We start from the raw sequence: 121,896 nt of genomic DNA, 5'->3' as shown, positions 1-121,896 counted from the left end.
GGTTTGGTCGCTCTTTTGTTAATTGCTTATTAACAAATTGTCAGTGTATAATTACGTATCAGCTTACGTCATACAAGTACATAAATAGAATGGTAACAATACAAGGTCAATGAACGACGTCTAGCTTCGTGTTCTAAAATAATAATTAAGAATGTTGGCAGAGCCATATGAGAAAAATATACAGAACAAATTGTATTAAAACGCACGTATGCTTCTATCTTCTAATTACATTATCTTGTAGATCTATTACATTTCTAGAACATAAAGAAAGCAAGAAGCTGTTAAAATACTTTTTATCAGCATGATAATGGCTAACTGAGAAGTGACTCTTCCCCCCGAATAAAGACCACCTGTGAACAAAGACCACTTTTGCTTGTTCCGAAGAGTGGTCTTTGTTCACAGGTTTGACTGTATGTGATGTATACGTTGGTTTTCATAAACACACCAAAACGAATATCTTACATGCAGAAATGGGCAAAGGAAAACGAAATTTTCAACGAATACATCACATTTTTATCACTTTGGGAAAAAAAGATATATTTAACCCTTAGCTTGCTGGCGGCAAGTGATTCTGCCTTTGCGACCAGTGCAGACCAAGATCAGTCTGCACATCCGTGCAGTCTGATCATGGTCTGCACTGTTCGCTATTCAGTCAGTAAATTTTTAGTAAACACCCCTTCAAATGATAAATGGTACTGCCCAAATTGGAAGATGGACCAGTTCATTATAGAAATTTAGCATGGTAAGGGTTAAAACAATAAAATTTTATTGACACATCTCAGTTATGCCACCTAGATTCTGCTAATGATAGATTCACACGACCGACCAAATCGACCCGATCGTTCCCAAACGATTGTTCGGAAACGGGACTATCCCGCTCGGGAATGTGGTCGAAATAGTCTTATTATTTAATTTGTATAAATGTTTGATCAATTACCGATTGATCGGTTCGGAAAGTTATTGACTGCGTTCGTGCGGCCGTCGGTTGGCGGTCGAGTTAACATTGACAAGAAATTGGGCAATGGTCGGTTATCGGCAAGAGGTCTACTTTGATCGGCAATGCTCGGACGTTTTATCTGATATTTCTAATATTTAAGAAATAAGAAGCGGTCGGTTGACAAGGTTTCGTGAGATCATGTAGCAATCGACTCTTGATCGTTTAGAAATTACCTTGATAGGAAAAGGATCGAAAAACAAAACTCGAATGCTGTACGAAATCGCCACCCGATCAACGCGATCTGATGTTCTGTAAGTTCGAACTACCACTACCACCACTACCACCACCACCACCACCACTACTACTACAACAACCACTACAACTACCACCACCACTACTACCACCAGAACCACTATCACCACCACTTTTACAACTACCACCACCACCACTACAACCACCATTACCACCACTACCACTACCAACACCACTACTACCACTACCACTACTACCATCACTACCATCACCCTTACTACCACCACCACAACCACTACCACCAACACCACTACTACCACCACCACCACTACTACTACTACACCACCACTACTACCACTACCACTACCACCACTACTACTACCTCTACCATCACTACTACTACCACTACCGCCACCACTACTACAACTGCCACTACCACCACCACCACCACAACTACTACCACTACTTTTATCACTACCAATACTTTTATCACTACTTCCACTACCACAACCACCGCCACTACTACCACCACCACAACCATTTCTATCCTTTAAATTTTTTTTTTCATTTTTTCATGCTGCTGATCATTGCGCCGTTCCAGTGCCGTCATAATAATAAAATACGCTACTAATTTATTTTTTGGACTGCCTGAGACAGCATGCGTTCATTCGGCGCAGATAGACATGAAACTCAATCATAATTAATCCCCTGTATATAAAATATCACTATACATTTTATCTATATAACACTTGGGTAACGGTGTTTGGGGGGTGTCCGTTAGCATATCATTCTTCACCATGTATGGCCTAGGCTGTAATTTGTGGAGAGCCGAAATGCAATGACAGGATTATTTATAAAAGTCCCAGTAACATGCGACCATAAAATACATTTTTGCAAAGCGATCGACTTAATAAACACATAGTAAACTTGATATATGATCGGCTCCTGCGAGGGGTTGGGGGGGGGGGGGGGGGGGGGGGGGAAGGGCGGGAGTACCGCGGGGGGTGGGGGGTTAGACCCCCTTCCTGGAATGAATTTAACAAAAGTGTAATTTGTAGTTTCATGCACTTTTGTATCACAACGAATGTGACATAAGTAGTTATATATATGGGGTTTTTGGCGCAGTTTCACCTAATTTAACATTTAGTCTTTGACCTAAACCGACCAATGCTGACCAATTTCAACAAATTTAAAACAAATTTTAACAAATTATTGTTAAAACCTATAGTAAAATATGATTAAACACTTCCACCAAATATTTGCCAAAATCCTGCCAAGTGGCAGCAATGTGGCAGTCGCTGCCAACTTGACAAACTTTTGGCAGAACGTTGACAAACACAAATTCAACCAATCAAAAGCCTGCCATTTTTCTGCCAAGTGGCAGCAATGTGACAATGTCTGCCAACTTGGCAAACTTTTGGCAAACTTTTGGCAGATTATTTTTATTGATAAAATGTAAAGGTATTTAAACTTATTTTGAATTAGTAACTACATTATTAGTCTTTAAATAATTTTAAATACATTTGATATAGATGAGTTTACAAAATAAAATATATTGTTTGAAAGAAAGAAGATTTACTGATAATATAAACCCCCATTATGTTATAACAAAAAACGGGAGAAAAATGATAAAGGCTACTTGTTCATCTTGTGGAAAAATAAATCAAAGTTTTAAAAGTTACAGGGGTAATTTAGATATTCACAAAGCAATGTTACCTTTATTACCTAAGAAAGTTTAACACTTCCAGGATATAATTATTGTGGACCAGGAAATCCCCTAGATAATGGACCCCCTGTCAATGAACTGGATGCAGTATGTATGGACCATGACTTTTGCTATGACAGTGGTGTAAAAAAGGGTACATGTGATAAGCAAATGCTTTCCAATTTAAATAAAACTAAATCACAAAACATTGGAGAAAAGATTGCAAAACATTTAGTTGTAAAACCAGCTATCAAAACGAAATACACACTTGGGTTGGGACAAAAACAAAAATCAAAAAACGGGAAAAGGGGTAGAGTATACCCCCGGAATCACATGGAGCGATGAATTAGCAGAAGAATTACACAAACCAATTAAAAGAAAATTTAGGAAACGAAGAGTGATAGTTAATGATATTGATGATACTTGGTCAGCTGATTTAGTTTACATGCAAGCTTTTTCAAAATATAATAAAGGAGTAAAGTACTTGTTAACCGTTATTGATATATTTAGTAAATATGCTTGGGTTATTCCATTAAAGAATAAAACTGGAGAATCTGTTACTGATGCATTTGAAAAAATAATTTTAGAAGGACGATTACCAGTAAATTTATGGGTAGATAAAGGGAAAAAGAATTTTATAATAAAAATTTGAATCATTTTTGAATAAAAATAAGATTAATATGTACCATACATTTAATGAAGGAAAGGCTGTAGTTATTGAAAGATTTAATAGAAGTTTAAAAAGAATAATGTGGAAATATTTTACAGCAAATAATACTTATACTTATTTAAATAATTGCAGGATATGGTTGATAAATATAACAAAACAAAACATTCTAGTATAAAAATGACACCAACCGAAGCTAGTAAAAACTTAAATAAAGGTACTGTTTACTTTAATTTATATGGTGATTTAAAGATACCAAAGAGCAAAGCAAAATTTAAAATTGGTGATCGAGTTCGTTTAAGCAAACTTAAAAGACATTTTGAAAAAGGATATACACCAAACTGGACAGAGGAATATTTATAATTTATAAAATTAATAATACAAATCCCGAACATCACTATTAAAGATTTAAATAATGAAATAATTCAAGGTTCATTTTATGAACAAGAACTTTTACCTACTACACAAGAAGTTTTTAGAATAGAAAAAGTTATTAGACGAGACTATAAGAAAAAACAAGCTTTAGTAAAATGGAAAGGTTACAATGAAAAATTTAATAGTTGGATACCATTTAGTGAATTGAAAGAAATTTAATTTAAAATATATATTATATAAATGGTCCATAAAAATTTAATTTCTAATAATGGAATAGAAACAATAGATCAGTTAATCATTCACTTAACTAAACTAGCTGCTGCTTACAGAAAAAGTTATAAATTTTGCGGGAGAGTAAGTACCGGATTATATATTACAGCAGGTGTCTTTGGTTGTTCAGCTGCATTAGCACTTGTTCCAGCTATTCCTATATTTGTAGCAGTTGCTGGCGCTGTTCCATCAGTAATTACTATATTTACTAACAGACTAAAACTTGATGACAAGAAATTTATTTTAAAAGCACATCATCACAAAATAAAACAACTAATAACAAAAGCACGGATTGGAAAAGTAAATAAAGAAGAAGAGAAACAAGTTATTCAGGATATTTTTACAATACTATTAGAAATGCAGAAAGAAAAAAAATATTCAATGCCTTTTGAAACGTATATGAAGGAATTTAAACTTAACGGATATAAAAGTAAAAAAGAGAAGAGTTATATTAAATTTTACGTGTGTTTTTAAAGATTTTTTTCTATAAGTATTATTATATATGATGGTTAATAGAAAGGTAGATAGAATGATTATGCCAAATTATCTAGCACTTTAGGAGAAATAATGAATCCAGATGAAAATTCATATAAGAAAGTTCTTAAAAGAAGAAATGTTATTAAATCAAAACTTGATCAAATAGTTAGCGATGAATATAAAAACCACGTCATTGATAAATTACAAAATGTTATAGATCCTTATCTTCGTAAAAGAACTTTATTTGAATGGGACTGTGGTTGTCTATTAACTGAAGAAGAAAATGCTGTACCCTCGAGTACTAAAACCTCTAGTTTTAAAAAGTTATGTGATTGTCCCAGACCAAATAATTATCGAAACAATCCTAAAAAAGTTATTGTAACCGACTGTGATACTAATGAAGAAAAAACATATAAAAGCACTTACAAAGCATCTAAAGAATTTGGTATTAATGCTGGGTTAATAAAAATGTGTTGTGAAGGGACAAACCGAGTAAAATGTGGAATATCAAAAGTTAATGGAAAAAGATATAAATTTAAATATTTTATTTCTTCTTAAAGATAATTTAAAACTTTATTTATTTTATTATTTTTTAATTATTTTTTTAATTATTTTTTGCTTGAAGATTTTTTTTTCTAAATATAATATATAGAGGAAATCGAGAGATCTTCAAAACAATATTATAAGAAATTTGAAATTAAATTACATATAGACAAGATCCAAAGAATCAATTATATTTAACTATAAACGACTCTTATGAAATACTTAAATCTGAACTTAAAACTTAAAAAAGGTATAAATATAAACGTTGTTTTAAAAATAACTTTTGCAAAAATGGATAAAACTGATACAATATATAAATCAGCTTATTTTCAATCAAAGGCTTTAGAAATTATTAACACAAACGAAATAAAAAAAAACTTTACATCAAGCTTTTGATGAAATAATAAATAGAATTGGTAATTGGATTTCTGAAGGAAGTGGCTGGAGAATAGAGTCAGTTGATGCTCATTATATAAATAGATATAAATATAGTCCATTGGCTGCTTCAAGTTATTTAGAATTACCAAAACCATTACAACATCCAATGAAAGGATTAATAAATATAAAGAATGATGATAACGAATGTTTTAGATGGTGTCATTTAGCTTATAAATTTCCTGTTGAAAAAGACCCTCATAGAGTTTCAAAATATAAAAAACATATAAACGATCTTGATTATACTGGAATAAAGTTTCCTGTTACATTAAATCAAATACCTAAAATTGAAGTTTTAAATGAAATATCATTTAATATATTTGGTTATGAAGAAAATAGTATTTATCCATTGTACATATCAAAATATCAATACGAAGAACACTGTGACATGTTGCTAATTACTAATGATAAAATAAATGATAAAATAAATGATAAAATAACTGATGATGACTGTAAGCCCTCAAGAACTGTAATCCAACATTATGTTTGGATAAAAGACTTTAATAGATTAATGTTTAACAAAACCAAACATAAAGAAAAAAAATATTTCTGTAAAAGTTGTTTACAACATTTTACATATGAAAGAATATTAAATGAACACATACCAAATTGTTCAGCTATTAATGGTATCCAAGGTGTTAAAATGCCAGATAGAGGGAAGTAAGTACAATTTAAAAATTATCATAAAGTTTAGCAGTACCTTTTGTAATTTATGCTGATTTGAATCAATAACTAAAAAAGTTTTAACTGCTTTACCATCAACTGAATCTTCATTTACTGAACCATATCAAAATCATAAAAGATTGTGGTTACGGCTATAAAGTTGTTTGTTGTTTATGACGATAAATATACTAAACCAACCCAGATTTATAGAGGCCCTAATGCAGTTTATAAGTTTATTGAAAAAATGCTTGAGGAAGTGGAATATTGTAAAGAAATATTTAAAGAACATTTAAACAAAGATTTGAGAATGTCTAAAAATGATTCAACCGAATTTAAAAAACAAAAGTTTTGTCATATTTGTGAAAAAGAATATATAGAAGATTCAATCAAAGTACGTGACCATTGTCATATAACAGGAAAATTCAGAGGAAGTGCTCACTCAGAATGTAATATTAATTTTAAACTAACACATAAAATTCCTGTTATTTTTCATAATTTAAGAGGTTATGACGGTCATTTTATTATGCAACAAATAGGAAAATTTAAAAAAGAAATTAATGTTATTCCTAACAATATGGAAAGATATATGGCATTATGATTTCCGACTTGGTTTTATTGATTCTTCCAATTTATGTCTCAATCATTGGATAACTTAGTAAAAAATATTCCAGAATTTAAATACTTATCTCAAGAATTTGATAAAAATATAGAATTATTAAAGACAAAAGGTGTTTACCATATGATTACATGGATTCATTTAAAAAATTCAAAGAAACAGAATTACCTTCTAAAGAAGAGTTTTATTCAATTTTAAATGAAACACACATATCTGATAATGAATACGAACATGCTAAAAATATCTGGAATAAATTTAAAATTAAAACAATGGGAGAATATCATGATCTATATTTAAAAACTGACGTATTACTTTTAGCTGATGTATTTGAAAATTTTAGAAAACTATGTTTAGAGTACTACAAATTAGATCCTTGTCATTATTTTAGTAGCCCTGGTTTAGCTTGGGATGCAATGTTAAAAATGACTGGATTAAGTTAGATTTAATAACTGATATTGATATGTATCTTTTTATTGAAAAGGGACTGAGAGGAGGAATAAGTTATATTTCAAACAGATACAGTAAGCAAACAATAAATATATGAAAGATTATAATCCAAAGAAGAAAGCAAATACATTATGTACCTTGACGCCAATAACCTTTACGGTTGGGCTATGTGCCAACCTTTACCCTCTGGAAACTTTAAATTTATATCCGAAAAAACAATTCAAGAAATTAATTGCAAAAGGTAAAACTAACTTTATAATTGAATGTGATCTTGAATATCCAAAAAATTACATAAAACCCCAATGATTATCCTTTAGCTCCTGAAAAAATTATTATACCAGATCAATGGCTTTCTGATTATAGTAAAAATATTAAAACAGAATTTGAAATAGGAAAAGTAATGTAAAGAAGTTGGTTCCAACTTTAATGAAAAAACAAAATTAGTAGTTCATTTTAAAATCTTGAACTATATACACAATTAGGGTTAAAATAACAAAAATACACAAAATATTAACTTTTGACGAAAGTCCTTGGCTAAAAAAATATATTGATTTTAATACTCAAAAAGATCTAAAGCAAAAAATTCATTTGAAAAGGACTTTTTAAGTTAATGAACAATTCTGTATTCGGTTAAGACGATGGAGAATTTACGCAAGAGGGTTAATATAAATTAACTCATGATGAAAATATTTTATTAAAATACATAGCCAAACCTTCATTGTTAGTTCAAACGATGTTTAACAAGAATTTGTTTGGTATTCATAAATAAAAGAAAGTTTGTTATTAAACAGACCTTGTTATGTTGGAATGTGCATTCTAGATTATCAAAATATTTAATGTATGATTTTCATTATAATTACATTAAGGAAAAGTACGAGGGTAATTGTAAATTATTGTTTACTGACACTGATTCATTATGTTATGAAATTAAAACCAAGATGCATATAAAGACTTTTTATAAGGACAAAGATTTATTTGATAATAGTGATTACGATAGTAATTCAAATTTTATTTTGATAATAATAAAAAAGTAATTGGAAAATTTTAAAGATGAAGCTGCCGGCATTCCCATTGTTGAATTTGTCGATTAAGAAGTAAAATGTATTCTTATTTATTAGAAAATGAAGTTAACATTAAAAAATGTAAAGGAATTAAAAAACTTGTTGTTAAGAAAACAATAGTTCATAAAAATTACAAAGATACTTTGTTTAATTCAACCCAAAGTAATCACACCTTTAAAGTTATTCGTTCTAATAAACACAATCTTTCCAGTTATGTTATAAATAAAACATCTTTATCATGTTATGACGATAAAAGATATATTCTTGATAATGGTATTGATACATTAGCTTATTCTTAAATTAAAACTTAAATTAACTCTTAAATTAAAACTTAAATTAACTCTTAAATTAAAACTTAAATTAACTCTTAAATTAAAACTTAAATTATAGAACCATAAATTGTTAACTGAATATTCATAACGTTTAAAGAATTAATATAAATAACATCATTTATTTTAAATTCATTTGCATAATTAATAGAAATAGATTCATTTTTTCTATTATTTTTTACATGATAACTTTGAAGAATTACATTGTCTTTATTTTTTATTTGTAATTTAGCTTCTCCTTTATCTAATTTAATTGCATCAACAAGAATAATTAAAATGCAATTAAAATTAATTGTCACATTATTACCATTTTGAACTAAACCAGGACTAGCATTTACAGTTTTCCATTGAAATAGTCCACCATCAGTATCTTGGGTATAACATGTTAAAAACAATGGAGGTTTTCTTATTAATTGTCTTTCTATTTTATTTACTTTTTCATTTATATTATTAAATATTCCCATTATATTAATTATTCCAGTTAAATAAAAACACAGTTTTAATAAGTTAAATAAATGTCCTTATTGGTTAAAATAATTTATAATAGTTTGTTCATTTACTCTTTGATTATTAATTTTTAGTATTTTATACAATAAATCATACAACGGTACTTTATCTTGTAACATTTTAATGAAAAATAAACAATAATATCCACAAAGCATACTTGTTTTGTCTTGATATTGAACATTGTTGTATTTTACATTTGGTATATACTTAATTACTTCTTTTGGTGGAGGAAGTCCAAATGGGTCAAAGTACAAAGTATTAAAGTAACAAACCCAATGTGTTCCAGGACCAACAGAGTCGTCCAAATTTATAATTCCACACTCGTCCTTTTCTTTTAATTTTAATTTTGGTAGACCTGTGGTCTCCGAGAGTTTCACTCTTGGTAAATTATTTCTACTAAACACACCCCTAAAGTTTTTAATTTTTAATTGTTTTACCCATTGTTCAATTTCAAAATTAGATATTGGTTTGTTTATAAATTTTATTTTTTTTTTACTAAATTTTATTTTTTTACTAAATTTTATTTTTTTTTACTATAGGAATTCGTCTGTAAGGTCTTCGTTGAGAATCAATCTGTAGTCCTTTTCCACTTAACAAAGATGTAATCAAAGGTATTCCTAGACTAGCAGCCAACATACCTAAAAAGCCACCGTCTTGTTTTTGTTTTTGTGTTAATCTAATCACTCCAGATCCTACTAATTGTTTTCTTTGATTAGGTGTAAGATATGGTGATATCATATTTCTCTTATCATTAGCTACTGAAATCATACCATTTCCAGTATTTACTGACACGCTGTCTGGCCAGTCCAGAAAGGGCCCCAATGCCTAAAGGGGCTATATATTTTGGAGCATTTTTGCTGCCATTGAAGAATTGTTTTTCCTAACAAACCAGCCTAAAGCTCCTAAAAATCCACCATTTTGACCTTGACGGACATTTGGCTTTTTGAAATTGTAATTTCTACTCCTTATTATTTGCAACAGCTTTTTTAATTTGATTAATTTGTGTTTTTGTTAAAGTAAAGGGAAGTTTCCATGTAATTGTTCATGTTTTAATCTAAAAGTATGTGGAATTTTGTTGTTGTAGGCTTGGGCTAAATTTTTCTTTTGTCCATCTGTAAGGTTTAACTTTATATTCAATATAATTTGATGTCATTATATATAATTTATATTTAGTTTATTTAATTTATATTTTAATTTTATTTAATACAATGACAATTCAGTTAAACAATAACAATTTCTTTTCCATATAGTATTTATTTCAACTTATTTTTCCCTATACAATACAATTTCGTACACAATGACATGTGCTGCCGCCGAACATATAATTTCAGCTGTTAATGTAATCTGCTTAGATCTTCTGTAGTTTACTTCCTTTTTATATACTAATTAAAATGAACAATCCATACAAACTTTGAAATTAAATCTATTTAAAAACTTCCGGTAGTCTTATTATTTATGTTGTTTTATAATAATAATTTTTAAATTACATCATCATATATTCTTGATATATTGTGTATTCTATTTCAGTATCAAAAACACCATTACCAACTACAAGGACGACAAAGGCACAAAATACAAGTAATATCAGCTGCTGCATCAACTTAAATGTATCCTAATAAAAGTGGATTCTGTCTTTGTGCAAGTAACTTTTTTTTTCAGTCGTTGTAAATAAACCAATACAGTTAGGTTTTATTACACCAGCGGTTATTCTAACAGTTATGTCCGTCTGTCGTTTATCAGTTGATGTCGCCACATTTCCCTAAGGTTGACCATCTTGCTTTTTTAAATGCTTTCAGTAGTAATTAGATCAAACCCAATCATAAAACCAAACGTGAACCCATAGAATTAATTTAGTTACATTACCCTACCAGGAATCACACAAGTAGCTCTAAAAATTAATTCATCATCATCTGTCAGCTGTAGGTTTTATTTAATTTGACTTGGAGTAATATTAGTTTCCTAAACCCTGAAAAAATGGAATAATTATTTAATGAATTTTTACATTTACTTCTTTACCACCTTGGAGTAATTCTTTTCTAAATTTGAAACCTGAATTATTCAGCAGTAGCACAGTATCAGTATATCTAAATAGATAAATTCCTTTGTTCCTGTTGATTTTGGCATAATCCCGCAGACAATTCTACTAAATTTTTTACATTTATTCATAGTATAAATTATTACAATCATAAACAATTTTCCATATTGTTTAACCACTATTGATCATTAATGAACTGCATTAAATTAATTAAGCAATTGGGTCATCATCATAATTATACCCATCACAACTTATTTATTTTAAAACTTACTTCAAAATAACCATTAAACTAAACCAATCAAAATATAGCTTCTATCATTAATTGTAAAGATATCCTTTTTTTTGTTGCTTAACATTATTTCCCAGACAGATATTAATGCTGTATCTTTTTGAATAGGATTAATCATATCTTTCACAAGATGTTGTTTTGTTCTAAACATGTATATACGATATATTATTTATTTTTTTATTTTAGATTTTTATTTTAGTTTTTATTTTTCGTTTATTATTTGAGTTTTTTTATTAAAGTTAAAACTTTAGTATTTTATAATTAAATTTGTTAATCCGTTTTTGTCGAGGGAAGTTCCATAACTCCGACAATACTCGATTAATCATATATTAATAATCCTCCTCATAATCATTATTTTTATTATTATTTTTATTATTATTTTTATTATTCTTTTCTTTAATTCCTGCAATAAATTACTACCAACTGCCGAGCAGGTTTCTTTTTTAAGTGTTTCAACAATTTAATCAGCACTAAATTTTCCAACTTCTGTTCCAACCTTTTGTGTCCACTTGCAAGTGCTGCCTTTCCTGCTGTTTCCAGCTTTTTTTTCCACTGTGCCAAGTGAAGATGCACTCCGCTGAAACAATTTCGTATAGTTCAAAGAATACCTTTCCGTGTTAGATTTCTGTTCCGTGTGAGCCTCAACATAATAAATAATTCCCTTTATTTTTGTCAGAAACTTTTTTTTGTACATTATATAAACTAAAATTTTATAATTTCATAATATAGGTTTTAAAACTTATTTTAATTAATTTCTTTTAAAATAGTGTAAAACAAGTTTCATCTTCATTAAAAAAATTATTCTACCAAATACATCTGTAATAATTTTTCTAATTGAATTTATAATATATTAATTAAGTTCAGAATATCCAACTCTTTTGTGGTTCTTTTGTAAATGGATAAGCTCTTGTTAAATCTGCAGTACTTATAGCATAGATAATATCACTGAAATTACCACATCAAGTGAATTATCAATAAGATCACAATGAATGTAAATTGTATCAACAGCGATAGTTATATTTGGTGCGTCAGTTTCCCCATTCAGTATTTCTCAATGCTTTTTCTCAAATCCTAGCAATGGAATGAAAATTTTGACATTCTTAAAACCAACATTAAAATTATCTGTAAATGAAATCAAAATCCTTAAAAACTACTTAAATCCAATTCCAAACTTATTGGAGCAATTCTGATTATTAAATTCAAAATCATCCATTATTATTAATGTTTCTCTAATATAATTATTAATATCTGGGTAAACTGTAGACCATTTGTAAATTTAATATCTTTCCAATACTTTAACCATATAATGTAACGAATTTTTTTATTGTCGTATTCCATCACTAATATTATCCAAGAAAGGTCATAGTGTTAAAACATTCCAAACCCACAACATAAGGTTTATTTTTACTAAAATTAAAGAACGACTAAAAATCTGATTGTAAAATCACTCGGTTTATTTTTAATATCTTTTAACTGTTTCAAGAACTTAATACTATTTTTTTGTTCCATTTATAGATCAAGAAAAATAATTTTTATATAACATTCATGGTTTCTGTAACAATGTTTTTCATTGTTTAATAGTTCATCAATTATACTAATACCCTTCATTTTTTAGTTCTTCATTATTATTTCACACATCAAATTGAACAACAAATTAACTCCAAGGCATTAACCTATTCTTTTGGATTACATGTACAAACGTCATAAACTTGTCCTCTAATTACTTTTTTTAAATTTCTAATCTTTTATTGAATAGGTAATCCTGATTTTTTCTGTTTATCGTTAAATATTTTCTGAATGATTTGAAATGCATTTTCTTATTGTTAACTTATTATTAATCAAATCAATCAAATCATTATCTACTTTAGGGTATAATACTTCTTTTCCAGTTATTCTATCCTAGCAATTAATTTGTTTTGACCATAAAGTATATTTAAATTAATAATTAAATAAAACCATATTGCCCATTTTGGTGAAACTTTATATTGGTATAATGTTTTATTCCTTTTCCTGTTTATCCGCCTGTTTTCAAGAATATTATTGATCGTTTTCTCAATATTTTGTTATAATTTCCCTACTTACTTTAATTGCCTTCCTTTTGCTTTAGCTCAAGATCTGAGGGATTTTCATTCTGATATGCACAATTCATTACCCCAATTTTATTATTTCAACCGATACATGTTCTATGATACCCTCAACTTCTTCTTTAGTCATTCTTTCATCAGGATTTGTTAGAATTTGCTGTGAAAAAAGTTAAACACTTCTTGTGTGTGTTATTATTTTTTTTATCTAAAAGACTAAATCATTATCTTTAATAAATATTAACTCAAAAATTCTGTTGTCTTGCTCCCATTCTTCTTCTGATTCTTCAGTTGTATCATCAGTGTCTTTAAAGCACATCAACTTTCATCATCCAAACCATATGAATTCTTCGCGGTATTAATCGCATTTGTTACTTGAAGCTGGGTAAATGGTGTGATAATGGGTTGATGTAGTCCCGAGGTGATGATTCGCCATTTGCCTCTGCCGATTTTTTGTTCTTGCATTGATCAACAAAACTTTTGGAAGTAACGCCAAATTGCTCCATTAATTCCAGGTAAGCTTTTAACTGACTTGATAATTGTGCTTTATGACTTCTATTTTTCAGTAATTGGCTTATCAGATTTGCAGTGTACATATCCCTCCGATTTGTAGCTTTTCTATTTTTTCTCTTCATAATTTCCTTCTCTACGAGCACTCATCTTTTGCCCAACTAAGTTTTTTTTCTGTGTAGCCTATTCAAACACATTTCATTACGATATTGCAAGCCTTTATCAACAAAAGGTACGCTCCAGACACCACCAGACCCCTCAATGAACGCAACCTGTAAGCTAATGTAACCTACTGAAAATATATAATGGAAATTCCAATAATGAAACAAACCATGATACCTCCAAAACATTAAACAATTTTATCCTTTTATGCCAGATTCAAGTTTTAGTAGAATGTAATATGTGATCGTCTGAAACTGGAAGAAAGCAACTACATTAATGTTATACATCGAAAACCCACTTAGATATTATGAAAAAATTATACTATATGCTAAAAACCTAGAACACTCTAAATATACAAGATTTAAATTAATCCACTTAAGTCAATTCAAAAAAAATTAAAGTAGATCCAAATGAAATAACTTGAATGTTCAGCTGATCCCAACCCAAAGATTGACCCTTGTGGAATCTTGAATCAGAAAAACAAAAATAGTAATATTAGATGATTTTGTATGTGAAGAATAAAAAATTCAAATGAAATAAACAAAATCTTTATCAAGGACGTCACAAAAACTGTTGTGTTAATTTAATTAAGTCAGTCTTACTATAAAACACCACAAGATATTCGAATTAACTGTTCACATAGATTTTATGAAAGTCCAGGTAAACGAGAAAATGATATGATTAGTAATGAACAAAATATAGATCGTGATACCTTTGCAAATGCAACAAAATCAAAAATATGACTCTATATATAGACACACCAAGGAAGTTTTAAGAAAAAACTTTACTGGTATATATAGATGGGTGTTTTTTAATGATACAAAACAAATAAGTGAAACGAAAGTGTACGTAAAGTTAAATTTGATATTGATTTAAGTGATTATGCTACTAAAAAACAATATAAAAAGCTTAGAAAGGACATGGAATCATATCTTCACAGAAATAAGAAACTTGATCAACACAATAACAGAGCATTGATATGGGAGGTACTAAAATAAATCAACTTAGGGAAATCCAGATAAATCCACCGCTGTATTTCAAGACTGTTTGGTGTATAAAAAAATTCAAGTTTAATAGCTGACTATAATCTTGAAGATATTAAAGTATAAAACAGACATTAGAAGCAGAAGTACAGAACATTGAAGAATTAAACAAAAGATTTTAAAAAAATTCATTATTGAGTAGTTGAATTACAAGTAAAATTGAAGAAGAAAATTAAAGCTTTGTTGATTCTTTAAGACCTGAAAAAATCTGTTTGACTGATGACAATATAAAAAAAGTATTTAGAACCAATTTTGAAAAGTTATACACACTCTAAGAATTAAAAGCTAGTAATGAATAAACATGAAGAACTAAAAGACAAGATTCTTGAAGCTGAAAAAAAGTTACAAAATATGTATCCAGTTAGAAATCAAACAGAAAAATAAACTAAATACTGAAACTGAAAAAAAAGCATAAAGATTTATTAGAATTAAGTTCACATAAACTTTGCAAATATAAAATTTCTGACTTGGAAAAGGCAGCTTCACAAAGAGGTGAAGATCAGACACAGCATTAGAGGATTTTTAAAAAGAACATTAATTCCTGAAATAGCTGACTTTAAAAAACAAATTCGAAATTGGATTAGTTATTTTGACAAACCGTCATAAGTTAAAGTATGCAGACTTAAGTAATATTACAAAAAAAATACAGAAGATAGACGCAGCTTAAGCTAAAGTTGAGAACATAAAACTGAACTGGACTTTGTAGTTTTGAAAAATCAGTTAAACAAGGGGAGTTAATTACTGCTAATACTGAAGCAATTATTGCTAATCCTGAAGCAATTAACACAGTTAATAATCAGATAGAAAATTTTAAGAAAACAACTTGTAGACCTATTAAATAATGTTTGATGCAAGTCACAATATAAAGTACGAAGAGTAAAGTAAACTTAAAGGTTTATTACAAAAGATATAAATAAATTAATAATCAAATAATGATAAAATTAAAAAAATAATAAATGATTTGGACTCTGCAGTTAAATCTCAGCTAAACTATGGAGAATCAATCACTGCTAATTACCCCAGTAATACTGCTAATACTAAAGCAATAACCGCTAATGTCGAAGAATTGTCTACTATGATGAAAAATTTTCTAATATTGGGAAAAAATTAACTAGAAGTAAAAGATGCTTTCTTACAACAAGAAACACAATTAGCTAGAACAAAGAATACTGATTGACAATTTTATCTGCTTCTGAAGTATTGCTACAAACAAAACGAATTGATGATTTAGCTAACAAAATTATTAAACTTACAAAAAAGACAGGAAAATAGAAAAAAGGGTAGAGGAAGTGAGACATGAAGTTTTCTCTATTGAATACTAAATAATAGTCATACTTTTTGATTACAAACAAATGAATAAAGTATTTGACCGTCCGTGTGCCTGGATACATTTCAACATATAAAATATGGCCGATCTGAACTATTTAAATAAATATGAAAAAAGACCTGGAAAATTTCGTAGATTAATAAAGATTTTATACACACCAACCAAGAATTAAAAAATAGATGTACTAATATGCTTTTGAGTGGTGTGTTATATCGGAAAACCGAACTATATAATAATATTAAGATATTATAAAGTGTCGAGCTCCCCGGGTGACCCGTATAACCGACTAAAAGCCCAATATCACATTTATATTTAGGTGGCGGAATCCAAGGCCCCAGGATGATGTTTATTTTGATAATTTGATAATGTAAATATAACAGCTAGGCAGCAAGAGGACTTTGACACTGATAAGTTAATATCTTGTTATAAGAAAAAATTAAAATTTTATCTAAAACAAGGAACAATGTTTGATATTCACCCTTAGACGATTCAGAATCACAGAATTAACATTTATGCTTTTTGATGGTAGTCACATCAGATCTACATTATCGAGAACCTGTAGCCCATGGTATAAACGAGACTTTTGTATTAAAGGATTAATTAAAACTTAATTAAAGCTTAATTAAAGTTTAATTACTATGTACCCTAAAAGTATTACAAATTTCAAAATAAGTTTAAATCCTTTACATTTTATCATAAAAAATAATCTGCCCAAAAGTTTGCCAAAAGATTTGGCCAATTGGCAGACATTGTCACATGCTCCACTTCAGAAAAATGGCAGGCTTTTGATTGGAGGTGAATTGTTTTGTTCAACGTTCTGCCAAAAGTTTGTCAATTGCAGCGACAGCCACGTTGCTGCCTCTTGGCAGGATTTTGGCAAATTTTGGTGGAGGTGTTTAATCATATTTACTATAGGTTTTTAACAATAATTTGTTAAAAATTTGTTTTCAAATTTGTTAAATTGTCCAGCTTGGGTCGTTTTAGGTCAAAGACTAAATGTTAAATTAGGTGAAACTGCGCCAAAAACCCCATATATATAACTACTGACATATACGTTTCGGAGTAAACTGTCAAATATGTCACATTATACAAATGTCAATTTTACGGTCGAATTTATCACACACGTGTTATATATTTGACCTGTGACATATACGGTTCGGCAAAGCCTCCTGAAAAACGAAACCTACAACACGTAGATGTGCACACTCTAACACACACCACTCACATACAAAGCAAACACACGAGGAAAAAACAACAAATAAGATGAACCAGTGGGCACCGCCTTGAACGGTCAGTGGCAAAAAACATCGATTGGAGAGTTTATGTGACGCACCTAAACCTCACACGACCCCCACCATGTTCCAGTCACGGGACCAGTGTCAATAAAAGCAACCCCACCCAGGTGCATCCTCCTACACACGCATTATAAAACCAAAAGCATGGCATGTGAAACAACAACAATGCTCCTGTATAATTAATAAAAAGCAAACATTAAGACCAAAAGCGTATGTACTCAATGCCTGTGCAGAAGGCAAGCATCAAGAGAAACACCTTTAAGGGCCCGACGAAACGGGCCATGCGAGCTAAATGTGATAGATGGTAATTAAGTTCTGTCAGATTATGTTAGAAAATCAAACATAAGCTTTTTTTAATTCATGGAAAATATCAATTTCTCATTTTTCTTTGAGAGTAAAATCAAATTGCTAAAAAAGTTTTATTGCCTGTTCATTATGAATCCCTAATCATCAGTTTTGACTTGACTAGTGATACTGCGCGTTAGTTAAGGTATCTCTTTTTGAACAAGGCAGTTGTATGTGGGTTTGCAAAGATCTAAATATTTTTCCCTTTTTTGCCCTATGTAGAGTGCGCATGCGTGAAAATTTACCGTTTCATACGACGTGTAAATCCATCTATAAAGTTGAAACTTGTTTTTAGTCGAAAAAAATTACAAGTCTTTGTTTTAGGTGAGTAAAATACAAACAAATATAACTGTGCTGTTATAATAACATTTATTATTATTATTATTATTATTATTATTTGTATAGAAAAAAGTTGCACGTGGTGTAAAACTAGTTAGACGTCAGGTCAAACCAATACATAAGATTTTGGAAGGTGAGCAGAGAGATATCTTATTCATTGAAATGCGTTAAGCTCGGAGCTGTTTTTTACGTTGTTTAAGTGCGGGGGTGCCGATTACCCGAATAATGCATTGAAAAGACGCATGTTTTGTCTTAAGAAGTAGCCTTTTAAGTATGAAGTGCTTCAGTAATTGCTTGATCCTGGTAAGAAATGTATATGACCTGATATTCTAAGAAGTTGAGAAAATATTCTTCCTACGTCGAACTGTGCAGAAATGTTTTGATAAATGGCACAAATGTTGAACACATGTGCTAATAAAACGGTCTCATTAGTGCTCCAAGTCCATGCATTGTTTATATTTTATTCGGTATAAAACCGGAAATGTCATTATTTTTCCTTATTTATCCATTATTCAGTCTACGTAAAATCCACCGCTCAAACAAAAACGTTGAGACCACATGATCTTATAAAGCTACGGTCAAGTAAGGCATTGTGTTGTACGTGTTATAGACTGATTATACAAGTTTTTGCTTGAACAAAAAAAAGTTAAAAAGTCGCAAGAAATATTTTTTTTATATATATTTTCATACGGACGAATTGGTGTGGGTGTCTCAAAATATTAACCAATTCTAAAATAAAAATATCGTTGTCGCTTAAAAACTCGGGGTACAATCTCTTAGTTAACCGGATCTAAACTGTTTAGCCCATATTTACAACATTACTTCAAAGGCAAATAACATAGGTGCCCCAAACAGTGCACCCGTGCACAAGTGTGTCCAATTGTATCCCACCATAATGACCTTTGTAACTAGACTACTTACTCTATGCTTTTGGTTTCGGCAACAGTACACATTTTTCAAAATGCCCATTGTCATTTCTTCTAAGGGATCAGTCATCATAAGTGTCCAGAAAACCTCTGTTGAAAGCCAGTTGCCTTGACATAATACGTTTATATGAGCCATCCATGAGAAACCCAACATAGTTGGGTTGCGACCAGCATGATCCAGACCAGCCTGCGCCTCCGCGCAGTCTGGTCCAGATCCTATGCTGTTCGCTTTCAAAGCCTATTGCAATTAAGAGAAACTGTAGCGAACACATGGATCCTGACCAACTGCGCGGATACGCAGGCTGGTCTGGATCCATGCTGGTCGCAAACCCACTATGTTGGTTTTCTCATGGCACGGCTCATATTATTATATAAGTCCTCTAAATACCACAAACCCCTGCATATAGCCTACACGTATAACAATGATATACTAATAATATACTGTACTGTAATTATACTAACATAATTTTTATTAGAAACTTTCAAAACTTTTAACTGTTTCTGCAAGATACTAATTTAATTTCATTTTGGTGACATGGGGCCTCCGTGGCCGAGTGGTTAAGGTTTTTGACTTCGAATCGCTAGCCCCTTGATCATGCACCGATGTGGATTTGAGAAATCGCAATAAAATGATGAACAAATCTACATCTACATCTACATCTACATCATACGTCGACTCACACTTGACTATCACGCGACGGGTGGTTTGGTCAAGAGAAAAGATGGAAAGGATAGATAGGTAGAAAAGTGGGATAGGTAAAAAGAGAGAAGTAGAAAAAGTGTTACCCAACTACATTTTCGCCCCTTTAACCCAAGCCTCTCCGGTTACGGTGGCCGCGGCCGGCACAGTCCCAGGAATCATCAGGAGGTACTTGTAGCTGGGACGGTCCTACTTAGAACTTTAGTGATGATAGCCCCTGCTTGAAGGATACCAAGTCAGGGGCTTCAGCAATCGCCGACGGTAGGCTGTTCCATATGGTGATGGTCCGGGGAAAGAAGGAGTTCCTGTAGTATGAGGTAGATGATGATGGCTGCCTGTACTTTCTGCTGTTTATAGATCTAGTGCGGCTTGAAGCTGGAGTAAGATGCTGTTGGGCTGGGATGTCTACCAGGTTGTTGACAATCCTGTATAGCATGGTAAGCTGGGCTTTAGTTCTTCTGGACTCCAGCGTATCCCATTGTAAGTGGTCCAGCATCGTGGCGACGCTACTGGTGTTGTGGTGCCTATTCGTGACATAACGTGCTGCCCTCCTCTGGACCATCTCCAACTTTTTAGTCTGGTCCTTAGTGTAGGGGTTCCATGCGGTAGAACAGTACTCCAGGTTTGGACGCACAAGCGAGATGTAAGCTGTGGTCTTGGCTTCCTCATTGCTAATCCTGAGGTTCAGATGGAGGAAACCCAAGGTACTGTTCCCCTTCTTGGTTATCTTATCAATGTGGGTGTTCCAGGAGAGGTTCTGTGTCAAGTGTACTCCCATGTACTTGGTGCATGTCTCAGAATTGAGTGTATGGCCCTTGAGAGTGTAGTCAAACATGACTGGGGACCACTTCCCACGGGTGGTAAACGCGCAATCCAATTCCCGCCGGGAATACGCTTAAAATGCGTTGCGCAACGTCCGGTGCTGGTGTTGCGCGTAAAAAAGGACGAAATTGAGGTATGTGAAGTTATGTTTTTGCTTAGTATGAGACAAGAATAAATTTTCTCGAAAAAAGCAAAATGCTATTCGACACAAATATGATAATACATCATATGTGTTAAATATCTGGTTTGTAATTTATGATTCGGCTCTATTATCACGAAAACTCAGGCGACAAGAAGCGTGAAAAAAGTATGAAATCAACAAAAATGGACGTTTCTGACCTCGTATGCCTAATCTGAGGACTTCTGATGCTTTTTATGGTAACTCAACTGTTTTGAAGTAACGAATATCATAATTATTTGCTTCTAATCCTGCTTACGGGGACATAATTAACAAAAAATCATCGGGAATGGGGTTGCGCACCGGGAATGGAGTTGCTCGTATACATCATAATGTATATAATGTATACGCGCAACTCCATTCCCGGGGCGCAACCCCATTCCCGATTATTTTTTGCCAATCTTTCCTCCAAAAGCAACATTTCATTCAAGTGTATGTAATATTCATGACTGTTTTACACGCGTTTGATCATTAGAAGCATCACATTTCCAGAAAGAAGGCACAAGAGTTAGAAAATTTGCATTTTTCACGATTCCATGCTTTTTTGACAGCTCGAGCCAGCAGAGTTTTCGTGATAATAGAGCTGATTCTTAAATCAATAAGTTGGTATTTCACACATATGATCTTTATTCATTTTTGTGTCGAATAGCATTTTGCTTTTTTTCGAAAGCACTCGTAAATGTGTCATTATTTACAAAAACAAAAACCCACCTACCTCGATTTTGTATATATTGATGCGCAACACCAGCACCGGAAGTCGCGCAACCCATTTTTAGCGTATTCCCAGTGGGAATTGGATTGCGCGTTTACCACCCGTGACTTCCGGTGTACTCGTAGGACACTGCATTTCTCGGGGTGGAATGACATGCCCCATTGCTTCTCCCAGTCCGCAAGGTTATGTAGGTATTGTTGTAGTATTTCACAATCGGCTTCGGTGTTGATCTCGCGGTATACCACACAGTCATCGGCGAAGAGTCGTGACTTGGATAACACAAGTAGGGGTAAGTCTGAATGTTTGCAGATGACACCATAATATACCTTACCATCAACTCCATTTCAGATAGTATACCTCTGCAACAAGACCTCATTAGCTTAGAAACCTGGGAGAAGACATGGTCCATGGAGTTCAACCCGGACAAGTGCGAAGTCCTTAGAATTTTTAGAAAGAAAAATCCTGTGGTCTACCCCTTCAAACTTCACAACATAGAGTTAAAAACTTGTGAGGCAGCTAAATACTTAGGCATAACCATTTCCAAAAATCTAAACTGGTCCAAACACATTGACAATATCACTTCCAAAGCAACTTCCACTCTTCGTTTCATACAACGAAATGTCAAAACTGACAATAAAAAGGTCAAAATTGCTGCCTATAACACCTATGTCCGCCCTCAACTTGAGTACTGTTCAAGCGTCTGGCATCCTTGGCAAAAAACCCTCACTAGCAAAGTCGAAAATGTCCAAAGGTCAGCTGCTAGGTACGTCATGTACGACTACAGTTACACCAGTAGTATTACACAAATGCTGAAAACGTTAGAATGGAATACACTCCAATATAGAAGGTTACACAATTCATTAGTAATGTTTTATAAAATAAGGACTCAGACAGTTGCAGCCGACCAATCTCATCTTATTCCAACTAGAAACCTAAATTACTTAATCCCCATGTCTCACACTCAGTACTTTTCTAACTCCTACTTCCCAAGGACCATCCGACTCTGGAACTCCCTACCAACTTATGTTAAATCTAGCCCCAGTCTCAGTATCTTTAGAGAGAGGCTGGCGGTGGTCAGTATGTAATTCTGTTGCCTCTGTCCCATTTTAACTGTAGCATACTGTCTTTTTTTAGCTTTTATTCTTTTAACATTGTAACATATCATTTCTTTAACAACTGTTTCTCTGACAGCGCCGCCCAGTGATAGTCGGAAATCGACGGTTGGGTGAAAGATGTAGATGTAAGTCGTTGATGAAAGCAAGAAAGAGAATGGGGCCGAGAACACTTCCCTGAGGTACGCCGCTAGTAACGGGTGCCGGCTCGGATGATGCCCCATCAACGATCACACGCTGTGTTCTGCCTGTTAAGAAGGCCTGGATCCATGTCAGTGTCTTCTCTCTGATCCCGTAGTGGTTGAGTTTGGCTAGGAGACGCCTCTTTTACGGGTGGTACCTGTATGTGGTACCCGGTCAAAAGCTTTAGAGAAATCTAAAACTGCAAGGTCGTGCTGTTTACCCTTGTCTAGAGATTTGATGAGTTCATCCACCAAAGTCAGTACCTGTGTCTCGCAGCTTCGCTTCCTCCTGAAACCGTGCTGGCAGTTAGTCAGGATTTGGTACTTGTCGAAGTGCCGCATAATGTTGCTGACTACAATGTGCTCGAGCATCTTGCAACATATGCATGTAAGGGACTCCGGCCTGTAGTTGCTGGCCTTGAAGCGCTCTCCCTTCTTGAAAATAGCCGAAACGTTTGCTTTGGTCCAGACATTGGGTATCCCACTGCTAGACAGACACTTCCTGTATTATGCTGCAGAGGTATGGGGCACACTCATCCGCTAGATCCTTGAGGACTCTTGCAGGCATCATGTCAGGTCCTGTTGCTTTATGTGGGTTGAGCTTCCTGAGTAGTTTGAGGATACCTTCTGTAGAGACGCCTGAATCAGTTTAAACAGGGTGTGACCAAACTTGTACACAATGCTTAACATGATAGACCTGTTTTTAAACTGCTTTTATCTGTAAATCCTTCTTGTTTTTAACACTATCAACTGTATTTATACTGCAATACACACCGTGTATTACTTTTATCCTTCTATCCAATCTACTTTTAGCTTCTTGTACAGGCGCGCAGCTGCACATAATACTCGCAGAGAGGAGCGCTGCAGTATAAATAGATAGATAGATGTCAATGTCTGGCATAATGGGGAGGGGTCGCCGTCTAGTATCGGTACTGATCGATGTAGTGCTTTCCTGAGTGAAGACCGACTGATATTGTCGGTTGAGGATATTGGCCTTGTCTACTGGATCGCTGTGCAGCTTTCCCTTATCTTTCAATGGTGCCACACCGCAACTGTCTTTCCTCAGGGACTGATGTATTTCCAGAACCTCTTTTGTTTCACTTGGCTGGTGTTCTACATCTGGGTCTCCAAACTCTATGAGGTTTTCGACATACTTCCAGTATAAATGACAAGTTGGTATGTGTTGCCATTTTCGATATCTAATCATACAGGACATTAAGGCATGATAGCAACGGCTGGGAAATGTTTGATTTTGGGTTTTTGAATAAAGTAAACAGTGTACGTATAAGCCTACCTATCTATTATTAAGCCCCTTATGCAAGTTACTTCCCTTTTGAATGGTTTAGCCATTTGTAGTTTGTTGCGTAACCGAAAAATTTGGACAGGTAAGCGTTTGAAAATATTACAAAATTTAAAGCCTAGTCCATTTTTTGGAATAAAATTTATTTCTACATTATTTTGTCGTTATCACGCGACTTTATATTCTGTTATTTTAGCGTGTTTTTATCGAAAAACACGTCCTTGGCTTCAGTAACTAACTGCACAAGTTTGCACACATCGCGATTCAGATTTTGCTTCTGTTTGATTGTCTTGTTGAGAAATGCACCAACAAGTATGATTTGCAAAATGATACTTTGAAACTAAGCATCGCGAATTATATTTCTACTAGCGAAAGCGTTATAATAAAAGTGATTATCATTGTTATGCGAGTCGTGAAAACATGTTACATTTTCATTTTACCATATTTATATTGTAATTAGCAAATTATATATTGTTTCTAAAGGTTATTTTGTTATGAAGTAGAATTTTAAGTAAAAGCACATAAGCTAGAACATCAAAATTACATTCAGAAGCCCTACTGGTTTCCCAGTAGTTTCCGGACCAAAATCGCTATGTTTTGCCAGTAACTTTCAAACAAAACATTGTAGAAACATAAAATTTTCACAGACAAAAAGCTAGGTTCTTCTTAAACACCATGCAGAATTCTTATTACACTTGCGTCCATTAACACAAATGTAGATGAGGCCTCAAAAGGGGCAATTAATTCCAGTAATATCTCAGTTATTCCGAGTAGTTTTCCGGACCTTTCATTGTAACAGTTTTAACATTTCCATTTCTGTAAAAGCAAACATTTCCGATTTCGTTATAAATATTCAAAATTAAAACATAATTCTAAGGCGTGATGATGATTTGAAAAGTATATTTCAAGAATTTAACAAATACAAAAATTTTAATACGCTCATTAAAGTTACGTCTAATTACGTTCGAATGACGTTTGCAACGTCACGCTAAAATGACGGAACGTATTGAGCGAACTGGTAATATTACAAAAAAGAAATTAAGAACATTTAATATAATTAACATTTTTTAAAAAAAAGAAAAAGACCGGTCTCACAATTGGTAGTCTAACGCCCTGACCACTCGGACATGGACACTGCTGCCAAACATTTAATTGATCTTTGCTGTCGTAGGTAAATACCCATCTATTTTGGTTCCTGTTTTTAATCGATGATTTGATGTCGTAGTATAGTGAATAGGTCGATTTTTCTGTTTTTCAAATTTCTTTGTTTTATTTTATTACTACCGGAATGTTTTACTGTATCATCTGCAAATGGGGGCATCACTTGACTGATGTTTACATTCAAGGGGCCTCAATTTCTGCGCATGCGCACTTTAACTGGAATTCCCCTGCAGTTGACAATCGCTTGTGTAAACAATTACATCAAAGTAAGTTAAAACAACCGGAATATTCAAATAATAAGTAAGTTGGTAATGCTAGGTTTTCGCTGCTATGTAAAGGCAACAAAGGTCTAGATGATATGATATTGTTACCCAGATGCTTTACGACGGCATAAAGTCTATACAGTACGAAACGTAAAAGGTCCGGAAAACTACTTTTGTTTCTGGTATCCCGACCTACCCTAAATTTTTGGACCGACCCTAAATGTTTTTATGGACTTGGAGTATATTTTTTTCAACTTTTTAACAAAAAGTTGAAAAACTGCACCTTTTATGCTTTAAACATGGCCAGTGATGTTACAAATCAACTTACTGATGCCCTAAAGGCATAACCCCCTTATTTGACACAAAAATATTTTCCGAAAAGTCTCCCTTAATAAAAAAAAAATCCAAAAAAAAAAATTTTCCGACCTACCTACCCTAATTTTTTTGAGCATGTTACCGGAAACAAAGAATTTTTTTTTAGGCCCTAGCTGAATATTTTTCTCCCCAAGATGAATTTGTCACAGGGCTTTTTTTCCCTCTAAAGCTACCACCCGTAAAAGAGGCAATCCCAATGCAAAAAAGTAAGTTTTTCCCAATGTTGAAATTAAAATTCCCAAACCATTGTTACTGCTGTAGCAGTTTGTATAATGAATATAATTAGTCTATGATATCGATTGTCCGATTAGCTCAGTTGGTAGAGCATCTGACTTGCAAGCAAAAGGTCGCAGGTTAGAGTCCTGTATCGAGCTGCACATTTTTCTGCTCCTATTACGTTGGTGCCGTGAGTGTGGGTGGCTAGCCTTGGAAACCTAGAGGTGAAGCAATGGCTGGGTTAGTCAAAAGAATCTGAGTTTGTCTTTGAAAAAAATGGAGAGAGGAATGTAGCAGTGTATATAATGTATATAATTAGTCTCTGATATCGATTGTCCGATTAGCTGAGTTGGTAGAGCATCTGACTTGCAGGCAGATGGTCACAGGTTTAAGTCCTGTATCGGGCTGCTAATTTTTCCGCTCAAATTACACTGCCTAGGGGTTTTTTTTTTGTTTTTTTTGCTTTTCAACAATCATAAAGTTTTACTATTTTGAGACATTTACTCATTAAATTCAGTTAATAGTTATCAATATAGGAGAGATCGTGTTTGTATACAAATCCGTTGTATATTCTATGTTTTTTTGTTAACAGTTATGTTTTTCTAACGGCTTAAACTTTCTTAAAACACAAATGATATCAATAACTTTTTGATCAACGGAAAGGATATAAAACAAGCAATTTATTGATAACTTTTAATTATTATTTCGAAATAAAATGGATTAATTATGAATGCTTAACTTACAGTGTTTTTTCTAAAAGTTTGGAGCATTGCTACGCCGCTATTAAAATCATGTGTCATTTAAAACGGTTATTCATTTTCAAAAGATATTTTAATAAGAAAATATGAAAATCATAAGCATTTCAAAACTTTTTGAATTTTAAAAATCCATAAATAAACGAAAAAGTTATTAAAAAGTAAAAATTCCAATCCCATACACAAACAATGTAAAAATATTTGTTTTGCCCACCACCAGATAAACAGGTGTTGATGCGTGACGTCAGGGCGATCACTCCTATACCATCACACATTTTAAAATGTTATTCTAAAAGAAATATAATAATTTTGTTAAGTTTCCATTATTCCCAAGTAAGACAAATTTATATTAAAACAGAGGTATTTTCCCAATTGTTCCAGTGTTGGTGGCATTTCCAAAATGATAAAAAGACCTGTATCATATTTTAAGGGCAGTGGCTAGAGTCTAGAGGTTTGGTTACCAGACCTCTAGACAACCTGTACAGGGCAGGCTAGAGGTCAGGTAATCAATACGAATATTGAGAATTGTATTACAAAGAGCAGACTATAGATATTTTATCTTAAAAAACAGGAGATGATTTCAAAAGTTTGTTCTGGTAAATTTCTCGTTGTTTTAAAAATGGTAAGTCACAGGAAATGGAAGTATTTATAATTCTTTAATCCGCAAATTCCACAAATAAATAATAGTAGTTTGTACGCCATAATCAGAAACTTCTATGGTTTTTCACGGGACTGATGAATTGAAATAATGAACTTATTTTTTGCTTTAGTATTTAAGACATGGATTCTGCTCATGAATTGTTGAATTTGTTTTACTGCTTGAGTAATGAATAATGGTAACTACCAGAAATTGCTGTTAAAATCTCATATTTAATATGCATCAAACTGGAAAAACAACGAAAAGATACGAAAAAGATTTTTGAAATCATCTCCCATCTCCAATTTTTAAAGATAAAATATAGTCTTCTAGCTCATTGTAAATACAGTTCTCGGTATTAATGTTGATTACCGGACCTCTAGCTTGCCCTGTATGGGTTGTCTAGAGGTCCGGTTACTTGACCTCTAGACTCTGGGTCTAGGGGTCCAGTAACCTAGCCACTTCCTTTTTAAAAGTAATACAAAAGTGATGTAAAGACCAGTAGCAGTGATGTTTTGTGTAGTAATGGCATCAACAAATTATATCCAATGCTATATTTTCTGATTGTCAATGAAAATATGAAAGTCTACAATATTGCTAATCAACAGATTCTGTCAACCTAAGGCAAGGTTTGACTGGGTTTATTCATGATTGAACACCAATCAGGTCAGTTAAAACTATATATCATCTGTTACTATATATCATCTATTACTGATAACTAAAATAAAAGGTGGACACCTTTCAACATATATATCAATATAATACTGAAGCATTTTCTTTGTAGGCTTTCAAGAACAGATATCATCACTTATTGAAATGACTCACAGGTCAATCCACTGGTTCAGAAAGGGTCTAAGATTGCACGATAATCCAGCCCTTTTAGAGGCATGTAAGAATGCCTCCCATGTATGGCCTGTATTTGTGATGGACCCATGGTTCGCTGAGACAGCCAGGGTGGGTGTCAACAGATGGCGGTTCCTTTTGCAGACCTTGCAAAACCTTGATGACAATTTGAAGAAGATAAATTCAAGGTTAGTTAATATGCAGACTAATTCACCAAAATAGTAGACTAGTAGCATGTTAATTTTTTGTACGTCCTTATTGGCAGTGATATATATTTATATGAGGGGTTGGGGATACAGCGAGTGGCCCAGACTTCTGCATTTCTGTTTAAGACATCTAACTTGAATCATTGCCACTAAGTAGAATTGCTGACATGTCATAAAATTTGTCTTTCTCTATGATGAAATTCGTAGTAAATATATGCAATATTAAACATGCAATATCTCTTACACATGTTTCATTTATTTCATCTTCAGAATGTTTGAAATCCACAATTTTTGTCCGCAAGAAATACCTGTTTTGCCTTGAACTATGAAACTTCATGCCAAAATAATTAACCTTTATCATGCTGGACACGACTGATTCTGCCTATGCGACCAGTGTAGATCATGATCAGCCTGCACATCTGTGCAGTCTGATCATGATCTGCACTGTTCGCCATTCAGTCAGTATCCTTTTGGCAAGCACGCCTTTTAACAGTTAATGGTACTGTCGAAATTGGAAGATGGACAAATTCATTTTAGAAATTTAGCATGGTAAGGATTAAATGGTTTTACAGTAACAGTATTTATTTGTACTTTAAGATTATTTGTGGTGAGAGGCAACCCATCTGATATTTTTCCAAAGTTATTCAAAGAGTGGGGAATAACTAAATTAACTTATGAGGTTGACACAGAGCCATACGCTATTGAACGAGACAGTGTTATTGATGGTCTAGCAAAGGATTCTGGGATAGAAGTGATGCGATGTGTGTCACACACTCTGTATGATACTGAGAGGTAAATTTGTTTAAAATACTAAAAGTAAACATTTGTCATTAAATGGTCAGAGACCATCTGCTCAAAAAAGCTTATTGCAAATAATGTAATCATGTGCTTGGGTATAAGGTGATGTTAGTCTGTTTTTATTGGTCAATACTGTAAACAAACCCAAGAAGTGAGTTTTCTTTCAGTTGAACCTTTTTACTGTATTTACAGTATCTTATTATTCATTTTGACAATATTTTCTACATTTGATTTGTATTGAAAGAAAAAAGTTTTTTGGATTCTTCTGCATTTCCAACAGTATAAACAGGAGAATTGTTTATCTTTAGTCGTGCACCTGTGGCTTTTTCCAAAATTTACTTAGCACTGAGAAATTCTGTGTATTTTGTGTTTTCTGTAAAAGCTGCAAGTCATTATATGACCTTGATATTGTTGCTGCAATTTAAAAACCATTCCGATTTCATTGCCAGGCAGTTAAGCGGAGAAGAAGGTCAAGCTTTGTATATTCTACAGTAAACAACAATTGACCAACAGTTATGACGTCAAAGTGCATTATGACAACAGTTATGACGTCAAAGTGCCACATGGCATCTTGCACATTACTACTCGGATAAATGAAGTCCATCATTGTTTTTATCGAAACATTTCAATGAACATGATTGTAAGAATGAAAAATAATCAATGCTTTCTTATGCATAATCATCTAATTTACCACAATTATCGTTCAGATGATTGGATAATAAACACTTGGGTGAATCCCTTATGAATCAGTTCCTGTGCATCTGAACTCCGAACCATGATAAATCAAGTGACAAACCACTGGAAGATTTCAGTATGGAAAAATATTCTACTCACCTTAAAGCTCTATACATACAGGTTTACATAATGTAGCATTTACTTTCATTATAAGCTACAGCTGGTTTAAACAATATTTTATTAATCACGCCCCATGTGGTTCTGGGACGATCTATGTATGAAAAGAATTGGAACCACTGCCCTACCTTTGCATGATCGTAAGAGGTGACTAATAGGGTCTTAACACTTGGTTTTGCAGTAACTCCGTGATTCCAGCAGGTATGCAAATTTTGATTCCATACCTCATGTTTTTAACCAGGTTTTCAACGAAACCCTGAGTTATTAGATTGGGGTAGATGTCGGTCGGGCGGGCGGGCGGCGGCGGCGGCGATGGCGGCGGCGGCAGCGTCAAACTGGTGTTTCCGGTCAATAACTTTTGTTTCGGTAAAGATATTTGAATAAAACTTGTATGTATGTAGCTTATAATCAAGACAAAGGCTGGGATTTATTTTGGGTTTCTGGGGTCAAGGTCAAGGTCACTGTTACTTAAAATAGAAAAAGGGTTTCCGTCAATAACTTTTGTTTCGGTAAAGATATTTGAATAAAACTTGGTACGTGTGTATTATATCAAGACAAAGGCTGGGATTGATTTTGAGGTTTCTGGGTCAAGGTCAAGGTCACTGTTACTTAAAATAGAAAAAGGGTTCTGTCAATAACTTTTGTTTCGGTAAGATATTTGAATAAAACTTGTATGTAATGTAGCTTATATCAAGACAAAGGCTGGATTGATTTGAGGTTTCTGGGGTCAAGGTCAAGGTCACTGTTACTTAAAATAGAAAAAGGGTTTCCGGTCCAGTAACTTTTGTTTCGGTAAAGAATTTGAAATAAAACTGGTATGTATGTAGCTATATCAAGACAAAGGCTGGGATTGATTTTGGGGTTTCTGGGTCAAGGTCAAAGTCACTGTTACTTAAAATAGAAAAAGGGTTTCCGGTCAATAACTTAACTTAGAATGAGCTATCATATGAAACTTGGTGTATAGAAAACTTACATAAAGTTTAGCTTGGGATTGATTTTGGGGTTTCTGGGATCAAGGTCAAGGTCATTGTTACTAAAAATAGGGTTAGGTTAGGGTTAGGGTTAGCATATCTTCTACATGCATGGAGGGATTTTGATGAAAGTTGGCACAATTGTTCACCATCATGAGACGGAGTGTCATGCGCAAGAACCAGTCCCTAGGTCTAAGGTCAAGGTCACAGAGGTCAAAGGATACAAGAATGAAAAGTTTGTCCCGAGCATATCTTCTTCATGCATAGAGGGATTTGATGTAACTTGGCACAATTATACACCATCATGAGACGAAGTGTCTTGCGCAGTTCCATTCTTTAGAATTACTTCCCTTGTTGTTACTATAAATAGCTTATATTGTAACTTTTTCATTACTAGACGTAGGGAAAAATCGAGACCACTTTTCTGTAGTACAACATGCATGTTACATCCAATTTTGAGGTGTATTTTGACCAATCTCTACCTGGTAAGGATTTCTGTGTGGACTTACAATTTTTTTTTTGTATTTTTTTTTTTTTTTTTTTTTTTTAAGATTAACTTCCCTTAGTTGTTACTATAAATAACTTAAATTGTAACTTTTTTATAATTGACCGTAGGGAAAAGCCAGACCACTTTTCTGTGGTACAACATAGTTGTACTTTCTAATTTAGTGTATTTTAAGGTATCTCTACCTGGTAAGGGGTTTTTTTGTGGACTTAGAAAAACAAAAGAATTACAATGATTACTAAACAACCACAAAATTAAAATTACATCTGCAAATACAGGTGCTAGAGTAAAGAAATTTGCTGTGACGGGCGTATATTGTGACATTCTGGCACTCTTGTTTATTCTTATGAAAAGTGTTGAAAACCTGGTTTCGTGGCATTGACGCGTTTCTTGTTATTTCGATGTAAATGAGATGTGGAACCAAAATTTGTAGTCCTGTTTGGCGCCATATAACCTATACTGTGTTGGTGCGCCGTTAAACCCAAATAAATAAATAAATATTAATCACAGTTCATTTACAACATGTATATATATCAAAAAAGCATACAGGATTAAATACGAAGCTGAAAGCTTATTTGAAACTCTCTCCTTAAGCTACAGTTAATGCAGCTTTAGCAGCCACCAATATTTATCAGTCACTTGCCTTGAGCAGTCAGTTAGCTCACTTCCCAAATTGACTTTTTGTTCCAATAATAAGTTAAGGCTGTGTCGCTTGTTTCACTGGCTGCTTAATACAGGTTTAACTGTTTATTCATTTTTAGGACCATATCTAAGAATGGAGGCAGTCCACCACTCACCTACCAAAGGTTTCAGACCCTTATGTCACAGATGGGAGACCCAGTCAAGCCAGTCACTGTACCTGATGATCTCATAAAAGGTAAAATGTATCTGATAGTTTTTATCAAGTGATGAAGTGCAGTCTAAATCTAAAATACATTTAGCATAATTAAATATACTCCAAAATGAAAAGAACAGAAGTGTGAATTATTCCTTTTCCAACATTTTTCAGTCTGAAACAGCTGCTAAAAAACTGTAATATTAAGTTTTGGAACACTCCGGTTCCATTTTATCTATTAATGGGAATTATGCTTGTTTGGGTTTGTAGTAGACTAGTAAAGGACTTTTTTAAGATCCAGGACAGAGTAAGTATGTTTTGCTATGTTTCCAATATTTGAGGAAAAGAGAGATAAGGTCAGTTGAGGCTAAACATTTATGTGCACTTGGACTTAGACACAAAATGACTTTTTCCTCTGACAATGCAGTATATGTGATGTTAATCACATTGTGTGCTAGCTCAAGTTCTTGTTTGTAGTCAGATTTTCATTAGGTTTTGCCCATTTTTATGTTTCATCAAGTGCTTTCTAAATAGAAATAATATTGGACTTTACGTATTCCACAACTGCCTGTTCCATTGTTTTCAGGATGCAAAACTCCTGTTGATAAAGATTATGAGAAGAAGTATGGGGTACCGACGCTGGAAGAACTGGGTAAATCAGCAAAGGATTGTGGGCCATGTTTGTTCCCAGGTGGCGAAACTGAAGCTCTGGAACGACTGGACTCCTTGCTGAAGAAAACTGTAAGCAAATACTGTTGAAACCCTGTATCTCAAATTCTAAAGGATTGAGTATTTTACTTTAGATAACTGAAATTCGTCTAAAAATTATATTTTGTGCACTTGTTTTTCGGGACGGGACTTGAAAGTGTCTTGGAGATAACAGGATTTTTGAGATGAACAAGTTTGAGATACTGAATTTCAATTGTACATCTTTTATTATATACATCAAAAATTTATTGAAATGCTTAGTAAGTCCAATCAGATTTATTTTAAGAAAGATACCTACACATTAAAGAGCCTCCATGACTAGCTTATATAAGGTTGGTGACTCTGAATCACTTGCCTCTCACTGCAGTGCATTCCAAACCTAGCTCAGGGTCTAGAACTTCGTTTTATGAATGAACATGAACTGTTTGGACAAAATCTCAAAATTTCATGCCCATGAAATTAAATGATTTCACAGTTAATGAATGTCTCACCCAATTAGCTCAATAGGGAGAGTGCAGATCTATGGGTTGCTGGATAGTGAATGCGATCCCCGGGCGGGCCATATGTTCTTTATGACGATTTGATAAAAGACGTTCTGTCTGAAATCATTCGTCCTCCACCTCTGATTCATGTGGGAAGGTTGGCAGTTACTTGCAGAGAATACAGAATCCAGGAACACTGGTCAGATTTACTGTCCACCGTTACATAACTGAAATACTGTTGCAAAACAGAGTTAACCCAAATAAACAAACACAGTAAAAGAACAGATAAGTTATTTAAAAAAATGTCTTTGCTGTTTATACCAGTATAACCCATATGGTTGAGAGTTTTATAAATCATGAAAGTAAATTTCACATTGTCATGGTTTTGGAATAAAAGGTATTCTATATTTTTCAGAACTGGGTTTGCAACTTTGAGAAGCCAAAAACTGAACCAAACACCCTTAAACCTAGTACTACAGTACTGAGTCCCTACCTGAAGTTTGGATGTCTGTCAGCAAGAATGTTTTACCATCGGGTCAATGAAGTGTACAAAGGAAAGGTATGATGATATTGTATTACATTTTTATCACAGCAGTTTTCAGTATATATTCAAAGTAATGTAGACAGATAGCATATATTAGCTGCACCATGAGAAAACCAATTAAGTGCGTTTGCGACCAGCATGGATCCAGACCAGCCTTCGCATCTGCGCAGTCTGGTCAGGATCCATACTGTTTGCTTACACTTTCTCTAATTGCAGTAGGCTTTGAAAGTGAACAGCATGGATCCTCAGCAAACTGCGCAGATGTCTAGGCTGGTCTGAATCCATGTTGGTCGCAAACGCACTATTTTGGTTTTCTCACGGGGCAGCTCATAGTTATAGGCTATTATTCAGAAATATGCTCAAGTTCTGCAGCGGAATTATTGTGTGACTTTCGGAGAGCATATATTATTCCGCTAAAGAATGAGTACATATTTCTCAAGGAAAAACTAGTAACTTTTTTATCACATTATGTTTCTTCAGGTATTAATTAGTTTATGACTTTGTTCCATAGCTGGAATAAAATTGACGATACTGGTTTAAATGAACGGATTTATGCAACAACACACATTAAAATGGTGTCACACGCTTGATATGAAATTCAGATGTCAGTATGGAAGAATTTTGACCTTTCCAGTTTGGTCCATTGATAATTTTCAGAGATAAAAATGAGTATATAATGAATGTTTGTAAGAATACTTGCAGATAACTCGTACATTAATGTGACATCTATTTCATACAATTATGATTGAGCATCCATGCTGGTAAAGAATTTTACGGACCTAGGTTCAGATATGAATCTCATTGGATTTAACCTGCTACGTTGTTGGAAGAAGATTACTCCCAACATGTAATAGTTGATGCCTCTTACTTATTATGGCCCAGTTTGAAGAAGGAGGTGTATATTGTTTTGCAGATGTTGGTCGGTTGGTCCATAGACCAATCAGTTTCTGGATAACAACCCAAGAAAACTTGGGCCTAGGATCAGGAAAATTGATAGGGAGGTTAGTCAGAACCAGCAGCTGACCCCTAATAATTTTTAGGTCAGTAAGTCAAAGGTCAAGGTCACATTGACCAGGAACAGTTAATTATTTTCGGATGATATGTTGAGAACGCTTGGGCCTAGGATCACGAAATTAAATAAGGAGGTTGATCATGACCACCCATGACACCTATTGATTTTGAGGTCAGTAGGTCAAAGGTCGGGGTCAAATTGACCCATAACAGTACAACTTTTTTTGCCAAATTACTAGAGAATGCTTTGGTCTACGATCACATTTGATATATGAAGGTCACATGTGACTGGTAAAAGACCCATAATTATTGATTTGAGGTCAGAAGGTCAAAATGTCCAGTGCACATTGACCAAATAATTTTTGTTCCTTATGCAGTTGCCAGTTACTGAATGCATCAAGGGTGGCATTTTGTGTTCTATGAGTTCTTGTTCAATATTGTAGTTGATTTTCACTTCACACATCTGTCTCTGAAAATTTTATGTATTTTGTTTGTTTTGGGTTTTTCCAACAGGATTTTAGTTATGTTAGGGCAGGCAGTTGACTTAACTAGTGCTTCTGGATTCTGTAACAGTACTTTGTTCTCTGCAAGTAGAAGTTAAGTTCTCTACATGGATCAGAGGTGGTAGCTAATAATTAATGAAAGATTTCAGACAAAATATCTGCTATTTTCTTGTGGAGCTTAGTGGTTGGGTTCAAATGTTATATAAATCATTATTAATTTTGCCAGTTCAGTCAGATAAGTGGGGATTTTTATGTATTATAGAAGCACAGTCAGCCACCAACGTCTCTGCTGGGACAGGTGATGTGGAGGGAATTCTACTATACTGTTGCTGTGGGAACGCCAAACTTTGACAAGATGGTCGGCAATTCTGTGTGCACTCAGGTAGACTGGGATACTAATCCAGAGTTCCTTGAGGCTTGGAAAATGGTATTTTATGATGATTTGTTCATTTTTAGCTCATCTGATTTTTAGCTTACCTGAGCCAAAGGCTCATGATGAGCTTTTGTGACCGCTGAATGTCCATCGTGCGGTGTGCATCGTGGGTCAACAATTTCTAAAAAAATCTTCTTGAAAACCACTGGGCAGAATTACTCCAAAACTTCATAGGAATGATCCTTGGGTGGCCCCCTTTCAAAATTGTTCGAAGAATTGAATTCCATGCAGAACTCTGGTTGCTATGGCAACCAAAAGGAAAAACTTAAAAATCTTCTTGTCCAAAACCACAGGGCCTAGGGCTTTGATATCTGGTGTGTAGCATCATCTAGTGGTCCTCTACTAAAATTGTTCAAATTATCCCCCTAGGGTCAAATATGGCCCAGCCCCAGGGGTCACATGGTTTATATAGACTTATATAGAGAAAACTTTGAAAATCTTCTTGTACAAAACCACAAGGCCCAGGGCTTTGATATTTGGTATGAAGCGTCATCTAGTGGTCCTCTACCAAGATTATTCAAATTATCATTCTTGGGTCAATATGGCCCCACCCTGGGGGTCACATGGTTTATATAGACTTATATAGGGAAAACTTTGAAAATCTTCTTGTACAAAACCACAAGGCCTAGGGCTTTGATATTTGGTATGTAGCGTCATCTAGTGGTCCTCTACCAAGATTGTTCAAATTATCCTCCTAGGGTCAAATATGGCCCCGCCCTGGGGGTCACATGGTTTATATAGACTTATATAGGGAAAACTTTGAAAATCTTCTTGTACAAAACCACATGGCCTAGGGCTTTGATATTTGGTATGTTACATCATCTAGTGGTCCTCTACCAAGGTTGTTCAAATTATCCCCCTAGGGTCAAATGTGGCCCTGCCCCGGGGGTCCCAAGTTTTTCATAGACTTATATAGGAAAAAAAGTTTAAAAATCTTCTCGTCTGAAATCAGAACACTTAGACCTTTGATATTTGGTTTGTAGCATTGTCTTATGGTCCTCAACCAAAATTGTTCAAATTGTACCCCTTGGGTGAAAGAGGCCCTGCCCTGTGGGTCCCAAGTTTTATATAGACTTAAATAGGAAAAAGCTTTAAAAATCTTCTTGTCTGAAACCATACGACCTAGGCTTTTGATATTTGGTATGGTGCATTGTCTAGTAGTCTTCTACCAAAATTTTTCAAATTATGCCCCTGGGATGAAAAGAGGCCCCGCCCTAGGGTCGCTTAGTTATTATGTGAGTTATATAGGAAAAATACTTAAAAAATCATCTGATCCTATTTCCAAGACTGTTTAATTATAATTACCTGATGACCCCAAGTAATATAATGTCACTTCACTGTGACCTTGACCTACTGACCTACTTTCTTGTTTTTTAAGATACAGCCTTGAAATTTACATACACAGTTTTGCACACAAATCGTAAAACTGAATTTCATTGACCATGAATGTGACCCACTGACTTTCTTAATATTTTATCATCATTTTGACATTTGAAACATGTAGCTCATACTACTCAGGTGAGCGATCCAGGGTCATCATGACCCTCTTGTTTGAAAAAAATTGATGAGTTATTCAATATTGTCATCACTTGATCGGTGTCTGTGTTGCCTGGTTAAGTTTTATGTTTAGGTTAGCTTTTCTCCTAAACTATCAAATGTATTGCTTTGAAACTTGCAACACTTGTTCACCATCATAAGCCGACCCTGAAAAGCAAGAAACATAACTCCATCCTGCTTTTTGCAAGAATTATAGCCTCTTTGGACTAAGAAAATATCAAATTTCTGGGTTAAGTTTTATGTTTAGGTCAGCTTTTCTCCTAAACTATCAAAGCTATTGCTTTGAAAATGCAGCACTTGTTCACTATCATAAGCTGACCCTTTACAGCAAGAAACATAACTCCATCCTGCTTTTTGCAAGAATGATTGCCTCTTTTGGACTTAGAAAATCAGATTTCTTGGTTAAGTTTTATGTTTAGGTCAGATTTTCGTCAAAACTGTCAAAGCTATTACTTTAAAACTTGCAACACTTGTTCACCATCATAAGCTGACCCTGTACAGCAAGAAACATAACTCCATCCTGCTTTTTGCAATAATTATGGCCCTTTTTGGACATAGAAAACATCAGATTTCTTGGTTAAGTTTTGTCTTTAGGTCAGCTTTTCTCCTAAACTAACAAAGCTGTTGCTTTAAAACTTGCAACACTTGTTCACCATCATAATCTGACCCTGTACAGCAAGAAAGATAACTCTGTCCTGCTTTTTGCATGAATTATGGCCCCTTTTGGACTTAGAAAATATCAGATTTCTTGGTTAAGTTTTATGTTTAGGTAAACTTTTTTCCTAAGCTATCAAAGCTATTGCTTTGAAACTTGCAACAGTTGTTCACCATCACATAAGCTGACTCTTTACAGCAAGAAACATTATCCATCCTGCTTTTTAGCTCACCTGTCACAAAGTGACAAGGTGAGCTTTTGTGATCGCGCGGTGTCCGTCGTCCGTCGTCCGTCCGTGCGTGCGTGCGTGCGTGCGTCAGTCCGTAAACTTTTGCTTGTGACCACTCTAGAGGTCACATTTTTCATGGGATCTTTATGAAAGTTGGTCAGAATGTTCAACTTGATGATATCTAGGTCAAGTTCGAAACTGGGTCACGTGCCGTCAAAAACTAGGTCAGTAGGTCTAAAAATAGAAAAACCTTGTGACCTCTCTAGAGGCCATATATTTCACAAGATCTTCATGAAAATTGGTCAGAACGTTCACCTTGATGATATCTAGGTCAAGTTCGAAACTGGGTCACGTGCCATCAAAAACTAGGTCAGTAGGTCAAATAATAGAAAAACCTTGTGACCTCTCTAAAGGCCATATTTTTCATGGGATCTGTATGAAAGTTGGTCTGAATGTTCATCTTGATGATATCTAGGTCAAGTTCGAAACTGGTCACGTGCGGTCAAAAACTAGGTCAGTAGGTCTAAAAATAGAAAAACCTTGTGACCTCTCTAGAGGCCATATATTTCATGAGATCTTCATGAAAATTGGTCAGAATGTTCACCTTGATGATATCTAGGTCAAGTTCGAAAGTGGGTCACGTGCCGTCAAAAACTAGGTCAGTAGGTCAAATAATAGAAAAACCTTGTGACCTCTCTAGAGGCCATATTTTTCATGGGATCTGTATGAAAGTTGGTCTGAATGTTCATCTTGATGATATCTAGGTCAAGTTCAAAAGTGGGTCACGTGCCGTCAAAAACTAGGGCAGTAGGTCAAATAATAGAAAAACCTTGTGACCTCTCTAAAGGCCATATTTTTCATGGGATCTGTATGAAAGTTGGTCAGAATGTTCATCTTGATGATATCTAGGTCAAGTTCGAAACTGGGTCACGTGCGGTCAAAAACTAGGTCAGTAGGTCTAAAAATAGAAAAACCTTGTGACCTCTCAGAGGCCATATATTATCATGAGATCTTCATGAAAATTGGTCAGAATGTTCACCTTGATGATATCTAGGTCAAGTTTGAAAGTGGGTCACGTGCCATCAAAAACTAGGTCAGTAGGTCAAATAATAGAAAAACCTTGTGACCTCTCTAAAGGCCATATTTTTCATGGGATCTGTATGAAAGTTGGTCTGAATGTTCATCTTGATGACATCTAGGTCAAGTTCGAAAGTGGGTCACGTGCCGTCAAAAACTAGGTCAGTAGGTCAAATAATAGAAAATCCTTGTGACCTCTCTAAAGGCCATATTTTTCATTGGATCTATATGAAAGTTGGTCTGAATGTTCATCTTGATGATATCTAGGTCAAGTTCGAAACAGGGTCATGTGCGGTCAAAAACTAGGTCAGTAGGTCTAAAAATAGAAAAACCTTGTGACCTCTCTAGAGGCCATACTTGTGAATGGATCTCCATAAAAATTGGTCAGAATGTTCATCTTGATGATATCTAAGTCAAGTTCGAAAGTGGGTCACGTGCCATCAAAAAGTAGGTCAGTAGGTCAAATAATGAAAAAACGTGACCTCTCTAGAGGCCATATTTTTCATGGGATCTGTATGAAAGTTGGTCTGAATGTTTATCTTGATGATATATAAGTCAAGTTTGAAACTGGGTCAACTGCGATCAAAAACTAGGTCAGTAGGTCTTGAAATAGAAAAACCTTGTGACCTCTCTAGAGGCCATACCCTTGAATGGATCTTCATGAAAATTGGTCAGAATGTTCACCTTGATGATATCTAGTCAAGGTTATAACTGGGTCACGTGCCATAAAAAACTAGGGCAGTAGGTCAAATAATAAAAAAACCTTGTGACCTCTCGAGAGGCCATACCTTTCATGGGATCTGTATGAAAGTTGGTCTGAATGGTCATCTTGATGATATCTAGGTCAGGTTTGAAACTGGTCAACTGCGGTCAAAAGTAGGTCAGTAGGTCTAAAATTAGAAAAATCTTTTGACCTCTCTAGAGGCCATATTTTTCAATGGATCTTCATGAAAATTGATCTGAATGTTCACCTTGATGATATCTAGGTCAGTTTCGAAACTGGGTCACGTGCGGTTAAAAACTAGGCCAGTAGGTATAAAAATAGAAAAACCTTGTGACCTCTCTAGAGGCCATATTTTTCATGAGATCTTCATGAAAATTAGTGATAATGTTCACCTTGATATCTAGGTAAAGTTCAAAACAGGGTCACGTACCTTTGAAAACTAGGTCAATAGGTCAAATAGTAGAAAAACCTTGTGACCTCTCTAGAGACCATATTTTTCAATGGATCTTCCTGAAAATTGGTCAGAATTTTTATCTTGATAATATCTAGGTCAGGTTCAAAACTGGGTCACATGAGCTCAAAAACTAGGTCACTATGTCAAATAATAGAAAAAACGACGTCATACTCAAAACTGGGTCATGTGGGAAGAGGTGAGCGATTCAGGACCATCATGGTCCTCTTGTTGCAAGAATTATGGCCCTTTTTGAACTTAGAAAATCATGGGTAGGACAATATTTCTGTTATACAGAGACAAAAAAATCAGATGAGCGTCTGCACCCACAAGAGGGTGCTCTTGTTAACTTGTCTGATTTTTTTTGCTAGCCTGAACCAAAGGCTCATGGTGAGCTGTAGTGACCGCTCAATGTCCGTCGTGCGACATGTGTCTGTCAACATTTTCTAAAAACATCTTCTTGAAAACCACTTGGCAGAATTTCACCAAACTTCACAGGAATGATCCTTGGAAGGCCCCCTTTCAAATTTATTCAAAGAATGGAATTCCATTCATAATTCTGGTTGCCATGGCAACCAAAAGGAAAAACTTTAAAAATCGTCTTGTCCAAAACTGCAAGGCATAGAGCCTTGATATTTGGCTTGTGACATCATCTAATGGTCCTCTATGAAGATTGTTCAAATTGTGTCCCCGGCGGGGAAAAGAGGCCCGTCCTGGGGGTCTCAAGTTTTACATAGACTTATATTGGAAAAAACTTTAAAAATCTTCTTGTCTAAAACCACACGACCTAGGCCTTTGATATTTGGTAGGTAGCATTGCCTTGTGGTCCTCTACCAAAGTTATTCAAATTATAACCCTGCGGTGAAAAGAGGCCTTGCCCAGATGGGGTGGGGGTGGTCTAAAGTTTTACATAGACTTATATAGGAAAAACCTTTAAAAATCTTCTAGTCTGAAACTGCAAGGTCTAGGCTTTTGATATTTGGTATGTTGGATTGCCTTGTGGTCCTCTACAAGAATTGTTCAAATAATGCCCCAGGGGTGAAAAGAGGCTCTGCCCTGGGAGTCCCAAATTTAACATAGACTAATATATAGGGAAAAAAAATTCTTTTCTGAAAGTTCAAGGCTAAGGCCTTTGATATTTGGTATGTAGCATTGCCTAATGGATCTCTAACAAGACTTTTGAATTTATGCCCCTTGGGTGAAAAGAAGCCTCGCCCTGAGGGTCACTTGTTATATGAGTTATATAGGAATAAATACTTCAATACTTCAAAAATAATCAGATGATATTTCCTGGACTGTTTAATTATAATTACCTGATGACACCCCAGTAATTAGGGGTCACTTGCTCTTGCAGCTGTCACGTTGTTAGCCACTTTTGAAAAATAGTTTTTGATTTTTCTGTGATGCAAACACTTAGTCAAATTATGCTTCTCTGTAATATAATCAAATTGATGTTCTTACCAAAACCAAAAAAAAACAACTGACTGTATTTGACAGGGTCGGACTGGTTATCCGTTTATTGATGCAGTGATGACACAGTTACGAGAGGAAGGGTGGATTCACCATCTGGGTCGCCACGCTGTTGCCTGTTTCCTTACTCGAGGTGACCTCTGGATTAGCTGGGAGGAGGGCATGAATGTCTTTGAGGAGTACTTGCTGGGTATGTGTTATGTTCTGTATATAAGAATGTCATTGCCTTGATATATTTATCAGTAGGCAAGAATTTCAAAATATTTGAAAGGCAATCTTAAGTGAGGCTTCTAATTTTTTTATGCCCCCGAAGGGAGGCATATTAGTTTTCAACTGTCCATCCGTTTGTTCGTCATAACGTTAAAGTTTTGCATGAAGGTCAGCGTTAACTTTTGCATGAAGGCACTTTACTGGCGAACCACTGCACCCAGGACCTTCAAACTTCACATGCTGATACGAGGGTTCAACGCAATAAGGGCGTATCTACATATAATAATCATATGTAGATACGCCCTTATTGTGTTGAACCTAGGATCATAGTAATTATTTAGTTCAGGACCACTACTGACATTGGGGTCACCAGGTCAAAGGTCAAGGTCACAGTGGCCAATGTTACCTTTTTGCATGAAGTCACTTTACCCGCGAACCACTGCACTGCAAACTTCACTTGCTGATAGTACTTATTGAGTACACGCTCCCTGCTGACATTGGGGTCACCAGGTCAAAGGTCAAGGTCACAGTGGCCAATGTTATCTTTTTGCATGAAGTCACTTTACTCGCGAACCACTGCACCCAGGACCTTCAAACTTCACATGCTGATAGTACTTATTGAGTACACAATCCCTACTGACATTGGGGTCACCAGGTCAAAAGGTCAAGGTCACAGTGACCAATGTTATCTTTTTGCATGAAGTCACTTTACTTGTGAACCACTGCACCCAGGACCTTCAAACTTCACATGCTGATAGTACTTATTGAGTACACAACCCCTACTGACTTTGGGGTCAGCAGGTCAAAGGTCAAGGTCACAGGGGCCAATGTTAACTTTTTGCATGAAGGCACTTTACTCGCAAACCACTGCATGCAGGACCTTCAAACTGAACATGCTGATAGTACTTATTGAGTACACGACCCCTATTGACTTTGTGTCACCAGGTCAAAGGTCAAGGTCACAGGGGCCAATGTTAACTTTTTGCTTGAAGGCACTTTACTCGCGAACCACTGCATGCAGGACCTTCAAACTTCACATGCTGATAGTACTTATTGAGTACACAACCCCTGTTGACTTTGGGGTCACCAGGTAAATGGTCAAGGTCAAAGGTCAAGGTGCTGCAGGGGCATTTGTCACCATTAGTGACAGCTCTTGTTTCAAATTTCATATCGGGTGCATGACGTCAGTTTCTTGCAAGTCGTCATGTTTAAAAGTTATTTTACGACAATTTGTCTAATTTTACTCGGCTAAAAAACAAATTTATATCATTTATATTTGTAATATTATAAGTGTGGTGTGTGTATGTCATAAAAAGATTATTAGATTTGCATTGAGAAATGTGCACTCGTTCTTTGCAGAATGATATTGCGCAATTTTATTCCGCTGCAGAACTTGTGCATATTTCTTGATACGAATCTTATTACCTATAAACATAACATTTCAATTGCAATCCAGAATACAGACTTTAGGTATGCCTTATTATCTGTAGCTTAATGTAATATGAGAATCTTTTACTGGTTGAAGGTGCTGATGGAAATATCTGACTCGAGGGTAACTGTTTGGGCGCTAACGAGGCTCTGCCATTAGTTAACATGAAAACAGTTACCCGAGAGCCAGATATTTCCATCCGCACCTTCAACTAGTGACAGTTCTTTTACTTGCATGCCATATTCTTTAATCAATAAGAGAAATGAAGTAAAACAAATGCTTTTCTTTTGAGCACTATTTTATAATAGTAGTGTTTGAATTTACATGCATTCATTCATTCATTCATAAATTGCAGCACATGAGTCATCTTACACATTGGGGTGTAATACAAGTTTTTCTAGTGCTTGCAAAAACAGGAAAATCCTGTCTGGCATACAAAAATGTATTTTGCTTAAAACATTTTCTTTACCTGAGAAATATTCTGTAGATGCTGAATGGAACTCAGTGCAGGTATACATAATTATATGTGCCTGTCAGGTAGTGCTTATCTAGGTTTTGTTTTACTGAAGCTGATTTATGTGGGAAAATGGTACTGGCTGCTTCCTCGATTAGCCTTCAACATTTAGAGGTAAGTTCTTGGACTGGTCAGGCTGGTGTCAGTATAATGTGAATGGTTAAGGTATCTTGTCAAGCGTCTAAGGCTTGATATTCCAGTGAGGCAGCACTGTAAAGTTGAGAATTTTGCTCACTACTGCAAGTAGGCACTGTCGTTCATATAACTGAATATTTTGTTGAAAAACAGTAAACCAGAACACACAGATGCTGATAGAAGCTTCAGTGCCAGTGGTTGGGTGTGGCTGTCAGCCATTGCTTTCCAAGGTTTTGTCTTACACATGCTGATTGGAATCTCAGTGCAGGTAATTGTATGTGGCTGCCAGCTGGTGCTTATCAAGGTTTTGTCTTAGGCCTAAAAAAAAAAGTTGTTTGTTTCCAGTGACATGGCCAAAAAAAAATAGGGTAGGTAGGTAGGTTTTTTTTTTTTTTTTTTTTTTTTTTAAACCTAACACCATCGTAGTTTCAAACAGGGAGATTATAAACCTTATAAACATGCATCCTATAGTTATGTTTGATTTACACCTGAATGTACAATGACTTTGATGATGTTTTAGCAATATAAAATGCCATTTGATTGTGTATTTAAATATTATGAAATAAATATTTGCTTTATGTTTGTGTTTTGTTGTTGTTGTTTTTTTATTTCCAGAGTAGCCAATCCGATTAGCTCAATAGGTAGAGCAGTCGATCTACGGATCAAGTGGTCATAGGATCATTGTGTCCTATATCATTCATTCTCCACCGCTAATTCATGTGGAGAAGTTGGCAATTACTTGCGGAGAACATGGTTTATATTTGATTAAACATGAAACTTAATGAAATCTTGCTGTGGGTTCTCTCTTTAAATAATAATTTTAATATTGAATATTATTCAACAACCAACATTTATATTTCAAACTAAAACCAAGTAAAAGCACACTGGCCAGGAATATGATTTGCATCTTTGATCTGCATTGAGATTAATACCATCACCCCCTACCCCAGTCTAAAATTCTGGATTAACTGGAAATGCTAGACAATGGAGTTTTGACTGGTATGCCCAATTGTGAATTAATAAAGCTGCAAGTGGTTGTTCAACGTCTTACTACTATAAATCCAGGGTTTTCCCTAGGAAATTTATGTCCCCCTAAATTTATTTTTCTGGAAAAAGAGACTATTTTGGGGGACATGTTTGGATTTGCTTGAATACTTTGATACTCTTTTGGGCTTTTAGTAGTTTAAATTGATTAACTTTTAATTAATTTGAATAATTGTTTTTTGGGGAAAACTCATGCCCCCCTTTGCTAAGAAAAGGGGGACCTCGAAAAGTGGTAAATTTACCACCTTTTTGGGGGCTAGGGAAAACCCTGTAAATCCCATCTAAAACCTGACTTTTCAAGACTGCAGGCCTCGACCTTAACTTTTTTCAGCAGGTCCACCAACTGCTGAAATCTAGTAGACTTGCTCAGACTTTAGTGGACCTCCAATTCTATCACATAAATTGTGATGTTGTAGACGTCATAACTTCATATGGCTCAAAGAAACAGGACTTATTTCTAAAATAATTAAAAATGAAGACTGTAGCAATCTGTTATCCCGAAAAATAATTATTTTGAAAAGTGTCCCAAAATATGGACACAATAATCATCATCCACCCGACGTCGACCCGTGTTGAAAGTGAAAAAAAAATTAACAATTATCGGTAATTATTCTGATGATAAACTAAGTAATTAGCCTCGTTTTCATCATCAATTAACACCCACTCAAAGAGCTAAAAGAAGTGTGTCGGTTATTATGGCATCTGGAGTGGAGATCAAAGCGGTATAGTTGCCCGAGATTGTCATGGCATTACGTCATGTTTTCGCGCCATGTGACACATCACTGTCTGATCGTACTTTCTCGATTCCTTAAATTGTTGAGAAGAAATCAATAAAAAAGTTTTTTCTTTATCTTTTTTTTAGAAGCGAATGTGCAATATCCCGAATAAACTGACATGTAAATGTGTCGTGAACGATGATAGTGGATAGCCTACCTCTGTGACCTATTTGCCCTCAAGGAATTTACATTATTGTTTGAAAAGAATATCTAACAAAGTGTTGTGTCAAAAAATACATGTACTATGAATAATTTAAAACTTATTAAAATCCGCAACAACATCATACTGCTTTATTTTAAAACCACATTTTTATTTACGTTCACGAGGTCACGTAACCTATTCTGCCGCGCTAACAGAAATCTGTTTGCCAAAAATAGTTTTACGCCATGTATTTAAATTGCTGTCGCTTTTTCATTATTTAAGATGTTTTAATTGTGTTTTTTGTACATTCTGGTCAAAAGTCTTAATTTTATTACCATAGTATGTACCGTTTATTTACTTTAAGAAAGAAGTAAATAATCAAGATCGCGCTGTTTGAAATTTTACAAAACATTATATGAAAATCTGATCGTTTTTAAAGAATTTTGCCTACATTCCTGTCGATATCTTATCAAAATTGTTATAGAACTCAAACTGCATTAGTTCTCAAGCGGTGTTGAAAATTTGAAGCGATTACATTGAAAAATGAATGCACCACGCGCGTTTATTGTGTCAAAAGTAACCGCGATGTAAATAAGATATTACGATAGGGCGCACGTGTTTGTGGAATGGAAAATTACCAGCATGACGTTTTGATATTTTTACGATTCGCGGGTAAATTCCAGTCAATCCAGGTAATTTTGCCTGATGTATTAATTTCTCAATTTGGTAAAGTTACCACGTACAAAACCACTCGCCCGATCGATGGAGTAATCCATTCGTGCAAAGAGCTATAAAAATAATAATATACTTATTTGCAAAAATATGCGGCCCGATTTTACCGCTAAAAAAGTTTAGGGTCGGCGGTAAAAAATTAGGGTAGGTCGGGCCACCGGAAACAAACAACTTTTTTTTTTACGCCTTACACATGCTGATTGGAGTCTCAGTGCAGGTAATTGTATGTGGCTGTCAGCTAGTGCTTATCAAGGTTTTGTCTTACCGATGCTGATTGGAGTCTCAATGCAGGTAATTGTATTTGGCTGTCAGCTAATCCTTATCTAGGTTTTGACTTACAGATGCTGATTGGAGTCTCAATGCAGGTAATTGGATGTGGCTGTCAGCTAGTGCTTATCAAGGTTTTATCTTACAGATGCTGATTGGAGTCTCAATGCCGGTAATTGGATGTGGCTATCAGCTAGTGCATTCTTCCACCAGTACTTCAGAGTTTACAGTCCTGTAGCATTTGGCAAGAAAACAGACAAGAATGGAGACTATATCAGGTAAGTTGCCACTGCAGCTGTTATAAGTCCCCTACAGATGGAACACAGGAGGGGACTATAGGAATGCCCTCTGTCCGTCAGTCTGTCCATTTGTCTGTCCATCTGGATCCTGCATTTACTCAGAAAGTATTCAAGCTAGGTTCGTAAAACTTGGCATGATCAACAATTAGGTAAAATTTGTCGTCTTATCGGTAAAATTATCCCCCTTGAAATCACCTGGCAGTGCGATATCGATTTTTATCTGGTTGATGTTTTCCAATAGAAACAAAGAAGGAAAAAAAGTTTGAACAAATATTGTTTTAATTAGAATGAACACACAATATTTATTATCCTATTGAAGTGTTCGTCATTCTTTTCTCTTTACAAAGATATAAAAATTATTTATCTAAAATGAAGAATTAATGCTTTCCTTGGCGATTAAAAAACATCACTATCAGTCTCTGTTTACGGCATATAGTTACTGAATATAATAAGCAAAATCCTGTGATACGTATCTTATTCTTTTCCCTGTAGCCACTTTATTCATATATTGAGAATATTTATTATCCTATTGAAGTATTCTACAGACAATAAACTTTTTATATATGTTTTTATTTTGAAATTATTTTAATGTCTTCTTGCTTCCCTAGACGTTTAAATGTTGGTGATTTTTGTATTATTTCTTTATTTGCCGTGTCCGTGGTATTTCCGGACGCGTGCGGAAATGCACGAACCCACCCGAAGTTTAGCTGCCGATGTTACAGAAAATAGTTATAACATAGTATAAGTGATAATAATAGTGCGGGAATAATTTCAGTTATATTAAGGCGAACCATAGTTTTTGGGAATTACAAGCTTACCGCAAAAATAAATGTTACAGAGAAAGATGCTGACGTATCATGTTTATAAATAAAAAAAAATATAAGACATGATGCACGTTGCAACTATATATATTTCTTTCTAAACACTGTCTCTTATACTTATATATACCCCTTAATTTAAGTTTTAACCATAAATATGTTATAAAGAATTTATATAATGCAACATTTGAGTAAATTGTTTTCGGAGCCCCTGAAACAGCCATATTAAAGCGCTTTTCGATAGTTGTTTATTACCAATTAACAGCTTTTTGCAAGTTTATTGCTTATCAACACCTTTTTATTAGGGGATTAGGGAGGATCAGGTCTTTTTATTACACAGATAATAATCTTTTCGGTGACTGCGTAAGAGCATTTTGAATATTGTAACATGTTTAATGAACTAGACTTAAATACACAATAAATATATTGTTTCATTTTCAAGTACAAATGTTGTTAGATACATAAAATAATGGGACAGTGATTGAGTATTTACTTGTATTTGATTAACAGTATTTTTCCTCAATACAGGTTAATTGTTCGATATTAAAGTATAGATATATAGAACAGGTGTTAAAAGTTCGCCTAAGAGTGAAAATATTATAGTATAGAAGTTCTGTGACAACATTGTGAAAAATTGTCGTTTATTAATTTATTAGTTTATTCAAAGAAGTATAAAATACATTTTTAATTTTTTATAGCTCTTTGGTTTATTGTCTCTCCTGAAAATTATTATGTACTTTCTCTGCTCCATATTATATAATGCTTTCACTTGCTGTAGGCATTGTATTTATGCTATAAATCGAAATTGAATTGAACTGAATGTACGCACAGCTAATCTCAAGAAGGTATAGCACACACTAAAAGATATGAAAAATCTGTAATCCCCTGTTCATATAGTAAAAATATTCGTGATAGTTATTATGAATAACCTTTACACTACATTAGTGTCACTTTATCCTAAATCTTTTCTAAAAGACTTTTTTCTATGGTATGCTTGTTTTATTCTTAGGTTTTCCACTTTTTATTTTAAAAATCTGACATTTATTAAATCAGTCAGTCAGTCCCTTTTGAGAAACCTTGAGAAGTCATTATGCGCACATACTTTATTACACAATGACTGGCTCGGGGGCAAATAGGTCACACTTCCAATTAAAAGGCTCTGGTGTCATAAAAAGGTACCTTTTACATTGTCAAGTATGTTTGCTAGTTTGTTTTTTTTTCTGTTCATTTTTCATCAGTGTGTGACAATATGTTTTTCAAATGTTCATTACATAGCAAAATTAATTTTAACAAGTTAAATATGATTAATAATAATAATAAAAAAACGCATTTCACATCTATTTATAATAACTGAAAATGAAATTGTCAAGTTTGTAAGCACTTTTAAACATTTTTTTTCCTGCTTTCTATTTTTTAAGATAATAGTAGTTTCATGTACATGTATGTTATGCTCGCCTAATGTACATGATTTTGTGTATTTATATTTGTTTTTATGTCTCAGTTTCTTTAATGTAAAATATAAAGAAGATAATGTAGTGTTGATCATATTTTCATATACTATACCAAAGAAGTATAAAACATTTTTTTTATAGCTCTTTGACTATGCAAAATAAAAGAATAAATAACGTAGTGTCTTCTTTTTTCCGTTCCGTATTTTACATTATTGAAAAACAGAATTAAACCAAGTTGATGACTATATTTGCTGTTGTTGTTTTACCGGTACTTAAAATTGGCGTAAAATAAATCACCCTTCCCACTACGTTTTTACAGGAGATCTCTAATCTATAATCCTTGTTTTTTTATGATCGGCACCTCCCGTGATACGATAAGCGGAGATAGCCGAACCAAAACGATCTAAAAAATTTCCGATAGTGATCGATATTTAGCTAGACGGTCGAAGAGAGACAACAAGGTAAAGCGTTGATCTCAATAAACAAGGAAAGATAATAGAATCAATTTTTGCCCAATTCTTCAGTATGGTCTGTGAATAGAGGGGAATTTGTAGATTATACACATACATGACTTATGCTTGTAGGTCAAAGGTCAAGGTCACTATTTAAAGTCTCCATAACTTTTATGTGCATTTGTGGATTATCCTAGTGTTACACACAAACATTCCCCATGATGAGACAATGTGTCAACACAAAGTCATGATCTATGCTTGTCGGTTAAAGGTCAAGGCCACTGGTAGGGGACTTTTGTTTTGCCACTGTAATACTTGGTCAGTTGTTAATGAGAAATATCAATGACAAGTACTGAGCCCAAGGTTATAAAACTAAACTTTGAGACCAGTCTCAAATCTACAGCATCTGACTGGTTGATGCTTAGCTTACTCCTAGAATTGACCAATGGCAAGGCTGCATTCCGAGACTGGTTTCTACTTTAGAAATAATAAATGATTTTGTTGTTGGATTAAATTTTTTTTTTAATGTTTCAGTTCAGATGTGAAGGAATTATAACACAAGGGTACAACTTAAATGATCATCTGAACAACAAACAATGATTTAATCCAAGTGAAAATCACTCCTTGAGATATATTATTTTGAATCATCCATGATACCAAAGATTATTATCTACATCATTGATGTTATCCAACAGATATTTTCCTGTTATGAGTGGTTTTCTTTTCTAGCACCCCACCTTGACGTTTGACATTTAGGGTAACAGAGCTTCATTACAACCTTAACAGTTACCCTCAAGCCAGATATTTCCATCCGCACCTTCAACCAATGAAAGATATTTTTATTGTGATACACTGAAAGTGATTTTGTTGCATAATACCTTGACAGTTTCAGTGTTCTTTGTTTTATAGGAAAACAAAACATGTCATGTTAGAATCTTAATTTTAAAACATTGAACTTGAGTGTTGAATTATCAGGGTTCAGATTTAGACAAGCATACAAGCTAAATGCTAGTGGAATTAGCTAGTGGGCTTGGAATGTACTAGCTAATTTCAGCTAGTCAGTTATATACCAAGCAAATGTCTTCAAAGCTTTAATAAAGTTTGTTCTGCAGGTATACATTTTTCTGCATGAAAGGAATGTTATCATTTATGGTTATAAATTTATGATATTTCATTGTTCAACAGAACTCTGATATAATGCATGATTGCAGCTTGCATCAAGTTAACATGGAAGGATTTGACTTTAGCTTGTAAGTGGATAAAAATGGCACTTGCTATTTTAAAGGTCCAATACTAAGGAAAGTGAACATTTTAATTTCTTTTAAAAAGCACAGAAACTATTTCATTTTATTGGAAAATGAAAGTTGGTATGTAGAAATTCGAAATAAATCGCAGTATATGTACAATTATTTTTCTATGAAGTATGAAGAAAGTTAAAAAGACCTGGGGGTCATTCTGTCGATTCATTGAAATTTCAACATAATACACATACATTTCTTTGAGTTCCAAAGATCTTCTGTAAATTTTGACCTGCCAATCTTCATTATTTAGTGTCTTGCAGAAGTCTATGCACTGGCTATGAAAAAAATTGCCAACTCACTTTCCCTTAGTAATGGACCTTTAAGCTAATAGATTATTTTTTTGTGACTGGCTACTTACAGAGATTGATCAGTAGGTTTTGGCCAGTAAAATATTAATAAAGTAATTAAATATTATTGTTTAACATTAGCTAGTATCTTTTCATTTTAGCTAGTGAACAAAAAGGGCACTAGCTACTTTTAGCTAGTAGAAAATGTTGCTAAATTTGAGCCCTGATTATTATGACCATTTTGTATGGCATGAGTCATAACTTATATATAGTTAATATCTGTGTAAGCATTGACCATATTAAACCCTTTCTACTGCAGAAATAACAGTGTAGATGATCATTAAATTTTGTACAACAGAAGGGAAACAATTTGAACTGATTTTCTTAAAAAATATTCTATTGATTACACTTAGAAGGAAAGTTCTTAAGTTTTGTGTGTGTGCCTTAAAATTGCTTTCACGTTTGTGTAGGGAATTCTTTGTAGAAGAAAATTGAGAAAGAGCTTAAATGTCATCTTCAGACACTGGTAATTTATGTAAGGTGATAATACTTAAACACACTTAAAATTAGCACAAACTTTATTTATCAGATTTCCTTATTTGGCCTGTTATATATTTTGTATGGGACATTAGCCTCTTAAATTTTTTCGTGAAAATTTAAAATTCAAAAGGGATGAAAGTTTAAGATAAGGTTCTTTGGAATAATACTATGAAATCATTAATATTCATGGGGGATTGATTTTAAAATTTGTATTAGATGGTGAATGTAACTCTTACCCTGCTAATTTTCTAAAAAGAACTTGTCCATTTACCATTGACTGTAAAAATGGGTGCTTACCAAAAAGGTACTGACTGAATGGCGAACACTGCAGATCTTGATCAGACTGCATGGATGTGTAGCCTGATCAAGATCTACACTGGTCACAAAGGCAGAATCAATCGTCTCCAGCATGATAAGGGTTAATTCCTAAAAAAAAACAAGCAAAGTTCCCATTCATGTATCTTGATAATTATGTGGAAATCCACAATTTCATATCCCAGTGAAATTTGCATTTTATTTTAGTCAAAACCACAAAATTTCATATCAACAAAATTGAATGATTTCACAGCAAGTAAATTGCTGTACCATATTGGTTTGTTATTGATGGTGGATATTCGTAATCTGTTATGGTTGGAACAATTTTGTAGGAAGTATATCCCAAAGCTGGCAAAATTTCCCGAGAAGTATATCTATGAGCCCTGGAATGCTCCAAAGGCTGTACAGGAGAAGTGCGGATGTGTCATAGGGAAAGACTATCCTAAACCAATCGTAGACCATGACGTAGCTAGGAAGACAAACATATCCAGGATGGCAGCAGCATATGCTAGGAGAAAAGCAGGGAAGGAATCCAATGGTAATTGTTTTACTTTACATGTATACCAGGTATCTTAGATACCTTTATTTTATTATCCCCCACCGATGAAATCGAAAGTGGGGGTATTGAAATGGCATTGTCTGTCCGTCCATCCGCAGCCATTTCTCAGTAACTAGCAGGTAGAATTTCATAAAACTTGAAATAAACATGAACCGACATACTGCGATGATGCCCGTCAAGTTTTTTTTTTTGGATTGGTCAATTTCCCTTGATTTAATGAAAAATCCACGTCTGCAGCCATTTCTCAGTAACAAGCTGGTAGAATTTCATGAAACTTGAAATAAATGTGACCCAACATACTTTAATGATGCCCGTCATTTTTTTTAGCTCACCTAAGCAATGCTCAGGTGAGTTTTTCTGATCACTCAGTGTCCGTCGTCTGTCTGTCTGTCTGTCTGTCGTCTGTCAACATTTAGCTTGTGTATGCAATAGAGGCTGTATTTTTCAATTAATCTTCATGAATATTGGTCAGAATGATAACCTTGATGAAATCTAGGCCGAGTTCGAAAATGGGTCATCATGGGTCAAAAACTAGGTCACTAGGTCAAATCAAAGAAAAACCTTGTGTATGCGATAGAGGCTGTATTTTTCAATTGATCTTCATGAATATTGGTCAGAATGATAACCTTGATGAAATCTAGGCGTGTTTGAAAATGGGTCATCTCGGGTCAGAAACTAGGTCACTAGGTCAAATCAAAGAAAAACCTTGTGTATGCGATAGAGGCGGTATTTTTCAATTGATCTTCATGAATATTGGTCAGAATGATTGCCTTGATGAAATCTAGGCTGAGTTCGAAAATGGGTCATCTCGGGTCAAAAACTAGGTCACTAGGTCAAATCAAAGAAAAACCTTGTGTATGCGATAGAGGCTGTATTTTTCATTTGATCTTCATGAATATTGGTCAGAATGATTGCCTTGATGAAATCTAGGCCGAGTTCGAAAATGGGTCATCTCGAGTCAAAAACTAGGTCACTAGGTCAAATCAAAGAAAAACCTTGTGTATGCGATAGAGGCTGTATTTTTCAATTATTTTTCATGAATATTGGTCAGAATGATAATCTTGATGAAATCTAGGCCGAGTTTGAAAATGGGTCATCTGGGGTCAAAAACTAGGTCACTAGGTCAAATCAAAGAAAAATCTTGTGTATGCGATAGAGGCTGTACTTTTCAATTGATCTTCATGAATATTGGTCAGAATGATTGCCTTGATGAAATCTAGGCCGAGTTTGAAAATGGGTCATCTCAGGTCAGAAACTAGGTCACTAGGTCAAATCAAAGAAAAACCTTGTGTATGCGATAGAGGCGGTATTTTTCAATTGATCTTCATAAATTTTGGTCAGAATGATTACCTTGATGAAATCTAGGCCGAGTTCGAAAATGGGTCATCTCGGGTCAAAAACTAGGTCACTAGATCAAATCAAGGAAAAACCTTGTGTATGCGATAGAGGCTGTATTTTTCATTTGATCTTCATGAAATTTAGCCAGAATGATAACCTTGATGAAATCTAGGCCGAGTTCGAAAATGGGTCATCTGGGGTCAAAAACTAGGTCACTAGGTCAAATCGAAGAAAAACATTGTGTATGCAATAGAGATGTAGTTTTCAATTGATCTTCATGAAATTTGGTCAGAGTGATTGCCTTGATGAAATCTAGGTCGGGTTTGAATATGGGTTATCTGAGGTCAAAAACTAGGTCAATAGGTCAAATTAAAGAAAAATCTTGTGTATGCGATAGAGACTGTTTTTTTTTCCAATTGATTTTTATGAAATTTGGTCAGGATGATTGCCTTAATGAAATCTAGGTCGAATTTGAATATGGGCCATCTGAGGTCAAAAACTAGGTCACTTGGTCAAATCAAAGAAAAAACTTGTGTATGTGATAGAGGCTGTATTTTTCAATTGATCTTCATGATTTGGTCAGAATGATTGCCTTGATAAAATCTAGGTCGAGTTTGAACATGGGTCATCTAGGTCAAAAACTAGGTCATATCTAAGAAAATGCTTGTTTTATCGCAAGAGACCAATTTTTTGGTCCAATCTTAATGAAAATTGGTCAGAATATTTGTTTCCATGAAATCACTAGGTCAAACATGTTTTACACTGTTATGGTGTGTTTCTTAGGTGAGCGACCTAGGGCCATCTTTCACTGCGAAAAAAGAGTTAATATACGGGAGTGTACGGGATTCCGTATATTACCAATATACGGGAAGAAATACGGGAAAACTAAAATACGGGTGTATACGGGACTTGTATATTTAAAAGTCCGTATACTAATAAAATACGGGTTCCCGTATACTATGAAATACGGAATTCTTGATATACGATAACCCGTATATTATTGAAATACGGAAATTTTTTAAAAGGGTTATTCTGATCGTATACAACACTTTATATTTCCCGTATATGTCTGGTGTACGGAATAAAAACCCTTATTACGGAATACGGGCCAAATTTTTCCCGTAATGTTTCGTATACAGCCTCGTATATTTCCCGTATATTCTGGAAATAGGGGATATGAATAAGTTGTTATATTTGCGAAAATACGGGACTTATATTTCCCGTACATTGTTCGTATACAACTCCGTATATTGCCCGTATATGCCGGAAATACGGATTTAAATGATTTGTATATTTGAAAATACGGGACTAATATTTCCCGTATATTCTTGGTATACAATACAGTATATTTCCCGTATATTCTGGAAATACGGGATATGAATAAGTTGTATATTTCGAAAATACGGGACTTACATTTCCCGTACATTGTTCGTATACAACTCTGTATATTGCCCGTAATCGGGAAAATACGGGTTTTTAAAGATTTGTATATTTCGAAAATACGGGACCTAATATTTCCCGTATATTCTTGGGTATACAACACCGTATATTTCCCGTATTTTTCGGGAAAATACGGGATATGAATAATTTGTACATTTCGAAAATGGGGGACTATATTTCCCGTATATGCTTTGAAATACAACTCCGTATATTTGCCGTATGTGGGGGAAATACGGGATTCAAAATGTGTATATAATCATACTTAGTAATGTTTAGCAAACATATAAATGATATACTGTAATCGATCATTAAAAGTTAGAGCAATAATTAAAATAAAATTTCTGTTCTCCAATTTTGCTATGGTATATGACACTTTTGGGTTTAAAACCTTGCAGCAAAGATGCATGGGTTAATGATACATTGCTTTTTAAATATACAATATGATAGAGCTTTTGAAAATCTATAAACTTGAAATGAAATATGCATGTTATTGCCTTTATCGAAGCACAAGTTGACCTTGAATCTTGAAGCGAGCAATCCGAAACATGCCTCTGCACGTTGTCCGATGTTGTTGACTTTTAAAGCTAATTTTCTTTAAATCCTTCAAGCAGTTCAAGAGTAGTTAAAATTTACAGAGCGGACGCGAAACAATATCATATAACTTTTGACCTCTATTATGACCTTAATATGAAGCGTGCCATTAAAACTTTTGTCTCGATATGGTGAACATTTGTGGCAAGATTTCTTCGAAACCCTTTGAAGGGTTCAAGAGTTACTGAGGGGTTACAGAAAAGCTAACATACAGACGGACACCAGCGTCATATCTTTAAAAACGCACCCTTCTGGCGTATAAAATCAACGACATGATTAATTCATCCTTTCTTCCATGTTCGAACTTTCTACAATGTACAATATATATTCCTTCATGTTTCATAATTTCTGCATTCAGTGTATACAGACAAAGAATCCAGTCCCGATTTTCACTAAATTTTTCATTCATAATCTATATTAGACTGAAAACGTTTGTCGGGGGGTTTACAGAAGGTAAACTGCTTTAAATATAAAGCTTTTTTTTAAACGGTCGTACAAATTCCTCCGGGGTTTGCTGTCAAGATGTTAAGGGGTTTTTATATTGGGCCTAGGCAATCCGGGCTCGATTCCCAACTCATAAATATCTTTTTGCTTTGTTTAACATTCTTTTAATAAAAAAGTGTGCAAAGAATAGCTTGTTCTAATGTTCATAATATGACCAATTTTCATTTTTAAAGAAAGATCATATTAGCAAATCTGGTGTCAAGGCCCTTTAATATTGATAGGGGAAGATGAATTTCTTGTAGTAAACTCATTCAAATGGAAAATCAAGTCATGGGATAATTTTTTTGTTCTTGTGCGTCCAAAAATTGAAAATTAAACTTTCCCGCGAACCTCGCAATAAAAACTCAAAGACCTCAAATAATCATCCTTTCTTCTTGTATCTGCATGTTTTCTTCTCCTTCTTCTTTTTCAATACGGGCCAATTGGGATTGATTAAGCTATCAGTTTTTTTCCTACCGATACTAAAGAAAAATCATATGAATGATAAGCCATGCAATCAATATATTATGAAAATTATATTCTCCGGCCATTTCAAAGGACAAACGTTTTGCATGTTTTTGAACGTGTACATGTATGTCAAATGATGAATGAATGAAATGAATGAATGGAGGAAATAGATGTATAGCACAAACCTCTCACCAACTGAAAAAAACATTCGCGGCTAAAACAGGTATAAATCAAAGACATGATAAATCCATCATTCCTCTGGCCTTTTCCGAATTACTTTTACATTCAATCTAAATATCCGTTTGAGAAAAAAATTCATTCATCCTTATTTATTTGTAGTGATAAACACATTCGTGATCATTGCCTTTATAAAAAATCAAATCCCTGCATTAATTACTCTTTCTGCTGCACATTTCCAACGCTCGTGTATACAATGCAAAAAATTACTAGTATAGAAAAAAAAAATCAACTAATCCATTCCTGTTTTATACAGTAACAATATAAACCTCCGTAGAATTAACACCAAACGGAGTGTGTTGATCTTTACTTATAATTGATTCAAAATTAAAAAATAACAACAAGATATAATAAATCAACTACCTTAAAGGAGTTTGTTTTAAGAGAATAGACATTTGAGGGAATTCCTCGTTTTTTAAGCGGTTCGCGAAAATATTCTAGTGCCATGACTTCCTACTCGCTTTTTTTTTTTATTCTTACTCGAATTTCTCAAGATCCGGGGTCTGCTACCGCCGGGTAGGTCCTTTTGTGTTTTTGGTTGGGATTTAATGTAACATCATGCAATAATTGACCCCTATAATGACTTGCCATTTTTTGGGGTAAAGGAATACAATAGGTCCCTCTGTGCAATATTTTATCACGAGCGGGCACCTAGGTAGTCCCACCGATCATCCGTAAGCCAGCTCGATGGCTTCCTCACTTGGAGAACACCCCAATGAGCTCGGACCCATATCGGTGAGGGCAAGTTGTTTGAAGTCAGCGATCTAAACCACACGCCACGAGACCCCATTCGTAGGTCGGACCTTTAAAACCAACGTGTAGATAATATGACATTTAAATTATTAAAAAAGCACATAATAACCGTAGTCATTCAGTTTAGTTCAATTCAGTGAGCTATAAAATGTATTTTATACTTCTCTGTTTAATTTTAGCTTTTACTTATGAACTATTAAGTGAAATATGTGTTCGTATTTTAAAAATAATTCCGCGGATGCTTCTATGTAACTACGGTTGCATAGGGGGGACAATGAAACATTTTATTTATCACGTGCGCACGTGTTAGCTACCACGTGCGAACGTGTTAGCTAACACAAGCGAACGTGATAGCTAACAAGTGCGAACATGTCCCCTCTATGCTACCGTCGTATACACTGTTCCAATTATTTCTCGTGTTTGTAGTTCCGTTGGTAGTGACCGGGCACTCATGAATATTTCGTATATTTCCGTAAATTGTTTTTCATGTTCGATCACAAAAACAATATAAATATTACATATATAACTCTTAATTGATATACTGTTGCATGTGCAGGTAACTGAGTGGAAAACGGTGTTGGCTGCTAATTCAAGGGTCGGGTTCGAATCCTACCTCTGACCAAAACCTTTTCCCCCAAATTTTATATGCAAACTTACCAATACCACTTATTTGATCAAACGTATTTGATATTTATGGTCTATTTACTAAAAGTTATCATATTTACTCGTTGTAACAAAGTAGAATAATTTTCTTAAAGTATCTTAGATAAAAGGCATTTTTACCCGTCATAAGCGTACTAGAATATAAATACTACAAGAGAAAACAATAAAAAAAATTTAAAAATATGAAACATAAATTAATGTAAAAATAAAAAAGGTATCGTTAACATTACATTACATTTTTAAATGATACCCGTGGTAACGTGCCTGGAAATCAAACCCACCGTGACATTTGTTAGCTGTAAAATATGGTTATTTTCAAAATACAAATATTAGGTATATTAACCGAAAACGCCCGAAAATATTTGCAAAGATTAACGAGTGGCTAGTCAATACTTACGGACATATTAAAAAAATAAACACAATCGTCTAACATAGACTTCATCAAAATGCTATATAACTTTGCATTCATTCATCCATCTCTTCGTAAATAAATTGTACCTAAAGGTTCTGCGGCACAGTTTTACTGCAACATTACTAACTGTATGCATTTTAAATTTAAAATTTATGAGATAATCGGCATGGCCTAATTTAACCCTCTGTTGCTTAATGGAATCGGCCAATCAGCGCGCATTCATCTAGCCCGAGGCGATAACATCTGTTTGAAGTGACCGCACGCACTAATCTGTATATGCAAAAATGTCTTGACATTACGTTATTCTGGCAGAGAAAGAGGAAGGTTTGGGTAAGTACTTATTTGTTAATTTTTGATTAACTGAATTAGACAGGTTTTTTCTCAAATAAATTCTTTTGTAACAAGGCAGATCATGAAATACTTAAATTCATGATGTTTTTATTTCATATCATATTTGTTGACTTCCTATGATACTTAATAAATAGTCGAAAGGTTGTATGAAAATGGAGTTAGCCTTGTAGTTCTCCTGTTCTCTGTTTTTTTTAATTAATCGGAACATAGTTGCGGCGATTTAAAGGGAAAATATTTAATGTACAATGTAGATTAAATAAAAACACTTCAGACGAAATACTCTTTTAATTGCAGCGTCAGTAAAAAAAATGTCTTTTTAACAAAATTTATTAAAATTATATAATTATAATATGAAAAAGGAAATTCAAAAAGCCGTTAAGTAGTTTTCTTTCATTCGTGAAATCTCATTCATTCAGTCTTTCCCAAGCACATTAATTCAACAATTTTTTCATTCATTCTTTCATTCATTATAACAAAAATTCCAGTCACCAAAAGCTAATGTTGCAAGTGTTTGAAATAAAAGAAAATATCGTGCAACGAGAAAAAATGTTGTAAAGAAAAAAATGTATTTCGCAGAAGCTAAGTAGCCACGGTTAACTTCTTTACGGATGAATTAGGCGGCACGTACATTGTTCTTCGATCAAAACTGAATCTCATGAAAGCATTCATGAAGTTAGTATTTACGATCTTTATCTTTAGAAAATGGGTAATCTAACTGACAAAAAAATGCTTTTCTAAACTAAAATGTAAGCGGTTGTGATGCGTATTATTGTTTCATAGTATCATATCAAAAAAAAAAGGTTGGTTATAATAAATTTCAGAATTTGGAAAGTTTTATTCTCTTTCAGTATGGAAAAAATACACACCTACTCTAGATCTTTGTTTTCCCCAGGGTTTATGTATTTTGAAAACAACTGTAAGAACATTTAAAATCTCGCGGGAAGGTCGATCTGTGCATGTAAAAGTGTTTTTACTTTAAAACCAACCTGTTCACGTGCAAATAGACCTGCGCACTGCATATCAATCATCTTGAAAATAAAAAGTCATTGTTAGAAAAGAAATCGAGTATGTCTGTAATTTCGATCTTAAAACATATATGAAATATTTTGAAAACGTTAGATATTATACATCTAACACATAAGTTTACTTTCTGTAAATATATGAACATGATATTAAACATATGAGCCGCGCCTGAGAAAAACCCAAAATAGCGGCTTTGCGACCTGCATGGATCCGGATGCGCAGGCTGGTCAGGATCCATGTTGTTCGCTTAACAGCTTCTCTAATTGCAATAAGGTCTGAAGGCGAACAACAAAGATCCTGGATGCACGGGCTGGTCTGGATTGTAATGTTGGTTTTGCCATGGCCCGGCTCATATTATTAATATAATTGTACACAATATAAGTAATTGCTAGCTAGTCTTTATTTAAATATAACCACCTAACGATTTTAACGGACTATTACGAAATTTTCATAAATTACATATATATTTCCAAAGATTGGTATATTTTCAGTTTTCTGTATAACCATTTTGCAGCCGTGACCACAAACGTCCTTTTTTTAGCAGAGCGCAAATTTACTACTTTAAAGGTTTTTTAATAGCGTTTTTATATACAACAAAAATACAGCAAAAATCTTTATTTTCTAGTTTGTGTTAAGATTTTCTCTCCAATGATATAAAATTTGTCAAAATGAAATAATGTAAAAATCATAAAAACGAAATTCCCGAGAAAAAAAGACGATACAAAACAGAATAAGGGATACATAAAACAACGTAAAAACCAAAAAAAATACCTATTTCTAAGTGTATTAACATATTTTATGACCCAAGCGGAAAACTTCTTTATTGCCGCAGCAGTCCGGGTTCGATTCCTGACGCTGTCATCTTTTATTTTCTCTTGATATGGTATTTTTAAATAGTTGAGAAACAAAAATTCCTATTCTGTGTTGTTCGTAATATGACCAGACTTCAAATTGAAAGATAGCTTTTATGATCTGATAGTATCGAATACTAGTATTCGGTAACACTTACACGAAATAATGTAAATTATATTGATACTCTGATATCTTTTAATATTTCATTTAGGGTTTAAACTATAAGATTTGGATACATGTATCTAACAATTATACTTGTTTTCTATTGCATACTTGAATACAGGACTGCTGAATAAAGCATTTTAACATGAAGAGATAAACGTTTTTGGTGAATCATTTACTTGTCTAAATAATCTTAGTTTAGAATATTATACTTGAGCGCGAGACTGGAAATTTTTGAAGCTCTTTAGAATCGCGTAATGGCGGACAGGTTATAGAACACAATATAGCATAATAACGACAGCCAGGGTTTTTTGACTCAATTTTTTGCTACAATAAATGGCTACGAATGTTTATGTTTAAGCTAGCTTTCTTAAATAGTGGATGTATTTTTTACATTTTAGTAGAAATAGAATAGGAAAGTGTTATTTAGATCACATCGCTGCACTTATATGCTTTTGAAATAAACAATTGTTGCAGGTAAAATCTCTTTTGAAAATATCTTCCCTACTTTGTCGTGACTTATGTCAGTTTGAAGACAATTCTTCAAAAGAGGTGCTACGTGTGTCGGCAGTATGAACACCATGCATTTTATATAAAAAAATAATGTTAGGATAGATTTTAACGTAATATAACTATTAAACGCAAATGAAACACTTTAAATATCTAGTTTCTTTGCGCGAAGGCACTTAAAACGATGTCATCCCTGCCCCAACTCATTTCATTTGTCATATTTTCACATCATTTATAGCGTTTAAAGATATCAAAGTCCATTTATATAACCTTTAATGCTTGCAAATTCTATTTCAGTTGACACAAGAGATTTTTCAATAACCCAACTGGCGACGATTTTTTTCATGATAGAGAATACGCTTATTTTGAGAATTTGGTCAATATATGCTGACAGAAAAGCCCGGATGAGCCATCGTAAATCAGTGACATTCGTACCTCAACAGATAAAAGCTTACATTTATTGAGATCATGAAACTGAATATTTCCAGGGGGGGCATCATTTGTAACCTGCTTACATATTTAATTCCAACACAGAATGCATCATGCATCTTTTCAAAGCGTAAAACTTGAATACATCTTCAGACCCTTAGAAAGGATTACTGCTCTTTTAGCAGACGGGGAAATCGAAAAGCCTGTGGTGGGAATCAACATTCACTAATGAAAAAAGTATAACAGTAATAAAGAAGTGTTACTAAAACTGATTTTTGCGTTAACGGTGCGGCACATATTTAAATGTGCGAACTGTTAGTTTTTCAAATTTCAAAACGAACATCTAAAATGCATAATGTTATTGATTGCTATAAGATTTTTTCACTGGTTGTAGGTGCAATGGGAATTTCCGGCTGCGAAGTTTAAAGTTAGCCGAGAGCCCGGATATTCCCATCTGCACCTATAACCAGTGACAGAATCCTTTTCTTGCATACCGACATCAAGAAATAAATTTAAAAAAAAATCAATCGAATGGCTTCTTTATAGAACTATTTCTTATAGCAGCGTAATTAAACAAAGCGCGGGAAAGCAACGTCCGTAAACAGGAAAGATGCCATGACGGTCATAGACAATAACAATGTTTAATTAATTTTCCGATATTTTTTTATTTAGTTGCAGCGTAACGTTATGAATTTTTGATAAAATAACGTCCTTTTAATCGAGAAATATATTTTCAGGAACCAAGAGGAACTGTCAGGGTTTGGATTTTTTTCGTTAAGAAAATATTACTACATTAAACATCTCCATATAGTAGTTCGTAATACGTCTTTATAGCACGAGAGTCATTTTTACACCCCGGTGTAAGATGGATTTTTCCAGCACCGGTAAAAAACCGGAAATTCCCGTCTGGGTATCAAGAATTACATTTTCTGCTTATTTCATTTGACAAAAAATAAAAAATAACGCATAATCGTACGAGAAAAACAACTGTTTTTTAAAAGTAAATTTTTGTTTTATATAATGTTAATTCAATCTGAATTGTCTCCATTGATGATAATGTTTTTTCATACCCTGTCTTTGTCTTGATTTTCCTAACCACCGGGAAATTTTGCTAAAGGTTTTGTTTAACCTTCATTCTTTGTCATCTTTCCCGTGTGTGCCCCATATACCAGATCATTTCTAATAAAATAAAAATACGGGAATCGGGATAGTGCATACACGGGAAAAATCTGGCCAACGTATATGTTATTTAATAACAATACTGTTCCGTGTATTTCCCGTATACGAAAAGCAAATTCAGTCTGTATGTGACACAAATACGGATCTGTATCCTACTATATCTTGCATATACGGGGAAAAACCCCCGGCCCGTATATCAACAAAATACAGTTCCGTATATCCCCGTAATTTAGATGCAAATAATTTCCGTATATGCCACTGTAAAGGGGTCCGTATATTACGTAACCCTGCATATACGGGACATCCCCTAGCCCGTAATCCCAAAAAAAACAGTTCCGTATATGCCCCGTATATGCCCCTATATGTCAAAAGTACGGGGTCCGTATACTTAGTATATCATGCGTATACGGAAAAAAAAACCGATGCCCGTATTAAAAATACAGGTCCGTATATGTCCCGTATATTAATGCAGTTGCAGTCCGTATATGTCAAAAATACGGGGTCCGTATACACGTATATCTGGAATATACAGGGCCCTATACGTGTTCCGTTTTATTCTAAAATACGGCAAGTAAAACGGGGTAAATTTCAAGACCCTTCGAATACATTGAAATAAAATCTATTTAAAGCAAACACTAACAAACACCATTTCTAATTGATTTTTTTGAAAACTCGTATATTTAATATATACGGGAAATATACTTTTATGTATATTCGGCGTATACGGGATCCCGTATATGCATGACAAATATACGGACTTCCCGTATACTAGATGTTCCGAATACGGGATTGTATACTAGGTCCGTATATTTGTAATATACACCCCGTATACTCCCGTATTTTTGAAATATACGGGACCGTACACTCCCGTATATTCACCCTTTTTTCGCAGTGAATTTGCCCTCTTGTTTTCAATTTATTGCCCTTGATTTAGTTTAAATTCCACGTCTGGAGCCATATCTAGGAAGTGGTTGGAAATATTTAAATAAATTTTCATATACATGTTCACCACTATAAGGTTATATGGCCCATCAAGTTTCAGGCAGATTGCCCAAGTAACACCAGAGTTATCACCCTTTAATTGTTTAAAAATCCACAGATTTGTCTATAACAAACCAACCAATTGGTAGAATTTCATTTAACTTCTTTCATTCTTTTCCATGAACATTTATTATAAACATGTGAAGTTGTGTACCCACACCTGGGCACCCCTTTGCCTTGGTCACACCCTCTCCAACCCCCAAAACAAAATAAAAAAACTTTCATTCCTTATTTTAAATTTATTTCAGACCTTCCATGAATATTTATCAACATGCAAAGTTGTACCGTTCCACCACTTCGCTACTCCAGCCAGTCATACCCACCACCCTGATCATGCATTTCCCCCCCCCCCCCCCCCCCCCCCCCCCCCCCCAATTTTTTTTTTTTTTATTTCATTTTTTATTTTCCATCAATATTTATAATCAACATGTGAAGTTTTGTACCCTTACCCAGTCTCCCCCACCCCCCCCCCCCCCCCCCCCCCCCCAAAAAAAAAAATATATATATATATATAAAAAATTTCCATTCCTTTTTTTTAAAAAATGTTCAAACCTTCAGCATCCACAACCATCCCGCCACCAGCCATGTTCAAGATATCTTACTTGATTGTGCTCTCTTAAGGACATCTGTTCTTTTAAGTTCAGATGTTCATGTTAAATAGCAACACTTGGTGCCAAACACAAACACAATATTTCATTCTAGTTACACTTCAAACTCACATTTCAAATAACTCCATTTAATTCTAAAAGCTTACCTTATTACAATAAGCATATTCCATTCAAAATAATTTCATTAGTCAGGATCAACATAACATACATTTATTAGTCCCTTTCTGGTTGAAAACCAGTTTCCGGGACTATAGGAATGCGCTTTTCTGTCTGTCATTCCGTCCGTCTGTCCGTCTGCAATTTCATGTCTGATCCATAACTCTGTCATTCATGAAGGGATTATAATATTACTTGGAACAAATATTCCCCATGTTGAGACGACGTGTCATGCGCAAAACCCGGACCCCTAGCTCAAAGGTCAAGGTCACAATTGGAGGTCAAAGGTCAACAGGGCTTTTTTCCTGTCCGGTCCATAACTCTGCCATCCATGAAGGGATTTTAATATTACTTGGCACAAATGTTTCCCATGATGAGAGGACGTGTCATGTCATGCGCAAAACCCGGAACCCCTAGCTCAAAGGTCAAGGTCACAATTAGAGGTCAAAGGTCAACAGGGCTTTTATACTGTCTGGTCCACAACAGCTCTGCCATCCATGAAGTAATTTTAATATTACTTGGCACAAATGTACCTCATAATCAGACGATGTGTCATGCACAACTTTCAGACCACTACCTCAAAAGTCAAGGTCACACTTGGCAGTCAAATGTTAACATGGCATGAACAAGGTCTGTTTCGTGTCCGGTCCATATCTCTGGCATTCATCAAGGGATTTTAATATCACTGGGCACAAATGTTCCCCATGATGAGACGATGTGTCATGCGCAAATCCCAAACCCCTTGCTCAAAGGTCAAGGTCACAATTTGGGGTCAGAGGTCAACAGGACCTTTTTCCTGTCCGGTCCATAACTCTGCCATTCTTGAAGGGATTTTAATATTACTTGGCACAAATGTTCCCCATGATGAGATGATGTGTCATGCGCAAAACCTGGACACCTAGCTCGAAGGTCAAGGTCACAGTTGGAGGTCAAAGGTCAATAGGTTTTTTTTCCTGTCAGGTCCAGGACTCTGTCATGCATCAAGGTATAACAGTATTACTTGTCATAAATGTACTCCATGATGAGACAACGTGTCATATGCAACACCCAGAACCCTAGCTTAAAGGTTAGGGTCACACTTCGAGATCAAAGGTCAAATTCAAGAATGATTTTGTCCGAAGATTTATTCTTTATGCATGGAGGCATTTTGATGTAACTTGGCACAAATGTTCACTACCATGAAGCAGCATTGTTTTTAGAATTACCTCCCTTTGTTGTTACTATATATTAGTAACATTTTTATTACTGGCTGTAGGGAAAGTTCCATTATGCAAATTTTAATCCAGGTGTTTTGTTATAACATATTGTATGTATAGCACAATATTGTTTATACATCATTGACAGATATCAGTCATTATGTTATACTGCAGTAGAGAAAGTTAGGTGCCTTCCAGTAGGGGACTTTGTATTGCATGGCAATACTTCATTCACTTGTTATGTACTGGCTAGCATCCTACAATTGGACACTTTTGGAATATTTTTCACAATAATTCAGGAAATAGATATATCTAGTGGTTGAAATTTCACTTAAACAAAGCTAGGTTCTCCTCCCAACTAAAGAACTATTTTGTTTACTTCTAAAGTTAGGTCAAGTACTTTTTTGACGCCCAAACGAAGGGTCACCAAATCACATTGTTTTTAGGTCAAACAGTACCATGTTTACGGACAGCGAGTTGTTACTTTATTGATTTTCAATTTGTGTTCAACATTGAATTAAACTTTATTTTCAACCAAGGGAAAGTAGTCATACAGTGTCTGAGTCATAGAATTGTACGAATTACCTCTCTTGAATCGATAATTTGATTGTATCTCTCCCTACTAAATCTTTCCGAAGTGGATATTTTGGTATGAAAATGTGTTTTAAGGTGTATTAAAATCATGCACTAAATTATAAAAGCTGTATTTCCCCAGTTTAAGTGTTTACTAAACATCTTGTCTGCTTACCTCAAATTTGTATGGGGCCCTTAGAATTAAATGCGGGATCCTACAGAAATAAAGAGCATGTGCAAAGCGCCACTTTCGACTTTCCCAAACATGTAAACATGCTTCATGAGTGCAGACGAAATGAAATGTAGCATTTCTTGTAAAATACTTAAATTTAACCGTTGTAATTTCGCTGCGTTGTTGAAAATCAAGCGTCCATTTGATGGTAAACAGATAAGCAAAGTTTAAGACTGAAATAAAGCGTTTACGGGACTGTCTGATTTGGTGATTGTCCGGATTTGGTGGTCGCCAGCCAGTACACTTAAAACATTCATTTTCTGTTAAAATTGATTTTGGCTAATGAAATTATTTGCTTCTTAGTAACATCCTTAACATTTTGCTGCATATATTTTTTTTGCCATTCGTCACCACAGACCCTTTCAGCGGAGCATACCATTTCATCGAATTTGCTTGTTAAACCTCCTTTGTAGCCAAGTGGTAGAGCACCCACTTTAAATGTGGGAGGAGCTCCCTAGCTGTGTCATTCCAAAGACATAAGAAATGATACTGGTAGCATCCTCGCTTGGTGCTCTACATTTAGGTGCTCTACATTTAGGTGCTCTACATTGAGGATAGAGCTAGCTCAGCTAGGACTAGTCAGTCCAGTGTAAATATAATGTGGGTGGGGTTGTCACGTGTCTGTGGTATGGTACTCTAGTGAGGCAGCGATAAAATTAAACATTGTGCTCACTGCTACAAGAAGACACCATCCTTAATATATAACTGAGAAATTATTGAAAAGACATTAAACATGAACATTATGCATACAATTTGATTTTATCACAAAAACATGTATAGAGAGTGAAAATATATTGAGAGTTGGAAGTGATTCTGATGTTGAAATGTCACAGATATGACAGACCAAGAAAAGCATTAATCAGTGAACATGTATTTTAGTGCATGAATGATTTTTTTGATTGTCAGAATCATTTGTAAAATGCAGTGCAATTATATAAGGGAGCCGACGAGTGTATATCAAAATCCCCTCCACTGAAAAATGACTGGGTGTTACAAAATCCCCTTCACACATTTGCAGGGGGTATCATAATCCCCTCTGTGATAAACATTATAGATATATAGATATCAGTGCTCAAAATTATATTATGTTTGCTAAAGGCATTGTATTTACATGCTTTATGCAATAGACTTTTAAGTTGTATATAGTTGTATTTGAACTTGATGAAATAAGTAAAAATCACAGAGGGGATTGTGATACCCCCTGCAAAAGTATGAAGGGGATTTTGTAACACCCTGTCATTTTTCAGTGTAGGGATTTTGATCAAGGGGATTTTGATTTTCTCCCAGTGTTAAACTAGTTTAAACTTGAAAGAAGTGATCTAGGTAATATCCTGCATTATAACTAATATTTTGTCAAGTTTTAGTGATTGTACTGTTTTGAGCAAATAGCTATATACGGATAAATCAGAGCAAAGTCGGGGAATACAATTTGAGGAAATGTAAAGGCTAGTGCTGTACTATAGACGTTTAAGGTAGTAAATTTGTTACCACAGCAAGATATATTATTTAAGGTGCTGCTTCCACCCCAGCCACAAAGAAGAGGAAGGCTGAAAGTGATGCATCTGGCAAAGCTTAGAAAAAATCCAAAAATAAGGAGATCACAGACTTTCTCAAGAAATGAAAAGAGGGTGTTACAGATAAGTGACTTAGAGTTGAAAAATGCTTATGACATTTTTACTGCACAGGAAGTGCTGGTCAACTAGAATTCAGGATGCTGACATTTTGTTCTGTGTAAAACAACAGTGTTACGCAATTTCATCACAGAATGATGCTATACTATTATTGGATATCTTGTTTAAAGACGTGACACAGGTGCTCACTGTTATAGGCTAATGAGTTCCTGGTTCTAATCCCCTCAGAGATCTTCACCAATAAGTGTTCACTGTCAAAACGTTTATGAGAACGATTGCAAAAGCTGCTAATTTTTCTGGTATGTTACTGGTAAAAAGTGACTACATTGTTGTGACAATTTGTGTGTAGTGAAATTGTCAAGGGCAGATCCAATTCACCCCCCTAAAATCGCCAGAGCACAGGTAATTTGTCTTTTGTTCTGGGTGAAAAAAAGGCAAAATATGCATTTTTCTCACTCACTACACTCGCATAGGTATTTATCTTTTGTTCAGGGTGAAAAATAGTGCAAAATATGCATATTTTTCTCGCTCGCTATGCTCGCATAGGTATTTATCTTTTGTTCTGGGTGAAAAAAGTGCAAAATATGCATTTTTTCTCGCTCACTACGCTTGCATAGGTATTTGTCATTTTTTCTGGTTGAAAAATATAAAATATGTATTTATTCTTGCTCGCTACGATCGCATACTTATTAGGTAATTTATCTTTTATTCTAGGTAAAAAAGATATAAAATGTGCATTTTGCCTTGCTCGCTACGCTCGCGCAATAAAAATACAACAAAGTTTGCATGAGCTCTATAACGCTCTTTACCATTTGTACAATCTGCTAATAGCCCTTGGTAACCCCTCCCGATAAAAAATCCTCAGAAATCCAGTCGGGCTAAGAAATCCATTCTGAGATACTTATGCAAGAATAAGTCTGATATGTCATAAAACTTGGAATTTAATTAGCATGTTGTTTGGGTTGACTTTGTCACAAAACCTGTCCTTTTAAAATACCAAGTAAAGTTCCTAAGAATGCACCTGACGGATCCATTATTTTCAAAATCTTACGGAGGGGGGGGGGGGGGGGGCATGCCTCCTGGACCCACTTAATTGCGCCCCCCTTAACACAAAATCCTGGATCCGCCCTTGATTGTAGTGACAATGTTTGTAGAGAAATGAATAGGTAGTGACATTATATGTTTAGTTTACATACAGTTATATTGTAATACAGTCTCTTTTGTGGAGATGTTCTATGTTTTGAGAGAAAAAAGGGATTTAACAAATGCTTTATTAAAGTAATTGATATGCAGAAATTTCTTTAAAATATCTGAAAATAATGTATTCCTAGTTTTGCATATTTCTTAAGTTTCAAGTGCAAAAAAAAAACAGTTTTATGGCCTAAATTATGTCAGAAAATGTTCCATTTTGTATTGCTGTATAAGCATCATGGCAGACATCTATTTATGAATGATGTGTCATTCATTGATAAATGTAGGAAAAATTCAAAATATGGTGAAATATACAAATGAACGTCTAAATAAAGTACTATTTATCTCAGGGTATTTGAAGTTTGCATTTATGTGCTGTAAGCCATCTTTGTTTAAGGCTTACATGCATCTACCTCTGAGTCAGTGTATCTACCTCAGTGAAATATACATGCTTCAATCATTGAAAAATTGTTTTGTTTTCATCCACATACTTGTATGCATTTGGGCACCAATAGCAGGAGTTTGTTTGTTTATTTGTTTGTTTTGGGTCCGTTTTTCAACAGTATTTCAGTCATATAACGGCGGACAGTTAGCCTAACCAGTGTTCCTGGATTCTGTACCAGTACAAACCTGTTCTCTGCAAGGAACTGCCAACTTCCCCTCATGAATCAGAGGTGGAGGACGAATGACTTCAGACACTATGTCTTTTATAAAATTGTCATGGAGAACATGCGCCACGCCCGGGGATCGAACTCAAGACCCGGGATCCATAGACAACGCTGTACCTACTGAGCTAAGACGTTTGTTTGTATTGTAACTTATTTACATCGGTAGCCCATTTGTGCAATTCCACCAGAATATTTAAGTGGGAGAATAGTGCAAAATACAGAAGATGCTTCAAGAGGCTTCCCTGGTTCTTGAGCATACCAGGGGTAAAGCACCTACCGGTATATATTGGACCCTTATCTGAATGTTCGTTGCTTTAACTGGAGGAGAGGGGGTCAAACCCGCAACCCCTGGTTTTGTAATCAGACGAAGGACCACTGTGCCAGCTCCCCATGACAGGAAATGCTCAACTTGAATAATCTTAAGTGACTCTTGAAAGGAATGTTTACACCAAATAGGAAGTGACTACTCAGTGTTATGAAGTAGTGCAAAATATAGTTCCATCCTATTTAATATAGTAAAACGAGTCATATCATGACGTGAAAATCCTATTTTTTGTTAAGTTTAATTGCTGATTGCTGATTAGTTGAGAAAAGATCAAGACCACTAGCTGTTATTGTGTATTTCTATTTCAAATGGTTCTGCTTTTCTTTCTGGTTTTTGTAAGATCGTTCTAAGGCCCTCTCTTAAATTTGTTCATACCAGATACTCCTTTTAGTAAAAAAATAATTGTCTCCCCCATACAGAAAGGTGAACTGATGTGCAATATCCAGCCATATCACAAAGACTTATTTTACAAGTTATTTTTTTAGGGGGGGGGGGGGGGGGCGGGGCAAATAGAAAGGGAATTGACAAAAATCTTATGAGAAATTTATGCAAGAAAAATTGAACAAGAGCTTTTTGTAAAACAAATGATGGCCCCGCACAAGAGACATTTTTTAGCTCACATGAACTTTGTTCAGGGCGAGTTATTAGTATAGGTGGATGGTGCGTCGTCCTATGTCAACAATTTTACTTAAACATCCTCTGAAACTACTTGTCAGAATATTACACCAAACTTGGCCAGTAGCCTCCTGGCATGGGCCTCTATCAATTTTTTTTAGCTCATCTGAGCACGAAGTGCTCAAAGGTGAGCTTTAATGATCACCCTGTGTCCGTCGTCACCAGGTCAAATCAAAGGAAAAGCTTGTTAACACTCTAGAGGTCACAATTTTGGCCCAATCTTAATGAAACTTGGTCAGAATGTTACCCTTAATAAAATCTTGGACCATTTTGATATTGGGTCATCCACGATCAAAAACTAGGTTAACAGGTCAAATCGAAGGAAAAGCTTGTTAAATCTCTAGAGGTCACATTTTTGGCCCAATCTTAATGAAACTTGGTCAGAATGTTACTTTCAATAAAATCCTGGACGCATTTGATATTAGGTCATTTGGGGTCAAAAACTAGGTCACAAGGTCAAATCAAAGGAAAAGCTTGTTAACACTGTAGATGCCAGATTTATGACTGTATCTTGATGAAACTTGGTCAGATTGTTAATCTTGATGATCTCAAGGTCCAGTTTGAATCTGGGTCATGTAGGATCAAAAACTAAGTCACCTGGTCAAATCAAAGGAAAAGCAAGTTTACACTGTAGAGGCCACATTTATGACCATATCTTTATGAAACTTGGTCAGAATGTTAATCTTGATGATCTATAAGTCAGATCCAAATCTGGGTCAGGTGGGGTCAAAAACTAGGTCACTATGTTAAATCAAAAGAAAAGCTTGTTAACACTCTAGAGGCCACACTTACGACTGTATCTTCACAAAACTTAGTCAGAATGTCAATCTTGGTGATCTTTAGGTCAAGTTTGAATCTGGGTCATGTCTGGTCAAAAACTAGGTCACTGGGTCAAATCGAAGGAAAAGCTATTTAACACTTTAGAAGCCACATTTATGAATATATCTTAATGAAACTTGGTCAGAATGTTAATCTTGATGATCTTTAGGTCAATAGGTCTGGTGAGTGATACAGGACCTTCATGGCCCCCTTGTCTTTTTCAAACGATTCAACTGGGGCCGCCACAGCTAAAAATGGAAAAGACTGTAAACGATCTTTTCAAACCATTTGATGGATTTTTAGCTCACCTGTCACAAAGTGACAAGGTGAGCTTTTGTGAAAACCTTGTGACCTCTCTAGAGGCCATATATTTCACAAGATCTTCATTAAAATTGGTCAGAATGTTCAACTTGATGATATCTAGGTCAAGTTCGAAACTGGGTCACGTGCCATCAAAAACTAGGTCAGTAGGTCTAAAAATAGAAAAACCTTGTGACCTCTCTAGAGGCCATATATTTCACAAGATCTTCATGAAAATTATTCAGATTGTTCACCTTGATGATATCTAGGTCAAGTTCGAAACTGGGTCACGTGCCATCAAAAACTAGGTCAGTAGGTCTAAAAATAGAAAAACCTTGTGACCTCTCTAGAGGCCATATATTTAATAAGATCTTCATGAAAATTGGTCAGAACGTTCACCTTGATGATATCTAGGTCAAGTTCGAAACTTGGTCACGTGCCTTCAAAAACTAGGTCAGTAGGTCAAATAATAGAAAAACCTTGTGACCTCTCTAGAGGCCATATTTTTCATGGGATCTGTATGAAAGTTGGTCTGAATGTTCATCTTGATAATATCTAGGTCAAGTTCGAAACTGGGTCACATGCGGTCAAAAACTAGGTCAGTAGGTCTAAAAATAGAAAAACCTTGTGACCTCTCTAGAGGCCATATATTTCATGGGATCTTCATGAAAATTGGTCAGAACGTTCACCTTGATGATATCTAGGTCAGGTTTGAAAGTGGGTCACGTGCCGTCAAAATCTAGGTCAGTAGGTCAAATAATAGAAAAACCTTGTGACCTCTCTAGAGGCCATATTTTTCATGGGATCTGTATGAAAGTTGGTCTGAATGTTCATCTTGATGATATCTAGGTCAAGTTCGAAAGTGGGTCACGTGCCCTCAAAAAGTAGGTCAGTAGGTCAAATAATAGAAAAACCTTGTGACCTCTCTAAAGGCCATATTTTTCATGGGATCTGTATGAAAATTGGTCTGAATGTTCATCTTCATGATATCTAGGTCAAGTTCGAAACAGGGTCACGTGCGGTCAAAAACTAGGTCAGTAGGTCTAAAAATAGAAAAACCTTGTGACCTCTCTAGAGGCCATACTTGTGTATGGATCTCCATAAAAATTGGTCGGAATGTTCACCTCGATGATATCTAGGTCATGTTTGAAACTGGGTCACGTGCCGTAAAAAACCAGGTCAATAGGTCAAATAATAGAAAAACCTTGTGGCCTCTCTAGAGACCATATTTTTCAATGGATCTTCATGAAAATTGGTCAGAATTTTTATCTTGATAATATCTAGGTCAAGTTCAAAACTGGGTCACATGAGCTCAAAAACTAGTTCACTATGTCAAATAATAGAAAAAACGACGTCATTCTCAAAACTGGGTCATGTGGGAAGGTGAGCGATTCAGGACCATCATGGTCCTCTTGTCATTTAACAGTTTCTAGGTTTGTATCATCATTGCAAGGTCCTTTCCCAACTTTTATCAAATAGTGGGAGTACGGGCGCTAGAACTGAAAATAGAAAACAACTTTTATATGATGTCTCGTCCTGAATCATTTGGGTTAGAGAACATTAATAGTTTTCCCATAGACTTCCATTATAACATTATGGGGTGTACGACCTTCCAGAAATCGAAACATGTATATCCAATTACATATTTTAGCTCATCTGATTTTTGGAAAAAAAACGATGAGTTATTGCCATCACTTGATCGGCGTTGGCGTTACCTGATTAAGTTTTTTGCTTTGAAACTTGCAACACTTGTTCACCATCATAAGCTGACCCTGTACAGCAAGAAACATAACTCCATCCTGCTTTTTGCAAGATTTATGGCCCCTTTTGTACTTAGAAAATATCAGATTTATTGGTTAAGTTTTATGTTTAGGTCACCTGTTCTCCTAAACTATCAAAGCTATTGCTTTGAAACTTGCAACACTTGTTCACCATTATAAGCTGACCCTGTACATCAAGAAACATAACTCCATCCTGCTTTTTGCAAGATTTATTGCCCCTTTTGGACTTAGGAAATCAGTTTTCTTGGTTAAGTTTTATGTTTAGGTTAACTTTTTCTCTTAAACTATCAAAGCTATTGCTTTGAAACTTGCAACACTTGTTCACCATCATAAGCAGACCATGTACATCAAGAAACATAACTCCATCCTGCTTTTTTCAAGAATTATTGCCCCTTTTGGACTTTGAAAATCAGGTTTTTTTGGTTGAGTAATATGTTTAAGTCAGCTTTTCTCATAAACTATCAAAGCTATTGCTTTAAAACTTGCAACATTTGTTCACCATCATAAGCTGACCATGTTCAGCAAGAGACATAACTCCATCCTGCTTTTTGCAAGACTTGTGGCCCCTTTTGGACTTAGAAAATATCAGATTTATTGGTTAAGTTTTATGTTTAGGTCAGCTTTTCTCCTAAACTATTCAAGCTATTGCTTTGAAACTTGCAACAGTTGTTCACCATCATAAGCTGACTATGTACATCAAGAAACATAACTCCATCCTGCTTTTTGCAAGAATTATAGCCCTTTTTGGACTTAGAAAATCATGGGTAGGACAATTTTTCTATTATACAAAAAAAAAACAGATGAGCGTCAGCACCCGCAAGGCGGTGCTCTTGTTTCAAGAACTATCTTAGTTCCACCAAAATATTGGAGGAAAAACATATGAATAGTGATACTTTATTCAAGTAATTTCTGCGTGAATGAGATTACCACCTGTTTACATCACTGGCATGATGGGAGAAATCATTTGATAAAACCTTTTTTCAATACACATAAATTATAGCAAATTTTGTCAAAATGTGTATAAATGAAATACTGTAAATGCAGTAAAAATATTCCATTTTGAAACAAATAATCACTTCTTGGGTTTGTTTACATGACTGACCAATCAGAACGGACAAACATTACCTTATTCCCAGTAATGTCCCTGTATTTTTTAACTCGACTATTCGGGTGTCGGCGTCGGCGTCGCACACCTTGGTTAAAGTTTTGCGATACATATGGCTATCCTTTAAAGGCATATAGCTTTGAAACTTATTTTTTCTTTTTCTAGGGCAATTACCAACCTCACTGGGTCAAGTCCCATAACTCTGACATGTATTTGAGCAAATTATGCCCCATTTTGGACTTAGAAAATCCTGGTTAAAGTTTTACATGCAAGTTACTATCTCCAAAACTAATGCAGATATTGAATTGAAACTTCACATGTGTCTTCGGGGTTATAAAGCTAGTTGATATCTTTTTTTTCAGGGGGGCGGGGGGGGGGGTGGTTAGGGGAGGTTAACATCATACCGACACAATTATAGGTCATATGGCGACTTTCCAGCTTTGATGGTGGAGGAAGACCCTAGGTGCCCCTCTGTGCATTATTTTATCACGAGAGGGCACCTGGGAAGAACCATAGACCTTCCGTAAGCCAGCTGGATGGCTTTCTCACATGAAGAATTCAACTCCCCGAGTATGGCTCCAACACACATTGATAAGGGGCAAGTGATTTGAAGTCAGCGACCTTAACTTCCCGGCCACGGAGGCCCCTTATAGCATCAAGTCCCATAAGTCCCATAACTCTGACCTGAATTTTGGCCAAATTATGCCCCCTTTTGGACTTAGAAAATCCTGGTTAAAGTTTTGAATGCAAGTACATACAGCTATTACTAAAAGGCATATAGATTTGAAACTTATTTTTTATTTTTCTAGATCAATTACGAACCTCACTGGTCAAGTCCCATGTCGACATGTATTTTGGGCAAATTATGCCCCTTTTTGGTTAAAGTTTTGCGTGAAAGTTATTATCTGCAGAGCAAATGCAGATATTGAATTGAAACTTCACATATGCCTTCGGGGTTATAAAACTAGTTGATTGATTCAAGTCCCATAACTCTGACATGCATTTTGGCCAAATTATGTCCCCTTTTGAACTTAAAACTTCTGGTTAAAGTTTTGCATGCAAGTTACTATCTCCAAAACTAAAACAGATACTGGATTGAAACTCTATAAATATTTTAACATTTAGGGTAATATTTTCCTGCTTTTGGGACAATAATTCGAATAGTCGGGTATTGGCTGTCTTACGAACAGCTCTTGTTTGAACTGGTGGTGTCTGTTTTTTGATGGATCTTCATCAAACTTGGCAAGAAGAGATGTTATTACAACTGGCTAAGTATTGATTTCATATCAACTGAAATGCTTTTAAGTACTGAAACTGATGTCTTGAATTTTTTGTATTTGAAATAAAGAAGGATAGGAATTAGTAATTGAACCTATATATCGTTGCCATAGCATTTGCTGGAAGTATTTCTTCCAAAGGGTGTGTTCATCCAGCTGGTTTGTTTACGTTCACTTTTTCCCTGATGGTTCAAGTCCATGCCCTACATAATGCTTTTTGTTAGCTCACCTGTCACGTAGTGACAGGGTGAGCTTTTGTGATTGCCCGTCGTCCGTCCACAATTTCATGTCTCCACGATAGTGGTTTCATTTATGATTATATTTTAACCAAACTTGCACACAACTTTTATCCCATAAGATCTTGGTTCCTTTCTTGAACTGGCCAGATCCCATCATGGGTTCCAGAGTTATGGACCCTGAAAGGGCCAAAATTAGCTATTTTGACCTTGTCTGCACCATAGCAGCTTCATTTATGATTTGATTTTAACCAAACTTGCATTAAACTTGTGTCACCATAAGATCTCGATTCCTTTCTTGAACCGGCCAGATCCCATGATGGGTTCCAGAGTTATGACCTCTGAAAGGGCCAAAATTAGCTATTTTGAACTTTTCTGCACAATAGCAGCTTCATTTCTGATTTGATTTTAACCAAACTTGCAAACAACATGTATCACCACAAGATCTTGATTCCTTTCTTGGACTGGCCAGATTCCTTTATGGGTTCCAGAGTTATGGACCCTGATAGGGCCAGAATCAGCTATTTTGACCTTGTCTGCACAATAGCAGCTTCATGTATGAAGTGAATTTAACCAAACTTGCACAAAACTTGTGTCACTATAAGATCTTGGTTCCTTTCTTAAACCGGCCAGATCACATAATGGGTTCCAGAGTTATGGCCCCTGAAAGGGCCAAAATTAGCTATTTTGACCTTGTCTGCACAATAGCAGCTTCATTTATGATTTGATTTCAACCAAACTTGCACACAACTTGTATCACCATAAGATCTCGATTCTTTTTTATACGCCCGAAGGGGGTTATTATGTTATCGCCTCGGTGTCCGTCTGTCTGTCTGTTGGTTAGCAATTTCCCTTCCGCTCTGTAACTCTTGAACCCATTGAAGGATTTCAAAGAAACCTGACACAAATGTTCGCCTCATCGAAACGACGTGCAGAGCGCATGTTTCGGATGGCTCATTTCAAGGTCAAGGTCACACTTAGGGGTCAAAGGTCATATGACTTTGTTTTGTGTGTATATTGCTCTGCATTTGCGTTGCATTGCAGTGCTCTTGTTTCTATTTGGCAGATCCTTCTTTTGTTCACTTACAATAATTGTTTTTTAATTACTTCCCTTTTATGTTACTATAAATAGCTTATTTAGTAACTTTTTATTATTGGCCGTAGGGAAAAACCGAGAGCACTTTTCTGTGGTACAACACGGATGGTACCTCCAATTTTTAGGTGTATTTTGACATGTCTGTACCTTGTAAGAATTTTTGTTTTCTTTTTGGTTAATTTTTTTCCCTTTGTTGTTCCTGTCATTTGGACTTATGGCTATATAGAACACTGATTTTAAAACAATTTTACACAAGACTAGTGTTCTTTGGGTGATCCTCTACTATATTCCTTCAAATAATTTTGATTCAGCGAAAAATGTGGCCCCCAAGGGGTTTTGCTTATTTTCCCTATATGCCTATATAGAACTTTGAAAATCTTTTTGTCAGAAACTGCTGGGCCGTTTTCAAAATAATTTTACACAAATGTTTCTTGGGTGACCCTCTACCAAATTCCTTCAAATAATTTTGATTCATTGAAAATATGGCCACCTAGGGGAGGGGCTCATTTTCCCATATGGCTATACAGAAAACCTTGTATGAAACTACTGGCCTGATTTGAAAATAATTTTATTTGAAGTTCTTTAAGAAAATTTCAACTATATTTTCTCATTTCTTCTTTTGATTGATCTTGATTATGATTTTTTGACCTTCTTGTTTTTAAGTGCAATGATAACAGGTGAGCGATATAGGGCCATTATGGCCCTCTTGTTTATGATCCAGTAAAAATTGTCATGAATTATAATGATATGATCTTAAATTTCGCATCGACTAAACCCTGGCTAACATGACCAGCCTTTAGTGGATGGAGTCATATGTTCAAATCATTTCTGTCCTATTGAGGAAATAAGAGCTGTAGGTACATACATACTACTTCCAGATTGCAAATGCTTGCCAGATATCTTTCTTTAAAATTCAATGTAGGGTTTAAATTTTATGTTAAAACAGATTAAATGCTGTCTAAATACAATATAGATGTTATGCTAATTACATGGTTAGAAAAGTGCTACTTTCAATACTGCACATGATCGTTTACAATAAGAGCCATAAAGGGAGATAATCAAAAGCAATTATTCAATAAAACTTTAAACTATGTTCATCAATATTCTAACCTTTGACAAATATTAAAAATGTTTTCTTATTTTAGCTCTATCGGTCCCTAAAAGAGGTCAAGCGGAACCATTTGAATAAACATGAGAGAGGACCATGCCAGGATGCGCTTACATATTAAATTTAGTGCTAATTTGGACGAGTTTGGATAAGATGATGTTTAAGCAGGACAACGACGCCGGACCATCCGTCTTATGATACTAACAGCTCACTCTTTTCAAACAAAGTTGAAATGAACTAAAAAAAGGCACTATCTCTAACCAGATCAAGTATACTTTATCAACTTAATAAACACTTTGGATACTATCTTGCCTTGCGACGTGTACCTGTAGCCATAAAAACACCAGCTATCTTTGAGATAAACACAGGTTGATTGCGACAGATTCGAGGACATATCTAACAAAAATATCAAACAAACAAACTATCATATAGAAAAAAATATCACACCGTGACATTTTTATTAAAACTACATCTGACTAATAGTTGCACGATACCTTTGTTACATAACAGTGTCAGTTAAGTTCTACCTTTCAAAGTCTTTTTCTCCTTGTCTATATACATCATCCTTAACAAAAAAAGAAAAACAAATTTTGCAACAAATTCATTCTACTGATATTAAATTACTTATTCTGTAAAATGCTATTAAGATATATCTTTTACGTTTCTTTAAAGCATTTAAGACAATTTACGTTGCGAATAGTTATAGGTACATTATTATATTATTGCAAACGTTCACGATAGTTTGTGCTAGGTCTTGTATATAATGGAATGTCTTCATCTGAACATGATCTCAACTTCAATATTTGATTGTTTGAAACAGTCAACAATTCCAAAATAGATCTACATCTTGGTGCCATATTACTTATTGTTTTGAAAACTAGTACTGCCGTGTGGTATTTACACCTACCAAGGAAAGGTAACGAGATAAAATGTTCTCTATGAAGCTCAGCTGAAGGATAACACTGAGGACTCTCTAGAATGACTTTAGCAACCCTTTAGCCTCATTTTTATCACCGGATTTGAAAACTGGCATTGCTTTAGCTTCTACCAATTCATCTGGAAAAATACAAGATGTAATACTGTTATTAATAACTGTGATTGTTTTCCTGATACAGTCAGCAGACCCAACAGCGTTCTAAAACTATTCTTATGTATGGGAGAAAAAATATCAATTTAGCACTTTTTTCGCATCACAATTACGACCACTACCACTAGGGCTAGACCAAATATAGCCGCAACTACAATAATGATAACGGTGGTTACATGATTACCACCATCGTTTTCTGTCTCCTCCGGTGGAGCTGGGGTAACTTGTAGAGAGGTTTCAGTGCAGTTGTAGTTAGAGCAAACACTCAGTTCCGTAAATTCCAATCCATCTTCTATCTTGACTCGCACATCACCGTTTTCTATCGCTTTTGCAACGTCAATTGCCTCAGCTGATACGTTTGCGGAAGAGATGTTTTTGGCGTTCAGATCAAATTCAGATCTTGCAGCTATCAGTATGTTGATGTAAAAGTTGTCAATATCAGTGTCGTTGTCAGTGGCGCGCTTCTTACGATTTGATCCGTCTTGCGCTGGGTATCCGAAATGCATAATCCCTCTTTCAAACCAGTTCATTTTCTCTGAAATTATACCTGAAACATTTTCTGCAATTTCATCTAAACTTCTTTGTACTATATCTTTCGTCTGCTTCAATTTTAGCTTTATAAGTTCCATCCCATTGTTCAGTAATTCAGTACCACACCCCTGTACAACATCTAACATCTGTTTAAAGGTCGCTCTTGCATCTTGAATGACTGCGCTTTTAACAGTCCAAAATACTCGTGCCCAGTTTGCGAAACCTATGTCACAAATAGAAGGCTTGCCTTCATCAGGGTGGAGGTAACAACCAGGATGAGAATCAAATGCAGTTTGTTTGATTCCTTCGCACGTCGCCTTTACAAATGGTCTAAGGATGGGCACAAGTTTAACTTGTAGGCATTTCCTAACTGCATCGATCCATTGCTGTCCTTTGTAGTTAAATTCTGAATAATGGATTTGATACAAATTGCAAAACTTCTCTGCATAATCAATAGCATAGGAATTGCCCTCTTCCTTACATGGATACCGTTTCTGAAAACAAAACATGAAAACCCTGGTACATACACTATCGACAGACTATTAAATATCCTAAAGATTGGCTATATTTCATTTCTCGATTATGTGAAATATCAACATAAAAAAATAGCATACATACGTATACAGTTTGATTGAAATGCATAGTATGATTTTCACAGGCATGAAACTTTAGTTATACGCTGATTGAAGCCAATTAATACATTTAGACATAAATAAATGTATTTTCTTACCTCTAGACAATTCCTGTACCAGCTGCATTCTGTTCCAGATGGGCTGAAACACCAATCAGGGATAGCTGGTGTCACAACGGTCGGTTGTGTTGTAACATTGGGCGGGGCATCTGGTCCGCATGCACAGTCGTTATATACAGGACCTGAATTAAATATTTCGCCGATATTGTGATTTTCAAACTGAAGATTTTTATCATTTATGAAATCGCTAATTGGTAACAATGGAATCATAGAAAGGCATAAATTTGCTTTCGAACAAATATCTTCTTGTTCTTGGTGTGCGGATTTTTGGAAATAAAATTGCATTACAATCAGTCAAATATTTTGAAAATATCGTCCGGTGTTCAGAATTTAAAAGTTCCGGTATTTTAGGAGTACGGTCTATAAAGGAAATAGAAGGAGAAAAATCGCGGCCGAGAAGTTTGCCCGGTTTTTGGAAGGTCCGTTATTCAGAGGTTCCACTGTGCTGTTTAAACTTCAAGAGAATGAAATAAAATGAATGATACCTATAGAGAAAATACCAGTGTTGAAACTTTTCGACAACAAAGCTAGATGTGTTCTTGTATGTAGAGGTTAATATGTCGATTCTTCGCCATTGTGGAATAAAATGTCCCTTCATGCAATTATTTCCCCCAAGAGCTATTCTCCACATATGACGAGAAGCTTTGACAACGTTATAAGAACTTTTCACTATATTCAACTACAGTTTTTTAGACCCCGCCCGGTGGTAGACTAATTTAGGCTTTCAAGCGATCATTTTCATCGGGCCGATAATTGCGAGGTGCAGACTACACACTTTCTTAAATGGTGGCTATTTGTAAGTAAATATTCTGTTATCACGTAACGTCACGTGTTTTACCTCAAACATAACACAAAACCCTGTACTGCAGATATTTCGGGGAAAACGATTGATTTTTGTTACTATCTATAGTTATATACACATTAAGTATATTTACAGTAAAGACTATTTGGTCAACACATAACAAAATATAGGTAGGCTGGGATAAGGTGTAAATGTATATGTGAAACAAAATTGCAAATTCTCACAAATAGCTAATGTGAACTATGATTGAAGTTTCGCGATAACCTGTTTAAACTGACAAATATTGATATCGTTAACTTTTGAAAACCTTGAGTGCATACCATAGATTATCTTTGTTTACAAAATGATATAATCACATTTTTGTCGAGCCCGCTTGCGGAAGCGAAGAAATAGTTGTCCAAATGGCTGTTCGGTGTATGTGCGTCCGTGCGTCCGTCCGTCCGTGCGTGCGTCCGTCCGGATTTGTTTGTCCGGACCATAACTTTGACATGCATAGAGCAAACTCGTTTATATTTAGCAAGAATGTTAACCTCAGTAAGACGGAGTGTCATGCTCAAACCGCAGTTCGTATCTCAAAGGTCAAGGTCACACTTAGAGGTAAAAGGTTAAATTCAATAATGACTTTTTTCCGGAGCATTTCTTCTTCATGCATAGAGGGATTTTGATGTAACTTGGCACAAATGTTCACAACCATGTGACGGAGTGTCATGCGCAAGAACCAGGCCCCGTGTTCACAAAACATTTTTCGGTCTCAGCTGAGTTTGAGTTTGAAATTGTAATATCAATTTTACTATAACTTCAACACTTAATTCCAAATGAAACTGACCATCAATACTGAAAAGTCATTTGAAAATAGTTATAAACTTAAAATTTAGTTTTAAACATGCTATTTAAATATAAATGACAAATAAAGTTTCAGTATCAAACTCAGCTGAGACTGAAAATGTTTTGTGAACACGGGGCCAGGAACTTAGGTTTAAGGTCAAGGTCACACTTAGAGGTCAAAAGTCAGATAAAGAATGACTTTGTCCGGATATTTCTTTTTCATGCATGGAGGGATTTTTATGTAACTTGGCACAATTGTTCACCATCTTGAGACGGAGTGTCATGTGTAAGGACCTAGAATTACTTCCCTTTGTTGTTACTATAAATAACTTATATTGTAAACTTTTTTTATTACTGGTCGTAGGGAAAAATCAAGACCACTTTTCTGTAGTAAATATGCATGCTACATCCAATTTTTAGGTGTATTTTGACCTGTCTCTACTGGTAAGGATTTTTATGTTGACTTAGATTTCTTTAAAGATTTACCTCCCTTTGTGGTAACTATAAATAACTTATATTGTATCATTTTTTATTTGGCATAAATGTTTGCCTCAATGAGACAGGGTGTCATGTGCAACTCCTAGTCCTTTTGTCAGCTGGCGGGCTCGATATGTTGCCCGTGGGCATCTAGTTGATAGTATGATTGTGTTTTATTGTATGGACCGAAAGAGGTGGGTGTCCGTAAATATTAAGAAGTGGATCAATTGTTAGTGTATGGATGGATGGTATTAAACTTTGCTGCATTGGGAAACATTAACGATATCCGTTTTCTGTTCTATGAAAAGTGTTCATTTACACTGTCCTATATATTATGAGTATAATAATATTGGAATTAGCTGATAAGCAAAACTAATATAACTAAGGTATCTAAAAGACTGATCATATCATATCTGATGTGATAAAGAATGTGGTATGCATAACCGTGCATTTAGAAATGTACTTAATCGTGTTGACGCTGCATTATATGCATTATTTATTTCTGTTATGTAAATAAATTTGAAACACTATTTTTACTGTTAAATGTCAAGTGTGGTCTGGATTTTAATAACGTAAGTTTTGTAATCGATGTCATCGACGACGTTTTAAAATTTGGATAAGCAGCAAATTGGCAATTATTTTAATTACTGAAACAGATGTTGAAGCGGGAGCCTTTTGAAAGTAATTATGTCTTTTGTATCGCATACATGCATTTACCACTTTATAAATACTGAATCTATGTCGTATGACAAAACGGAATGGTACTGTGCAAATGGCGTCACAAAGTATTGCAAAAAGTGATTAATAATAATTGCTTACCATCCTCTATGTTGTGTACTTCTAGCATACACTGATACCAACAGTATGTCGCATGAAACATACAAATGTGTTTTCCCTTTGAGTACGTTTGAATATACTGGTCGGTAAGGCATGTTGCCCATTGATGCTTGTGGTAGTACGGTTCCAAAGGAACGCATTCATAAGAACCTAGATCACCATTCGAATTGCAGTCACCACGTGCAAATCCAGCTAATATCGAAACCAATGAAATATAAAGCAATACATCCATATCTGTTGCGTTTTTCAAACTAGCGCATATCAAATAACTCCTCTACCTTAAGTATTTAGTAATAGATAATTTGGTTGATAAGGAAGTGTTTCGATTTGATAAACGTGTGATATGATCTTCAATTTCGCCTCGATTAAACCCTGGCTAACACTGGCTAACATAACGAGAATTCAATGGGTGGAGTCTAATGTTCAAATCATTTCTGCCAAAATCCAATATTCTGGATCTTTAACGGAAATTTAATGTAACGGAAGATTTAAGTTCAAAGATAACCGGAATATAATGCGTTTCCTTAAATATAAAAATAAAATATTTCTCTTAGTTTCTGCCAAGTTCAATATATGACTGCATTTTCCATAACTTCCAGAAATTTCTTTTGTTTTCAACATAATCATACAAATTTGACTTTCTTGGGAAGGAAGTTATCAGAAGTTTCCGTAAGGTTCTATGTGTGAAACAAAAAGAAACTTAACAAGAATTCTCTGTATGTTTTAGACAAATTAGTACTAAAAGCCCTGAGCTGATTAAAGAGACTATGTCCTCAAATTAACAAGATCACTGATATATAAGCAAATAAAATGCATTTTTTTTTGGCAATTAAATACACATATATAACAAATAACCTTTTCCAGAAAAAAGACATGATTTTGCAAGAGATATTTCTTTGATGCCACTAAGTACTAGTTATAATACGAAATGAAAGTAGCATACCTATTATACAACAATAGTATCACAATCATCAGTTATCAAATAATAAATACATATGATTTAGATTGAAACGAATGAAAGTGCATCGGGAATCAAATTATCGTTCCTCTTATTGTGTCAAATGTCAAGAATATGTGCATATATTCTTGTAGCTATAAACTCAAATGGAGCAATCCATGATTTTTGTTCAGAAGTATGTGTAAGAAGTTGAGGTGGTTGCGATCACTGAAGACAACTATGGATGTATGTGTACAAGTTAAATAAACTTCAAAAGAATAAGAGCAAGACGACTTCTTCTTTGTCGAATAATTTCTCTGATGTTGGTCGAACGTAGTAAGAAACTATATTATCTACTCCGTTTTCATCACCAGTATCTATATAACTGGAACTATAGCCAACTTAAATGTTTTGCCGAGAGAACTGGTACACTCTTGATTATGTACAGCTTTGAATCTGTCATTCCAAATGAATTTTATTCCTTAAAGTATTTGTTGCAAGGGATGTGTCCATCTGTTTGGTATGTTCAGTTCTTTCACCCTGATGGTCCAAACCCATGCCTTTCATTATGGTCTTGTTTATGATTCAGTAATATTAAAAATTGTCATATGATGATATGATCTTCAATTTCGCCTCGACTAAACCCTTGCTAACATAACGAGAATTCTGTGAGTGGAGTCTAATGTTCAAATCATTTCTGCCTTACTATTTTACGTAGATACATACTACTTCCCAGCTGCCAAGATTCGCCAGATGTCATTCTTTAAAGTTCCATAAGGCTTTTAATTTTATGTTAAAACAGATGAAACAGCTGTCCAAATAGACATTATGCAAACTACATGTTAGAAAAATCCCTCCTTTAATACTGCACATGAACTTTTGCAATAAGAATCATAAATGGAGGTAATCAAGAGCAACATATTTAAGAAAGCTTTCTACTATGTTATTCAATATTCGAAACTTTGACAGATATTAGGGAAACAATTATCGGAGATAAGATTTAACAAAAAATATACAAAATATACAAAAAGATAACTTTTTTGAAATGTGACCGAAGTTACTTGTCCCAGCTTTAAGCAGGGAGTCTGAACGCGCATATAATTTAAAGGATTATTCTGGACGCAATGACGTATCTGTACCAAATAGGTAAGGTCGCTGGCTTTGAATAAGTTGCCCTTCACCGCTGTGAGTTGGAAACCCCGCTAAGGATGATGAATTCTTTCATATGAGGCTGGCTTACGGCATGCCGATGGTTTTGTCAAGGTCCCGCTTGAGCCTGAAATAAGAGGCAACAGTGGTTTTCCTACGCCATCAACGCCATGTGACCTGTAATTGTGTCGGTCAACGTAATGTTCAACCAAAGCAAAAAAGCACTGCATAGATAATCGTTTCTCGTTTACCATTTATTGACTTAAAGCATAACTTTATACCATTTGACATATAAAAGTTGACATAAAGGTAGATGGCGATGAGACTATGTGCAAAGCGCTTGAACCGGCTCTGTAGGTCAAAGGTAAATGTTATAAATTGAGCTCAAAGGTCAAATCTGTCCGTCATATTTTGTATCCGGAGCAAAACATATTATCCATTCAAGGTATTGACTTCAAACTTGGGATATAGGTATGTGATGATGAGACGGTGTGCAGAATGCATGAACCAAGGTGGTAGGTCAAAGGTTAAGGTCACCGCAAGGTTAAATCTGCCCATCATATTTCGTGTCCAGAGCATAACTTAAAAACATTTGTGGTGATGAGACGATGTGCAGACTGCAACAATCTACTTTACAACCGCAGACTGCAACAATCTACATTATAATCCACCCCCAACCCCACTAAAAAAATCAGTTAGGTGTTTGCCCTTCAGTATCATGTCACCACCACTGCACACGCGACACACACCCTGCACCCCCACCATCTTACACCTCCCACCAAAAGAAAATCTTTAAAATTTGCCTTTTCTTTAAATTATGCTCCCGTCCTCCTCTCAGTTAACCCTTCGGGCGTATATTGTCCCGCTTGGCGGAGCTTTTGTTCTAGTTTAAGTTCTAGCGGTCCCTAAAAGGGACCGAGCTCCCATTTTTGACCAAACTTGTGAGAGGACCTTTTAGTGATACATCAAGCGCTTCATGAGAAGAAGCCATATAAAGATTTGTTTTCATTTTTAGTAGCGGCTCTTAAAAGGATCCAAGCACCTCCACTTGAACAACATTTGGAGAGGACTTTACAGTGATGCTACAGACCAAGTTAGATTATTGATGTAGCGGTTCATGACAATAAGTCGTTTTAAAGGTTTTTTTTCTTATTTAGTATTGGTCCCTAAAAGAGGTCAATCGGAACCATTTGAACAAAGTTGAGAGAGGACCCTGCCAGGATGCATGAAACATGGGAGAAGACATGGTTCATGGAGTTCAATCCTGACAAATGTGAAATCCTTAGAATCTTTAGAAAGAAAAGTCCTGTAGTTTACCCCTACAAACTTCATCACATAGAGATAAAAACGTGAGGCAGCTAAATACTGGCATAACCATCTCCAAAAATTTAAACTGGTCTGAACACATTGACAATATTACTTCCAAAGCAATTAACTTCCACCCTTCGCTTCATACAACGAAATGTAAAAAACTGACAATAAAAAGACCAAACTTGCTGCCTACAACACCTATATCCGTCCACACTTGGAGTACTGTTCAAACGTCTGGCATCCATGGCAAAAAAAACTTTCACAAGTTCAAAGGTCAGCTGCCAGATACGACATGTACGGCTAGAGTTACACCAGTAGTGTTACCCAATTTTTAAACACCTTAGAATGGAATACACTCCAATACGGAAGGTCATTCAACTTATTAGTAATGTTTTACAAAATAAGGACCCAGGCAGCTGCAGTCGACCAATCTCCTCTTATCCCAACTAGAAACTTAAATTACTTAATCCCCCAGTCCCGCAATCAGTACTTTTCTAACTATTACTTCCCAAGGACTATCCGACTTTGGACCTCTATACCAACCTACTAGTGTCAAATCTAGCCTTTAGAGAGAGGCTGGCGGTGGTCAATATGTACCTGCATCGCTTCTGGCCTATTTTAACTGTAGCATACTGTCTTGTTAGCTTTTATTCTCTTAACATTTGTAACATATCATTTCTTTAACAACTGTTTCTCTGACAGCGCCGCCAAGTGATAGCTGGAAATCGACGTTTGGGTGAAAGATGTAGATGTAGATGCTACAGACTAAATTTGGTGTGATTTGAATAAATAATTTCGGATTAGATGATTAAGCAGGACAACGGACACCGGACCATGCACCTTATGATACTTACAGCTCGCAAACTTTAAATGAGCTTAAAAAAACAAGACACTATCTCTAACAAAATCAAGTTTACTCTATCAACTAAAGAAAAACACTGTATACTATCTTGCCTTGCGTCATATCTTTGAGATAAACACATGTTTCAAGGACATATCTAACAAAAATATTAAACAAACGATCGTATAGGAAAAAATTATCACACCTTAACATTTTGATTAAAACTACCTCTGATTAATAGTTGCATGATGCCCTTATTACATAACAGTATCAATTTTATACCTTTAATATCAAGAGTCCTTTTTCAATGTCTATATACATCATCCTGACTGTATTAAATTACAAAAACAAATCTAAATTCCTACATTCAGTAATAAGTAATTCAGAATAGAAACACATTAAAGTATGTGAATCAGACCTTTTAAAACATGGCCAATATCGTCCATTTATGGTCCAGATTATACATGGCCCTATGTACCAGACAGACAAAAGCTGATCAAGGGCCTACGTGTATATGTAATGACACAGCATATACACATCTTCTGAAAGCGTTTGGACACAGTTTTTAAACGTCCATTGGCAGATACATTTACTGCGTCCAGGAAAACACGGACCACCAGCCGACTTGATAATAACCTGTTATATTGTCATCAGGCAAAATCTTTGAAAATGTCTTCACAATATAAAATATTCCACGAGACGTCTGTAGAAGGTCAAGTTCGAGTCCTGAAACACACCCGCACTACGTACAGGTAGATTCTGTAATTATAAACGCACACTCAGAAACTTTCTCATTTTTCTTAACTGTAATGATAATGATAATAATAATAATAATAATAATAATAATAATAGAAATAATAACAATACCTTAACACATTAAGAAATGTACAAGCAATTATAGACATCTTATTTCTAATGTTGCCTACTGAAATTAAAATAAAAAAAACAAACAACTTACATGTACCATCAAAAATGAAATATCTATAGCCACTGAAACAGGTAACACAATTTACACGTGCATTGAATGTACACTATTAAACATATGTTAAACCTAAACCTAATCTTTTAGTCAGTATATAGTAGACTCAATACGTGCGTACATCCAATAGGGGGGATTTAATGTTGACGAATTTTATTACCATTTACACATGATATCAAATGATGGCTCATTCATACAACTGACAACATACATTCGTATTTCAAACAAAACAGAAAAAAAGTAAAATATATTGTGCAACAAATTAATTCTACTGATGTTAAAAAGGAACCGTCACTTTTTCTGTACAATAGTACCAAGATATATCTTTTTACGTTTCTTTAAAGCATTTAAGGCAATTTACGTTGCAAATAGTTATAGGTATATTATTGCAAACTTTTATGCTTTTATAAGAAAACTGGTTTGTAGATAGTTTGTGTTAGGTCTTGTATAATGCAATGTCTTTACGTGAACTTGATCTCAAATTGTATATTTGATTGTTTAAAACAGTCAACCATTCCAAAATAGATCTAGATCTTGGTGCCATATTATTTAATGTTTTAGAAAACTAGTACTGCCGTGTGGTATTAACATCTATCAAGGAAAGATAATAGTGCTCTATAAAGCTCAGCTGAGGGATAACATTGAGGTTTCTTTAGCAATTCTTTAGCCTCATTTTTTTATCACCGAATTTGAAAACTGGTATTGCTTTAGCTTCTTCCTAATTCAGCTGGAAAATACAAGATGTAATACTGTTATTCATATTTGTTATTGTTTTCCTGACACAGACAGCGTTCTAAACCGTTCTTAAATATGGGAGAAATAATATCACTTTAGCACTTTTTTCGCATCACAATTACAGCTACTACCACTAGGGCTAGACCAAATATAGCCCCAACTACAATAATGATAACGGTGGTTACATGATTACCACCATCTTCTTCTTTCTCCTCCGGTGGAGCTGGTGTAACTTGTAGAGAGGTTTCAGTGCAGTTGTAGTTAGAGCAGACACTCAGTTCCGTAAATTGCAATCCATCTTCCATCTGGACTCGCACATCACCGTTTTCTATCGCTTTTGCAACGTCAATTGCCTCAGCTGATACGTTTGCGGAAGAGATGTTTTTGGCGTTCAGATCAAATTCCGATCATGAAGCTATCAGTATGTTGATGTACAGGTTGTCAATATCAGTGTCGTTGTCAGAGGCACGTTTCTTACGATTTGGTCTGTCTTGCGCTTGGTATCCGAAATGCATAATCCCTCTTTTAAACCAGTTCATTTTTTCTGATATCAAATCTGAAACTTTTTCTGCAATTTCATCTAAAATTCTTTGTTTTTTATCTGTCGTTTGCTTCAATTTCAGTTTTATAAGCTTCATCCCATTGTTCAGTTGTTCAGAACCACACGCCTGTACAACATCTAACATCTGTTTGAAGGTCGCTCTGGCATCTTGAATGACTGCGCTTTTAACAGTCCAAAATACTCGTGCCCAGTTTGCGAAACCTATGTCACAAATAGAAGGATTGCCTTCATCAGGGTGGAGGTAACAACCAGAATGAGAATCGAATGCAGTTTGTTTGATTCCTTCGCACGTCGCCTTTACAAATGGTCTAAGCATGGGCACAAGTTTAACTTGTAGGCATTTTCTGACACCATCGATCCATTTCTGTCCTATGTCATCAAATTCTGAATAAGATAATGGTCTTGATAAAGCTTGCAAAACTTCTCTGCATAATCCAGGGCATAAGAGTTCCCCTTTTCCTTACATGGATACCGTTTCTGAAATAATCAAGACAACTTTGATTACACAGAGAACTGCCATGTAACCCTATGGCTGGAAATGACTTTGTTAAATCTAAATTACTATATTCTATTGGGTTCTACAACTCACAGTTGTATGACGCACATTTTGACCAAGTATGAACCCTAGACCGTTCCGTGACTGTAATATATCTATAGACTAAGCTATACATTTGAACATGAATGAAATATTTCTTTACCTCGAGACAATCCCTGTACCAGCTGCATTCTGTTCCAGATGGACTGAAACACCAATCCGGAATGGATGACGTCACAACGGTCGGCTGTGTTGTAACATTTCGTGGGGCGTCTGCTCCGCATGCGCAGTCGTCATATACGGATCCTAGGGTAAAGCATATTGAAATTATTGTCTAGAAAACAGCATTACTTTCATAAATGTTGAAAGTAAATTACTTATTCTCTATTCTTGCACAAAATTTTTTGGGTTTTTTTTTCCGATTTTGGACATTCACAAACAGGGAAAAACTCTGAATAAACGATGTACCATTTGGAAATGCACCCAGTTTAGCTAATTTCAATGATGTTTATTTTTAATATGACAGAACATAATGGCAGCCAGTTCTAATTAACCAATCAAATGTAGAATCGAGTTATATTCCGTAATTTACAGTAGTCAATATGTTCGCATGCAATATTAAGTATGTCGAGCTGTCCACGTGTATTTGTTTTTGTTTTTTTGGGCTTCGTCAATGCTTCCATACTTTCTTAAACGAACATGTAGTTTCACGGACTGTTTAACAAGGTTTTTATCCTAAATAAACAGTTTACCTTCGGCAAGACTATGTACTTCTATCATACACTGATACCAACAGTATGTCGAAGAAAATCTACACCCGTGGTTCCCCGCTGAGTAAGTCCTAATATACTGGTCAGTAAGACACGTTGCCCACTGGTACTTGCTGTAGTAAGGTTCAAGCAGAACGCATTTATTTGTACCCGCGGGGCCGACATTCCTATCGCAGTCGCCGCGTGCAAATCCAATTAACATTAAAACCAGTGAAAGACCGAACAATAAATCCATACCAGCTCTTTGAAAATTGCTTTTGTGTCTCAAATACCCGTATCTGAAAACAGGTTCGGTAGGCGCGCGCACACACATATTTAAAGTTTTTATGTTAATATGCATTTAAACGATAATTGCATCTGTTCTTTACGGCTGTGCATTGGACTGTGGATGGTTGATATACACATTCTTCACTCCTCGATTTGGTTTCAGTATTTACATTGGTTCTAGTACTTCAAACTTATATAGTATTATTATGAATGTTTCAGCTACGTGATTTGAATATGCATTAAAAAAAGCCGATTTCGTCCAGTATTTAAATTTTGCAATGATAATACTGAAGTTGTTGGTTTCTTCACCCTTTTGTCAGTTAAAAATATTCTTCTTCTTGAATATAGCTAGTAATATACATGCACGTGTCAATTGAATCCCACTGAATAAAATGTTTAGCATTTTACTTTATACAAATTTACCTTTGTTTAATCCTGAGGTTTCAAAAAGCAGCCATTTTCAAATACTGGCGACTTATATGAGTTACTGACTCATGTAATAAAATGATTAATAATGATTCTAACACGATCTGCAGCAATTGTTATATAAACATATAGCGAAATCGCCTATACATGAATCTACGATAAAATATGGTTGGCTGTTACATTTCACCTCCTATGATTGTGGCATAAGAGATTCTACTTCAGTTCCATTACATACGAATTATTTCAGGGCCAAACGGTTGAAAACAGCATTTCAAAAACATAAATATGATAAAAAGTCGTACTGACTTATGTGTAGGACCGTAAAACACGTTTCGATCTCTACGAGCGTATTCAATTAAATAAGATTCAGCGGTGACGTCATAAATGTATGACATAAAGTATGACGTCATAATGATGTGACGTCATATAAAGTGACTGAAAGTTCGTAACTTGTAACACAGGATCGTTTGGATGCGAAAAATTAAATCATTTAATTATTACGCATCCAAACTCCTGCCCATATTTTATTAACTGATAAAATATAGGAACATATTTATTATTTCTTGGCATATACATGTTTGTCGCCAAAAACACATCATTTGTCGGTTTGCTTAACAGAGGTGAATTGAAAAGCATGACAAATTATAACAAGCGTGGGAATACTATCGATAGTATGAAAATAAAAAAGATACAGATAATTATCATATCCGATCTAATATCTAATCAGCAACTCTTCTAAAACACAGATAAAAAGTCTGTTCAGAATGGGAAAACGGCGACTGCTGATCTTTCGGTCGTTCGTAGACCGTCCTACCCAAATGAGAATCAGAAAACAAAACGTTGAACAGCTTTCCCTAGATGTCAGACAATTGTGCCAGTCAGAAACAGCAAAACAACTGTTAGAAAGGCCTAGTCTGGCTACCGACTAGATAATCATTTTTTAATAAGTATGTTATATATTCTTTTCAGTACATTGATTTTAATACATACATGTTCATTGTATGGATACAATACTCGTTAACATTACATGTTTCAACATAAATTATCCATAATTGAGCCGTGCCATGAGAAAACCAACATAGTGGGTTTGCGACCAGCATGGATCCAAACCAGCCTGCGCATCCGTGCAGTCTGGTCAGGATCCATGCTGTTCGCTAACGGTATCGTTAATTGCAATAGGCTCTGAAAGCGATAAGCATGGATCCTGACCAGACTGCGCGGATGCGCCGGCTGGTCTGGATCCATGCTGGTCGCAAACCCATTATGTTGGTTTTCTCATGGCACGACTCATATAATTCAACATAGCCAGAGAAAAAAGTATACATTTGTATTGTACATTATATCAATCCCTGAAATGTTTTTTCAAATACTGATGAATGGATTGAGAATGATAAATGAATAATGAAATGATGGAGTGTCCTCATAGAAACAAGAGCTGTTTGTAAGACAGCCAATGCTCGACTATTCGAAATATTGTTTCAGAAGCAGGAACATGTTACCTTAAGTGTTAAAACATCTATAGTTTCAATCCAGTATCTGCACATGTGAAGTTTAATATCTGCATTTGTTCTGCAGATGCGACTTGCCCGCAAAACTTTAACAAGAATTCAGAAGTCATAAAGGAGGCATAATCTGCCAAATATACATTTCAGAGTTATGGGATTTGACCCAGTGAGGTTGGTTATTGATCTAGAAAATGAAAATAAAAAAGTTTTAAATATAAATATAAGCTGTGACGCCGGCGCTAGGGTGAGTAGAAAAGCTGGAAGTTGAAATTATGGAACACTTGTTCTGGAACTGTACAAAGATTCAGAAATTTTGGAACCAAACTTTCAAATGGTTGAACGATTGCGATATTCAGGTACAACAGAATAAATTCCTAACATTTTTTCGTTAAAAAAACAAGGTTACCTCATACATTCTCATGCTCTCAAAACACTTTATATATAAATGTAAAATAAAGAAAATAGTACATGTACCAGAAATAACTAATTTCAAACAAAAGTTGAAAAGCAGATTAAAACTAGAAAATTATACAGCGTTCCAAAACGATCGTCTTGATATTTTCAATAACGATTGGAAATGTTTCCCTACCTTACTTTAAACAACAAAATCTACATACCACAGTTGTCTTCTCTTTTCTTCCTTCCTTTCATGTTTTTTTACTTAGTTTAAAATTTACTAACATATCGACATATCGTACGTTATTTCTAACAACTACGTTTTCTTAAAATGGCCAAAAGCTACTATATGAACATTTTAGAAATACGAAGTGATTTGGACAAGTACAGCGGCATACCATGATATATTCTGACTTCATCAGTCTTGGCTCTGATTATCTCAGGAGTTATCTCCTGTGAACAAAACATAAGTGACACAAGAAAATATTCAGATATAGAAGGTAATGTATAATTTTGTATCAGTTTACTGCTATCAATATACACTTATTTAATGGCGTGCATGTCAATAGACTAAAGCACTGCCCTAGGTCCGAATGACCAAGGGTAAATAGTTTTGACTTTTGACTGGCAAGCCATTTGATAAGTGTTTTATATTAAATCAGTACACGTTTTGAATGTAGACCGGTTATATAGCACAAACAATGGATCGACCATTTACAATAAAGAGATATGTTATATACAATTCTGAACGGGCTCAAACTGTATCCAAACGGAACAGATGTAGAAACGACCGTCTGTCAAAGGACTGGCTTAGACGGGTTTGGATCCAAATGTTGCTCCAGAACTTTGAGCCAACTTTAAATTTCTGCCGATCATCCCGTCCTGCTGTTGGACGGTCTGACAACGTACTTAGCGAGATGGACATACTAAGAACTGAACTGCCGTACTTCGGTCGTACTAGAGACGTAGCATGATGTAAACCGACCGGGCGTCATTTTAAGTACACGTGCACACCGACCGTATCCGTGTGTAGCTCATTCAACCCATACACACACAGACTTAACTCGACCGCATTGCATCCTTAGTGAGTCGTTATTCCGTCTGAATACGATCAAAATAATATACTGAGTTTGCAATACGTTTCTAAACAGTTCTAAGAGTTTGCAGTAGGTTCTCAGTATGCTCCGCTCGTTTTTAGTACGTTTATAACGTTTGTTCGCAGTTTCTACAACGTCGATCCCGTCTGCAGTACAATTACACAAGGTAGGGTATAAATGCATGCCGTTGCTGTACAGGTTCAATATTTGGGCACAAAATTTAGCCGGAACTATGGATAATATTGCACCTCTGAACATATTAGATGTTAGTTGCATGCAGTTTTTGGGAGTAGAACAAGAATACAATATGATGATAGCACAAGAGAAAAGACGAAGGAGAAGACCAAGACTGTGTTTGGTAAGAAACTGGTTAAAGCCGGAGAGAAGATATGCCGTAGGACATTATCACCAACTGATGGAGGAGATCTCCGCTTGGATGATCATGAGTATTTCCACATTTTTTTTAGAGGAACACCGCCATTTTTGTCGAATTCTTGAATGCATTAGCATTTTATGGAAAAAGAAGACACGAACAACGAGAAAGAGAACTGGACGAAACGTGATGGCTTTTTATAACCGTCGGGCCAGAACGTGATCACAATTTACGTTCTGAATGTACTAGGCACGAGATGAGGACATAATAAGAGCAAACTGCCAGCGAGGATAAAACAAACAGAGAACACACTGGGCACCTCACAGGAACGGCCGGCGGCAACATGTTTGAACGATACATCTATGAATATTTTTCCTCTTACTAAATTATATATTGCTTACAAAGCTTGTCATACTGACAGTCTTTCATTTCTGCATATCATATTTATTTTCTTTGCAGTTTGCAGTTCGTTCACATGGACAGTTGCATCTAGATTATTGTAACCTTAAGCGTAAAAGTGAACACACCTTAAATAGTGAGTACGGACATATCAATTGATGTCGCTCACTTAATGTAAATCGTTTTAAAATTTCGTATATTTTAATTGAATCTGAAATGTCATATGATCTTTATTACACATGTGTATATTGTGCATCCGCTTAGTTGAGGTTTTCTACACATGTAGAAGACATTTCGCATAAGTACCAAAGATCCTGTCTGCCTAAGTGACATACTTAAGTAGAAACAAGCGAAAAATGAAAGTAAAGCAAGTGTTTTAATACCACGGAAAATAATTATGCAGGTAATTAAACCCTGAAAAATTTTAGAGGTTTAGTATAAAATCATCAATTGCAATTTTTACAAGTACGTGTTTACACTGTTTATCGTAAATAATTAAACACAGAAATATTTTTATGCCCCAAGTCTCAAATAAAGGGCATCTAGTAATGCACCGAAAGTTCACAAATCTCTGTGGATCATGTCTCTGGTCTTTAATGAACCAGAGCCATTTAGTTCTTGAACTGTCCGTTTATGATTGTAGGGATGATACACGTTTTTTTGTGTGTTAACGTCTGCAGAAGCCCGCGGGATTGTTTGTGACCGAGACCGAAGGTCTTGCATAGAAAACATTACACGACGACTTTATGTATTGTTTTTATATGTGATGTCTTGACGATTCCGGTACATTTTTTATTTACCATTCCTGTTGTTCTTGGAAACGGTAAACATGTTTTAAATATCCGTATCCAGGGCCCAGAAATAAACAACACTATCAAAAGCACATCCTGAAGGTTTTTAAGCGATTTTTTTATCTCTCGTTATTACAAAGATAAAATTACCAATGATTGTTCATATCATTTCACAAGTTGGTGGACTCGATCACAATTTCAAGAATAATAACTTTACATTCGAGTTATATTGAGTACGGACACAGTTTTAGTACGGATGAGTACGAACGTAGTGTCAAGCTCCCAAGCTGTTTATATAAATTCTTCGAGAAATTAGATAAAAACATACCGACTGATACTTACCAAAATCATAAATATGATTCCTAAAAACAAAGAATCGCACAGGTAAACACGCGATTCTTTAACATTCATGGTTGTCTACAAAATCTGAATTGACGCCGAGTTCTTAAAGGGGAGTAAACAAGGTAAGAAACGAGTACAAACAATGTGGGGGCAGCGCATTTGGCTTTAGTTACTGATACAATAACACATTCTATGGTTTAGATTACATCTTTAATGCTTCAAGAAGAGGTTTTTATGAAAGAAACAAGACGCAGATACCAGATGTCAATCTGCGTAGAAATACATATACGTCCCTGGGAAAGCATTTCAAAAATAAAAATCGGGTATTAACAGCACGTGAATTGCCTTGTTTGCACACGATTTTTCTCCCGTTAATACATGGGCGGATCCAGTGAAAAAAGTAGTTTTTATGCAAGAGTGTCCGTAATGTCTGTGTAACAAACAAAAATAATTTTGAGATAATAGTTTATAAATTTTCTTTTTTCACAAATGCATTAAGTTAGAAATTATGTGATATAAAAAGAAATACATTTGTTGTTGTACCATAAAGGAAAATTATAATGAAATATTACAGTTTATGGTTCCGATTGAATAGTTGCACTTTCGACAAAATGTTAAACCCCTCTTAACTGGATACCCCTCTAAATCGGACAAAAAGCTTGGTCCCAAGGCCGTCCAGTTTAGAGAGGTTCTACTGTATTACTATATCATGTTGCCCAATTTTCTTTGCTTCTTTCTCATTTATGTTCTATTCTCTACATATTGTTAATATTATTTCGAATAAATAAAATACAGATAAAAAAGTGAAACTAGCGGATTTTTTAAATTTATATTATTACAAAAAATACAAAGTTCAAGACTCTAAATTAAACTTCAAACCTCATGCTCTAATATTAAACTTCAAATTTAAAGAAAGATCATTTTTAGCCAAAATCTGGAGATCAGTGCCTTTAACATGTACGTATCTTTATAGAAAATGTAATTAATAGAATTGTTTAGTTTAGAGGAGATAAAAATTTAAAAACTTATTATACACATGATATTTTATTACTCTGACAGCGATACAAAACAAAACAAACGAACAAAAAAAAAACGCTTTTGTCTCAGTATACAATTGCAACTTGCATGTAGCCTAAAAAAGTTCATTTATTTCTGAAAGGGCGTTGTGAAATTGTGATAACATAACTTAACAAGGATATATCTTACAAAAGAAGATAAATCAAATGGGCTGGGTATTGTGAGTTAGGGTAGCACGGAGCACATACGTTTATGGTGCAATGGGCTTTTGATTTATATCTTTCAGCGGGTATATCTATGTTTTACAATCTGTTCCTATGGCTACTCTTATATGTGTTAGTGATTCACTTGACTGCAAATGATTTTATTTACACTGTCCTTTAATATTTAGGAACTGATTCACTTGACGGGAAGTGATTTCATTTACACTGTCCTGTAATATACCGATTTTTCTCTTTACAGATCTGGTGCAGCCGTTCTGCGCATGTCGAGAATGATTACCAATTCAGTGTAGCGCACCGCAAAACCACGCAGTTATTTGCATGTCTGCAAGCATTTTGTGTATAATATGCGTAATATACTGACTAAAGCTTAGGGTTAGTATCACCATGGTTACAAAATATATACATTTAAGGTTATTTTTGTTCAAATTGCTTGAATCCGGTATGTGTGTATATACCGGAGTCTGTAATATATCACAGGCGCACCAGATCTGTTTTTAGTCACAGCCGTAATATAAAGGAACACATCTAGGCGTTTTAGCGCAAAATTAAACTGGTCAGTGGTGGTTTTGCAACTGACAGGTCCAAGCTGATGCCTTGATGTGTTCCTTAGTTTTGTTGGTTTAGGTCTACTTGCTTTTATGATGGCATTCATTTGTATTTACGTGTTTGAAAACATTTGTTTGTTTTTTGTTGTTGTTGTTTTTTGGGGTTTTTTTTTGAGGGGGGTGGGGGGCGGGGTGTTTAACGCGGTTTTTCAACAGTATTTCAGTCATGTAACGGCGGGCAGTTAACCTAATCAGTGTTCTTGGATTCTGTTACAGGTCAAACCTGTTCTCCGCAAGTAACTGCTAACTTCCCACATGCATCAGAGGTGGAGGACTAATGATTTCAGACACAATGTCGTTTATCAAATAGTCACGGAGAACATACGCCCCGTCCGAGGATCGAACTCACGACCCCACAATCTACCACCTTATTTACATGTGGAGTATAGAGGGCTGTATTTCCGCATAAGTTAATTGAATGTGGCTTTTCCTTTTGGACTTTTGTCCTTGATTTTTACATTTCTGTACCTCGGTATAATAATGATCGCGGTTTATGTTGCGATATTTTTATATCGTTATTTTCATGATTTTAGAAAAACTCGCTCAGTTTTAGCGCTGTTTAATAAAAAATGACGTAAATGCTGAACTTTTTAAACAGTCCTCGGATACTTACTTACTGCGATCAACACAATCTTAACCGATAATATTTACATTCGCCCTATTCTGGTCCATTGAAAATTATAACGTTCATTTCGTATGAACAGCAAAAAGAAAGGCGCGAACGTTACGTCAACGCTGCTTAGTAATAACGGGTCGCTGTTTTGACGACGTCCGCGTATAGTCAGGGAGAACGTTTTTTAGACGACGTCGCAGTTGTTCTGTCTGATGAACAGAATGGCCGGGAAGCTGATTTGAATGATACATGCAACAAAATTTGTACAATTTATTATATAAACCTGTTTACATATGGAAAGGAAATACAATGTAAATATAAGATATAATATATAGAGGATATTTGTTTGTTTTGAGATGAGATATTCTATATTCATGAAAAACAAACAAATTTTATTTTTATTTTATGCTTAATTACGTTGAGATATGCATTTTGCAACAGTTTTTAATCTCAGCGCGAGAAACAGATGCACCTTAACGAGCACGACGGCAGACGTGTTGTGACGTAAGAAATACTAAAGTTCCATTTTATTTTTTGCTGCATAACGTTATGAAATTCCCATTAAGTAAAATAATTTGAATCGAGAAATATACTATAAAGAGCAAAGTGCGACTACAATTTTCATCCTGTTTTAAGAAAATAATTTAAAATTTATACACAATGTACAAGTATACCGGCAAAACAGTGAGTGATATGCAGTGTCTGTTATAGACTATATCTCACTGATAAAACGCAGTATTTCATCAGTTAGCATAAAACAAAATGAAACTTTGTTTTCGGTGTTCATGCGAAATGACCAACAGAATAGGATCGGCAAATTAAACATGAATCGCGCTATTTCCGATCCCATTCTGTCGTTCATTCCGCATGGAAACCGAAAAAAATATTTAGTTTAATCATATTTTATTGTTTCCATACAAATACAATACAAATTTACAAGACATGCATACAAAAAAAACAAACTAAATGTAAGAATATTACAAATGCATGGATATACAGATTACATAAAAAAGCAAAAGGGTTGGGCCACAAGTTTTAACACATAAGCGGTTGGCCTTCCAGAATCATACTGATAGTAACAAAATGAGCATTATTGTTCTTTGTATTTTCGTCGCATTTACATGAAATAAAAGAACATTTTATTTATAATAATGTTCCAAAAAATGAAAATTTAAAGAAGAAAAAAGGAAAAAATACAATGAAGATAGTAATATTTGTTTAACAAAGATGAGAAAATGAAGGGGGGGGGGGGGGAAGAGTTTAAACCTGCGTTGATATTTCCGCCCATACGCTCATCGAAACACGAAATACACTCATTGTTGAAATAGTGATTTAATCTAAAAAAATATTAATCATTTTACGAAACGTCAATGGTACGAATTGAATAAAGCAGTATAACATGTTGAAATAGCCTTTTATATTGTCTTCGAACAAAATGTGTAGCTATTTTTATATTGCAACTTGTATGAGGAATTGAAATATTATCCACAAAGAGGTGTTTTGTGAAATGAAAGAAATGATACGCCTCTGATCAGAGTACAAAGGACACCTAAAAAAGTAATGGTCAGCGTTACCTAACCAAAATCCGCAGTTACATGTAGAATTATCCCGTAGGTGATTGTAATGCAAATCAGCATTAAGATTGCTACATTTGTTTCTGATTCTAGCATGATGTATTTGAAGAAATCTGTCACCAAATAGAAAATAAGGCGGAACTTTTGGCGTTTGGAACATTTTCTTAAGTTTGTATTTGAACGCTGCGAGTGTTTGAGAATTACGTGTGTCTATATTTAAATTGTTCCAAATTTTAATAGATGATGGTATTACTGATTTTGAATAAATTTCGAGACGTCGAGCAACTGTGGCATAGTTGTCATTATTTCTTAAATTATATGTATTAGTATCACGAACTGTTTCTGGAAAAATATCATTCAAGTAACCAGGTAATTCGCCATTATTGTATTTATAAACTAAAATTAATTTCTGCATTTTTCTCCTGTCCGACAATGATACCCATCCAATTTCGCGAAGAAGTTTATCTATCGAAACAGATCTTGTTAGACCGGTTACTATTCGCGCAGCGTCATACTGAATACTATCAAGAATATTTTTCTCATACAAAGTACAGCCACCCATACTAAGGAGGCACATTCAATAACCGGTCTTAAATACGATATATAAATTTGATAAAGTGTGCTTCTTTTTAATTTAAACTTAAGCATTCTCATTGTTCCAAGAACTTTTGAGGCAGACGATGCTATATCTGTTATGTGTTTATGCCATGTTCCATCATCGCTAAATGTCACACCTAGATGCTTATGTAAGTGAACAAAATTTAGTTGTGTGCTTTGAAAATATATATCAGGAGAATGGCGATTATTTTTGGGTAGTGAAAAACACATTACTTCAGTCTTAGCAGCGTTGAACTGAACCAACCATTGCTTTGCCCAAATAGATATTGTTTCAAAATCACAATTGATGGTACTTTCAATATAATTTGTATCTCTAGAACTTACAGCTAATAAACTATCATCTGCAAACAAACGTGTGACACTTGTCAATGAATCAGCTATATCATTTACGTATATCAAAAATAGTAGGGGCCCTAGCACTGAGCCTTGAGGCACACCGGCGGTTATACACTTTTCATCAGAATATGTGGAGCCGACAAAATCTTTTTGTTTCCTATTTTTTAAATAATTTGCAAACCAATTTTAAACATTACCAGAAAATCCATATTGTTTTAGTTTGAAAATAAGACCTTTGTGCCATACTCTATCAAATGCTTTGCTGATGTCACAAAAAAACTATACATGTTGCTTCCCTATCATCAAATGCTTTGCAAATTTGGTTATACATGTCAATGAGCTGATAAACTGTAGAGTGTCCCGGAAGGAAACCTGCCTGGTTTTTATATATTATGTTGTTTTCATGTAAAAAGTTATATGAATATTTGAAGATTATACGTTCCATAACTTTTCCAACACAACTTATAAGAGATACGGGTCTGTAATTAGACGAAATTGATTTGTCACCTTTTTTGAATAAAGGCATTACATTAGCATCTTTCCATATACTTGGATATACATTTTGTTGTAAAGATCTATTGAAAAGTATATTTAAAGGCTTGCAAATTGAATGTGAAGTTTCTTTAAGCATTCTATGGCTAATTTGGTCTGGTCCGGTAGCCTTATTTATGACAAGGTTGGATAAAAAGTCTATAACATCTTGTTCTGAAACAGTAATGGTGCTTAAAGTTTGGTTCGTTTTTTGTTCAAATTCTGGTAAATTAGCTTGCGATTCATCAATGTCTGAAATAGAAACAAAAAAAATCGTTTAATGTGTTGGCTTGGTCTATATCGGAAAATGCAAAAATGTCATGTGTTTTCGAAAGAGGTGGAATCTTGCCGCACCCTGATACGTTTCCTTTAACTAATGTTTTAATCATCTTCCAATATTGACGTTGCCAATAACTACATGAGCTTATATCGTTTAATTTAAATTCAATGTTGCTTAAAAAATTTCCTTGGCATGTTTTTTCATATTGTTGACTTTATTCCTTATCTTTTTGTAAATGTTCCAGTCTGATAGGTTTCCCGTATTCACTGCTTTACGTTTTGCTCTATCGCGCTGTCGGGAGAGTTTTCTAATTTCAGAGTTGTACCAGGGACTATCGTTCGGTCTTATTGTCGCAAGACTTGTCGGTATACACGATGCTGCTAATTCCAAAAACTTAGACGTAAAATTCAAAGTTGCGGTATTAATATCATTTAAGTGTAGAAAAGACCAGTCTGTCGAGCGAATTGTGTGGTTTAGCTCATTAAAATTTGCGCGTTTGTAGTTCCATACTCTTCGTTTAAACTCAGTTGTAGATGGGGAAAAAATTTTAACAAACGAAAATGTTGCAAAATGAGCGCTTATGGTTTTGTCAGTTTCAAAATTCCCTGGATATAAGCTATGGATATTGTTAGTTAAAGCAATCGGGTCTAACAATGTTCGAGAGTAAGGACTAATACGTGTAGGTTCGTTTATAACATTCGTCATATTATTCAACATCAGGATATCTCTGAATTTGTGATTATTTGAATTTAGTTGATCCTCATTGATATCACCTACAAAAACTATGTTACTGGAAAGTTCAAGAGCCTTCTCTGTGCATAAATTAATTCTTTCCCATATCTCTACCGACGCCTGTGGTGGACGATACAGATTACAAATTAAAAATGATTTGAAATCAGATTTAATTTCTATCCAAATAGATTCTGGTAAAATGTTTTCCAATTTAAATATCCTTTTAGATACAAAGTTGTTAGAGACATATACTAACAGCCCTCCTGAATGGAAGGAATTGTCCTTTCTGAATATAGATTCAAATCCGTCTAATGTAATCATATCACTCGTAATGTCAGCAGATAATTTAGTTTCAGTGAAACATAATACATCGAATTCCAGAAAATTGTTTTTTATGTATTCAAATTTGTTTCTAATGCTACGTATATTTTGATGGAAAACTGACAAAGCCGCGTTCTCAGGACCCGGATTCATTTCAACATCTCCAGACAATATTAATAAAAACCTTAAAACTATCAGGTTATACGAACCTATCAACCCAAAAGTGTAAACGTTAGTTATCTCCCCTTGAACACCAGTGCTACATACTAATAGCAAAATAGTAAATGTAAAATATATGTTAAGAATACTATGTTGTAGCATCGCTATACTTCTGTCCAATAACGTTACATGACTGAAATACTGTTGAAAAACGGCGTTAAACCCAAAACAGACAAACAAACAAACATAACACGTGTAGTGTAATTTTGATCACCCATACTATAAAAAATGTAAAGAAATTATAATTAAAAATAGCATGCTTCTGAAATGGCTGGCTGTTATTAAACAGTCCAACAGCCGATCGGTAAGCCACTAAATCATTCACCTAAACGGATACAGTACAACTGTTTTATGTAATGTGACCGACCAGCGGACCGTGAAATGAATACTGCCGGGCTCGGATAAGGCAAAGAGCAGACGAAACATCAACGACAAAGGGCAACTTTCCAAACAAATTCTGAGAGTGAAATATATAATAGAAACATTAAGAAGAAACATACTGAGATGAAGCCAAAAGCTAAAAAGATGAAATTAGTTCCTCTATCCTCTACGGGATCATGTTTAGTATCTACAAAGTAATTTCCGACTCAATGAGAGAGTAACACAATAATTAAAAATTGTCACAAATTGACACAAATATTTTACACAGCTACAATTGTACTTGATTTCATGCATTAAATAACAACATATCAGTAATTAATATACATGTTCTTTTCTAAATTCATTATACATATAGCAGAATTTTAGTCTAATATACTATACAAATTGTTAATCTAATATCATCAAAAACAAAGTACATTGTATATAATTTAGTAAACTGAAAACGACACTTAGTTTTCAAGCGTTTATCCTAAACTGCTAAAAAATCATCTAGCAAGAAAGAGAAAAAACATTCAATTATTCATATTATTATTAACATTTCAACAAAAGTAAAACTTTAATTGTCAATTTGAATTACATGTAATTCCTATTTAAAAAATAAATATAGATATATCAAGAGAAATAATCCATATTACCTAGGACATGTGTGGTAGATCAGTTATTTCCCGTGTGGCTATTTCCTCGTGCACTACAGAGACAATGGATTTCTGTTTGTGAATCTGGATTTAATATAAATATAAATGTGCCATAGTGAATTAAAACTACAAAATTGACATACTATACAGAATAAGGAAACTTGAGAACAATATAAACATAAGAGCAGTATACAGAAAGTAACAATATATGAAAACAAGTCGTCTGCTTATGTAAAATAATGGTAAGTGAAAATCAATACACATTATACTATACACATTAGTAACGATATATAGAAGCTTTAATATTGCAGGGTTGAGTGAACAATAGACATGTCAACAATGGTCACGAATTGATGCCCGATAAGTTTGTTTACATATTTTGACAGCTGTCAAACTCAGTTACTTGGTGGTGCTTTGCTTTCTCTTATAGCACTGATGTCGTCCATATTCATGATTTGGCGAACCGTCGGCTCCCCTGTCACTTGCGCAAACACCTTGCATCCTGCTACCCAGGTCTTCGTTAAAAGACCTGCCCGTTTAAGCTGCCTTGTTTCATAACTTAGGTATTCACGAAACGGAGTTAAATTCTCTTGAACAAACATGCCATCGCCTAATTTCTTCCTAACACTATATACTCTCTGTCTTAAACGAATACAGCGCATCCCTACAAAAACAAGAGCTGCCTGTAAGACAGCGCGCTCCACTATTCGGCGATTTAACAATAAAAGATACATTTAAGTTTCAAGTCATTATCTTATATTGTTATATCCAGAAAGCGAAGATTGCCAAAGAACTTTAAGTATAAAAGGGGAATAATTCTGTCAAATATACAATTAGAGTTATGGGGATTATAACTACACATGCAGATAACGATTATAAAAAAATATTCTTAACTTTAAGTCATTATCTACTAAAGTGCCATTGATATGTCTATAAACGAAGCTTTCGAAAACATTTCACATGAAAATAACTCGAAGTATAACAACTTGGTGACCTTGCACATACTTTACTGGTATAATGGACAATATTTGTTTGAAGTTACAGTAAATTATAAGCAATAGTAACAAAGATATGACAGAAAAACAAAGGTTACCGAAAAAACTTTAACTTTAAAAATAACTTTAGTATAACACCTTGGTGACCTTGACCTTGGGTTTAATGGCCCCAGCCCTTGCACATACTTTGTTTGCATGCTGAACAATGTTAATGTGAAGTTACAGTAAGATGTAAGCAATAGTAACAAAGAAAATCAAAGGTTGCCGAAACACTTTAACCAAGAAAGCTCACGCCGACACCGACGCCGGGACGAGTAGAATAGCACCCCTATTCTCCGAATAGTGGAGCTAAAAAGAACAACCTCTGGCTTTTTTAGATTAAACTACATATACAGTTGTACAATTTATAGTAACGCAGTATAATTTATTCTTACATTTGATATCTGCACTCCAGATGCATTGTATATTTGAGTAATGCAAACAATATAACACATAATGTTTTTCTTGTTGAAATATTCTAAAACATGAAGTGCTGCTGGTACAAAGAAATCTTTTTTTATAATGGACTATTTATTCAGTCCTTTGTCAGGTACATAACATTTAAGGCGGTCCAGACTACATGATAATTATTTGTAGTTAGATTTAGGGTAAATAGCCCAGAAAACTGTGTGACAACTATCCGATACATACACGCACAACTCACAAATATAAACTTGAAATAGTCCATCCCCGAAGTGTCAACAACTTTTTCAGGACGAGGCAGAAGGTCGAGTTCACATACGCACACAACTCACAAACAAAACTGAAATAGTCCGTTCTCCACTTTAAAGACGTGGCAGAAAGTCGACTTAGAGTCTACATACGCTCTCAACTTGAAATAGTCCGTCCTCACAGTGTTAATAATTCCAAAACCTAGTAAAAAATTGATTTCGAGTCCACATAATGCGCACCACTCACAAATATAAACACGCATTCTAAAAATTTCTCAAATCATTAGTTTTTTTCTTGGCGCAGACAGCGTTCGGCATTCGTTTCAGTTCGACAATAAAAAAACCCTCATCAGTACACTCTTAACACTTGCGCATTTTTCGCAGCACAACTACGCTCAGTGCCACCAAGACTAGAAAAAATGTCGCCGCAACCACAATAATAATAACGGTCGATGCACGAATACCACCATCTTTTTCTATCTCCTCTGATGGAGCCGGGGTAACTTGTAGAGAGGTTTCGGTGCAGTTGTAGTTTAGGCAGACACTCAGTTCTGTAAATTCTAATCCGTCCTCCATCTTAACGCGCACATCTCCGTTTTCTATCGCTTTAGCAACATCGATGGCTTCAGCTGATATATTTGCGGCGGGGATGTTTTTGGCGTTCAGATCAAATTCAGAGCTTGCAGCTATCAGTATGTTGATGTATAGGTTATCAACATCAGTGTCGTTGTCAGTGGCGCGTTTGTTACGATTTGATCTGTCTTGCGCTGGGTATCCGAAATGCATAATCCCTCTTTTAAACCAGCTCATTTTTTCTGATATCAAATCTGAAACATTTTTTGCAATTTCATCTAAACGTCTTTGTATATTATCTTTTGTCTTCTTAAAATTCAGTTTTATAAGCTGCATTCTATTGTCCAGTAATACAGAACCACACCCCTGCACAACATCTAACATCTGCTTGAACGTCGCTCTTGCATCTTGAATTACTGCGCTTTTAACAGTCCAAAATACTCGTGCCCAGTTTGCGAAACCTATATCACAAATAGAAGGTTTGCCTTCGTCAGGATGGAGGTAACAACCAGGATGAGAATCAAATGCAGTGTGTTTGATTCCTTCGCACGTCGCCTTTACAAATGGTCTAAGGATGGGCACAAGTTTAACTTGTAGGCATTTTCTAACAGCATCGATCCATTGCTGTCCTATGTCATCAAATTCTGAATAATGGTCTTGATACAGCTTGCAAAACTTCTCTGCATAATCCAAGGCATAGGAGTTCCCCTTTTCCTTACATGGATATCGTTTCTGGAAAAAGATCAAGAAAGCTCTGATTACACAGATAAATGTCTATGTAACACTATGACTGGAAACGACTTTGTTAAGTCTCACTCACTATATATTCTACCTGGTAAAAATGCTGTTCCAATAGATCTATATCCTATTAATCCAAGTATAAGCCCTATGCACTAGGTCGTTTCGTGACAGTAGTTAAGGACCCTGATTTAGATCTAAGTCATATTTCTTTTTCTATATAAATGACGTAATTCTTGCCGGAACAGGAAATTTTTGAGGTGCAGGGAAGTTTTGAAATCCGTCAGGTGTATATCGATATTTAACTAGCGGACGACAATGAGTCATAAGAGAGTAGATGACACAAGTAATGCGAAGTATTTAAATTTAATGGGACTATTATTAGTAATATTACTTGAAATTTAGCCTACCGTTTATACAAACGGTATATAATATAATAACATCGAGTGTATGTATGAATATTTGTCATACATAGGCAATAGTTATAGAAAATCACTTTAGTTTTCTATTTGATAACAAATATGGCATTGTATTTAGACTAAATCTTCAGTCAAAATTAAGTATATTAATCTTTGATTCATAGGTAAGAAATATAGGAGAAAAAAAAAACTTCTTCACTTCTTTATTTACATACATTTGAAACACAAGATATGCACGTCAAGGGGTGAACATTTTGTATATTTAATTTGAAAATAGAATGGATCAACTGATTTTACATGTTTCATAAAAATGAATTGTTTCTACAATAATGATTCAATAATATTACACAGTATATTTAACACAGTCATAAAAGTAAATCCATTGCATACACAGATACAGTCACTGTATAAACTGTAAAACAATATAAAATCCATACGGATAAGACACATAATTTTCGCGAATGACACGTTTGTCAAAGACAAGTTTGTAGCCCTTCTGTTCACATGCTGTTAAACTATCTGAGCATTGCTTCTATCTCTCCAAATTGTGTGGGCATTCAGCCCTGATACTGTGGCATTGAGGCGTTGTGGCACTAAGGTTTTAAGCACACTATACAATCATTATGTAATGAACATTTAGTACGTTTCTGCCGGTCTGAATCATCCCTCTTTTTTACAATGCATTTTACTGCCATCTTTGTCCGGATGTGCTAATTCATGTCCACAGTTTTTAGGTCTTCCTGTGATGAATGTTCTAATTCGGATTTGAGGCATTTCGTTTGTTAAATCACCTAGATAATCACCAAGTGAAGGTTTTTGCTCTCCTACTTTTAATGAAAAGACTAAAGGGTCCGTATCTGCGTATAAGGCTCGTGGTCCAAGACTATCCGAGTAGGAATAAAGTTTTAACCGCGCTTGTGCTGTGGTGTAAGACATTCGTTTTGGGTTTGACTGCATTTCCATGAAATCGTCAGAAACGTAATTAACTGCTGTAAGCATTAACGCTATCGCTCATTTCATTTCGAAATAGATGTCTGGACATTCCGCCATATTTGACCGTTGTCCGAACTTTCCCCAAAATAAATTGAGCAGGAGTATGGCAAGAGCTCCTAATCCAGGGTTCATTTTGATCTTGTAGTAGTCGAGACGGATTCCTTTTTTTTGAAGTACTGATCAATGTATGTGTGTTTGTCCTCATCCGTTCTAACCCATTCAGGCCGACCGCTAGCTCCCTGTTTAAATCTTAGAAAGGTATTGACATACTCCTTAAAAAGACTGCCACTCATGGTCTCTGGGTTGTATCTAGACATCTCTTTAAAATACCAAACCTCATAGATTCTCAAAACAGTATACCACTTTTGTACTGTCATCTTCACCTCATCTTTTACACACAAAAGCTCGTTCTTTGTCTGTATGGCAACACTTTATTTGCTGTTTAGTATTAGCACATGTCTTACAAAGATGAAACAGCAGCTTTCCGTTTGTCTTGTTCGACAAGACCGGGTGAAGTAGCCGATGTGGTGGCAGGACCTTGCATTTGATTAGACCTTCGTAATCTTCAATGTTACTGAAGTCTTCGGTAATGATGTCTGGATGACAAACGGGTATTTGTTCAGTTTTATTTACCCACGGGTACAGGGAAGTCACGTCATAGTAACCTATGTCTTCATCTTCTAACCCTCCTTTGTATAACGTATAAGCTTTAGCTCTACTATCATAAAACGTTTCTCGTGGTTCTAGGGGAGTCACGAGCTCGAGGGATTTAACGAAGATGTTCAGCTCATTGTTTTCTTGACACTGTCTCTTAAACTCAGCCTTCCAGATTGGCTTTCTAAATATTGCCTTTTCTCAAGGGTTTTGTCGTACAGTTACCCCATTATAAGCTGGTTTACCGGATTGACGGTGTCCCGTATATACTTTGTAGGGTTTCCGTGCCAAAAGTCGCCGTGAAATTTTAACACCACCTTCTGTCCATCATCAGTCTCATTATACCCATCCACCAGATATGGACCAATTCGTTTCTCTCCACTATTCTTTGCATGTTATACTTTAAGCCCTTCCTTAAAGGACAAATACTTAACTTATTGTGTTTTCTCGTATATATTTTTCTAGGCGTGTACTATCAATGAAGAAACTTATCACTGTTGATACATTTGCACCTTTTTTGGGCACCTCCAACTGGCATGTCCACCAGCGTTATCTCAAAAATTAAAGCTTCGTCAATAACAAAATCCTCGTTTGACTGTAAAACTCGTTCTAATTCAGCCATGAATATGTCTGCTGTTAGCAGAGGTACATGGAGAAACGTACATAGATAAGGTAACTCAAAGGTCAAGGTCACACTTGGAGGTCAATGGTCGATATGTTTTTTTCCTGTATGATCAATAACTCAGTCATCCATGAAGGGATTTTAATATTGTTGAGCACAAATGTTTTCCATAATGAATCAACTTGTCTTACGCAACCCCTTATCCCTAACTCAAAAATCAAGGATACTGTCAGAGGTCAAAGGTCAATAGTATTCTTTTCCCTTTCTGGTCCATAACTCTCTCATCAATTAAGGAATTTTAAAATTACTTGCAAAATATGTTCACCATAATGAGACAATATGTCATGTGCAATACCAGACCTCAAGTGCAATGGTCAAGGTCACACCTGAAGGTCAATGTCAACATTGGTATTTTCCTGTCCAGCCTGTGAAATATTTTTATATAAGCTCATGTGTCATATGGACTCAATTAAAAAAATGTTGGTGTATTTTCTTCAGAATTACTTCCCTTTGATTTGATTTTTTCTTACATTTTTTCTCATATTTTCCCACCAACTTCAAAATGAAATGTTATCAAAATTGAAATTTAAATACTTTTTTTATATTTATAGATGTTATGAAACAATCAACAGTCGTAGATTTTTGTATACGCAAATTTTAATCCAAGTGTTGTGTTATAACATATTGTATGATTATGTATTGTTTATCACTGACAGATATCAGATCATTATGTTGAATATTAGGTGCCTTCCATATTGCATCATGCATGGCAATACTTCATTCACTTGTAGTTACTAAATATATTCAGTCTAAGTCCTTATAAACCAATAAGACGGATCCACCTAGAAATCACTAGGGCTAAAATACTTACAAGTTTGTTTGATTTGTCTGAATATCGTGCAAGTTTACGCCTTATATTTAAAGCGAGACTTGTCATTAATAACAATGACAACATACAAAATACAATATTTTGCAGTTCCCCTCCAAAAACTGTATTGATTACAACATAATAACAAATGTATATTCACAAGCGCTACCATGGGGCAACTTAAGATTCTATGACTAACAAAGAGGTGGAAAGTGAGGTTCTGAACAATATCTAATAAAATGGAAAATACTACAAACAATGTATTACAACTAGCTTAAAATGTTTCACCCTTGTACAAGCATTTGCTGTTATTGATGTATTATTATGTTTCCTCCACACATTTAACTTGAAAATATAATTGCCCCTTCACTCGTTACCTATAACACAAATAATATTTATTTAACATCTGTGCATGCAAATTTCATCATTAACACAAGGCCATAGATTAATCGATCACAAAATCTCGCGCGCCATTAAATGTGGGTATAAAAGGGGTGGGGGGGGGGGGGGTAATAGCTGGTGGGTGGTTACCCTTGATTTTTTAACACTTTTCAGCTCAGGGAAAGATTTTCAAAATATATGATGTAAAATTTTGTTTTTAATTAGAAAATATCCTGCATGAAGCAAATGACTTTTTTTATATTCTAGATGAGAAACTCCAAAATCCATGAAGAAAAGGGTTCTTATATTTTCAAAATAATTCATAACAGCAATTCAGATTTGAATTTTGGGGAGGAACATTTTAAACAAATAACCATGTGACCACATTGTTTGTAAACATAAGCAGTGTGGTCACATAACAGTCCATGCAATATAAATATTCTTCATGCTATATGAAAATCATGATATATGACTTACTCAAGAAAAGTGTTATATTGTCAGAATTATCCAAATAAAATCCAATTAACTGAATAACATGAACTGGTTATATGTTTAAATGTGCATTTATCCAGAAATACACATTGAAAAAAAAAATCAGCAATGGTAACAGTGTTAGTAACACTATATAATGATAACATCCTCAAATTAAGTAAATGCAAGTTTTGAATTTTTATTGATATACAGTACGTGAATATTAATTTAACAGTAGTGTCCAGTATATGGTTGTCAATGTAGATTATGATACCGTTCCCGTACTGAATTCAATACACAATTATTTCTCGTTGTACCTGAACAGTGCTTTCTTCGATTTTCCCCGAGCATTCTTGCCTTTTTCCTAAGATACTTTCTTTTACGCCAGGCGTTTCTTCTGATTTTTTATGAAACATGATTACCGGTAGTAGGTTTTGGCGTTGGTCCATTTCCCAGCCAGGACACATGGAGAACAAAGGCAGTAGATTTATTCATTTATTCACATGCACCATCACCTGTTGAATCAGAATCACTACCTTCATTAGATATTAAATTTCCAGTAGCAGCTGATCCATCATTTCTTTTGGCAGTTTCTTTCCTGTGACACATTGTGAACATTGTCACTGACCTCATTTCCCACCTCTTGTGTTGGTGGCACTATTACAAAATCCCAAAAGTTGTGATTGAAAAGAGCTTCAATGGTAAGTTTCTGCTCTTCAGTGATCAGTAATGACGAAACAAACTTATCCATCTACATTTAATTAACACAATACACAAACAAAACAGATTTCCTAAAATTATGCCAAGCAACAAATAATTCCCTCCTAAAATGATTTTCAGACTGAGGTCATCTAAATATAGTCCAATCAAGTAACATATGCAGCCACATATAGTTATACTTGATAATATTTAATAGAATTAAATTATATTAAATGAAAACCTTAATTTCATTTATTAATTGTTTCAGAAAATATGCACTAATTTAATTTAATTTAAATTATTATAAACAAGATAATACCAAACTTTCTAGTCCTGTCACACCCATCTGTAGTGTGCCAATTGAACAGAAATGTGATATTGTGTTTTTATTAATGATTTGATAGCAGCATGGCAATACACTTTCTAATTGAGCTACATGATTATTTGCATTATTGCAATATCAGAATAAGCAAATAAACTTTTCTGAAAAAGCATGCAGGTTGACTGGACAGAAAAGTGACATCAGAGAAAGACATAAATGTCCCTTTTTCTCCTTTGTAAAATTAAAACAAAAATTCTGAAACGGAAAACATACAACTGGTGGACTGATATTTGACTTAACTTTGTAGACTCTTTGAGAAAAGTGATTATTTCAAAATGACCTGTACACATTCAAAAATATAGGTAGGATATTTTTGTAAAAACTCATCGTCTGCTTTAGCTATTTATAGATCTATTACAATAGAAACATAGCTCATTTGCATCCGATAGTCGGATTTATTTAATTACACTCACTGTAGACCGCAAAAAAATACAGGTAATTCAATATGTCGTCTGCAAAGTTGTGGTATAAATAAAAAATATATCATCGACAAAGTCTGAATATTTTAAACCGAAAGCTGTGGGTTATTCGGTAACAATCAATGTAAAGAATTCCAAGTATGAGAAATAACGGTCAAATCACGGCGGGTAGTAAACACGGCGGCTATATGTCCAGTCGCAGGGTACCTGTGCATTGATATAGAAAAGGAAGGATGACCTAGATCTTAAGAAAGGTCCTTAACTACTCGTGACTGTAATTTATCTATGGACCAAGCTGTACATTTGAACATGAATAAAATATTTGTTTACCTCGAGACAATCCCTGTACCAGCTGCATTCTGTTCCAGATGGACTGAAACACCATTCCGGGATGGCTGACGTCACAACGGTCGGTTGTGTTGTAACATTTCGTGGGGCATCTCGTCCGCATGCGCAATCGTCATATACGGGTCCTGAATAAAGCATATAATATTAAAATCATTGTCTAGAAAACAGCATTACTTAAGTAAATTAATTATTCCCTATTCTTGCACAAAATCTTTGTTGGTTTTTTCTTTGCCGATTTTGGACATTCGCAAGCAGGGAAAATTACCAGTTTAGCTAGTTTCAATGATATTATTCTTTAATATGACAGAACATAAAGACAGCCAGTCAATGTAGAATCGAGATACATTCCGTAATTTACAGTAGTCAATGTAGTTTCACGGACTGTTTAACAAAGTTTTTTATCCTAAATAAACAGTTTACCTTCGTCAATACTATGTACTTCTATCATACACTGATACCAACAGTATGTCGAAGAAAATCTACACTCGTGTTTCCCCTCTGAGTAAGTCCTAATATACTGGTCAGTAAGACAAGTTGCCCACTGGTACCTGCTGTAGTAAGGTTGAAGCAAAACGCATTTATTTGTACCCGCGGGGCCAACATTCCTGTCGCAGTCGCCGCGTGCAAATCCAGTTAATATTAAAACCAGTGAAAGACCAAGCAAAAAATCCATGTCAGTGATGGTCTCCTTACCAGCTCTTTCAAAATTGCCTTTGTGTCTAAAATACCCGTATCTTCGGTAGGCGCGCGCACACACATATTTAAAAATAGATCTAGTAGTCCAGGAAGAGTTTCGGTTTAACTTTTTATGTAAATAAGCATTTTTAGCTCGTCTGATTTTTTAGAAAAAACATACGAGGTATTGTCGTCACACGATCGTCAGCGTCGGCGTTGGTTAAAATTTTTGTTAAGGTCCACCTTTTCTCAAAACTTATAAGAGCTGCTACAGCTTTGAAACTTTGCATACTTGTTTATCATCGTTAGAGTACTATCTAGACCAAGAACCATAACTCTGATATGCATTTTGTCAGAATTATGGCCCTTTTTGTACATAAAACAGTTGAGTTTCTTGTTTAAATTTTTTGCTTAAGGTCCACGATTTACCAAAAACTATAAGAGCTACAGCTTTTAAACTTTACACACTTATCATCATTAGATGAGTAAGTGGACAAAGAACCATAATTCTAACCTACATTTGTCAGAATTATGGCCATTTTTGTACTTACAAATCTTCTTACATATTGACCAGCACTTACAGACGAGCGATGGCACCCGTGTATGGTGCTCTTGTTAAACTATTGTTACATTTGTCGTACAGATGTGCAATATTTAGTCGCTTGTAAATAGACAAGTCCTCGATTTGGTTTTAAAGTAAACATTTGGCTGAAGTGTTTCAATTTCAACTAAAAAAGCCTTGTTATGATGAATGTTTAAGATACGTTATTTGAATATCCATATAAAATGCAAATTCATCCGGTATTTCGGTTTTCTTTATCTTATTTTTAGTTAAAAATATCATTCTTCTTGAATATAGTAATATACATGCACGTGCCACTTGAATCCTACTGAATTAAATGTTGCCAATTTTACTTTTATATTTACCTTTGTTTAATCCTGAGGTAACGTTTCTAAGTGCATTTCGTCTTTCAAAAGCATGCATTTTCACGTATACTGTTAATACTATACACTTATTGACCAGCAATCCATTCAATAAGTGTTTTATTACATGGCATTAGAAATTAATTTTCACAGTATTTATATTTACATCAAAACTTATTAGCGCAGTAAGCATCTATCGGTCATATAGTACAAACTGTAGTACGGCGATTTATATTAGTCATAAAATAAAACTGAATATGACTATATACATTAATTATGATTTAATTATTATTAGATCTAACTTCAGCAACTCTTCTATAACACAGAAAAAGTCTGTTCAGACTGGACAAATGGTGACTGCTGATCTTACGGTCGTTCGCAGCTCTCCGACCAAATGAGGAGATATCGCAGAACGTCGAACGGCTGCCCCTTGATGCCAGACAATGTTGGCCGGTTATATAACACAAACTATGGACAATTAGTCTTGTAATACAAAATGAGGAGTGATGTCCCTTGGGAGTGTGTTTGCAAAAATTATCAGCTCTCAAAAAAAAAAACAATAATTTATGGTGATTTTTGAAAGTTTTGGAATTAAGACCTTGTGTCTAGTGATAAAGGAATAATTTCTGGAACTTTTGGCATAAGAAAACCTGTGTTTTAGTGAAAGGAATAATGGATAAAAGCATGTAAAAAAACTTCTATTTTGAAAAGGTCAGTGATGGGTGACCAGTGGTCAAGTGTATTGGATTGATAATACTATAAATAGACTATAAATAGCTGTGGATTATACCAGGTAAATACATGTAGATCTACTGGATTATATACATGAGATTTTAGTTATCTGATAAATAGAGTCTATATTTGTCACTGAAAATTGAGGTAGAAACTTGTTAAAATAGCAGATAGTGAAAACAGAAAACCAAAAAGAAACCACAGTGAACTGAGTAGTATGAGTGAGTCTGACACCAGCATGAATACAACACCTACAAAACAACCACAAAAGAAACAAAACACACATCAAAATGAATTGAAACAAGAAGACAATGCAATGAAAGATATATACAAACAGTTGAAAGAAATAAATGAAAAACTGACGAACGTTATGACATAAAATGATCCAACATTAAAAACATTAATTAAAGACAATATCAAACAAATGAAAGATGAGCTGCTGGATTCAGTGATAAAACATATAGAGATTTTAGAGAAAGAAAATTTTGATAAGGATAAAGAGAACGAGCAATTAAAGATAGATATGAAAAAAAAATGTAACATAACATGGACACATTAAAAGCTGAACAAGTGAAATTGAGAAATGACATGATATACAGTGATCACGAACAGTACAGTCGAATCAACAACGTACGTATCACCGGTATTCCTGAGGAAAAATTCCCGAAAATCATAAATAAAAATATAGAAAAAGACACTGAAAATGATGAAAAAAGTACTGAAACTGAAAATACAGGAACAGATGAAAAAGCAAAAACGTATGCAAAAGCTGTGCAAAAGTCTGCTGATGAATATAAAAAAGTTGATGAACTTGTACATAAAAACGCGGAACAGACCACCGATATCGTTATCAAAAGATCAACTCACATATACCAGGGATAAACTTAAAACGAGAGGACATATGTATTAGCCATCGAATGCCGGGCAAACCGCCCAAGCCAGGTGATAGGCCCAGGCCTATTATTGTCCAATTCATGTCCAGGCTGACCAAAGACAAAATAATGAGAAATCGCCCACTGTTCCCGAAAGCAATTTCCATTATGGATGACATGACATCCCAAAATTACCAGGCGTTCCAATCAGTTAAATACAAAAAAAAACAGATCTTGTGAAATCTGCTTGGTTCAGGAATGGGAAGATATTCTACAAAAACCACTTTGACATTGTACAACAAGTACAGTACAAAAACTTTTTATGGTGGTTAAGTGCACCCTTGCCAGAAACCCGAGCGAATGCCTCTGGCTATGGAAAATACTGTGTAAATCATGACATGAACTGATCATGACATGAACTTATCATGACATGAACTGTGTATCTTGTATAAATCTATTAAACTATTTAATATACCTACATGTGAAAATATTTCTAAGTGCTATACCTACTATATGAAAAGAGAACTTTATGTGGAAACAAACAAAAAGTGAAAAGTGATATATGAACTATCACATAAACATATACTATTAAATGTCCCATGACAAGAGTTATGTGTAAACAAGCATATAACAATGATATATTTTTTATGAGACTATAACATATTGCTACTGCTCATATTCATGAAACTATTGCATAACTATGTAGACATTATATTTTGAAAAAGGTACAAAAATGATACTTTTTATATTGTAATAACATTATATTTTGAATAAGGTACAAATATGATACTTTTTATAATGTAATAACATTTATTGTCTAAGACTGAAATTCTGTCTTGCATATCTATAGGTTTAGACCAACTATAACTCTGGATTTTATAAAAAGACAAGTCTGTAAAAAGTTTTAATGCATAGCACCATTTAAAATTGAAACAGTCCTGTAAAAGTCTTTTCTTTCGCTTTTCGCATTTTTAACTAAAAAAGACTAGTTCAACATACAGGAATTATACATTTATTCTTTAACCAATCCCTACGTCTGTTTTTTCTTTGCTTTGTAATTGAAGTAAAGGGCAAAACGTGGATCTTTGGTAATCGGACATCCACTGATTTTGACATTTGTCAACTGTCAAAATATTGGGGGCAGTAATGTTTACAAAACAACTCAATCGCTCTAAAGGCATATGACCTATGTTTATATACCACTGATAAATTATTCTTCCAGCACACCTTGAATTAAGATTTCGATGGAGGCCTTGAGAAACAAAAATCAAACAACACCAAATCATAGAAAGAAAGAGTTGTTTGACATGAAAATAAAACAGCATGTAAAACATGTATATTACTTTACGAAACAAGTGTCAGTATACTGATATAAACATTGAATTCCGGAAAAGGGCTGCCTAAAGGGGCTCCACTTCCGGACAGTTAAACGCCTTTAAAAACTCACCATTTTCAAAGAACTGTTACACATGTTTGTTTTGATGCATTTGCAATAGCGTGCGAGTGGTGAAATTTCACGTAACAAGG

The 121,896-nt window shown here is 34.9% G+C and overlaps 4 protein-coding genes and 1 long non-coding RNA gene across 7 annotated transcripts; 1 reads left to right on the top strand and 4 right to left on the bottom strand.

Moving 5' to 3' along the window:
• Window positions 1-246: 246 nt before the first annotated feature.
• Window positions 247-23,684, bottom strand: LOC128549954 (uncharacterized). Its single transcript, XM_053527749.1, has 5 exons — window positions 23,501-23,684; window positions 22,147-22,343; window positions 20,569-21,093; window positions 1,551-1,737; window positions 247-254 (listed from the first exon to the last, which is right to left on the bottom strand). The coding sequence occupies exons 1-5, from the start codon at window positions 23,682-23,684 to the stop codon at window positions 247-249; spliced, it is 1,101 nt and encodes a 366-aa protein (XP_053383724.1).
• Window positions 23,685-24,631: 947 nt separating this feature from the next.
• Window positions 24,632-72,043, top strand: LOC123536816 (cryptochrome-1-like). Of its 3 annotated transcripts, XR_008367992.1 has the most exons (12): window positions 24,632-24,727; window positions 28,834-29,080; window positions 29,696-29,890; window positions 32,986-33,101; window positions 33,646-33,800; window positions 34,665-34,808; window positions 36,570-36,734; window positions 42,931-43,093; window positions 48,301-48,430; window positions 53,948-54,153; window positions 70,383-70,975; window positions 71,049-72,043. XR_008367992.1 is itself a non-coding variant. In XM_045320266.2 (11 exons), the coding sequence occupies exons 1-11, from the start codon at window positions 24,658-24,660 to the stop codon at window positions 70,445-70,447; spliced, it is 1,611 nt and encodes a 536-aa protein (XP_045176201.2). In that variant the 5' UTR covers window positions 24,632-24,657; the 3' UTR covers window positions 70,448-72,043. The 3 variants fall into 3 exon arrangements, 2 of the variants coding, with proteins under 2 accessions (XP_045176201.2, XP_045176200.2); XM_045320266.2 differs by having other exon boundaries at window positions 36,570-36,689; window positions 70,383-72,043; XM_045320265.2 differs by having other exon boundaries at window positions 70,383-72,043.
• Window positions 72,044-81,708: 9,665 nt separating this feature from the next.
• LOC123536618 (uncharacterized) lies at window positions 81,709-86,650 on the bottom strand. The gene is made up of 3 exons (XM_045319943.2): window positions 86,376-86,650; window positions 83,432-83,574; window positions 81,709-83,195 (listed from the first exon to the last, which is right to left on the bottom strand). Exons 1-3 carry the CDS (start codon window positions 86,623-86,625, stop codon window positions 82,257-82,259), a joined length of 1,332 nt encoding a protein of 443 aa, XP_045175878.1. The 5' UTR covers window positions 86,626-86,650; the 3' UTR covers window positions 81,709-82,256.
• Window positions 86,651-90,687: 4,037 nt separating this feature from the next.
• LOC123536705 (uncharacterized) lies at window positions 90,688-94,811 on the bottom strand. The gene is made up of 2 exons (XR_008368156.1): window positions 93,606-94,811; window positions 90,688-93,384 (listed from the first exon to the last, which is right to left on the bottom strand). It is a non-coding gene; the product is annotated as an uncharacterized LOC123536705 (long non-coding RNA).
• Window positions 94,812-106,645: 11,834 nt separating this feature from the next.
• LOC123535604 (uncharacterized) lies at window positions 106,646-117,895 on the bottom strand. The gene is made up of 3 exons (XM_053527580.1): window positions 117,587-117,895; window positions 117,149-117,291; window positions 106,646-110,904 (listed from the first exon to the last, which is right to left on the bottom strand). The coding sequence occupies exons 1-3, from the start codon at window positions 117,837-117,839 to the stop codon at window positions 109,960-109,962; spliced, it is 1,341 nt and encodes a 446-aa protein (XP_053383555.1). The 5' UTR covers window positions 117,840-117,895; the 3' UTR covers window positions 106,646-109,959.
• Between the last annotated feature and the right edge of the window lie 4,001 nt (window positions 117,896-121,896).

Source organism: Mercenaria mercenaria, chromosome 17 (assembly GCF_021730395.1).
Source record: "Mercenaria mercenaria strain notata chromosome 17, MADL_Memer_1, whole genome shotgun sequence".
NCBI classification, from domain to species: Eukaryota; Metazoa; Mollusca; class Bivalvia; order Venerida; family Veneridae; genus Mercenaria; species Mercenaria mercenaria.
The sequence above is the reverse complement of the archived record's forward strand: the minus strand, read 5'-3'. Positions and strand labels throughout refer to the sequence as shown.

Excerpts from the sequence above, each read along its gene's own strand:
- LOC128549954 (XM_053527749.1), bottom strand. The coding sequence starts at position 23,684 with ATGCGGCACTTCGACAAGTACCAAATCCTGACTAACTGCCAGCACGGT. Across the intron at positions 21,094-22,146 it reads TACACCGGAAGTCACGGGTG|AACCTCTCCTGGAACACCCA; the intron begins GTAAACGCGCAA and ends CACTTGACACAG. Across the intron at positions 1,738-20,568 it reads TTGCTGAAGCCCCTGACTTG|GATAGAAATGGTTGTGGTGG; the intron begins GTATCCTTCAAG and ends AAAAATTTAAAG.
- LOC123536816 (XM_045320265.2), top strand. The coding sequence starts at position 24,658 with ATGCAAGTTACTTCCCTTTTGAATGGTTTAGCCATTTGTAGTTTGTTG. Across the intron at positions 34,809-36,569 it reads ATGAAGTGTACAAAGGAAAG|AAGCACAGTCAGCCACCAAC; the intron begins GTATGATGATAT and ends TATGTATTATAG. Across the intron at positions 54,154-70,382 it reads AGCAGGGAAGGAATCCAATG|GTGCTGCTTCCACCCCAGCC; the intron begins GTAATTGTTTTA and ends ATATTATTTAAG.
- LOC123536618 (XM_045319943.2), bottom strand. The coding sequence starts at position 86,625 with ATGGATGTATTGCTTTATATTTCATTGGTTTCGATATTAGCTGGATTT. Across the intron at positions 83,575-86,375 it reads AGTACACAACATAGAGGATG|GTCCTGTATATAACGACTGT; the intron begins GTAAGCAATTAT and ends TATTTAATTCAG. Across the intron at positions 83,196-83,431 it reads GGTACAGGAATTGTCTAGAG|AAACGGTATCCATGTAAGGA; the intron begins GTAAGAAAATAC and ends TTTTGTTTTCAG.
- LOC123535604 (XM_053527580.1), bottom strand. The coding sequence starts at position 117,839 with ATGGATTTTTTGCTTGGTCTTTCACTGGTTTTAATATTAACTGGATTT. Across the intron at positions 117,292-117,586 it reads AGTACATAGTATTGACGAAG|GACCCGTATATGACGATTGC; the intron begins GTAAACTGTTTA and ends TGCTTTATTCAG. Across the intron at positions 110,905-117,148 it reads GGTACAGGGATTGTCTCGAG|AAACGATATCCATGTAAGGA; the intron begins GTAAACAAATAT and ends ATCTTTTTCCAG.